Below are 144,179 nucleotides of genomic sequence, written 5' to 3'. Positions count from 1 at the left end.
GAATAATTAATGTTTTTATAGATTTATAAAAATTTAGCACATTAAAAATATCAGAATAATACACACAAGCTTCACTTTGATTTTTAAGTTTATTCAATAGAGAATGACTTTTTCTGTAATTCAAATGATGTCATTCTTTAACACATGTAACTTTTCTAATAAGAATAAGTTATTGTGAAAATATTTAGAAAAATAATTCTACTTGTAGGTCAAACTTTAACACAATTATCAATATAAAGAAAAAATAAACTAATACTTAAACTTGAACCCTGGAGCTTCACGATAAACATGTGTCACTTTAAGTGCTTAGGGAAACAGTGCGTTGGTAGTCGAGGTAGCTAAGTACCGCATCGTGTACTTTTGCTTTGAGCATCCTGGGGTTCAAATCTCGCCCACAGCAGAATTATTTTTTTTTTTTTACGATTTCTTTTTTTTTTTTTTTTTTGATGGTAGTACAAAACTTTTTTTCGATAATAGTATTTAATTTTTATGTATATGTTGCGTAACGACTACGCTTTGTAAATTCATTCCTTGTGAAGTTGGGTGATTTTGTTAGATATTTGAATTTTTTAATAAAAATATAATATCATTAGTGGGGAAAATGCTAATTACCATTTCATCCTTTTTTAGATGGCTATAAAACTATTATTGATGAAGTTAAAAATCATCCAAAAGTAATTTAATAGTACTAAGTTATTTTACATTATTCTAACAAAATGGTTATGATCTCACTTCGTTGAGGATCACACCTTTTACAACCTAATTAATAATTGTGTAAAACTTATAGTTGAACGCACTATATTTCATTGTTTAGGTGGTAGTCTTATTTAAGTATTGTTTCTAGAAAATAAACACAAAACAACATCACTGCTTTTTTTCAATCAAATGGTGTAAAACGATTTTTCAGCCATTTAAAAACGATTATTGGCGATTAAATCGTTCAGAAGATATTAAAAAAAAAAAAAAAAAATTACTTTCAAAAGTTTCTTTTTTATAAGCTCTACAAAATTTTTATTCAATACTTTGTTGTAGAATTTAAATTTATTTCTGTAACAGATACAAAATCTTTTTTGACTGTTTTCATGTTTATTTTGCATTATAAAGCGTCTGCATTAATTGCTATCTGCAGCAAAACTGTTGGGTGATGACTTGCGTAAATTAATAAATTTTTACTTTTATTCTATTTTATACTGTTATATTTCATTCCCAATGATAAAATTTTAAGACTCTTTACAGAGTCATACTCAACGAGAGTCGTCGCCTAACAAAGCTGACTGTGAACTTTGTGGCTCTTGGAAGTGTCAAGTGACAACCAAAGCGAGCCATGAAGCCTAAACACATGGAGTCAGCAAGTACCGGCCCCATAGCAGGTAAGACAAAGAAGTTTAACTAAAACTTCGTGCAAGGTGCATTTCTTTGCGCGGCGTTTTAGTTAGTAGCCCGCTGCCGCTCATCAAGTGCATACGTTATAATTAATTTTATAAGATTAACCAGACGTTCCGTCTATTTTTTCCTTTTCTGTTTTATTTTATATGTATACTAGTAATATAAAATAAAGTGATATAAAACTAATTGGAAAAGGAATTTAAATTATCACAAAATAATAAATAACAAATAAATAAATAAAAAAATAAATAATTATAAATCGACGGAAAGAGGAAGTGCAGGCCATCAGAATCAATAATTAGCGGAAAAAAAGGTAAGTTAATCTGGATATTATATTCAACACTCTACTTCTTCCTTCCTTTTAATTTTTCTTAAACAAACAAATAGTTGGACTATCTGCTGTCCCGCAGCCTGTGAAGGAGCGTGAGACTGTAGTCCACAGTTTTTAGTTTTTGATTTGAAGCTGAAAACAAACTTAAATGACATTAAACGTTATTTAAGAAAATTGGTAGCAGAGCGTGGTTTGTGATCTCTAGCTATTTGTTTGTTTATTATATATTCTTTTATTACTATTTTTCTCTTAAGAAACACCAAATACCATTCAATGAAGCATGTTAATGAATGACGAGTAATACCCCATATAGTACACTGTGCGCGGACGCGTATATGCGGTGCTTTTGCGGATAGCATGGTATATGCGATATTTCGTTATAACTAAAAAAAAAAAATAAATAAATAAATAAAGTAAAAAAAGAAAATAATAAATATAATACTACATTAATAAATAAACGGAAAAATAAATAAGAGTTAACTGTCGTTAAAATAACAAAAAAATAAATAAGTTATAATATAATAATGTGTTTTAATTGATAATAGAAAAACAAGAAAATAGTGACCTCTTATACTACACGCTTACAAGACAGAACAAATACACTGTTCCTACCCTGAATCTGCTAACCAGAGCGGTTCATCCCTCTTGTCCTGCTGAAATAGCAGACATTCTATACCCAAGATCTGCTAACCAGAGCGGTCTTTCTCTTCCTACCCTGAATCTGCTAACCAGAGCGGTTCATCCCCATTAGTCCTGCTGAAATAGCGGACACTCTTTACCCTAGATCTGCTACTTAAAGCGGTCTATCAAAATAACAAATACATACACACAGACATGTTTGCACGTAATAGTGTTAGTAGAAGAAGAATTTAAAAAAAAAAACGGAGTAAAGATTTAATATAATTAATGATATTACTTATATACCCACGATTGTTTATAAAATAATATTTCATGAAATCTTCAACGAATAATTTTGCGAGTAATAAAAATGGTAAGAGAAGTGGTAGAAAATTGTTTATGCAGGAGCTTGTAAGAGAGAAAAACGTTCTAGAAAGAAAATTAGATTTTATTAATAATCAGTTACAAAATTACTATAACTGTGATACATTAAACAGTAATTTATCAAAAAACAAAAAAATCGAAAAACAAGTAGTAAGTACGTTTCAGAAAAATAATTTTTATAATTCAGAAATTAATGTTCAGCGGAAATGCGATAATTTTAAAATTCGATTAAATACACAATTTAATGAATTAATTGCTTTCGCGAAAAAAGAGTTTCTTAAAGGCACTCAAGAACATATAAACGCATAGGCAGGAGATTATTCATATACATACGAATATATAAAAAAATTATTAATACGGTATTTAAACCGTGACCGTCGAGCCTATTCTTGCTTAAAAAGGAAAAAGTGTTAAGTTAAGTAGGATACTCTCGTACAGAATGAGCCCTTCAATATTACACCGCGCACTAGCTGATGCTCGCGTAGCAATTTGTATGTATAGCTACACATGCCACATTAGAAATCCCTGCGCCGTATACTTCCTTGCTTAAAGCAGATGATATGATATAAGCGTGCTCGATTACACTCTCTCACTTTAGTTTTTGGGCATACACATAGTACACTTATCGTATACCTATAAAAATTAAAGCAAACTTATTGCACTTGCATGTGTTAAGCAAACGCTTACATTAAACACATACACATCCACACACGAATAAATACAGATATATATATATATATATATATATATATATATATATATATACATAGATACACATACAATTATTTCTTTATTTCTTATGTCTTCTGCGATAAATGTCAAGGATTTGATAGAATATTTTTCCAAAAAAAAGAAACAAAACAAAATAGTAGTATAATTTTTTTTTGTTAGTATTGCACACATAAAGAATAAAAAATTAAAAATTAAAATAAAAAAGGTTTGAAAAAAAAAAAAATAAAAAAAAAGGAGAAGAAAAAAACCGCACGTAAGGTATTATACAACTAAAAAAATGGTCAATGGAAACGATGATGCCGATATCACAGTAGCCGAAGCGCTGATGGAGTCTCTCAATACCAACTTCTCATTTTAGCATGCGATTAAATCCATCCCTATATTCGATGGGGAAAATATTCCACTGAAGGATTATATACAAGATGTTAGAAATGGAGAAAGCTGGGTCAGAGATGATTAAAAAGATTTATGTAAAAGAGCAGTATTGCAAAATCTATGAGGTGCCGCACGCATAAGCGTAAGTGGCCAAGATTTCGAAAACCTTGAAGCATTTATAACCCATTTAAAAAAAAGATATGCAACAGGGAAAATCGTTGCTTTCCATCAAACTCAGCTACAGAAAGGGCGCCAACGACAAGGCCAATCGGTTGATGAATATTATGATTATGTAAACCTACTGCTAAGCGGTGCTGAAAAACCCTTGATGGAAGATGAAGGCAATACATACAACGCACATATGATGACCCCTATAAAAGACATGGCGCTAGATATGTTCATAAAAGGACTAGCACCTATGATAAGCCAGCAGGTAGATGCGAAAGAACCTGCTTCTCTAGCCGACGCCTTCGATTACGCGTTGAGATTGGAGAGCCGAATGAGAGCGGGTATAATTCCGGATACACGATATCAAGGACTACCTCGTAGTGACTTTAGAAATAATTTAAACAACTCATATCAACAGCAGAATAGGTATCCCGATCAGCCATTCTTATCACATCAAGTGGCACAAGTTAATGAACAACAGATCGACAATGAGAATAATCACGCTGATAGGCAGTATAATGATTATCAAAATTTTAATAGACAATATCAACAACAAAATAATGGACAGAATTACTGTAAAAATTATCAGAATCAGAGAAGAAATTGGAATTTTCAAAATCAATCGAGAAACTCTAATTATTATCAGAATAATTTCGGACGATATAATAACGAAAATTCTAATGATTATTACACTCAAAGGAATGCTAATTTTAATCCTGGTAATAATCAAGAATACCGAGGCAGAGGTCAGAATTACAATTTGTATTTCCGAAATAATAATTATAATAGTTATAATCAACAAAGTTTTAATCCTAACTATCAGAATCAGAACTTTCAAAATCAATACCAACCAGGAGGCGACCGGTTGCCGCATCATTTAAACTCTCAGGCGGCTCACCCCAATCGTCGTTCGGAGGTGAGCCCCCAAAGACAGAATTCAACCCCTACACCGAATGTTTCAGCGCAGGCAATGAAAATAGCAACAGAATTAAATCCGTCCACATTGGTACCTGCCAGGGACTTGGCGTAGACGACGAGCCTACAAGCATAAGGTTATCAATCCCAGAAGGGAAAAATTACTTTATAACACTCTTGCTCGATAATAGCGCCGCCACAAATCTGATTAAATTAGATCAGTTGCACCCATATTCACGAGTAGAGACTAGTGAAATTATTAACCTTACTGGAATCACACCTCACCCAGTTTTAACTAAAGGAACAACGTATATGACCATACAAGAAAAACCTACAATTTTTCATGAGATCCCTAACGATTTTCTGATCAAAGATGGCGGTTTATTGGGTCGAAACTTTTGTAAGGAACGACGAGCCACATTATCATATTATCATGATGCTATAGTACTAGATGATGACGTAATGAACCCCATCCCTTTTTTAAAAACTCTTGAGGAAATAGAGCAATTAGAAAGAGATGAAAAAGAGTAAAAAACCATAAAACTCAAAAAACAAGCACAGGAAAATCAAATTTTAGCTACAACCCTTGATACTTACAAAGAGACGGAATGCCTCAAGGATAAAATTAACCAACAGAAATTTTATGACGAATACATCGTAGGCCCACCCGAAAGGTCAAACATACCTAAGTACGAAAAATTTGGAGACATAAAAGCTGATTTTCATTTTTGAGATGAGTTTGATAATTTAATCTGATCAGAAAGAGGTGAAAATCTTATGAAGGCCACTGATAATATAACTGATTAAAGTGAGATATACAGTGAACATAATGAATTAGTCGACCAACCCCATGCCATTGAACAGAATAAAAATACTCCTAGTGTAGAACATTGCCCTAATGAGGAACAAAAAAACACCAGTAAAGCAACTAAATAAACGATTAAGGCTCAAACACGTGAAATAGTAAGAATTAATTTAAATAATACTAATTTAACTGAAGGATACTTACCGCGAATAGATCTAGGGTGTGATAACATATATTTAGGAGAAGAAATAGTAAAAAATGAGAACGGTCAATGTAATATTATGGCAATAAATACTAATAAGGATGATATTACGATTGAAATAGACCCAAGAGAAATCCTACCTTTCGAATACATTGCACCTGAATTTGATCCCAATACTAGCAGCGAACATGAAAGACCAATTGTTAAAAATAAACGAGATAGAATAAACGACCTAAAAGGACCCTTGCGCACCGGTCATTTAAACTTCGAAGAACGAGACCAAATATATCAATTGATTTCTGAATTTTCAGAAATCTTCTTGTTACCAGGAGACATTTTACCGTGTACTAACCTCGTCGCACACGAAATCCCGACGGAAAATAACATCCCTATCAACACTAAACAATACCGTCACCCACCAGTACATAGAAAAGTTTTAGAGGAACACGTAGCAAAGAAACTTAACGATGGAATAATTGAACCTTCGTCATCACCGTATAATTCACCTCTTTGGATTGTCCCTAAAAAACCTGATAGCCAGGGAAACCCAAGATGGAGGGTAGTAATTGATTTCCGAGAACTTAATAAAAAAACAATTGGTGATGCATATCCATAGCCTAATATCGCAGATATTATGGACCAGTTGGGAGGAGCCGTACATTTTTCAGTTTTTGATTTGGCAAGTGGATTCCAACAAATTCCCATGGATGAACATGATAAGTATAAAACAGCATTTACGACACCCCATAGACATTACCAATATAGACGAATGCCCGAAGGCCTGAAAAACGCACCTGACACGTTCCAACGACTAATGGATCTCATATTGAGAGGCTTATTGAATGTTGAAATGCTAGTGTATTCAGATGATAATATTTATTACGCAAAAGATCAAGTAGATCAAGAGCGTAAAGTTAGTTTACTTTTCGATCGGTTAAGATCAGCGAACATGGTACTCCAACCAGATACAGTTGAATTTTTGCGAAAAGAAGTAATATTTCTTGGGCATTTAGTGAGTCAACGAGGGATTGAACCAGACCCTAAAAAGATACAAGCCGTTAGAGAATTTCCCCAACCAAAAACTATGAAAAATATTAGACAATTTTTAGGACTAGCAGGATACTATAGACGCTTTATTAAAGATTTTTCAAAAATAGCTAAACCATTATCAGATTTATTAAAAAAGGAAGAAAAATTTGAATGGACTGACGTGCAGCAAAAGAGTTTTTAAATACTAAAGGATCACCTATGCCAAGAGCCTATTTTACAATTCCCCGACTTTAGTAAATCATTCAAGTTAACAACAGATGCATCTGACTATGCAATTAGAGCGGTATTGAGTTAAGAAAAAGATGGGTTTGACTATCCTGTCGCTTATCTTTCAAGAACTTTAAATAAAGCCGAAATAAATTATTTCACGACTGAAAAGGAATGTCTAGCCGCACTATATGCAATGCATCACTTTTATTCGTATTTATTAGGAAATAAATTCGTTCTCGTAGCCGATCGTAAGCCATTGAATTGGATGCATACAAGAAAAGACCCAGGTTAGCGTTTGATGCGCTGGATGTTTATATTCACCGATTATGAATACACTTTTAAATACAAACCAGGAAGACTCAATACCAACGCTGATGCATTATCTAGAAACCCAGTAGGACCATTTCTTTATGCAGAAAATAATATAAACAATGGATTACCATTACTAAGAGTTATGATGATGGGTCGAAAGAAAATAGAGGAAAAGAAGAAAACAGAATTACAAAGTCAGAGGAAAGGAATAGTAAGAGCATCCAAATTAACGACGATTAAACCTAAAGCATTGCCAACAACCTCGAAGGAAATAATAGGAGTAACAAAACCAAGAAGCATGACCAAATTAGAACCAGATGTACCTAAGTTGATCAACTGCCCTGGACGACCCCTTGGTTCAACAACAAACAAAGAACGGCCGAAATCAGATCATAATGTGATTGCTCAAAGAACCCGAACAAAAACATTTCCACAGCCACAGAAATCATCTACATCTCAACCGAATATATTAAGAAATGTCACTAAAAATACATCAAAAGATTCTAGCTCATTAAAAGTGAATTTTTTAGAATCGGTAGCCTCAACATCACACGCTAGCGATACAAATTTAGAAACCACAGAAATAAAACATAATAGTTCCAAAAATGAGAAAATGACACAATTACCAGTTAGAGATATAATTAACCTTGGTGCATCGTCAAGAACAAGTATGTTCTCCGAAAATGACCCAAGCGATACTGAAGAATCGTCAAGAGAAGATACTGAAATACCAGTATATGACCCTAGACGAAGTGGATTACGGCAAGAACTGACTGAAACAGAAATAGACTCAAATACGGATACTGATTCAGACTCAGACATGACGAATACTGAAATTTCCGTTACACCAATTTCACTTAGCGAAAGTTCAAATGATGACGTTTTTGAAGACCAACCTAAAACTACGACAAATAATACTGATAAAGTTACTTATCAAGAAATAAAAGAGTTAACAAAGAGATTTAATCAAAGCCTTCAAGAATATTTGGACAAGTCTCACAACGATGACGAGCCTGAACAGGCCGATTTTTTATCAGTAACTAGATTTTCTGATGGAGATAAACCGGACCCCGAAATTCAAGACATATTAAGCGTAATGGAGACCTACGATCCTGATAATTTTGATGATTCTGTATTAGATGAAAGAATCGCGGATATATCAAGACGCACAACAGGTCTTAAACCCCTATTCGATGAAAAAGAAATTTTAAGAAAATATAGGACAAGTGGAAAATTATCAATTACCCTACGTATTCAGGAAAATATACCCTTAAGTTCTAGCACACCGACGCAAACGAGTACTTTTGCTATTGCAAAAAACAGACGATCTAAAGCGCCGGACTTGCAACAAATAACAGAAGAAACCCCGGATAATTTAAATGAAAACAACAAACAAATAAACTGCAATGAAAATAAATCAATGAATCGATCTATTGCACCTGATTTCATGTTACTATCGGACTTATACTCTTTTCAACCCATCAATCGATACAAACAACAGCACGGAAAAGTGTATGTAAGTCTTAGTGATAGTAGCAGTAGTACTGATAATTATGAGAACGAAAATGGAGCTAAGCTAGTAAACAATGTTATTACCACCAGATATTGCCTTACATACAAAAGAGACAATATAGTTTATTTTATTAGCAAGGATTGTCAACCAGTCACATCTGTCTCAAGGCTGTTGAGATCGATAGGTGCACTGGACTTTAGCTATTTGAAATCGAAGAAACCAAGAGTTGGCCAAATTTTAATAACACCTTATGGAGGACATAATATACTATCAATCGTTATTAATAAAACGTCGACTAATTTAGTATCTTCAGAAAGTATTACAAAAGCTTTTAAATCGCTTAAAAAAATATTATTGAGACGAAATCTTAAAACCTTCCGAATTTCAAGAAGGAGAGATCTTACAGACAAATTAGAACCTGGATTGATAACAGAAACTTTATTAACAATTTTTGATAAAACACCCATACAAATTACTGTCTGTTACGGTAAGGTTGATTATCTGAAAATCCAAGAACGTAATGAAATAATACAAACATTACATGACAGCCCTGTTGGAGGACATAAGGAAACAAACCAAAATTACTGGAAAATAAGAGAACGGTTTTATTGGTCCGGAATAAGAAATGATATTCTCAATTATGTACGTAAATGCAGCAAGTGTCAAGAGAAAAAAATTGAACGACTAAAAACAAGAGAACCCTAGGGACTTACAGATACACCTATTGAAGCTTTCGATAAGGTTTCTATCGATACCGTTGGTAAATTAAGAATAACACCAAATGGTAATTGCCATTTGCTGACCATACAGTCAAATTTGACTAAATATATCATATTAGTCCCTGTACCAGACCTAAGATCAAGCACTCTTGCCGATGCACTCGTACAAAATCTAATATTAGTTTATGGTGCGCCTAGAGAAATTCTATCAGATAGACATGCTACATTTATGTCTAATTTATTGGAACAACTCATGAGAACCCTCAAAACCAATCATCTTACTACATCAGCATACCACCCTCAAACAAACGAATCACTAGAGCGAAATCATGCTGCCCTAGCTGACTTTATACGAACTTACTCTGAAACATATGATGACTGGGACAACTTAGCAAAAGTTGCAGCTTTCACGTATAACACGAGTGCACATGCAGCTACAAATTTTACGCCTTATGAACTTGTATTTGAGAGAGTAGCGAGGTTGCCCTTGAAGATACCTAAAGATGAAAGATTACGAACATACCCACTATATTTACAAGATCTTATAAGGCGACTTCAAGAAATGTAAATTGCGGCAGGAAATCAACAAATAAAGATGAAAGTACAATCAAAAACAAGATATGATAAAAAATTAAAGCTTCTAAATATTAAACCAGTAGATTACGTTTGGGTAAAGAAAGAAGTGCGTTCCCATAAATTTGATCGCTTTTATAATGAACCCCTAAAGGTTAGAACAGTTTTAGAGGGAAATAATGTGTTACTTAAAAAAACCAATGGTGAAACCATACGCAAACATACAGATAAGTTAAAGCTAGTTCCCCGATAGTAATATCTTGTAAGAAACATATTCTACATGTCTTCCAGAGAAAAAACACAACGATGCAGATTATATTGGCCATCTTAATGACAATAGCGTTTAAAGGCCGCGCAGATTTAAACTATGCTAATCATGGCAACTATAGCATAGAACCACTTGAAACAAACCCTGGAATATACTACGAACGAATCGGTATAACAAAAATGAGGAGAGCTGATTGGAAGATTGTGATATGGCTGGATGTTGATAAATTCATATTGGAACAAACATCTACTCAAGGATTAAACGAAACTTTTCGATATTGTATTGTACAGTTTGGTTATTCTAATTGCACTCGCTATATAGAAATGGACCTCTTGAATTTAAAAATAAAGCGATTGACAAACCTCAAAGCAACACTATTGAACATAATAAATACTGTGGGAATCTATGCAGGAGATAACATTATTCCACCCCCCAGCATACGAGCAAAAAGACTGATACCTTTTGGAATTATTGGGAGTATTGCTGAAGGACTTTACGGCTTAGTCACATAAGATGATATTAACGTTATAAACACTAACATCAACAATTTGGGTACCAATTAAAAAGAATATATTAAATTGTACGAACAAAATAGCCAAATTTTTGCAGCCGCATTAAAAGAACTATACAATACCACGAAACGCCATGAGCATATTTTAAAACAAGTTGCTGATATATTGACTTCAGGACAGGATTTTACTCTTGACAGATATCTGATTTATTTGTCAGCATACCTTAGAAGAACTGAGGCCACCCTAGATCACATTATTCGTTCCCGTAAAGATCTGATTGACATCTTGCATGATTTACAAAGAGGTCAAGCACATCCAAAGCTATTTTCTCCAAAGATATTTAGAACAGTAGCCCAGGATGTAAAGAACCTTGCGGGAAATCTAGAATTTGTAGCACCAATAGAAAACCTTTATGCTGGCGAAATAAGTACCCTAAGCAAATTAAATGTTGTACATCAAGAAAATAGAACCATGGTAATATTACATTTGCCACTCGTAGATCGAGCCCCTTACAATCTTTATAGACTACATCCAGTCATGATACCCCAATCTGGACAAAATGGATCTGCCTACATAAAACCGTCGTACCCTTACCTAGCAGTAGCAGCAGATCATAATTCTTATTTACGACTAAACGAAGTTACATTTAACCAATGCGATAAGACGTTATATGGTTATATATGCTCGGCTATGGAACTGCTGAAGGAACCCTATTCTATGAACAAATGTGAAATTCTTATGTTATTACGACCTGGACCAGAAGTATTTAAATACTGTGAAATTATGTTTACGCTGAAAACCGAAAGCCAATGGATTCATTTACCAGCTGATAGTTCATGGTTATTCTCAACACCCAATGAAGAACAATTGAACATTATCTGTCCTAACAAAATGGATCAACAAGAAAGAGTAAAAGGTATAGGTCTTCTACGAATAAATGATGGATGTACGGGAAAAACTCACAGATTAACCTTAACCAGTGAACATAAGATTATCACTTAAGTACAATATATCTATCAGGTAGAAGTGAACTTAAACTCAACAGTACTACATAAAATCTTAAAAGACACTGATAACTTTTATGACGCTATAAAATCGATTCGAGAATTAAACTTTAATAAACAAGCATGGACAGATGAAGAATTAAATGTACAAAATATAATAAATCAAATGGAGAAAATACGGACCCAAAAGTTGGAGGAAAAACAAACTTCTCTTTTTTCTTTAATACGAAATGTTATTGAAGCTATTATTATTATAATTATAATAGCAATACTCATCAGCAAAGCAAGAGGCTGTTTCAAGAAGATTATGAAACGTAGTGTCTCGAAAAAATTTATAAAACGTACCATTAACTCACTAAACGCAGAACCCCGAGTAACCATAAAACAAGAACCAAATGAACACGAACCAACTGAACTGTATGTTGAAATTGAAAAAAAACAAAAAATACCTAAATCATCTAAAGCTAGACCTATAATAAAGACACGGAGTTTGATACTCCCACGCCATACACCCCAAAAACTGGAAATGGACTCATAAATCAATAGTAATTTGATACTATCTTCCTTCCAGGTAGAACAATGAACCCCGAAGATGAAATAACAATAAAAGACTAGAGTCAACATAAACCAACCTTTACATGAAGTTATCGAACAATCAGAAAATAAAGGAAATATTAAGGAAATGCACATACTTACGGATTTACATAGTTATGAACATCGAACTATAACCGCCAAATACAATAGTGATTCATTTACTAAAGTAACTGATTAAACACTAAATACAGGAGAAGAAGTTTAACCACTTTCTCCTTTTAAGATGAAATCCACTATTTGTCAAGCAGAAAAGATCTCTTCACCAACACTATCAAGAAACGACAATGATACACCAAACATTGATTCAAAAAGACTTATGTGTCTTCTGCCATGGGATACAGAAGAAAAGAAAAGGGAAAGAGATTTCTTTAATCATTTCTCTCAATTTGGCATCCTAGAATATTGTTATGCCGTTAGAGATCAGCGGGAAAGATTATCCCAAGGATATGTAAAATACATGGATCCTCAAAGCGCTATTTTAGCATTGCAGAACGATGAACCCGAATATCGCACGAAATATGCTGAACCAATTAAAAGGAGTACAAAATACAAAATGAACCGAAAATTGACTCACCAATTATGTCAACAACAAGTTGAGTTAATGACCTACCGCAGACATGTGATTACATGCAAAAGACAACGCTGTACACAAACTACAGAAACGAAGTCAATCCTTACCAAAATCGTTGATCTACGAGAAAAGATCACAAGTAGCAGAAAATGAACCCAATACTTGAACCCTACCATTCAACTAGCCACCTTCTATGTCGAACACACATCACTTAGTTCTAAGATTTTAACTTTAAGCTTTGTAAAATCAACTTTTTTCTTTCACGTATTCCTTCTTCTTAACTTCACTTTGTTTTTTAATTTTATCTGTAGGATTTATATGAAGTACGTTTATTATGAGTAAAACAAAAAAAAAAAAAATATATATATATATATATAAACATAAATAAATAAATATAATGATACTAAAAATAATCATAATTAGGCTTTAAATTTAAAAGCGCATGTTGTATTCTAATTTAGCTGCATGTTACTCTATGGTCAAAATTTTTTTTTCTTTCCTCTTTTGTAATATTAAGCTTTAGCATGTATTAAAACTACTTATTCAATTGTATTACAAATACGCAAATATTTTGGCATAGCATGATAAGTAATAATTGTATCTATCCATGTATTCCCTACCCATTATCCAATAGTTTCATAAACCTAATTTTATTCTCATATCTGCATTCCATACATCACTTACGAACGATAACAACACGAAATACACTACAAGAACACTCATACATGTACAGTATCAAGTGATGATCCTCACAACATTCATTACATTTACGCTTGCAAAATTACACACACAATGGACAAACAAAACGCCAATATCATAGAAGCAATGGCTGATAGATCCCAGCTTAGCATACTGCTGCAGGGGGATTATAGTAGGCTAATGCTAAAAAAAATTCTGGAAAACTTCGGGATAGTGAGGTCCATCGAACGGGAACCCTGTGCTATGGGGTACTCAAGTTACGAAGTGGCATTCCTTTCACCACGGGAGGCAGCGTTAGCGGCTGATAACCTAAATGCAGCGCCAACGCTACAGGAGCTATTCGACTCATTGTCGAATGTATCGGACGAGAGGAATTGGGCAAAGTCAACGGCACCTGTCCCCTTGCCAAATAAAGGACAAGTCAAGGTCCACAATACATCGGAAAATGGACGTTGGTTAAACATAATGACCGAAAAACCAATTGACAAGCGCCAATTGGAAACATCGCTTAACAAATTCGGTCCGATGTTATCATTAGAAGAACAGCCATGTTCGGCCCCATACACCAGCTACGAGGTCGAATATTACCAACTATGTGATGCAGCAGTTGCTGCAGCAACCTTATATAATACAACAACCATAGAAATAGAAGACAAATCATCTTCACGAAACATTGAAGCACCAGCTAAGAATGTAGAATCAACGACGGAAGTCAAAACCTTTAAAAAAATTAATGAAAAAGAGCTTAGTCCAATATTACGATTTGTAAGAGTAAATTGTATCGGGACTAAAATAAGCGTCATTTAAAAAAAAAACCTATTAACACAAATTATATTATTGAATTTTTCGAAAACAAATATCCAATAGAAGATATTCATTTTTCAACCAAAAAACAAACACGGGAAGATATTGTTCCCGTTCATATAACGTATGGATCCGCTGAGTGGGCAGAAAACATGCGCCAGATAGTAGTGTATTGCATAACTCAGCAGCCAAAAAATGTAATCACAAAAAACCCAAAAACAGAAAACACGATCAAAATAAACAACGATCCAAAAGACAATGACTCACTTCCGCGAAAAGTAGTATCTAAAGTACCGGCCCCATAGCACTTTTTTAACTTTTTTAACTAAAACTTCGTGCAAGGTGCATTTCTTTGCGCGGCGTTTTAGTTAGTAGCCCGCTGCCGCTCATCAAGTGCAGACGTTATAATTAATTTTATAAGATTAACCAGACGTTCCGTCTATTTTTTCCTTTTCTGTTTTATTTTATATGTATACTAGTAATATAAAATAAAGTGATATAAAACTAATTGGAAAAGGAATTTAAATTATTATAAAATAATAAATAACAAATAAATAAATAATTATAAATCGACGGAAAGAGGAAGTGCAGGCCATCAGAATCAATAATTAGCGGAAAGAAAGGTAAGTTAATCTGGATATTATATTCAACACTCTACTTCTTCCTTCCTTTTAATTTTTCTTAAACAAACAAATAGTTGGACTATCTGCTGTCCCGCAGCGTGTGAAGGAGCGTGAGACTGTAGTCCACAGTTTTTAGTTTTTGATTTGAAGCTGAAAACAAACTTAAATGACATTAAACGTTATTTAACAAAACATACAGTACAAAAAAGTTGAATTTTGACGACAAATAGAACTCTGTCTATGAACGCGGACGCATATACATGTTATCAAGTTTTAAGATTAACTTAAGTAGTTATGATCTAAATAGGCCGCAATTTTGTTGTTAGATTCGGGCTGAATGTCTCAGCTGAGGGTGTACAATCAGACAAGTTTGATCAAAGCGTAATATTTTGAGAGCATTTTTAGTGCAGTGCTCATGGACAAAAAAAACCCAGTTTTTCCGCAATACGTTTTTTTACGTACATTTTATGGCATGTATACACCATGAGACATACTCAGACTACCCTTTTATTAGATTAAAAATTTTTTTAACAAAATATAGACGATTAATAAGTGGTCACAATTATCGCTCTGAAAAAATTATAAGGTACTATAAATTTAATTTTTTTGGTAAATGCCGTATGGATTTAAAAACAATTTTTTTATCTGAATCATCAAAATTAGTCTAAGAACTTGTACAACATAAGTTATATCTATATAATAGGCAAAATTTAGTTCTAAATTAGGAAAAAAATTTTTAAGTCTTCAATATTTAATACCTTGCCTTTTATTTTACTAATGTTTTCATGGTTTCCTTTATGTTAAGCGATGCCATACTTTGCTCTTCAGTTAACTGAGCGTTTTATCAATAAACTTGTGTTTAACTTGGAATAGCAATGAAAAATCATTTGATAAAAAGTGTTTTCAAAAATTTTCCTGGTTTCTAATAGTTTAATTAATTGTTTGAATAAGTTTTACACAATTATTAATTAGGTTGTAAAAGGTGTGATCCTCATCAAAGTGAGATCATAACCATTTTGTTAAAATAGTGTAAAACAACTTAGTAGTATTAAATTACTTTTGGATGATTTTTAACTTCATCAATAATAGTTTTATAGCCATCTAAAAAAGGATGAAATAGTAATTAGCATTTTTCCCACTAATGATATTATATTTTTATTAAAAAATTCAAATATCTAACAAAATCACCCAACTTCACAAGGAATGAATTTACAAAGCGTAGTCGTTACGCAACATATACATAAAAATTAAATACTATTATCGAAAAAAAGTTTTGTACTACCATCAAAAAAAAAAAAAAAAAAAGAAATCGTAAAAAAAAAAATAATTCTGCTGTGGGCGAGATTCGAACCCCAGGATGCTCAAAGCAAAAGTACACGATGCGGTACTTAGCTACCTCGACTACCAACGCACTGTTTCCCTAAGCACTTAAAGTGACACATGTTTATAGTGAAGCTCCAGGGTTCAAGTTCAAGTATTAGTTTATTTTTTCTTTATATTGATAATTGTGTTAAAGTTTGACCTACAAGTAGAATTATTTTTCTAAATATTTTCACAATTACTTATTCTTATTAGAAAAGTTACATGTGTTAAAGAATGACATCATTTGAATTACAGAAAAAGTCATTCTCTATTGAATAAACTTAAAAATCAAAGTGAAGCTTGTGTGTATTATTCTGATATTTTTAATGTGCTAAATTTTTATAAATCTATAAAAACATTAATTATTCAAGTTGTAAAAATGATTATTTTATAGAGATCAAGTTTCAAGAAGTTACATTAAATATCGGGGCTTACGTTTTTATTACTCAATTTTTTATTTTATACGAGAAAAAACTCAGTATTTAGCTGTACAAGTATTTAATACACATTTAATGAGTAATATATGACCGGACATATAATAACTGTCCAACATTCAAAACCGCTTTTGAGAGAACATCACATCAGGAATAGATATAGGTATACGCATGCATGCGAGAGCTGCGAGCTGCGAGAGCCGAGAGCCGAGAGCCAAGAGCCGAGGCAGCTAGAATACAAAACATATATAGCTATACCCGTGTATACGCACATATTCCTTCCCCCTCTACTAGGTACCTATCGTACGCACAATTTGGTCTTCTCCTCCGCTGCTGGAACGTGCGTATAGTTCGGCTGATTTGCCGCGACGGGATGCTCAAAACAGTGGAAAAAAAGCGACACACTCTCTATAATAGGCGCTGGCAATCTCCCTTCTAATCTCTGCTCCTATGTTATTAAGGAGGCTTGGGCGTTTGGTGTCGTATCTATTAAAGGGCCCCTGTGGGGTACTTGTCATACAAATGATTCTTTGTGATTTTTTTTTTTATAATCATTTTGATTATACACATGTGTGAACAAAATAGCAATAATACGCGGAAAAGTCATTGGGAAAATCGATATTAAAAAATTTATTAGTTTTCCCGAGGTACCTTGTGTAAAGATGACGACCCTGCCATGATAAAGCTGACAACACTGTACTCTTTTGATCTCATCTGCTATTATATACCTATACTTGTGTTAGACTTAAATTTTCATGCTTGTATGTTTATGAATTTATGAAGTTACATTAAAGCGCATGCGCCCTTACAGTACCTGAACAAAACAATTCTCATGTTCGATGTTTTCCTCGCTATTTTCTCAAAATTTAACGTGTTGATCCTATTTTTTTTCTTAAATAATAGATTCTTTATACTTTCAAGAATATGTACCAATTTAATATGTGGGCCCACAGCTTTTTATTGCGGTACGGTAGTCTATTGAATTTCGGGTTCCGTAAGGTTGCGTGTTAAAATGACGAATTTTCACAAGCGATTTTCTCGAAAATAAATGTGTTGACCTACCTATTTTGTTTTCCTAAAAAAATCTAGCAAACTTTATTTATATAATCTCTGAATTTCAGAGCTAGCCAGCATTTGATTCAAAATCGCCCAAGCCTTCTTAAAGGAATCTATTTTTGGACAGCAATCTTACATGCTTCGCATTGAAAACATATTTTTTTACGTAAAAACGAAAGAGAGTTTTAAAGAGAAATTTGTTCATCAGGCATTGTTATGCACTGATGGATTATAAATAAATTTATTTTGCCTATTTGAAAACCTCGTCTATTCGAAAATGTTAATTATATTAGACTGCCTAACTATACTGGTTTGCCATTTTTATTTCTGTCCAACTACTGGGTATTTTATCTTAAGCAGAGTTATAACTTTGTTTATCGATACAAGTGTCATATACTGTCAATGCCACGTCGATGTGTTATGTTAAGTGTTTTGATAATCACTAAAAACAATTTTTACTAGACTATGCATGCATGTTAAGGGAAAAAAAGGATAACGTTTTTATTGTAACGATTACACGAAGTGCATTAGGACGTTATTGTAATTAGTCATATATATAAATGTTAGCAATTTTATGAATAACTATATGTATTTGCGCGTGTGTGTGGATGTCTGGAGGGCGAAATGCCTGGCGCCTGTGTAATGGAGAGAGAGAGAGAGAAATACTGTAGCGCGCACCCGCGCAGGCTTTTGACTCTCACTCTGTTGGCGAGAGTCGCGACGTGCGGACGTGAACTGTGTGTTCTAGCGCACTGGTCTCTATGAGTATGAAGCGTCGTGGACTGCTGTGTGCGTTCGCTCCCGGGCTGCACACCATATTTTAACTATTATACTAATGTTCAAAACTGTGTCAAAGTGACTTTTGTACTTCTCATTATTATTCTTTTTTTAAATAAATACTATTTGTGTGTATTCACGTAGTTAGAGAGTGTTTTGATTATTTCACAAGACTTTTGTTTTATTGGACTGGCCAAGTAAGTGCTGCCTAGTGTAAGACGGTAACAAATTTTCAGAAGTGGGATACTAACGAGAAATTCGCTTTTGGTGTGTGTGTATCTCCCCTCGCAGGAAAAGTGTATGGGTGATTTATACGACGAATTTGAACAGTTTGTTAAAGACAAGCATTTGCAAGGTGTATTAGAAGCGCGATCCGGAATGTCAACTCAAGAGGATCTTGAGAAAGCGTTGGCCGAAGTTGAGCGGCTCAGTTTACGCCGGCGGCAAGAAAAAGCACGATTTGAAGAAGCATTGGCAGCGTCTAACGCAGAAGTGGAGAGACTTCGCGAAGCTCAGGGAGATAGCCAAGGAAGCGATGTTGCGGCTATTTCCCAGGCGTTACGGGCTTTGGGGGATCGCTTACAGACCCAGTCAGCAGTACCTGTATCTGGTATTCACGAAACTATTCGGGAGTTCTGTGGCAATGAGGGTCCGGAACGTGCGAGTGCGTGGCTCAATGAATTGTGCGATGCAAAATCGCTTTTTAACTGGAGTGATGCTATAGCGTTTAGCATTGCTAAATCTCGCTTGAAAGGAGGCGCATTAAAGTGGCTGTTAACCAAATCCGGGACTGTGACTGATTTTAATGGTTTTCGTGAGGCCTTTCAAAATGCCTTTTCCCACAAGAGTTCACGAGCCGATAAGTTAAAGGCTATGTTAACGCGGTGTCAAGGAGTTCGTGAATCACTCCAGGATTATGTCTTGGACAAAGTTTGGTTGTGCAGTGGTTTGGACATGACTATCGAGGAAATCCGAGACGAAGTGGCGTCGGGTTTGTTTTCAAAAGATCTCGCGCAGTATTCGTTAGGAAAAACGTATACAACGACAGATGAAATGCTGCAAGATCTAGTGAGAGTTTCAAATGTTTACGGGCGTAGGATTGAACGTGCAGAATTTCAGAGAAATGCTTCGAAGCATAACAGCAGAGACAGCGCGACCGGTCAGCAGCGACAGCCCAACCATAACAACAACACTGCAGGCAGCAACAAGTCGGGGATTTCTGCAGCGCCAGAAATACAGCAAGATGGTAAGGATTCGGCGGATCTTCCAGGAACTTCAGGCAGGGCTCGAAAAAAAGGTGCGTTACGGTGTTATAATTGTAGGGGTGAGGGGCATTTAGCGAAGAACTGCGATTCTCCTAAACGCGAAATTTCATGCTATGTTTGTAAACAACCCGGACACATTGCGACTAGATGTCCGAGTATTGCGCCGCGAGGCGAGAAAGGCTCAACTACGCCTGCTGAGGTGAATGTTATTCAAGCCTCTGTTACCGGTGGCACGCAAACTAAATTCGTGCGAGATGTTTTTATCGGTTCAGCCAAAGCGGTGGCTCAAGTCGACATGGGTGCTAGCGTGTGCACCGTGACAGCTAGTTTTGTGATTCGTGGCGGTTTTAAGGTTATTAACGCGAGCTCAACTCTCGGAGCATTTGGTAACACAACTGTTGAATCTTTCGGGATAATAAATGAGACACTGAAGTTCGAAACTTTAAAACCACGCAATTTTGACTTTCGCATTGTTTCTGATTCAGCGCAACGATATGATATAATTTTAGGTCAGCCTTTCACCGAGTCTGACAGCATCAGTTATTTGCGTGTTGGCACGGAGTTAAAATTCTTTGATGTAGATTCAGAGGAATTTAAAAGAAATCTTATTCAACCGCGGGCTAGTGAACGTGTTATTTTAGAACCCGGTGTAGTAAATTTAATAAACGTTAAATTGGACAATATTGTGGTTCCTATGCCATGTGAGAATTTTGGAAAAACTCGCAAAATAATTGATGTTGGAGACGAGGTGGGAGAGGCTGTATTCTCGATTAAGCCAATCGACTCCACGGATGAGCGATCTTCTCCAATTGTGGAAAGTGAACTTACGGTAGGTGAGGAGATCGACGCGAGCATGAAAAAGGAGTTGATTGATTTATTTAATAAATACCGCAGATGTTTTGCAAAGAGTATCAACGATATTGGTCTTACTAACAAAATTTTCATGGATATTGAAACGGTAAATGATAAAGAAGTATCACAAAAGCCTTACCGGTTAAATGCGCGTGATCGCGAAGACTTGGATGTTATTGTTAATGAATACAAACGAGTTGGAATTGTAACTGAGACGGATTCCTCTTATGCTAGTCCTGCGTTTTTAGTAAGGAAGAAAGATGGAACACCCCGTATGGTAATTGACTTTAGAAGGCTCAATGCCGTAACGAAATCCGTTTCCTTTCCAATTCCAAATCTCGATGATTTGCTGGATAAACTGCATGACGCGAAATTATTTGCTGTATTAGACTTAGCCTGGGGCTATTTACAAATGCCTCTGACTGAGAAGGCTAAAGAAAAAACCGCTTTTATAACAGAGACTCAAACGGGGCAATTTGAACGTGCGATGTTAGGACTTGTAAACGCTCCTAGATATTTTGCTAAATTGATGGAAAAGGTGCTCGGGATGGCCCGTAGGAAGGGAATTGCTTTTAATTTTTTCGATGACATTTGCGTTTTTGGGAAAAATTGGCCGGAGTTATTAACTAATTTGGAATTTGTCTTGCAATTACTACTTGATGCTAATTTAACTATTAAATTAAGGAAGTGTAAATTCGGAATGAGAAACATCGAGTACTTAGGTTTTGTTTTGGGGGACAGCGAACTTCAGCCAGGACCTAGAAAAATCGTGGCCATTGAAAATTTTCCTCCACCCAGCGATAAGCATTCGGTTCGACGTTTCTTAGGTTTGGCTAGTTTTTGTCGGAGGTTTGTGCCGGGCTTCGCTCTAATTGCAAAACCTATGAGCCGATTGTTAAAAGACAATGAAAAATTCACCTGGGGCACTGAGCAAGACAAATCTTTTGCAACAATTAAGGAAAAACTACTGAGTAAGCCAGTGTTAAAGCTTTACAACCCGAAAGCATATAAAACCGAATTACATACAGACGCGTCTAGTTTAGGGTTAGGTGCGATGCTTTTGCAAGCAGATGCGGAAGGAGAAGCGATTCGATTGGTTTATGCTGTTAGTCGTTGTACCACTGAATGTGAGGCAAAATACCACTCGAGCCGACTTGAATTGCTTGCCATTGCATGGGCTTTAGGTCGTTTACGATCGTTTTTAATTGGCATACGTTTTACTGTTGTCACCGACTGTCAGAGCTTAGTGCACATGAATGTCTGGAAAACTAGCAATGCTCAAATCGCTCGTTGGATGAGCCAAATTTCTGAGTTTGACTTAGAAATCCGTCATAGGCGTGGCGCTTTGATGCAACACGTAGATGCCTTATCGAGAGCACCGGTTAATGAAAATCTTTGTTGTGATTCTGCTGTTTTGTCAATCACTTCGTCAGAAGATGAAGTTTTAGTATTTCAACGTTCCGATTCCGATCTCGCGGAAATTATTAAAATTTTGCGAAAAATTGAAAGTGATAGAAGTGTGGATGAGGCAAACAGGATAAAAGATTTTACCTTGAGAGATGGTTTACTGTTTAAGAAGTTAATGCGAGATGGTCGTATGCGCGAGTTGTATGTGGTTCCTAAAGCCATGAGGAAATTAATAGTATTGAGAGCTCATGATGTAGTGAGTCATTTTGGACTGGATAAGACGGTCATGAAAATCAGTGAATATTATTATTTTCCTCGCCTACGTCAATACGTGCGGACACATATAAAGAATTGTTTACCTTGTATTTTAATGAAAAGGAAGGCAGGCCGGAAAGAAGGGGAACTTCATCCCATTCCTCCCGGACGTCGTCCTTTCGAAATTGTTCACGTGGATCACGTAGGTCCGTTTCCTACGTCGACGAGTGGTAAAACGCATATTTTTGGAATAATTGATAATTTAACACGTTTTTCTGTTCTGGAGCCAGTCTCTAGTGTATCCGCAAAAATTATGGTTAAGAGATTTAAAGATTTTGTTGCGCGATTTGGTGCTCCCGGTCGAGTTATTTCCGACCGAGGAACGTGTTTTACGTCTCACTTATTTCAGGAATTCTGTTTGCGTCATGGAATCAAACACACTTTGAATTCCACACGTCACCCTCAAGCTAACGGGTTGATAGAGCGCCTAAATCAAACTCTCGTTCCTGCTCTCAAAATTGTTGCTAATGAAAACGAGCAAAGATGGGACAAAGCGGTTAAGGGAGTAGAACGTGATTTAAATTCAACAGTTAGTGCAGCAACGGGAAAAACCCCTTTTGAATGCTTGCTTGGATATCTGCCGAGATTTGAGGAAGGCGCATTGCGTGAGATAACTGAGCATTGTGAGATATATGAACATCCGGCTGATATCCAAAGCAAAATCAGGGCTAACATTAAATCTGAACAAGAGCGTTACAAAGAAAAATTTGATAAGAATCGTCGCAAAGCGCCAATTTTTAAGATAGGTGATATCGTATTCATGAAACGGGCTCCTGTTAGTTCTGGTCAATCCACTAAGTTACAACCGTCATATTTTGGACCGTTGGTTGTAGTTGAAATTGGAATAAGCGACACTTATCGCGTTAAATATCTTAATGAATCGCGACGTCGGAGTTTTGAAACCACGGCTCACGCTTCCCAATTAAAAATTTGGTCCCACGAATTATCTTGTGAGTGCGAGGATTCAGTAGAATGTGATTATAGCGATTTAAGTGATGTTGAGTCTAATACTATAATTAATGAACTTAAGGTGCCACAGGTCGAGTGTCCTTCTGGTTTAGCGTGTAACCGTGGCGATCGGCCTAAAAGAACAACAAAGAAGCCCAAGAGATTCGCTGATTTCATTTCATAAAGTAAAATAAGTGCGACTTTCGCTATAAATTTCGAAGATTCGTTTCTTTTGTTTTTTTTTCCTTTATATCAAAAATAAGAAAATGTGTGTGTTAAAAAGATGTTCAATGCTAAATGCATCTTTATTTTTGTTATTATAATTTTAATTTTTGTATGCTTTATTGCTTGCGTTTGCGGGTCCAAACTTATTATCGGATGGCCGAATGTTAGCAATTTTATGAATAACTATATGTATTTGCGCGTGTGTGTGGATGTCTGGAGGGCGAAATGCCTGGCGCCTGTGTAATGGAGAGAGAGAGAGAGAAATACTGTAGCGCGCACCCGCGCAGGCTTTTGACTCTCACTCTGTTGGCGAGAGTCGCGACGTGCGGACGTGAACTGTGTGTTCTAGCGCACTGGTCTCTATGAGTATGAAGCGTCGTGGACTGCTGTGTGCGTTCGCTCCCGGGCTGCACACCATATTTTAACTATTATACTAATGTTCAAAACTGTGTCAAAGTGACTTTTGTACTTCTCATTATTATTCTTTTTTTAAATAAATACTATTTGTGTGTATTCACGTAGTTAGAGAGTGTTTTGATTATTTCACAAGACTTTTGTTTTATTGGACTGGCCAAGTAAGTGCTGCCTAGTGTAAGACGGTAACAAATTTTCAGAAGTGGGATACTAACGAGAAATTCGCTTTTGGTGTGTGTGTATCTCCCCTCGCAGGAAAAGTGTATGGGTGATTTATACGACGAATTTGAACAGTTTGTTAAAGACAAGCATTTGCAAGGTGTATTAGAAGCGCGATCCGGAATGTCAACTCAAGAGGATCTTGAGAAAGCGTTGGCCGAAGTTGAGCGGCTCAGTTTACGCCGGCGGCAAGAAAAAGCACGATTTGAAGAAGCATTGGCAGCGTCTAACGCAGAAGTGGAGAGACTTCGCGAAGCTCAGGGAGATAGCCAAGGAAGCGATGTTGCGGCTATTTCCCAGGCGTTACGGGCTTTGGGGGATCGCTTACAGACCCAGTCAGCAGTACCTGTATCTGGTATTCACGAAACTATTCGGGAGTTCTGTGGCAATGAGGGTCCGGAACGTGCGAGTGCGTGGCTCAATGAATTGTGCGATGCAAAATCGCTTTTTAACTGGAGTGATGCTATAGCGTTTAGCATTGCTAAATCTCGCTTGAAAGGAGGCGCATTAAAGTGGCTGTTAACCAAATCCGGGACTGTGACTGATTTTAATGGTTTTCGTGAGGCCTTTCAAAATGCCTTTTCCCACAAGAGTTCACGAGCCGATAAGTTAAAGGCTATGTTAACGCGGTGTCAAGGAGTTCGTGAATCACTCCAGGATTATGTCTTGGACAAAGTTTGGTTGTGCAGTGGTTTGGACATGACTATCGAGGAAATCCGAGACGAAGTGGCGTCGGGTTTGTTTTCAAAAGATCTCGCGCAGTATTCGTTAGGAAAAACGTATACAACGACAGATGAAATGCTGCAAGATCTAGTGAGAGTTTCAAATGTTTACGGGCGTAGGATTGAACGTGCAGAATTTCAGAGAAATGCTTCGAAGCATAACAGCAGAGACAGCGCGACCGGTCAGCAGCGACAGCCCAACCATAACAACAACACTGCAGGCAGCAACAAGTCGGGGATTTCTGCAGCGCCAGAAATACAGCAAGATGGTAAGGATTCGGCGGATCTTCCAGGAACTTCAGGCAGGGCTCGAAAAAAAGGTGCGTTACGGTGTTATAATTGTAGGGGTGAGGGGCATTTAGCGAAGAACTGCGATTCTCCTAAACGCGAAATTTCATGCTATGTTTGTAAACAACCCGGACACATTGCGACTAGATGTCCGAGTATTGCGCCGCGAGGCGAGAAAGGCTCAACTACGCCTGCTGAGGTGAATGTTATTCAAGCCTCTGTTACCGGTGGCACGCAAACTAAATTCGTGCGAGATGTTTTTATCGGTTCAGCCAAAGCGGTGGCTCAAGTCGACATGGGTGCTAGCGTGTGCACCGTGACAGCTAGTTTTGTGATTCGTGGCGGTTTTAAGGTTATTAACGCGAGCTCAACTCTCGGAGCATTTGGTAACACAACTGTTGAATCTTTCGGGATAATAAATGAGACACTGAAGTTCGAAACTTTAAAACCACGCAATTTTGACTTTCGCATTGTTTCTGATTCAGCGCAACGATATGATATAATTTTAGGTCAGCCTTTCACCGAGTCTGACAGCATCAGTTATTTGCGTGTTGGCACGGAGTTAAAATTCTTTGATGTAGATTCAGAGGAATTTAAAAGAAATCTTATTCAACCGCGGGCTAGTGAACGTGTTATTTTAGAACCCGGTGTAGTAAATTTAATAAACGTTAAATTGGACAATATTGTGGTTCCTATGCCATGTGAGAATTTTGGAAAAACTCGCAAAATAATTGATGTTGGAGACGAGGTGGGAGAGGCTGTATTCTCGATTAAGCCAATCGACTCCACGGATGAGCGATCTTCTCCAATTGTGGAAAGTGAACTTACGGTAGGTGAGGAGATCGACGCGAGCATGAAAAAGGAGTTGATTGATTTATTTAATAAATACCGCAGATGTTTTGCAAAGAGTATCAACGATATTGGTCTTACTAACAAAATTTTCATGGATATTGAAACGGTAAATGATAAAGAAGTATCACAAAAGCCTTACCGGTTAAATGCGCGTGATCGCGAAGACTTGGATGTTATTGTTAATGAATACAAACGAGTTGGAATTGTAACTGAGACGGATTCCTCTTATGCTAGTCCTGCGTTTTTAGTAAGGAAGAAAGATGGAACACCCCGTATGGTAATTGACTTTAGAAGGCTCAATGCCGTAACGAAATCCGTTTCCTTTCCAATTCCAAATCTCGATGATTTGCTGGATAAACTGCATGACGCGAAATTATTTGCTGTATTAGACTTAGCCTGGGGCTATTTACAAATGCCTCTGACTGAGAAGGCTAAAGAAAAAACCGCTTTTATAACAGAGACTCAAACGGGGCAATTTGAACGTGCGATGTTAGGACTTGTAAACGCTCCTAGATATTTTGCTAAATTGATGGAAAAGGTGCTCGGGATGGCCCGTAGGAAGGGAATTGCTTTTAATTTTTTCGATGACATTTGCGTTTTTGGGAAAAATTGGCCGGAGTTATTAACTAATTTGGAATTTGTCTTGCAATTACTACTTGATGCTAATTTAACTATTAAATTAAGGAAGTGTAAATTCGGAATGAGAAACATCGAGTACTTAGGTTTTGTTTTGGGGGACAGCGAACTTCAGCCAGGACCTAGAAAAATCGTGGCCATTGAAAATTTTCCTCCACCCAGCGATAAGCATTCGGTTCGACGTTTCTTAGGTTTGGCTAGTTTTTGTCGGAGGTTTGTGCCGGGCTTCGCTCTAATTGCAAAACCTATGAGCCGATTGTTAAAAGACAATGAAAAATTCACCTGGGGCACTGAGCAAGACAAATCTTTTGCAACAATTAAGGAAAAACTACTGAGTAAGCCAGTGTTAAAGCTTTACAACCCGAAAGCATATAAAACCGAATTACATACAGACGCGTCTAGTTTAGGGTTAGGTGCGATGCTTTTGCAAGCAGATGCGGAAGGAGAAGCGATTCGATTGGTTTATGCTGTTAGTCGTTGTACCACTGAATGTGAGGCAAAATACCACTCGAGCCGACTTGAATTGCTTGCCATTGCATGGGCTTTAGGTCGTTTACGATCGTTTTTAATTGGCATACGTTTTACTGTTGTCACCGACTGTCAGAGCTTAGTGCACATGAATGTCTGGAAAACTAGCAATGCTCAAATCGCTCGTTGGATGAGCCAAATTTCTGAGTTTGACTTAGAAATCCGTCATAGGCGTGGCGCTTTGATGCAACACGTAGATGCCTTATCGAGAGCACCGGTTAATGAAAATCTTTGTTGTGATTCTGCTGTTTTGTCAATCACTTCGTCAGAAGATGAAGTTTTAGTATTTCAACGTTCCGATTCCGATCTCGCGGAAATTATTAAAATTTTGCGAAAAATTGAAAGTGATAGAAGTGTGGATGAGGCAAACAGGATAAAAGATTTTACCTTGAGAGATGGTTTACTGTTTAAGAAGTTAATGCGAGATGGTCGTATGCGCGAGTTGTATGTGGTTCCTAAAGCCATGAGGAAATTAATAGTATTGAGAGCTCATGATGTAGTGAGTCATTTTGGACTGGATAAGACGGTCATGAAAATCAGTGAATATTATTATTTTCCTCGCCTACGTCAATACGTGCGGACACATATAAAGAATTGTTTACCTTGTATTTTAATGAAAAGGAAGGCAGGCCGGAAAGAAGGGGAACTTCATCCCATTCCTCCCGGACGTCGTCCTTTCGAAATTGTTCACGTGGATCACGTAGGTCCGTTTCCTACGTCGACGAGTGGTAAAACGCATATTTTTGGAATAATTGATAATTTAACACGTTTTTCTGTTCTGGAGCCAGTCTCTAGTGTATCCGCAAAAATTATGGTTAAGAGATTTAAAGATTTTGTTGCGCGATTTGGTGCTCCCGGTCGAGTTATTTCCGACCGAGGAACGTGTTTTACGTCTCACTTATTTCAGGAATTCTGTTTGCGTCATGGAATCAAACACACTTTGAATTCCACACGTCACCCTCAAGCTAACGGGTTGATAGAGCGCCTAAATCAAACTCTCGTTCCTGCTCTCAAAATTGTTGCTAATGAAAACGAGCAAAGATGGGACAAAGCGGTTAAGGGAGTAGAACGTGATTTAAATTCAACAGTTAGTGCAGCAACGGGAAAAACCCCTTTTGAATGCTTGCTTGGATATCTGCCGAGATTTGAGGAAGGCGCATTGCGTGAGATAACTGAGCATTGTGAGATATATGAACATCCGGCTGATATCCAAAGCAAAATCAGGGCTAACATTAAATCTGAACAAGAGCGTTACAAAGAAAAATTTGATAAGAATCGTCGCAAAGCGCCAATTTTTAAGATAGGTGATATCGTATTCATGAAACGGGCTCCTGTTAGTTCTGGTCAATCCACTAAGTTACAACCGTCATATTTTGGACCGTTGGTTGTAGTTGAAATTGGAATAAGCGACACTTATCGCGTTAAATATCTTAATGAATCGCGACGTCGGAGTTTTGAAACCACGGCTCACGCTTCCCAATTAAAAATTTGGTCCCACGAATTATCTTGTGAGTGCGAGGATTCAGTAGAATGTGATTATAGCGATTTAAGTGATGTTGAGTCTAATACTATAATTAATGAACTTAAGGTGCCACAGGTCGAGTGTCCTTCTGGTTTAGCGTGTAACCGTGGCGATCGGCCTAAAAGAACAACAAAGAAGCCCAAGAGATTCGCTGATTTCATTTCATAAAGTAAAATAAGTGCGACTTTCGCTATAAATTTCGAAGATTCGTTTCTTTTGTTTTTTTTTCCTTTATATCAAAAATAAGAAAATGTGTGTGTTAAAAAGATGTTCAATGCTAAATGCATCTTTATTTTTGTTATTATAATTTTAATTTTTGTATGCTTTATTGCTTGCGTTTGCGGGTCCAAACTTATTATCGGATGGCCGAATGTTAGCAATTTTATGAATAACTATATGTATTTGCGCGTGTGTGTGGATGTCTGGAGGGCGAAATGCCTGGCGCCTGTGTAATGGAGAGAGAGAGAGAGAAATACTGTAGCGCGCACCCGCGCAGGCTTTTGACTCTCACTCTGTTGGCGAGAGTCGCGACGTGCGGACGTGAACTGTGTGTTCTAGCGCACTGGTCTCTATGAGTATGAAGCGTCGTGGACTGCTGTGTGCGTTCGCTCCCGGGCTGCACACCATATTTTAACTATTATACTAATGTTCAAAACTGTGTCAAAGTGACTTTTGTACTTCTCATTATTATTCTTTTTTTAAATAAATACTATTTGTGTGTATTCACGTAGTTAGAGAGTGTTTTGATTATTTCACAAGACTTTTGTTTTATTGGACTGGCCAAGTAAGTGCTGCCTAGTGTAAGACGGTAACATAAACTTTAATATGTTAGTACAATAAATAAATATATGATACTTTTATAAAGTATTACTGCTTATATTTCTTGAACACTGAAGTACAACAATATGATGAAAACACTCTAGAAATACGTTTTTATCATGTACTATATAATCAAAGTTAGCCATACAGAGATAAACTGAGCACAAATGTGCCAAGATAAGCAACAATGAGCCAAATTAAACTGAACTGATTCTAACTAATCGTAATTGGTTTTTAACGATACTTGTTGAAGCTATTTGTTCGAAAAGACTCTAGTGTAGCGTAGTCCGACTCTATTTGACACAATAAGGATAGAAGTCCTACGCAGTGAAAAACACAAGCATATGCACAAGCACAGTGCACAAGAATAACATTAGTTAGTAAACTTTTTTTTTTTAATATTATAGTGCTCTACCTCAGGGCTCAGGCTCCTTTGATAGAGAACTATACTATGGGCACTTAGCACTTGGAAAAGGGACAAGGAAAAGGACAGGAGGTCTCCGATTACAGAAGAGGAGTAAGAGCAAATTAGGCAATTTCCTGCGAGAAGATTGCCTAAACCCTCCTCGAGGAGCATTGCATGTTGAAAAAGCACATGTGAAAAATCACAGACGTACTTGCCCGAAAAGTCGCACTGGCCGGGAATCGAACCACGGTCTCCCACGTGCCCATCCACGACCTAGCCGACTGAGCCACCGCGCGCTCAGTTGGTATACCTATATACGTGATGGACAGCGCGGTGCAGCGAGGCCAATTGTGACATCCAAAGTGGCGTGACATTTAAATTGGCTATATGGAACATGACGCAAAAACCCAGATAACTTGACAAAATTTCTCATAAAATAAATAAATAAACCCCAAGCCATTTTAACCCAACAATCCAATGCTATTTAACCCAGTAACTGAAAGCGCCTACTGGCCACTTTAAAATTTAATGTATTAAATAATAACAAAAGCCCCAATCACCACACAACCCGGGGCGCTTATTGATCGCTTTGTTGTAATAAAATAAATACAATAACACAACCGCCAATCACCACACAAGCTGGGGCGCTCACTGATTGCTTTGTTGTAATAAAATAAATACAGTATCACAAGCGCCAATCACCACACAACCCTGGGCGCTTACTGGTCACTTTGCTGTAATAAAATAAATACAATAGTACAAGCGCCAATCACCACACAACCTAGGACGCTTACTGGTTGCTTTGTTGTAATAAAATAAATACAATAACACAAGCGCCAATCACCACACAACCTGGGGCGCTTACTGGTTGCTTTGTTAATTAGTAAAGCATTCGAAAATAATCCAAGGACTAATCAGTAGGCTACTCAAGATACCAACTTGTTTTTTTATTAATTAAGAAAGCATTATTTGATAACGCATGCTATATTTACCATAAAACTACGGGTGCTTTAACTGTTGTGTATAGCTCTACTGATTTAGAAAGCGAACTGAATGCGCTTCAGGTTGCTTAGTGATTAGTGCTTGTATTATTCCATTAATCAACAAAGGGACCAGAGAGCGCCCCGAGTTGTGTGGTGATTGGTGCTTTTGTTATTGTATTTATTTTATTACAACAAAGCGACCAGTAGGCGCCCCGGGTTGTGTGCTGATTGGCGCTTGTGTTATATTGTATTTATTTTATTACAACAAAGCGACTGGTAAGCACCCCAGGTTGTGTGGTGATTGGTGCTTGTGTTATGGTATTTAATTTATTACAACAAAGCGACCAGTAAGCGCCCCGAGTTGTGTGGTGATTAGGGCTCTTGTTATTATTTAATACATTAAATTTTGAAGTGGCCAGTAGGCGCTCTGGGTTACTGGGTTAAATAGCATTGGGTTGTTGGGTTTAATTGCTTGGGGTTTATTTATTTAATGTATGAGAAATTTTGTCTAGTTATCTGGGTTTTTTCGTCATGCTCCACATAGCCAATTTGAATATCGTACCACTTTGGATGCCACAATTGCATGGTGTAAAAAATACACAAGGTGGACTCTTCAGCCACCGAACTGATTAGCCAATCAGGAGGCTTAGATGGAGGCTCTCTATTACGCCGCGCAATTGGGCTATCCTGCAGCGCAATAGACTTAACACAGCAGCTTAAGGGGGCTCCTACGACTACTGCTGAGGTCAAAGGCAAACAAAAAATAAAGTTTTGTTTTTCAATAAACAAATGTGTCTGAAAATCATTATGATATTTTTAATAACGTATGAAGTGGGAAAAATGATATTTATGTGTGTAGTTTAACTTTGTACGAAAAATTAATTATTGTTTTGACCAGTCTAGTGCATACGAGGGTACAGTGGTACACCAGCTGTGTTGGTGTAGTATAGCGATGTAATATATAGGTATATGGTATATATATGTCGTGTTTACATGCCTTTCTGCTATTACTCTACCTCTATAGTGTTTAGTATCTGTATGTCATTAACATCATTCAATTGATAAAAAATGGATGACGGTCCTTCTAATCCACCTAAAAAAAAAAGAATACCACGCACATAGAGTCTCAAGAGGATGGAGGAATGGCAAGTTCATGAAAAAAAAAAAGTATGTAACAAAATATGAGAAAAAAAGGCACTCAAGAGGTTATACCAGGTAGTCATTGCAAATATATATTTTCCAGGATTGTTAAAATAATACATAAAAATATTTAGAAGCGTTAAAATATACAAAAAGTTTATATTTATTTAATCCCATACTCCTTATTCGATAAAATAATGCTAGGTACATACAAACTTCAAGCTATACGAATCTCAACTTTTGGAAAACTCGCGCGATTAGGTGAACAAGTACGTCTGCTACCCACATGACCTCCTGACCTCCCAGACACTATTTATTTATTTCCATCACAAATATCTCGCTAAAATGGTCCTTTATCCACAATTTTTAATACAGCAAATTACAGAGGAAGACTTCATCTACAAAACGTATATATTCAGTCTGCTGGGACATTTACTTTAGGTTTATTATAAACGAAAACAAATTGTTTTTTACGCTGCCCCATAGAAACACGTGCTAATAGTTACAACTTTGAGCTCAGATTTCTCAAAATTTTGACTCATTCGAAACATAATTTAGACCACCATTAAATTCAGTAGACTTTTATTTACAAGAAATAATATATCTCTGTTTGGGGACTTTCGTAAAGGAGCCCCCTTAAGGAGACAATTCTATCCTGCATGCTCTATTTCGCTCCATGTGACTGCAGCCTAAGAGCTGTTGCGGACGTTTCTATTTCGGAGAGGCAGAGTTCGCTATGGTCCCTTAATTGAGCAAAGTATATCTATGCGTAACTCATTTAGGCCCGTGAGTGCGAGTGAGAGATTCGATGTATCTCTTTCTCAGGTACTCACGCCACTTACAGGCCTAAATGAGTTACGCATCGGGCTTTCCTGCTCATGGGACCGAACTTAGTCTCTACAAAATAGAATGACGTACCATCTGATTGAAGGTGTGATTGTTTGTTTTCGTTGGTATGTTTTTGGAGCTTAGTGTGAAAACTGTGAAATGTCTGACATGATAATCATAATTCTACAGATGACTATGCTAACTTTAGCAACCGTTTATGTTAAAAAAACCCATCTCTATTAAAAAAAAAAAAAGAAATCTGTAGAAACATGTTGAAGCTGGTTTTAATATATAAAAAATTGATGCGAAGAAAAGCAAAAAGGATGTGGGTCAATCCTACTTATACGGTGCAACAACGACTTTTGAAAGAGAATAGTTATAATTTGATGCCCCTGCTCTAAAGTACTGATCGTAGTTTACTTTTTAATTACTTCAGACTGGACGCAAGGATTTCAAAATTGACTGCATTGTTGATAGGTGATTTATTCATTTTATTTTGGATTCGTTCAAACCACTTTTGGTTCGATCTGGTTTTCTTAGCAAAGTAATACTTTATATAACCTTAAATCTTTCTGACAGTTGCATACTTCAGCAGAGATTAGTAAGGAGATTGCTAACTGCCATTCTACGGAGTGTGCCCACTTTTTTCCAGTGGTTCGAGCGCCCCGCCGCGGCCGAACCAGGCGCACATTTTTTTTTTATTTGAGAAGCACGGTGAGGGTATGAGAAAAGTGGATTCGCGTGGAAATGTCCATATAGGCGCACATTTTGGAGACGCGTGAAAGAGGTATACCGAATGTGCGCCTACGAGGAGGGGAGTGGAAATGTCGGCTATATTGCTGTATATAGCTGAGCGCACAGCCAAAGCAAGCAACGACACGAGTTTTTCTCTTTTGAGAGTCTTTTGACTTTGCAACCGAGTACAAGCTATGTATATATTTAACTGACTTGCTCTCGCTCTGGCATCAATGTTATCTATAAATCTTATTTAATTAAATCGTAGAACTAAATGCTCATTAATTATATAGACCGACTTTTGATTTTAATACATTATTTTTTAACTCTCCCGTACTCTTAACATTCCCAAATCCATTTATGTTTTTAAAAGATATTTAACTTCAACTGTTTTTTAAGGTTTTCAGTACAGCTTTAACCACTAATTTATTAATTTTACCCATACTAACTGCTGTAAATTGTAGGACAATTTCCGGAGGATATCCATGAACATATGTGACTTTAAAAGGGATATATTATGTTCTTCGGATAGCTAAGATGGATAAGGCTTATGCCCCTTCGTAGCTTAAGGGTTCAAATCCACTTCATGGTAGATTTTTTTAATTTAATTTATCATTTTGTCTCCATTGCTTTTATTAATGTTTCGTTAAAAAAAAAAAATTATATATATATGTCAACAAATTTTTTTTTTCGAATACATCAAAATAAACTAATATTGTTATTTTGATACTTCTTGTTAGCAAGGCAATTCCATAATTTTATAATACTAAAATAACTTTTAAGGATTTTAACATAATTTGTGTATTTTAAAACTCCTAAGAAATTATAAACATCCTTTTTACGACAAAAAAAAGCCGAAGGCAGAAGAAAACTCATACTTTTACTAAGATTATATCAAATATGATCATTACCAGTAAAGTACAACTTACATCCAATTATACGTGAATATTTATCTACGTACATATATTATATTTTTGAGCTTATTTTTACATTCCTTATCAATACCTTGTGGTTATTGCATTGAAAAAATTCGTACTACATATATAAACAAACATGAAAGTAGATTCTTTAGTCTTTATAAATAGTGCGTATTTTAGATTAAAGAGTCTTACAGAAACTGAACAAAGCTTTTTTCATTCAAGACATATTAGTTTCAAGCACTTGTAACTCAAAGTGTGGATTAAAAAAAAAAGTTGTATTTTGTATAAACAATTAATCTTTTTACCTACAATAAATTGTTATTGTAATTTTTCAGAAATAGTTACCAAAATTTTTTGACAGTGCGTAAATCATATACAGTGAACAAAAATTTTTTTCCTCTGTTTTAAAGGTGGCACTATACATATTTTTTTAGATAAATAACTATACAAAATATTAAAATTTCACAATTTAAATTGCTCTTTTAATTATCGCAATCGATCAATTAATTTTACATTGTATGTAAAACACACAATGATTCGCATAAATTTATTCGATTGTTTGTAGTTGATAAGATAGACCATCAAAAAACACCTCTAGACATACAACGCAAGGCAGCTAATTTCTTTTTTTTTTTGTAGTTATAGTAACAGTCGTATTATCGGTATCTTCAACCACGTGATACAGGTTGCTTTTATTAAAAAGCTCGCAGAACTCTCACGACGAGTAGCTTAACTTTAAAATCTTTAAAATGCATTTTTCGTAGCTCTACATATTAATTCTTAAGAATCATAGCTGAATTAATTTATCATAAAAAAGTATGCACTTAAATACAGTAAACAATAATAGTTTGAATACTTCACGATTTTAAGAATAAAATAGAAAACTAGAACAAATAGTTGGTCAATTTTTTCATATTTTGCACTGTAGATTTTTTAAAGATTTTGCACTACAAATGTACATGTTGATACTATTTTGAGGGGGGTTGTCGTGGTACATGTCAATTTCAAAATTGAATTTTCGTGTTAGAAATGTCTTTGATGTGATTATTCTTAACAAAACAGGTAAATAATTCAAAAATTAGGTGTATGGAACAGAAAAATGTCCAGGAAAGCAAACACAAACGTTAAAACAACAAATTAACCTAAATTTCGCCTCGTACTGTACCACTAAATAGGTATTCTAGTAACGTTATAACTCGACTTTAAACTGTTATATTTTAAAAACAGTGAAGCTAGGCTTCCCCAATTTTAGTATACTTATTTCAACTATAACAAACCCTAACGTATTAATTTTTTAAAAGATTCTTAAGAAAATTTCAAGAGTTATGAGTAAAAACGTGCATTTTCCGACAAGTCCTTCTTAAAAGCATGTGTATAAGTGGCCAACTTTGCGATTTTATTTCTCAAAAACGGTGAATCTGGGCTCTTTGAAATTTTAATATGTTATTTATAATACTGAAACATACCTATACAAATTTTTTCAGAAATTTCTTAAAAAATGAAATATCACTACATCCCCCTTAACTTTTAATCGAAGTTTTTGCTAGCAGAAATAGACCCAGACTCAGTTTTTATTAATACGTAAATTTGTAGTTGAAAAATTTTTTTTAGTTCTCACAATTCTTGATTCTAAATAATTCATCACGTTAGCATAATAAAGAGTCTTTCCAGAGTAATAGGTGTAAGAAAGCCTTTTCAAACTGAATATAAGAAAGAGCCTATAATTTTTATTTCTCCGATTTTGAGTTGGTATTACATTTATGTGTATATATATATATATATGTGGCGCCTTCGACCATCGTCAAGGCACACACAGGCGGTCGACGCAAGCAGCAGCTGAAGCCACGCGAGGTCTTCGCGCTGTCCACGCCGAGCGGCGCTGCCGCCGCCTTCTCTAGCCACCAAGCAGCTACCTAGTGTGGCGCGAGTCCAGTCCGAGCTCGACCCTCGCATGAGCCGCATTCGCGCACGCTCACGCTCGCAGCCTCCGCTGCCGTCACAGCTCTCGACACTTCGCCGTACCATTTCACCTGTTTTCTTTGTATGCTAATAAAGCGCCATTTATACCTTACACGTGAGTGAGAATCATTAAGCGCCTTCCCTCGCCTTCAACTTCCTCGAGCGCCGGGACACGCTCAGCTGATCCCAACAGTGGTGACCCCGCCTGAAAAAGTTTCGAGGTGAGCTAAACAATCGCGTTTTTTTTCTTCGCCATCTTTTCTTTTTTCGGCGAGCAAGGCGACCCATCTCGCTCACGCCTTGCAGTGCGCGTGCTTTGTCCGGCCCGCCGCCATTTTTTTTTAGCAAAAGCCCGCGCGCTCGCTTGCGTTCGTGGAACACGGCCATCGTCAACTCGGGCGACGCTACGAGCCACGCGCTAACGTGCCCGCACTCTCTCTCTCTCGCTCTCGTGGACCGTTTTAAAAAAAAAAAAAGAGACAAGGACAAAGTCAGAGTGAGAGGTTGTGTGACAGTGCTGTGCAGTGCAGTTTCTTTTTCCACTCGTCTCGCCGTCGGCACTTGCCATGGTCAACAACGACAATGGTGTAAGTCCCCCCGGCGACAATCCTACTGGAGGCGCGAGCCCCACGGGTGATGACACTAACCCCGTGATGTCGGTCGCACCTCTTCGCCTCCCGCCTTTCTGGAAGGCCAACCCGACCGTGTGGTTTATCCGGATCGAGGCGGCCTTCAACAACCACAGGATCCGCGCGGACTCAAGCAAATTCGACTACGTCGTCGCTGCCTTGGATGACGCCACGGTGCAGGAAATCGCCGACGTCCTCATGGCACCCCCAACTGAGGGCAAGTACGATTTCCTTAAGGCCGAAATTCTGAAGCGCATGACAGACACGGCCGATCAGCGTCTCCGCAAGCTGCTCACGCAGCTCGAGCTAGGCGACCAGAAGCCGTCACAGCTCCTGCGTCGCATGAAAGCTCTTGCGGGCACCGCGGTCACCGACGATGCCATCAGGATCCGGTGGTTCGACCTCCTGCCGCCGTCCGTGGCACGCTCCCTCCGGGTCGTCAAATCAACCCCGCTGGAGGAGCTGGCGTCTCTGGCCGACGAGCTGATCCAGGACTACCCGCACGTCGCCGCGGTTCACCCTCAAGCGACCAAGCTTCAGACGGCTGGTCAGTCTTCTGCGCCGACCGTGGAGTCCCTGGCCAAGGAGATGGCGTCGCTGCGTCAGTCCATCGCGCAGCTCCTCAACATCGCTAAGCGACAACCGGAAGGCCAACAACGTGGCCGTTCAACCACGCAGTCGCAAGGCGGCCCCCGGAGCAGGTCAAACACGCCAAACCGAGACCCCAACGACCCGTGGTGCTGGTACCATCGCACCCTGGGGAAAAACGCTCGCAACTGCAGGCCACCCTGCAACTTCACCCCGTCGAACCAGGGAAACGAGTAGTGCCGCCTTCGTATCAGGCGGCGGAAGTCTGCGCTACTCCCCCTGCAGAAAATCGCCTCCATGTGTCCGACAAAACTTCCACAATAAGGTTTCTCGTCGACTCCGGATCAGTCGTTTCTCTGCTCCCAGCTTCCCTATTCAAGAAGCCACCAGCTCGCGACTCTCTTACGCTCACCGCTGCTAACGCCTCGGCGATCTCCACGTATGGCACACACCGTGCCGAGGTCAACCTAGGCCTGCGCCGAGCCTTCGTCTGGTCCTTCATCGTCGCCGACGTCCAGACGGCCATTCTGGGAGCGGACTTCCTCACGCACTTCAGCCTGCTGATCGACCTCAAAGGAAAGCAGCTCCTCGACACCACGACCGGGCTTTCCAACAAGGGTTTTGCGGCCCTCACAACCGGCCACAGCGTCTCCGTCGTCCAGCAGGTCGAGATTCCGACAGGACTCCTCTGTCAACGCTACCAAGACCTCGTGCGGGAGTTCAACGACCTAACGCTGGTTGACGGATCGGCAGCAGACCTGCCCGATCTCCCAGTGCTTCACCGCATTCACACGAACGGCCCCCCGGTCTTCGAGCGCCCTCGGAGACTCATCGGCCCTCGTCTCGACGCCGCCAAGGACGAGTTCAGCCGTCTCATGGCCCAGGGCATCATCCGGCCCTCTTCCAGCCAGTGGGCAAGCCCGATCCACCTGGTTCCGAAGCCCGACGGTTCCTGGCGCGTCACCGGCGATTACAGGCGACTGAACAGCTGCACGACGCCCGACCGCTACCCACTCCCGATCGTCGAGGACCTTCTCCAGGAGCTGCAGGGATCGGTATTCTCGGTAATTGACTTAAAAAAAGCCTTTTACCAGATCCCCATCGCCGAAGAAGACATCCCGAAGACCGCAGTGACGACTCCCTTTGGACTCTTCGAGTTCACTCGTTCTTCTCTTGGTCAACGCAACGCCGCCCAGTCTCTCCAGAGGACGATGGACCATCTTCTCCGGGACCTGCCCTTTGCTAGGGCCTACCTAGACGATATCATCGTCGCCTCCGAGGACAACGAGTCACACCTGGTGCACCTCCGTCGCCTCTTCGAGTCCCTGCGCTCCGCTGGGCTCCGCATCAACCCAGACAAGTGTGTCTTGGGGCAGACCGAGGTCACCTATCTCGGCTGGACGGTATCCAGCCATGGCTTCAAACCTCCGCCGCTCAAGGTCGAGGCCATCAAAGAGTTTCCGCGCCCGCAGACCTCCACCGAGCTGCGTCGGTACATGGGACTCTTCAACTATTACCGCCGCTGTGTCCCTGGGGCAGCCAACATCTTAGCGCCACTCAACGACCTTCTCCAGGGCCTGCCGCCCAGGAAAAAGAAGGTTGAGTTGACCTGGACGCTGGATGCAGAAGCTGCGTTTGCTCGCAGTAAGCAAGCCATCGCTGATGCCACGACAACGACGTTCCTGCGACCCGACGCTCCGCTGGCCCTTCGCACGGACGCTTCCGACACGGCAATCGGAGCAGTCCTCGAGCAGCAGGACTCCAAGGGCACATGGGCTCCCCTTGCTTTCTTTTCTAGAAAGCTCGACAACACCGAGAAACGCTACAGCACCTACGATCGAGAGCTTCTGGCCATCTACGCAGCCCTGAAAAACCTGCAGCGAATCCTCGAAGGCAGGTCCTTCACGATCTTCACCGACCATAAGCCCTTGGTCTTCGCAGCGGCGCAGCGCTCGGACAAGGCCTCGCCCAGGCAAGCCCGTCAGCTAGATTTCATACTCCAGTTCAACACGAGTCTAGTCCACGTGAAGGGCGACGATAACGTGGTGGCCGACGCTCTCTCACGCGTCGCCACCATCTCCATGCCTGCCCAACTCAGCGCGAAGATCATCGCCGAAGCTCAGGCCGAGGACCAGGAAGCCGAACATGTCTCTACTCCCTCGAGTCTCAACCTGCAGACCCTCTCGATCGACGACTGCTCCGTCCTCTGCGACACGTCCATGGGAGTCGTCCGGCCTTATCTCCCACGGGCTCTTCGACGCACAGCATTCGAGCTTCTCCATGGTCTCGCTCACCCGAGCGTAAAGGCCACGACCCGTCTTGTCGCTTCCAAGTATGTCTGGCCAGGCATGCGTAAGGAAGTTAGCCGTTGGGCGCGCACATGCGAGCCCTGCCAGCGGTCCAAGATCCACCGGCACAACAGGTCCGCCCTAGGCTCCTTTGAGGTTCCCGAGGAGCGCTTCCAGCATCTCCACATCGACATCATCAAGCTGCCTCCGTGTCAGGGTTATACCTACTGCCTGACCATCATCGACCGGTTCACCCGATGGCCAGAAGCCATCCCCCTGCCCGACCAACAGGCATCAACCATCGCCAAGGCTCTCGTCGACAGGTGGGTTAGCCTCTACGGCACACCACTCACGATAACAACGGACCAGGGCGCCCAGTTCGAGTCCGCCCTGTTCTCGGAGCTCACAAAGCTCCTCGGCGCCAAAAGGGTGCACACCACGCCATACCACCCACAGTCCAACGGCATGGTGGAACGGACCCACCGCACCATCAAGGCCGCCCTCATGTGCGACCCCGGGACCCCATGGCCTGACCGACTACCGTTGGTCCTTCTGGGGCTCCGAACCGCCTACAAGGAGGACCTGCAAGCCTCTCCGGCCGAGATGCTCTACGGCACTACGCTCAGAGTGCCCGGGGACTTCTTCGCTACGGAGAGCCAGCCCGTCGCAAGCCCTGCCACCTTCGTAGAAGGTCTCCGCCGACTCGCCCAGTCCATCAAGGCTGCGCCGGCTTCGAGACACGCAGCTGAGAACACCCCGTTCTTCTTCAAGGACTTGCGGACGTGCTCCCACGTTTTCAAGAGGGTTGACGCCATCCGCAAGCCCCTCCAGCCTCCGTACACGGGCCCTCACCGGGTCATTCGCCGGGTCGATGACAAGACCTACGTCATTAACGTCAACGGCTCTCATCGCTCGGTCTCCACGGACGCCCTAAAGCCGGCCTACGTCGAGGCCACTGACTCTTCCTCCTTAGGGAGCCAGCCGACCAACCCTCCCAACGCGCCTCCTGCGGACTCTTCGCCGGCACCAAAGCCCCCCGCGGCGACTCCTGGGACAGCCCCCAAAGACGCCCCCCCTAAGAAGAAGGTATCATTCGGCCCGTTACCCACGGACCTCTCTGGGGAGGGAGTGGTTGTGGCGCCTTCGACCATCGTCAAGGCACACACAGGCGGTCGACGCAAGCAGCAGCTGAAGCCACGCGAGGTCTTCGCGCTGTCCACGCCGAGCGGCGCTGCCGCCGCCTTCTCTAGCCACCAAGCAGCTACCTAGTGTGGCGCGAGTCCAGTCCGAGCTCGACCCTCGCATGAGCCGCATTCGCGCACGCTCACGCTCGCAGCCTCCGCTGCCGTCACAGCTCTCGACACTTCGCCGTACCATTTCACCTGTTTTCTTTGTATGCTAATAAAGCGCCATTTATACCTTACACGTGAGTGAGAATCATTAAGCGCCTTCCCTCGCCTTCAACTTCCTCGAGCGCCGGGACACGCTCAGCTGATCCCAACATATATATATATATATATATATATATATATATATATATATATAATTGATCTATAAAAATATATACATTACTACCTTAAAATAGAAGTAAACAAATTGGTTAAAAAGGCAATGATATCTTTTTGTTGAACTCCTCGTTTTGCTCTCCAGTATAGAATAAATGTGTAGATTCGTACAGAGGTACGAGACCAACCGAGAGCTGGGTGAGGAGCAAATAAGAACTCAAAAATGTCGAAGAATAATCTTGAGCGACGTTCCGTTGAGCTCAATTATACCAAACTGTTGTATCCGAGTAAAGAGAAGAGAGAATAGGGATGGGGTAGAACACAAAGAGGCAACACACACAAATAAGCGGGAACACTCTTTAATGCAGTTACAGTTAAGCACGTCTGTACAGTACGAAAGCTCTAGACTAAGTCCCCTTGCCAGGACTGCTCGTCGTACCTTCTCACTCTCGCACTACTGATGGCGCTTGCTATGCTACTGCTACATATACATTACACAATCGACGCCAGCTTAATACACCTTAGTGCGAGTGTACCTCTGTATAAAAAGGCTTTTTCTTTCAGTTTAAGAAGACTTTCTTCAGCCCGAAAAATTAAAAAGGCTCTTTCTTGACTTTTACTCTAAAAAGACACTTTCTTGCACTCACCCGATGGTATCATTGTTAAAAGTATTACGATGCTTTTTCTGCACTCGATATAAATGATTAAACTTACTTAATAATCTACAGCCTAAAAATATGTTTATTACAATCATCACCCTGAAAGGTAATTCATTTTTTTTTTTTTTTTTTTTTTTTTTAACAAAATACTGCGGTATTATAAAAAATGTTTTGTCTCAGAATCTTACCAAATAAATTTTATTACTTATTCATCGAACTGTTACATTCATTATTATTCTTCTGGCTTTCTAAAAATAAATAAAAGTAGCACACCTTATTAAAGATTTGCAAACAATTTTAAAATATTTACAAAACTATTTTCTATTGTGTTCATCAAATTCATTTACTAATGGAATTTCAACATTAAGTAAATAGCAGTAGATGGGCGGCTTTTTTTGCCGTAAATGGGATGTTAACAATTTCTTAGGAGTTTTAAAATACACAAATAATGTTAAAATCCCTAAAAGTTATTTTAGTACAATAAAATTATGGAATTGCTTTGCTAACAAGAAGTATCAAAATAACAATATTAATGCATTTTGATGTATCCTAGAAAAATGATTAACGACATATATATATATATAACGAAACATAAATAAAAGAAATAAAGACAAAATGATAAATTTAATAAAAAAAAAAATAATAATAATAATAAAAATCTACCAAAAAGTGGATTTGAGCCCTTAAGCTACGAAGGGGCATAAGCCTTATCCATCTTAGCTATCCAAAGAACATGTTTTATCCCTTTTGAAGTCACATATGTTCATGGATATTCTCCGGAGCTTGCCCTACAATTTATAGCAGTTAGGATGTGTAAAATTAATAAATTAGTGGTTAAAGCTGTACTGAAAACCTTAAAAAATAGTTAAAGTTAAATATCTTTTAAAAACATAAATGAATTTGGGAATGTTAAGAGTACGGGAGAGTTAAAAAATAATGTATTAAAATCAAAAGTCGGTCTATATAATTAATGAGCATTTAGTTCTACGATTTAATTAAATACGATTTATAGATAACATTGAAGCCAGAGCGAGAGCAAGTCAGTTAAATATATACATAGCTTGTACTCGGTTGCAAAGTCAAAAGACTCTCAAAAGAGAAAAACTCGTGTCGTTGCTTGCTTTGGCTGTGCGCTCAGCTATATACAGCTATATAAAAGACATTTCCACTCCTCTCCTCGTAGGCACACATTCGGTACACCCCTTCCACGCGTCTCCAAAATGTGCGTAGGCCAATTAATCTACGAAGGCTCAATGTTAAATTTGACATAATTGTTAACAGTAAACAAAAAATACGTTGATATAAAAGAAAATGATTCAGGAAGCATAGCGTTTTTTTTTTTTTGGTTATTCAGTGGCTGAGTTAACCTAAAAAATTCGTGAAAGTCCGAAAATTACTTTTTTCGCGTTTGAAAAAAAAGTTGACCTCCAATGCCGAAAAGTTAAATGACAAAGTTGTAGATCTTAAAAAAACCTATCGAGTGACGCGCGTTGGATATAATTTAAATGCGTAGTTGCTGAGGAAACTTGAAAAAACCATCGAAAATTGTCTTTTTTTAATTTGTTAATAACCTTTTTTTTGTTGAGATTTTAAAGTTGGTATTTGGTCAAATTATGAGTTTTAAGTTCACAAACCTTTAGTTGTTTTTTTAGCCAAAAATATTAAAAATTTTTCGAAATATCGCATTTTTTCGAAAAAAAACACCTTTCGTAAAAACTTCAATAGACGTCAGGAAATAATGCTAGAGCGATTTTTCAGGGCTTAATCTCTTCGTCTAGACTTATTCTATCATGCAATGTTTTTAGTAAGTAAAATTTTTTAATTTTTCATGCCGAAATCGGACTCCGAAAAAAGTACTTTTTTTTTCTATCGGTTTTTTGCATTTTTTTTACGTATTTTGATAATTGCACGTATACAACTAACTGCAATGCATTGTACTTATTTTTTTACGAATTTAAAAAAAAAAATTTTTATGATACGACCATGTGGAGCCAAGTTAGGTTTTTTTTTTTTTAAAAATCCCTATGTGACGGTGAAAAGCGTAGAACTCGGAAACTTGCACACTTTACTAACAAATACCCATTTTGCATTATAAAAATTATTCGCAATCGTTAACTTTAGCGGAACGATGGGTATGATAACGTTACAGTTGAGTCTTTTTTCGCGTCGCGCATCAACTGCCTGCTGGTATGAGGTGTGTCTGGCTGGTTGCTCTTACTCGGGCGCTCCGATACGGCTCCGAAATGGAGTCGGAGTGGTGAGAGAAAGATGTTCTCCCCTCACGCAGCTGCTCCGGACTGTGAGTCTTTGGAGTACATTAGTGCAGAAATGAAATGTATCATTGAATGTCCTTCGCTACCAACAATTCAGCAAGTGCACCGCTCGTTATACGTTTCAGTTGCCGAGTATACCGCCCACCGAAGGTGCAGCAAAACAGCATGTATTTCGAGCTTACCTGCAACTACAAAAGTGGTTGGGAAATGACATAGAACCAACCCTTTGGGGATGGAAGTTATCGAACAACGTAATTCTACCCAACTATACCGACGAAGCCCTAGTACCGGATGAAATATTAAAAATAATTGCATGTGGGTGCGAAGGTTCTTGCAAAAGAAAAAATTGTAGTTGCTTCAAGCACGGTCTGAAGTGTTCCAATGTATGTGCTCATTGCCAGGACTCGCAGTGCACAAATTTTGAAGAACTAGATCATGCTATCTCACATGAGCAGTCTTTCGTGGAGAATACGGATATTGGTGATGTAAGTATTGGACAATTTCCAATTAATGAAGACATGTTTTGCAATTTGCAAATACCGGCTTTTAATGATCCAGTACTGGAATGTACCATGGATCATGAAGAAAACGAGGATGTGCTTGATGACATTACTGAGCAACCCTATAAAAAGGTGCGAACATATAATATAAATTAGTTTTACTTTGTTTAAAAGAATGTGTATTATTGAATAAAAAAAAAGAACTAAAATATATTGCTTTTTTTCGTTAACCCATTACTTATTTTTAATGAACCTGTGATAACATCTACAAATAAAGTCAGGTAACCATAATAAAGGTGATATTTACAAGACTTGACGTCCCCAAGCAGCGTTGTCCGAGCGCCCGAGTAAGAGCAACCAGCCAGACACACCTCATACCAGCGGGCAGTCGATGCGCGACGCGAAAAAAGACTCAACTGTAACGTTATCATACCCATCGTTCCGCTAAAGTTAACGATTGCGAATAATTTTTTTAATGCAAAATGGGTATTTGTTAGTAAAGTGTGCAAGTTTCAGAGTTCAACGCTTTTCACCGTCGCATAGGGATTTTTAAAAAAAAAAAAACCTAACTTGGCTCCACATGGTCGTATCATTAAAATTTTTTTTTTAAATTCGTAAAAAAATAAGTACAATGCATTGCAGTTAGTTATATACGTGCAATTATCAAAATACGTAAAAAAAAATGCAAAAAACCGATAGAAAAAAAAAGTACTTTTTTCGGAGTCCGATTTTGGCATGAAAAATTAAAAAATTTTACTTACTACAAACATATTGCATGATAGAATAAGTCTAGACGAAGAGATTAAGCCCTGAAAAATCGCTCCAGCATTATTTTTTTTCGAAAAAATGCGATATTTCGAAAATTTTTTAATATTTTTGGCTAAAAAAACAACTAAAGGTTTGTGAACTTAAAACTCATAATTTGACTAAATACCAACTTAAAAATCTCAAAAAAAAAAAAAGTTATTAACAAATTAAAAAAAGACGATTTTCGATGGTTTTTTCAAGTTTCCTCAGCAACTACGCATTCAAATTATATCCAACGCACGTCAATCGATAGGTTTTTTTAAGATCTACAACTTTGTCATTTAACTTTTCGGCAATGGAGGTCAACTTTTTTTTCAAACGCGAAAAAAGTTATTTTCGGACTTTCACGAATTTTTTAGGTTAACTCAGCCACTGAATAACCGAAAAAATAAAACGCTATGTTTCTTGAATCATTTTCTTCTATATCAACGTATTTTTTGTTTACTGTTAACAATTATGTCATCTTTTTCGTAGATTAATTGGCCTAGCGCCTACATGGACATTTCCACGCGAATCCACTTTTCTCATACCGATTACAGATCAAACTAGGCCTTACTCTACTGAAAAAACTAGGCACGCATGATGAGTCTGATTGATTACTTCTAGTTGGCCCCGGGGGTGGCGCTGGCAAGCGCTCGGGGCCAAAATCTAAGGACTGAAGACCAACACTGATTACAGTAGTACTTAACTTGTGAAGTTTTTACGCTAAAACTATAACGCGCCGTTGTGCGGCGCTTTAATTCTTCAGTCATACTGTCATAGACTATGTGCGTGACACACTTGGTAAAACCATAGATATATAAGAAATACAGACTGCTCAGTGCTCGTTCTTAGTTCTTACGTCGTCTCTGTCTCTGAAGCACAAGAAGAAAGAGACACAATATCAAACGTGGGTATCTGTTTCTCTAGCACATTGCCAAGACTGGGCAAGGGCAGTGGGGAAGTTGCATCAACCGAACTTTTAGTTTACTGACTCTCTACCGTTGGCAATGTGCGAGAGGGACAGATACCCACGTTCGATGTTATGTTCACCTTACAATCCAGGGACGGTCGGGGACAGTCTGGGCGAGTCGGAGACGAAAGTGAACAAGTGCTCTTCTCCGATCGTCCCCGATCGTCCCTGACCGTACACGATGCGCAGTTGTACACGTTAGGTTAGGTTAATGCTGTATGTAAACAATAGTTTGTAAATAAAGAAGTGCAAATACAAAAAATTTTGTTTACTTTTTGCATTAACCTAACCTAACGTGTAAAACTGCGCATCGTGTACGGTCAGGGACGATCGGGGACGATCAGAGATGAGCTCTTGTTCACTTTCATCTCCGACTCGCCCAGACTGTCCCCGACCGTCCCTGAATTGTAAGGTTAACAAATCTTATATGTCTATGATCAACCATACATATACATACAACCTCTACCTTCTAGACAACCTCGTGTTGTCGAAGTGATGCTGTATTGTGGTAACGAATAATGTTTACAAGCAATTTTCTAATTGCGTCCTGCTGTACACGATATAGAAATTTTATCAGGTTGCTTGAATCTTCGAACAGAATTTACCATGTAAGTTTTTTTTTTATTTTCATTTTTTGTTAGTTACTCATTTTATGTGTGCTTCTTAAGCTAAAATTATGGAGCGCAATTAGCCTGTTTTAATGCTGTTGTTGAATTAATGTTTTCATTAACTAGTAAAAATCTAGCTCTTAAGTAATTTGTATGTAGTTTTACATTGTATGCAATTTTTCTGTGAGCGAATTGTATGGTATGTTATGGTAGTACTTATCAATCATTTAATAAATTAACTTACACTTCCGGTTTATGAATTTTTACAATTGATTTTGGTTTTCAGCATTTGCAATACCCTGCTATTCGAGGATGCAGCCAGCTTACTTCATCTCAAGCGATTTCCAGCTTTCAGGCATCTAATGAATCGCAATTTTATAAGGCAGTTAACAAATTTGTCTGCCGCTCCCATACTTGCGGAGAATTAGGAATCTTAAATGTCGGTCAGAAGGTGAAGGTTTGTGGATGGTTAGAATTTCAAAGAATGGGAAAATTCTTCGTTTTGCGAGATGCCTATGGCTCTTTACAGTGCCTTATACCTGAGCAGGTAGTTACATAACTACAATCATTTTCTTGTCACATATTTTATAATTGTAAGCTAAATTGGTAAATAATAAGCTATGCAGTGAACAATTTTTGTAATTTGGCTGCATTGCATGTTAAAAATATGCGACATTCTTATATAATACGTGAATGTACTAGCCAGTACTAAATTTCACATTATATTTAACATGAATCGTAAGAATTTTTTACTATGTATGGGTTCGGATCAGTGTTACTGTAGGTTTTGTAATAGGATTATCGTAATACTTTATTTTTTAAGAAAATAATTTTTTTACGTTTGCCCCTTTTTATAATAGCAATTTATATATAAAAAGGTGATCAGCCCTAACTAATTGGTTTTTTTAGAAATTGTTTTCGAAAGAATTTTAGTTTTATGTGAGTTATTATCAAAAGTGTTGTTGCTAATTAGTGAATTTCTTACCAAAATTGCACAATAAAACGAATTTTTCTACCTTTACTGTGATCAAAACTATGAGGTATGATTTTGATGTTTTTAAGATTTATTGACGCAAGTATAAAATATACCCTGAATCTTATACCTGAATAGAAGTATAAAGCAAGATGAAAGTTAGCATTTAATAGTAATTTTCTTATTGGGGATTTTTTTTTCATTGTTTTCAGGAGTCTGTGTTAAGTTTATGATTTTTTAAATACTTTCTTTTTTTTCCGGGGCCGGCCGGGACCATCCACTCACCACCTATGTGTAGGGGTCCCTGTTGTTGCGGTCCAATAAAAACCAATAAAAAATTCATTGATTTTACAATGGGATTTTTCTATTAGTTTCTTATCGGTATTTGCACCCGTAAATCCAAATAAAATCTGAAATGGTCAAAAATAGATTTTCTATATCATTTATTATAACTAGGACATGATTGAACAAAAATAAATTGACAAATTTATGTCCTACAACCCGGATGGCAACACCAAAACGGGGGGACTAAAGTATTTTTTACAAAATTCTAATAAAAATTAATAACTAACTTTTCTTTCAATTTAAGTACATATAAAATACTCTAATCCCCCCGTTTTGATGTTACCATCCGGATGGTATGACATAAATTTGTCAATTTATTTTTGTTCAATCATGTCCTAGTTATAATAAATGATATAGAAAATCTATTTTTGACCATTTCGGATTTTATTTGGATTCACGGGTGCAAATACCTATAAGAAACTAATAGAAAAATCCCATTGTAAAATTTTATTGGTTTTTATTGGACCGCAACAACAGGGGTGTATTGCCGCACCCATTTCCAACCCTTTTACTGATGTTACACCTTATCCATGGGCGCACTGCGAGTATCTCCAGTGAAACACCTTACCAGTGAAGCTGACACTCTCTGCATCAATGGCGCATCGGGTCCACTCGCCACTGTGTAGCCTTTCCCCGGAGAAGACTCTATATTTCAGGACATCCACTCCTCGACAGTTAAGGTACATGGGTCATAACAAAAAAATTGGTAGATCTTAATAAAAATTTAATGTGTTTTAATTTGAGTAAAGATACACGTCCTGTCAAAATATGAGATGATTCCTGTGTCTCACATGAGAGATATTTAAATCTACAGTCCGTGTTTTTTTCTGTATTATGCATGGCATCTCATGGAAAGGTAGGTTGTGTTCGTCACTGTTGTAAATTGATCTTGGAAAAAAATTTAGACCTATTGTCCAAAACTAACATGTTGTTTCTCAACATTTCAAGATTATTACATTCAAATTAAGAAAAGATCTTGTGTCTGGTTGTCGAGTTATTTGTATCTAAAGCGAAAATAAATGCAGAATATGTATTCATTTTAAATAACAACAGTTTGGTTTTTTGTATGTTTATTCGTTTTCAACATAATTCATAGCTACAGTATAAGAAGTGAATAATAGTAAATGCTCAAAATTTCACAATGAAGAAAAATGTTTGATTAATTTTTCTTTATGCTTTTTTTCTGTGTACAAATTTTCGGTTACTTCTGCAGATCGCCTATTGTTTCCTGATAAAAATTTGCGAAACATATCAACTTCTTCGAATCATAAATATCTTTTAACTTCACAGTATCCTCATTGTTTTGTACTTTTACCGACGTGGAACATCATGCCATACAATTGTCATGGTTACCAAAAAGATGATTAGGAATTAATTTAATTGTTTTGGCTAAATTTATAGAATTTCGAGTGTTAACAACTCTAGCACGATATTTTTTATGCAGTGCACTCATAAGTAATAGATGTACGTGCATACGTATGTGTGTAAAGCAGTTTATCCAACTTCATTCAATAAACTACTTTACCGTCGGTAGAATTTTTTTTTAATATAATCAATTTTTAAACAGATGGGGTTACCTATCGTGACGCACGTACCTTAAGCCGGTGCTCTCTGCTGAAACATCGGATCCTGGCTAATTATTATCCCCGGAGAAGCCCCATGTTTCAGGGATCACTCCTCGCCGGTAAGGCCGGCGACCCTTATCTGGCGCATTGGATCCGCTAACCCATACCTGTAGCCCTAACACTATTTCGCATTCACCCAGGCCTGAAGACCTGTGGGACAAGAAAAAAACCCTGGAATTACTCTGAAGGAAAATTCCACGGAAAAACCCGCCCCGAAACAGCCGGGGTTACATAAAAACTTTTCCCGATAAAAACAGTTTAAAAAAAAATCTGCATTCACCGGGAATCGAACCCACGACCCCTAAACCAGCGTTGTATCAGTAACAAGCATGCTTAGCACTGAGTCAATGCCGCTCTTTGAATACTTTTTGTGTAAAAATACTCGTTCTCAAAAAATTCTAACTTAAAACTAATTAGTAATGTTAACTGCAATCCCATAAACCTCTGTATAACTTACTGAAATATTTAACTATTGGTGTCCATGTCAGTTTGCTAAAAAAAAGTTGCCCAGCAGAAGGGCGAAAAAGTTGCCAAAGTCGTAGCTGTCAGATCATGTAATCGTCCACGTAGTCACCCAATCGGCGAAAAGTTAATGAATCTTCCCAATGACGTTAGTACTTAAATCCCCTTACCAATTAACCCAAGCTATTTAACCTAATCAGTATTATTGTTTATTTCTGATCCGTTTATACTATTTTTAAAACTTTTTTAAAGGAAACTTTAAATATTTTAAAATCGGATTCAGCTGAATGTGACTCAGATAATAGTACAATCTAAGTATTAAAAACTACCATGATCTCAAGAAATTTTTAAGTATTGCATGTTATAATTAAAAAGTCATTTTTAGTAAATAATAATTTCTTTTAATACATTGTTCTTTATTATATAAAAATAAATCTTTTCTCTCTTTTAGCCGAGAAACAGGAGGTTGCGTTATTCTTTTTCAGTCCACGAATAAAAAGTTTAGGATACTACGATAAGCAAAGTCGAGTTTGAGTTTAATGATTTTACCTACTGAACATCAAAAAGTTCCTTTTATGTACCAGTTTTGTACGTAATGCATGTGATGTAACTGTCAATTTCGAACGCAATCACGCTTATCGAAGGTTTAAATTAGACCCTAGGTTGTAGTTATTCACATTTCAATTTACATGGAAATATACCCGAGTACGAATCTATGTTTTTTGTACTTTTTCTTCTGCAAGCAGGACCTAAGCGTAAAAGGCATAATAATTTCTCACCATCTACTACTTGCGACTGTTAGGTTTATTGATATATAGGTATACTTAAAAATATCTTCCGATTCCCACACATGGAGCAGAACACTTCAACGCTGCAGCGTTTCTCACGTTCCAGCTTCCAGCTCCATGTGTCCGCAGTCTAAGACTGCAGTCACATGGAGCGCAATAGAGCGTGCAGGATAGAATTGTCCCCATAAGCGCCTGTGTTAAGTCTATTGCGCTGTAGGGTAGCCCTACTGCACGGTGCAATAGTCTTATGGGGACAATTCTATCTTGCACGCTCTATTGCGTTCCATGTAACTGCAGCCTAACAGTCGCCCCAAGCATAGAATTAAGGTAAAGTAGCCTATTATGGTACATTAAAAAAAATTAATCCTATTGTGAAACAGCAGTCATAGTTTCATTGTAAAAGTCTAAACAACAGAAATAAAATCTATTCATCATTCTCACAAAATTATCTTTCTAAATCAGTAAAAATCATAGGTGATTTTGAACATTATTATTTTAAAAAATGAATAACAAAGCTGTGCTATGATAGGGGAAACCGACAACATAACCTGTAAAACGCAAGGCTCCTATTATGATACGTACAAGATGCATTTAAATAACATCTAAGAGTTTTCATGGGAACTTTTTGTTTCATGAATAGGAGCCCAATTGTCCAATGTGTTTTATGATAAGATCCAATCGATTGCGCAAGTATTTGTTTATAATATAATTAAGTAACACTTACATTTATTTAAAAAATTATAAAATTGCTCGGAAACATTTAGCACTTCTATTGATACCTAAACTTCAGATATTGAGGCTGATTACGATTTTATAATTTTTCTTCAAAATTCTGCCTAAAATTGTGCCATAATGGGCCACTTTACCTTATGTCGCCAGTGGCTTTTCAAAATCGCCCAATTGACGACAAGTCGCCCAAACTGACACTATCTAAAAACGTCAGATAACCTTACGCAGTGTATTAGGCATAGACACAAAATCAAATGGTGGAAAGATTCAAAACTTAAAGAGATATCTAAATTAAACAAAATTTTGTTGAAATCTGACTGTAATTATTGTCTTTTGTAATAATGTCAGCGGTTTATCAAAATTAATTACTTAATTCAATCAATGACTTCTTTGAGATTCTTTAATGACCATTAAAACTTAGTCTACACTTATGTCACAAATAAGTAGATTTATTATACCCCTTCGGCAATGTTTTTTCCTTACTCGCTTTTTTATTACAGTTATAAGAATCTACAAGTATAGATTCATTTTATTTACATCGTTAATTCGCTCTTCGTTTGCTGATGATTTACTTATCATTTACTTTCTCGCCAGCATGTATATGTTTTTTTTTGAATATTTTACAGCCATTTTTTGAGAACTATGCCCTATAAGCTCTGCAATGCTGTAAGACTAAGCATTTACATGCTATCGTCATTGGCATAGTAAAAAACCGCCTCAGATTTAATTGTGACATCAATTACTTACACAGCAAAGGGGACCTTATTTTACATGGCTTCCGAACCATTTGGCCACAGTTGGTAATACGCACTTAAGAAATAAGATTCTCAGAGGTTCGAGCCAAATGAGTGAAGGCCGAGTCTCGAACTCGTGAGCATGTGTTACCAAGCCCCCGAGCTACAAGAACTACAGCCTTTACCACTGTGCTACCGTGGCCGCAGTATGTATATGTACTGCAAGTACACTTAAGGGGGCTCCTACGACTACTGTTGAGGTCAAAGACAAACAAAAAATGAAGTTTTGTTTTTCAATAAACAAATGTGTCTGAAAATCATTATGATATTTATGTGTGTAGTTTAACTTTGTACGAAAAATTAATTATTGTTTTGACCAGTCTAGTGCATACGAGGGTACACCACCTGTGTTGGTGTACTATAGCGATGTAATATATAGGTACATGGTATATATATGTCGTGTTTGCATGCCTTTCTGCTATTACTCTACCTATATAGTGTTTAGTATGTGCATGTCATTAACATCATTTAATTGATAAACAATGGATGACGGTCCTTCTAATCAACCTAAAAAAAAAGAATACCACGCACATAGAGTCTCAAGAGGATGGAGGAAAGGCAAGTTCATGAAAAAAAAGTATGTAACAAAATATGAGAAAAAAAGGCACTCAAGAGGTTATACCAGGTAGTCATTGCAAATATATGTTCTCCAGGATTGTTAAAATAATATATAAAAATATTTAGAAGCGTTAAAATATACAAAAAGTTTATATTTATTTAATCCCATACTCCTTATTCGATAAAAATAATGCTAGGTACATACAAACTTAAAGCTATACGAATCTCAACTTTTGGAAAACTCGCGTGATTAGGTGAACAAGTAGGTCTGCTACCCACGTGACCTCCTGACCTCCCGGAGACTATTTATTTATTTCCATCACAAATATCTCGCTAAAATGGTCCTTTATCCACAATTTTTAATACAGCACATTACAGAGGAAGACTTCATCTACAAATCGTATATATTCAGTCTGCTGGGACATTTAATTTAGGTTTATTTTAAACGAAAACAAATTGTTTTTCACGCTGCTCCATAGAAACACGTGCTAATAGTTACAACTTTGAGCTCGGATTTTTCAAAATTTTGACCCATTCGAAATATAATTTAGACCACCATTAAATTCAGTAGACTTTTATTTACAAGAAATAATATATCTCTGTTTGGGGATTTTCGTGAAAGAGCCCCCTTAAGTGTAACCTGATCAGAAATCTTTAGAGGGCAGTCCTGCTTGTACCGAACATGAAGTTCGAACAGCCCCAGGAACTCCAGCCCCTACCTAGCTTTTCCCAAACAGTGAAAAACGCTTTTGACGGTCATCCCGAGGACCAAGTTCAACACGACATGGAGGAAGCTAACAGCACACCCTGAAAGAAGGCATCTCTCTTGATCACAATCTTGGAACAGAAATTATGGCCCAAGATTAAAAAAGCCCTCTTTGTGGAGAACATCCCCATCCGCTGCGTTATTACGACCTCTCAAGGTAGACGCGTCAACGTCCCCCGACAACGTCGATAGCTTTCGACGAATCGTCCACGACCTTGACGAGAAATAGGTCGAGTTCACCACCCATCAGCTTTTCGAGGACCATAAAATGGTAGTCGTCATCCATGGAGTCAATATTGGCTACACGGAAGCTGAAATCCTGGAAATGATCCAGGAAATAGTACCTTCTGCCCGTTGTATCTATCGCATGACCAAGAGTGATTGGACCTCGTCCTTGGTCAACGAGTATTTTGACGCGTCGGATGTGAACTCCCACGCCCATTTACAATTTCAGGTCTCTTGGGGGCACTTCTGTGAGAGAGGAAAAAAAGCGCAAGTCAAATGACATCCCCTACTGCTGTCGCTGTCAAAAAATTAATAACACGACTGCCTACTGCCACGCCGCCTTCGTTTGTGGCTTCTGTAGTCTTAACCACGCCAATGCAACCTGTCCAAATACAGGCAAAGATTAAGTCATACGTCGGTACGGGAACTGCAACAGCGAGCACCACGCTTTTTACCGTGGATGCCCAAAAATCTGCCAAAAAGGAGATCATGCTCCTAAGTAAGGAACTGCCCCTCCTCCTTTTGAGAACTCCACCCGCCATACAACAGCCAAAGGCTCGAACACCATTTGTCTGGGGATGTTATACGCGAACGTGGTTTCCTCTCAACAGCACCAGACAAAAGCTCAATCCTAAATTCCTCTGCTCAACACACCCCTCACAACTGAAACCATCCTCGACTCCATAATGGCTTTGCTGACCCGCCTCAACCAAAAAGTGTCCAGTTTCAAGAGCAACCAAACAGCAGCACGCTAGACAAAGACTTAACACTACTTAAGAACGCAAACAGTATCGAACACAAAACAACTGAACTCACACACATACATCAGACCAAAAACATTAACGTAGCATGAATGAAAGAAACGCATCTAGACAACACAAAGACACTCTACATACTAAACTTAACGGTACACAGACGAGACAGACGTAAACAATTCCATGGCGGACTGACTATACTTGTTCGCAAGGGCATCTGCCATAAAGTTATAAGTACGGACGCTGCCAACTGCGAAGCACACACCACTTCATCCGCTTCCATTAGAATCATATCCCTCTATTCTCTTCCCAAGGACGATCCTTACCTCCAATGCATAACCTTGCTGTTTGACGCCAACATCCCTGCGATCGTTGCTGGTGACTCAAACGTCAAGCACCAGTTGTGGGAATGCAAACACGAAAATCGTAAAGGTCGCTTACTCCTAAGACGCTTGCTTAACCTCAACATCAACATTTAGATTCCGAGTAAACCGACTTACTATATCTTAGCTCTGCAGACCAAAACTCGGGCATCTTAAACATATTCCTGATGAATAACTTGAATAATAACTAATAATAACTTCAATAACTTGACCATCCCTACGGAACCACGAACCTCCCCAGACCTTCCTTGCAAACATAACCCAGTCTACCTAGAAATCTGTAGGTGCCTCCTCACCATACCAGTTACCACTAGCCATTGACTGGGTCCACCTCGCGTATAATCTCAAATCCTCTCCTTTTAAATAACGTCCAATAACATTGTTCACGAGGAAAGGGGTTTTATGTTGCTCCCAATCCAGTTCAGTCGTGTGGAGGTGGAAGTGGTTTACGGCAAAATAAATGTAACGCAAATGTGCAATAAAAATTTATACAATATATTTACAGTGCTTAAATTAGGAAAATTTGCTCAAGTGAAGGCAAGCAGGGAGAAGCTTTCTCTGCCGCCGCGGCGCGCTAACTAACTTACTATGCTCGCAGAGCAATATTTATAGAGACAAAGTTAAAGTAGAAATTCTAGTACATTGATAAATGAAGGTACAAGAGTAAAAGTAAAACGGTCTCTTGGGCATTGCAAATGTACGCGATGATAAAGGCGTATGATCGGAAAATTACTTCAACTTTAATATAAGAATAACGAACGTGACGCAATTTGAATTTAGAAAAGGTTTGTCGGCAAATATTCAGGTACAAAACTGAACATACCGCCCGCCATACTATGGTTCGGGGTAAACGGAGTATTAACAATTAGCACTGCACTTATGTAAAACAAACTTAGAGTCTGTATTTTGAAATGTCAATAATGTAATGGACCGGAAAGCGTCCAGCCGAATATGGTGCGCTGGGCCACGGGTGTCCCAGGTAGTCCGATGCGTAAGCCCTCTTGAAGAACTCGTGGAAGCACATCAGCTCCTAGCAGCAACTCGATTTCCGTCAGATCGGCTCGAAAGTCGTCTGCAAGCTCCAAACCCTGTAGATACTTCCAGTCGCCTGGAAGCTTGAAGTTTCCTGACCTGTAGCTGGATATGAGCGAGAGCACTAGAGCTTCGCACGTGAGCTTCTCCTCGCTAACCATGGAGGCGAGAGTAAGGTAAGTTTTTCCATGAACTCGCGGAGTCTTGATGCCACCGATGTCAATGACCTCCATGCTGGCCTCTTCATATTCCTGGCGAAGTTTACTTAGCAGGCTCTTTGCAACAAAGGATCGCTGAGAGCAGTTGTCGAGCATGGCACGAGCGATGAGTGTGCGTCCGTCCGGGCCTTGAATTCGGACGAGTGCAGTAGGCAACAGCGTAGTGTTTGGAGAGTCTGGCGATGCCATCCAATGACAGGATACGCGACTCCCTTTCGTGAGTGTAGCAGGCCATGCAGAAGATGCAAGATGCACTGTAGTGGCAGGATTCTCGTGCAGCAGCGTATGGTGATGCCCGTTGCAAGTTAGGCATCGTTTACTTGATTTGCAGCTTGCGAGTTTGTGAGCACCAAGGCAATTATAGCACATGTTCTTGGCCTCAACAAACTGTTTGCGTTCGTGTGGCGATTTTGCTTTGAAATCGGCACAGCGGAGTATGAAATGCTCACCTTGGCTTAAGCGGCATTTCTCCGTAAAGGCGGCATATGCGTGCGAAGTAGAAGACGCCGTCTTGTCCTTCTTCCGTGTTGCCTTCTCTGTAGAAGACGCGACGATCTCGATCATCGAGATGCGTTGTTCAATGAAACGCACGAGCGTTTCAAGTGCAGGAGGCTCGTGGGTACTGCTGAGCGATGACTCCCATTCTCGGAAAGTTCGAGCGTCGAGTTTCCGAGCTGTAACAGCGACCACCAAGTCATTCCACTGGTCCGTCGGACGCTTAAGCTGTTTAAGTGCAGCCAAGGCATTTACAGTGCCACTGAGCAATGCCTTGAGTTCGAGCGGCGATTCGTTGCTTACAGCCGGCGCGGCTAGCAAATCGCGAGTTAGCGCGGCAACCAAGCGCCGCTTGTTTGCATAATGATCCTCCAACCTTTTCCATGCAGCCTCGAAGTTGGCGTCGATTACCTGGATCGTCCTCAACAATTCAGCCGCCTCGCCTTGCACATGCGTCTTGAGGTGCTGAAGCTTCTTGACGTTGGAAAGTCGAGAATCGTTGACTATGATCGCAGAGAACAGATCCTTAAACTCGAGCCAGTCGTTGAAATGTCCGGAAAATGTGGGCACAGCAATGGACGGCAGGTTGCGAGAGTTAGCTGGTGGAACAGGAGCTGGGTCTGATGCGGGCGATGCAGAAAGTTTTCCGAGCTGTTCAGCCAAATTAGCTGCCGAATCGAGGTAAGCTTCTTCGGCGATTTCGTAGCTGTTTTCATTAAAATAGCCGATGTCCTTAGTATCGTCTGGAGCAATGTTGAGAATCCTGAGATGAGTGTCCTTGAAGTCATCCCAGTTTATTCGTAGTTGCTGTATACGGCTCTCGATGATTGCACGAGTGAACTTATCCTTGCCGCGCTTCTTGAGGTTTTCGTAAGCATTGCTGAAGCTTTTGTACAACTCCTGTTGACGCTTAAGTAAAATTTTGAGTTCCTTGACGTCTGCCATGAAGCAGTCGATGTCGCGATGAAGCGCTTGATAATAGGGCTGAGTGTTGGCAGCTAACGACCGCCCGCCTTGGCAAATTCAAGCACGGAGAGCATGCACACACTCTGATTCCTTGAATGACTCACTACTGCAGCTTCGCGAGAGTGCGTTCACCTACACGGAATCAAATGGTCAAGGCAAAATTCAAGGCTTCACTGAGCACTAGCACATATCCACTCTTGCACTGACCGTCGGTCCCTGGAACCACGCTGTGCTACCAAAAATGTTCACGAGGGAAGGGGTTTTATGCTGCTCCCAATCCAGTTCAGTCGTGTAGAGGTGGAAGTGGTTTACGGCGGAAAATGAATGTAACGCAAATGTGCAATAAAAATTTATACAATATATTTACAGTGCTTAAATTATGAAAATGTGCTCAAGTGAAGGCAAGCGGAGAGAAGCTTTCTCTGCCACCGTGGCGCGCTAACTTACATACTATGCTCGCAGAGCAATATTTATAGAGATAAAAGTTAAAGTAGAAATTCTAGTACATTGATAAATAAAGGTACAAGAGTAAAGGTAAAACGGTCTCTTGGGCATTGCAAATGTACGCGATGATAAAGGCGTATGATCGGAAAATTACTTCAACTTTAATATAAGAATAACGAACGTGACGCAATTTGAATTTAGAAAAGGTTTGTCGGCAAATATTCAGGCACAAAACTGAACAAACATCAAAGATGAATTTAATAGGAGGTGCCTACAAGACGCCACCACAACAACTATAGCTCCCCCACATGTACTTAAACTCCCCCGGGACCTTATTTGTCTCATTAAGGAGAAGAAAATAGTCCAAAAACTCTGGCAAAAACAGAGAACCCCTGAACTAAAAGTTCACCTTAACTCCGGAAAGGAAGTCAATCCTAACTTTTTACATTCCGAAACAAGGAATTTAACAAATTCATAGCCAAGGCAGAGTCCTACTCAAGAAATGCTTGGAAGGTCGTTAAAAAACTTCGCAACAAACGGCTTTCCCTCCCCTTCCTTCAACAAGAGAACAAACTCTACTCGCTCGATTCGGGCAAAGCAGAGATCTTTGCAGATTCACCGTAAAAGGAATGCTCCCCTAACCTTCACATGAAAGAACTAGTGCAGGGACACGCGAGAATTAACCATACGGTGCAGCAACAGGTCCTCGACAATTCGGATTTCGAACACTGCACACCCTTTGAAATCAGAGGTGCCATCCGCTCCTTAAAAACCAGAAAAGCCTCTGTCAGTGACGGTATTTCCAACAGCGTCCTGAAACTCCTTCCTCAAAAATTCATCACGGCGATTTGCAACATCATCAACGCCGTGATGCTTCTTCGTTATTTCCCAAGTGCGTGGAAGGAGGCTACGTTCATCTGTTTCTCAAATCTGGGAAAATCCCTTAGCAACCCCTCAAGCCACAGACCCATTAATTTACTCTCCTCACCCAGTAAAATCACTGAAAGCGCTATCCTCACTCGCCTAAACAAGCATGCCACGGAAAATAATATTCTTCCAGACGTACCGTACGGTTTTAGATCCAGACATTTGGCTGTACACCAGCTTCTGAGAGTCACTAAAGACTTTTCTGATAGCCTCATCTACAAAAACTTCACCGCGATAGCTTTCCTAAATGTACAGCAGGCCTTCGACAGAGTTTGGCACGATGGTCTTCTGCACAAACTTATTCAGTTAGGTTTTCCGCATCATCTTATCGGCACTGTCAAATCTTACTTTTCGGACAGATTTATCCGCGTTAAAGTAGGCGACTCCCGCTCCGATCCCCGCCCAATAACCTCTGGAGTCCCCCAATTCTCCAAACTCTCATTCACCCTTTTCAACTTATAATGCCATGATCTGCCCCAGCGCGAAGACATCAACACGTACGTCTATGCAGACGACGTCGTGGTCAGCTACACGTTAAAACAACACTCTCTGTGCACGACCCTTCTAAACGAGCGTACTGTCACTCTCCATAACTGGTATAGTCTTTGTAAACTGGTCGTAAATGAGGCAAAGACTATAGCCATGTTTGTCTCCTGGAAAAATCCAAGGAAGAAACTGCAAAAAATAAAGGTCAACCAAGTAGAAATGTACTGGAGCTACTCCGCCAAGCATCTGGGCATCACGCTAGACCGTTTACTCACGTACGTTCGTTACATCAACAGTACTCGTGGCAAGTTATATAGAGCCTTTGTGCAAGTAAAGCCCTTGTTTAACAATGAAGTAGTCTCCCAGAAGACCAAGCTGCGCACCTTAAACGCCATCATTAAGAGTATCAGTATCTACGCGATACCAATGTGGGGAGCTGCAAAGGGAATCTGACTAAAGGGTATCCAAGGCCCTTTCATAAAGATATTGAGGTCAGTCCTGTGTATTCCGTGGTACATGTGGAATACTTAGATCATCAAGGAGTTCAACATCGTTCTCCAAGTCAAGCAGCCCCTGTCCTTGCATCTAAAGTCCGCGCCTCTATTACGGAGCACCCCAACCCTACCATCGCCGCACTCCCGAACCTTCAACCCGGGCGCTTGGACCTTATACGATGTCCATGCGCTCTCGCACAGAACCCTGAGGACCCCCAAAATACTTCAGGTCTTCAATCCTTCATGCTTCCATCTGATAAATCTTCATAATCTCGCCGACTAACCACGACTTCAACTCGTACAATCCCTCGAGGAGCACCCATCTGTTCGCCGTATCCTTGACGGCCTCAACCCTGTAGGTAAAACACTTACACAAATTACAAGTACGCCTCCAAACACACAATACTCAGCGGATTCACACATCTCACACACACATACAATAACACCAAAATTTAAGCTCCTCCAACGCTATTCCGGCGCAAGCCAAGATTCGAGCTTCGCCTAGATGCGTAAGTGCCCCTCCTCTTATCCCCTTAAGAGCGAGCTGGCCTCCGAAATTCTCCGTTATTTTCCTTCTTCCCTCTTCTCTTATGCCCTTTTTGTCTTTTATAGAAGACCGATCGGGGAGTGGTCCTGACGGACCTGTCCCAGCTTAGTTTTTAGTTGGTAGGCACACCGGGTGAATCAGACACTATCACCAGATTAGCTGGGGTGTCTACGAAAACTCTTCCTTCCTCGCTCTTCAAAAAAAAAAAAAAAAAAGGACTCTACATTAAGCCTACATTGATCACTTAGTTAACCAAGTAGGTCCAACCAGGGCAAATACATGGAGGAAGATGGCGTAGTGTAATGGTGGATTATGTGTGGCCAACGTTAGCATCCCAATTAACAGTAAATTTGTAAAGGACAGGGTTAAAAAAATAAAGAGAGATTTGGAAATACACGAAAAATAATTTTGAGCATAAGGAGATCAAGTACGTGTGCTTATAGCGTTCAAATCATTTTGAATTCCTTCTATACAAGTATTTAGACTATTTAAGATCAAAGATTGTGTCATACTAGTTCAAATGTGCATTGAACTCGTAAAGCACAAGCATGAGAGCCATGCTGCCTGTAGTTTGTGCGCACACAGTACGGCGCAGTATTGAACTGTAGACGCTAGTGGAGGAAAGCCCCTAGAGCTCAGTGATCACGCTCTCACAGTATAAAGTCTGGGCTCATCTTGTATGGATAGTATAGGTATATACTGACGTGTGGGGTGTTTTACGCGAAACGTCCCATCGCGCGAGCGCTAAAAATCACTGTTATTAGCTCATTTTCTTGGTTTTATTCCTATCCTAAAAAAAATGTTGCAAATAGCATTTTCAATGTATTTTTCAGTCAGCTTTCCGATGATGTGGTTAGTTTTACACTACTACTTTACTACAGTCGTGGTAGTTTTTAAAAGGCAGTTTAGTATTCTGCGTTAAATATTCCAGATCTACAGCTTCAAGAATTAGTTTAAAATTGTCATGATGCACACATACGCATACATTATTTGTACCGCTAGTTTCAGCTAAAACGCAGTGTGATGGCCTTAAGTGTAAAAATTTAGTATACCCTGTTTTATAATGACTATACTTTTTTTGAAATAAGCAATAAATTTTATTAATGTTTCCAAGCAGTAATCTTTTCTGAACATGTTTTCGTTTACCGTTTTCCTGCTAATACGCTTTATGTGCAGACGGTTCTTTTAATTCTACCTGAAAATCATATAAACAATCAAAGATTCTATTTTAATTATAAAATACCATATTAAGTCATAACGTATAAGCATACTTCATTGTAAAATGAATAATAAAATGTTACAAAACTTGTAATATTAGTTAACTCAAACGGAGCGCGGCGCGGCGCCGGCCTTTGGCTCGCGTCCAGATGGACGAACGTCTACTCTTTGGTATTGTTTTACTCGAATTTTTCAGTGAGAGCACACTGTGCAAAAAGACGTTTTAAATGTGAAAAAAACCTCAGCTTTCCATCTAGCCTATCAAAAAAAAATATTAAAAATGCCTTTTTCAAGGTACGGCATATTTTGTTTTTTTTCAGTGAAAATAAAATTTTTTCGTAAAACTAACTACACCATCGAAAAGTTGACTGAAAAATACATCGAAAATGCTATTTCACAGAGGTACTTTCTCGAAAAAGTGGTACTGGCCGGAAATTGAACCGCGGTCTCCCGCGTGCTGACCCACAACCTAGCCGACTGAGCCACCGCACGCTCGCAATAAACAGATTCACAGCTGCTCCCAAATACATATTCAGTTACACAGCTCTTCCCATACATATCTTTCTATATTATATAGTTGTAAGAGTTTAGAGCAAGGTTTGTCTCCCCCCGCTCCCCCAACTTCACCCCCCTCTACCCCTCCTTCCCCCGCAGCTCCCCCTAAATAAGGTAGTTTTTCTTTCATTCTCTTGCATATTTCGAGTAAACTTAAATATTTTCTAGCTCCCCCCCGCTGCCCCGCACCTCCACCCCGCTCCTCCGCAGCTCCTTTTCATACACCCCCCATACTCCCCAATTTTATCACATTATGTAATATAATTAGTATGTAAATAATGCAGTGAATAAATTTGTAAAGGTTTATATATGAACTGTTACAAATGGTTTTATTTTATTTGACTATAACAATAAATTTTGTTACAATTTCACTTACTAACGATGTTTATTTTGATAACATACTTTCAAATGCTTTTTAAGGTGCTCAGCTCTTACATAACCGTTTCCACAATTTTGACAAATATTTTTTTGAACATTTTTTTCATAAGTTTATAAATTTTTCTGTAAGCCATAATTTCTTTTGAAACATTTCCCACATTTCATACACTTAAAATTTTTTTTAACGTTTTGGCATTCTTTCTTGTGACGCAAATAGTTTTTTTTCTCTAATATGATAACGTTACATAAATCACATAAAAAAAATTTTTTTTTTGGTGAATATTTTAGTGTGATAATAGACCATCTTAATTTAAAAATTTTAATTTACATTCATCACACATCAAAACTTTGACCTTGAGATTTATTGATAGTCATAGAAAAAGCTAAGGTAAATGGAAATTGTTTTCTGTACAATATAAATGATAGTGAAGAAGAATTGTTTGTTTGTAGTGTTATTCTTGGAATAAAGACTTTATTACCTTTTTTTTAATCTGTGATTATTTCAGCTTCGATGTTGTATTTAAATAATTTTGTAACTCGTAATCTTGTACCGTTGCATAGTCCTTCAGATATGTTTAAGTTTCGTATTAACATAACAATAGCGTTAATTTTCAAATTCAATTCATGTGGAGGAAGACCTTCTTTAATACTATTTAAATATTCTGTAGGTAAATTAATATAAATATTATCGTCTGATTTATGAACTCCTTTGTGAGTTGCTGTATCAATACTATAGTACGTTACTAATGTTCCTACCATATTATTTAAAATTTTTTTGTTCAAAAAATGTGTGTATTCATTGTGAGATGTTAATATAGTTTTAGTTATAAAAGAATCATTATCATTATTAAAAATTAAAAACATATATCATTTTTTTTCCATGTCTGAGGAATTCTAAAAGTTTTAATTTTGCCTTCTCCTATATCCAGTAGCAATAAAAAAACATTTCTATCAATCGAACGTATATTATTTTTTAGTTAAAAAATATTAAACAAATGTCAAAAATTGAAAAATAGTATGGTTTCTTGAACAATAGCAATTTTGCTTCTGTTTTTTACTACTGGGAAAATTTGACAAAAGTCTCCACGTAAAATTATTATTATATTTCCAAAAGGTTTATTATTTCTAGATAAATCTTTTGAAGGCCCATCAACGATTTCTAATGCTTTTTTTGGTATCATGGAAGCTTCATCCCAAATAATTACTTCTACACTACGTAATTTTAGTTTATCTGGCTCAAACTGAAAGAACGCACTTTCTATAGTGCTTAAGTCTAAAAAAAGTCTAAAAGTTCTATGAGTGGTCATTCCTCTTGGAAGTAGAATAGAAGCAATACCTGTCCAAGCTATTGTAATAATTTTTTTTCCAATGGATATGAAGTAATAAATTAATGTTTTTTATAGAAATGTTTTTCTAGATCCACCAGGACCATCGATGAAAAAAATTTTTTTTTCAAATTGTATTATTTCTTGAAAAATTAAATGTTGATCATGACTAAATTGTAAAAAAAATTCATGGAGCTTATGTTTACAAAGTATTTTTTCATTGTTGTTAGTATCGACATTTTTTTTTTATCTTTTCTGTTTGTTCTGGTGAACTTAAATCTTTACAAGACATATTTTCAGAATTAAAAATTTTGTTTCAATGTAAAAGAGCTTTACTTTTATCATCTTTACAATCTTCAATAAAAAATTTTTTGTATTTGTTCCAAATAATATTGCCAAAAAAATTTTCAGACGTAATAAACCATGCCAAAAAATTTCGTAGTTAAAAAGGCAGCATAACATTACATGCTTCTTCAAAAATTATATTAGTTTGAAAATTGTGCTCTACTAATCCCATAAAAACAGCTGTTTCTTTATAAGTATTTAATTGATATCATTAACAGTTCTTAGAAAAATTGAAACTACAAGTAGGACTTGAAAAAAAGAAAAAATAAATAAAAAAAGTACAATTAAATCTTTATAAATACATTCTAACCCTAAAACATTAAAGATACTTAATATTTTGTAAAATTCTTTGACCCACAGACAGCATCTAAGCAACAGTTGAAAAAAAACAAGGAGTGCTTGATTAATAAATTTTAGAAGTATCTGTTGACACATATAGGATAGACAGCTCATTTAAAAAAGGAGGCCACTATAAGAAATACTAAAGCTCACCAAAAAAAAGGGCACATCTCTCTTTCTACATAAACTTTACCACTTTCATTTGGAATTAGCAGCCTGTTCTTCATATTTACTTAAAAGCAGCCCAGTATTCATTTCCCAGAACATCTATTCTCGAGTATTTTTAAAAATGCCGTAGTACTCCGAATTCCGTCAAATCTTCTTTAACATATATTTTTTCATACTAACAATTAATTTTGTCACTTTTGAAGGCTTTATAAAATATCAATGCAAAGCTTATTTCGAAAAAATTAGAGTTATAACGCAACTAGGGGTATATAAGTATATATATACTAGTGAGACTTCGCCCCCTCCCTGCACGCTTCGCGCGCCAACCCCCAGCGTAAATAGTTAAAAGTTTTTTTTCGTAAATCTTGAATTACTTGAAATTCATTTGTATTACTTTTATTGTAGTATTCCACACTATAAATTAAAAAAATTGATCGTTTGTACTTTATAATATTGAAATTTGAATCAAAATCAAACTGAAGGCTTTAGAAATTTAAAAAAATAATCAATATAAAAGAAAGAATAGAATCTACAATGCAGTTTTTGTTGAGTCTAAGAAAATGCAGGATTTTCTATGAGCTCTTACGCTTAGTTCAGGTTAAAATAAATCTTACTAATATATAAAGCTAGAACGCTAAAACCGTTGTAATCGCTAACCGCGAAAACTACTGAACCGATTTTGTTGAAATTTTGCACACAGATTCATGATACTTCCTAGATGGTTTTAATATAGTTTTTGTCGTAAAAAATTAAATAACAAAAGCAATAAATGAGCTCAAAGTTTTGCAAAAATACGCCAGCTTTTCACTTTAGTTCAGTAAAATCCGCTAGGTGGCGTCGACATAAAATCGAGGCTACCTGCAACAGAATTAAATAAGTGTGGTTATAATAGGCTGGATCGTATCGATAGTGATGTAGTCGAGCTTCGGCAGTTCAACGAGCTGTATAAAGTATGCTGATGACAGTCTTGCAGCTGGGTATCCCGGTTACGGACGACACTCTTATCCAAGGGGGAAGGGACCTAGATGTCCATTCACCCTGAATCTCGACGAGTGGAACCAAAAAAAAAAAATTATTCCAACCGATGTCGTCTCTGCCACAATATCAGGAGACATATCTAGCCAGAGCTCAATCTGCTCCAACTCACCACAGTTGTGTGGCAGTCCCACCATCTCACCTGGTGCAGTTAGAGAATTTGTGGCTACAAATGTAAGCCAGGGAAAACAGCTCTGAGGGGCACGGGTAGCCACAATGGCTACCTTCTTGGTCATCGCGTTCCCAACGCGCTTACCCACATGTTCCCGTCTAACGATGAGCGGTTGGTCATCCCGGGAACGACCCGAGACGAGATATTGTTTGGTCAGCGGCGTACCTCCTTTCATCACAGTCTCCGTACATGAGACTCCCAGGGTAAGAATCAAGCAACCCGTAGCCAGCTCTTCATCAGGAATAATAAAAAAGAATAGCCTGGAAGTTTCACCACTGGCGCTTTTTAGGGCCATTATAAGTATTGGCGTTCCCTACTTAACCATCAATTTCATCGGTTCTTTTTAGGATCTACCTAAGTGTAAACTACCTTGCCAACAAATACATTTTTATTACCATTTCCGGAAGCGATTCGTCGACTTAAAGACTGTATCAACTAAAGACGGGCACTATTAAACCAAGTCAGCTATTCACTGGCAGACGTCACCTGCGGAGTTGTTCGTCGCAAGGCTGGAAAACCCGGTGACCGACGACCCTATATTACCCTCTCGACTCTAAGCATTAAACCAGGAATCACTGATCCTCTCCAAGGTCTGCACTGGGCAAACCTATAACAGCTATGAAGGAAAAAAAACTTGAGCCAACGGGACAGCCTCTACTGGACAAGTATCACTAACCAATCTCTCCATCTAAGATTATCAAAAAACTGAATCTGCAAAATAAAAAGGGTGCTTTAGACACCAACGTCTTCGACGTTACACCGGGAGACGTTGGGAAAGAGCACTACAACTAGCCCCAAAGCTTCGGACTTTGTAATTTTTCTTCCGAGTAGTCTGGGTTTTCAACATTAGGCCAGAGAAGATCACCTTGAGGTATCCAGGCAGTCACAATTGCTGTTAACTGAAGACTGAAAGAGTTTACTTAAGAAGCTCACCGGTCTTTTTTAGGGCCATCGGACGTTGAACTACTTTGCCAAAAAATTTATTAGACCTTAACAAAGTTGACAGAAAACAGCTTTTAGGGGTCACAAAAATTTTAAGCATGCTAAAAGTCGCAAGAGGGTGAATTGGAAGAAAAACTTCAAATGTATCCAATAAGTACAATTTTGCTTAGGCGTCAAGAAACTGACGCAGAAAATTTATCGAGAGTAAAACAGCAGCGTCAAAATCGACAAATAAAGAGTCCATTACGTGAGAGATAAGCTTTTCATTGTACCCTCACAGCAATCTCTGAAATCTTCAAAGATCCTACTTCAGATTTTTAAATAAGTAAAAAATGTTTTTGTGTTTTTGTGGCAATAAAAATGTAGGGTTTAAGGTCCAGGACTTTGTTGTTCTGGTAATAAAGTTGTGAGATATGAGAAAAAAAAATTTTTTTAATATAAATTTTTTGGGGGTTTAAAATCTTAACAGCTTAAAAAAATAGCCCTTTTCGTGAATTATACGGGAGAAACTGTAAATCAACGGCTTCTTATGGCCACCGATTATTTTATGGCATAAAGAATGCACGGTACTTTCTAGCATAATTATTTTTTTTTGAATTTTCACACCCTACTATTTGACCAAATAAACTATATGGATTCCGAAAAAATATGTTTTTAATAAGAAGATTTTTGTTCTGAGATGTGTCAGGAATATGTGTAAAATTTTTAACTGAAAACGTTTCACATTACATGTCAACACACTACGGTTTTTATTTAGTAATTCTCGGGCGAAGCCAAAACGGGGGGGCTGCTAGTTATAATTAAAGTTACGAGAACTAAATCGTTTTTAATCACATCTCCTAGCTCTTAATATAAGATTCATTTACTTAATAATAGAATATTTATTAAAATTAAGATTAAAATTAAAGCTATGACTAGATGCTGTGTGAAAAAAATTTTACTAATAACGTGAAAACTGAAAGACTGCATCAGTAATTATATTTGAACCATGTTTTTTTATGAGATTTTTGTCTTTAACTATGTTTACAAGATATTTTGCCAAACTCTGGCTGAGACTTCTTTTCTTCTCTGATTTCAGGGATGAAAGCCCCACACGTCTTTCGGATAAAAACTCGTATTTTCTGCTAGCCTACAGCTCGGGAGGAAATTTTCAAACAGTTCACGATAGAATACTTTTCTAGTAAACAGAGAATACTAGTTTTACCTAGAAGGTTATGTTGCTCTTTCGACCCCAAAATCGTCGAAAAAACTTCATATTTTGACAGAAAAGGGTGAAAAATCGTACACGATACACACAAGAAAAGTATGGCATTGACTTCTGGATGTTCACCTCCTTTGCCTTTGGTTTAGGAGGCATTCATACAACTAAGGAAAAATGTTGTACTCTCGTCCCTTTTTGCATAACTTTCCCTTGTATAATATTTTAGATTTATTAGTGAAAAATGTTTCAAAAAATTTTTGTAAGTGCATGTATTAACAAGCTTTTATGAAATAACAATTTTAGTATTGATCATGTGACCTGTTCGCAATATTGTGATAGTATTGGCCAGGTGCAAGGGATGGGAGGGGATAGATGAGTCAACGCCAGCGTGCGTAGTGGTGAAAACAGGAAACCTGGGGTACGAAAGTACTGTCATTTTTGCTTAATAAAGGGAAAAATAACAGTATTTCATCAAATTTACAGATGTTATCATCACGTATGCATAAATAGTATCAGTATTATGAAATTGCCGTTACAGAAATGTAAAAAAATGAACTATGTGGTGCCAAGAACGGCTGTAAAATGTAAAAACATATTAACGAAGCCTCGTTAGTATACGATCCAGAGCACACTCTCAGAAGCAGACGGCAAAAAGAAATATAAATACGCGAAATAAGACATGATCATTGTAATTTCTATTATTTAAACATTTATGAAATATGGGTGTAAGAAAGTGCTGTGTTGTTCAGTGTAACAGTAGCGCAAAGACAGATAGAGTAAAATTATATAAATTTTGATGATTATCCAACTCTAAATGAAGGTAATTTTCATGTGCATTGCAACTTAAACAATTTTTTAAATAATCTGAATAAAACGTACATACAGGTTAACTTTTTAGGGAGCTGAAGTGACCGAGATCTGCCTTATTACGACGGCACTTGTCAAATTGCTAACTCCATCACTTTGAAATTATGTAACATCGCACACATGACTACCTTCAACCAACTGTTTACCTTTTTTTAAGGCTTCAGAGTTAAAACAAATCGAGTGTGTGATGTTCCTAAAGCCTGTTTTTATGATAACATCCATTATCAGATGAATAAATGTACTAATTTTTTGCTAATTAATTGATTATTACAAAAGTGTGCCTCGGTGAATGCTGTTGACGTATAATGTGGGTACCCGTGGTTGCATGATTTTGACACCAAGAGTGGCGCTGCATGACATGCACCTGGCCAATAATGACAAGCATCTCTTTTATAAGTCAAATAAGAATTTATAATAATACCAACATCGTCAAGGTTATGTGTATACTAGTTACTGTATGTGTGATACATTAGTATCGAAAAGTGAAGTATTACATAATATTTAATAATTATAATACAGGTTTATAAAATCTTGTAAAAAAAAAGCTTTAGAGGCTCTTTTAAATAGATAATTTCAAAACTTTTGATACGTATTTTTCTTTTTTTTTCATCTAGCAAAAACTAATAAACATAAATATCGTCAAAGATCGTGAATAGGGCTTATGAAATCATTAAGACATGCAATTTTTGTATCTTTATAACGTATTTTATTCCTACTCCTAAAAATTTAATGAATTGTATCCTTACAATTTTTTGTTTATGTGAGAAGGAAAGTCTGAATAATTTTTTACAATCTACTAGATGGAAAAAATGAAGTTTTTTATTCAAGATCCCAGACATGAAAACGTAATTTCATTTAAGGCAGATAAGTCGCTCCCGTGGGAAGGGAGAGGAGCTCTTGTATGTACACAAGGTGCTATGATAAAATCTATTGTGATAACCTTGCTCAAAAACGTCTGCTCTCTCGATTATGGGAAATGCAATTGTGTTCAACTCACAAGTACTTATTAGTGCATTAACGATATGTTTTAAAAAATTTACAGAATATTCTTCAAGATATCAAGTTTTTTATAGTATAAATCAAATAGCTTAAATACTTTTTTTGTGGGAGATAAAAATAAGAAGTAAACGGTGTAGTCAATCTGATCTTGTAAAGATAAAAGTGTTCAATGAATTTTTGAAATTAGCGATTTTAATGATATGGTATTAAAGTACAAAGTGTTATGAAGAGCTATACCAAATTTTAGATAAAAAATTTCGAGTAGAACGGCTTTTAGAAGTGATTTTGTGAAAAGCCATCATGCCACGTCAAAAGTTGAGCTGACGGCAGACAGTGTACTTTTGTGCGTCCTTGTTTCCCGCAGAAGTGTAGCATACGAGCTGGAAACAAATTTTTTTACTGATGTGCAAACACTTTCATAACTGCAGACGCAATTTTGTTGAAACTTTGCACGTTATCAATGAAGCTGTCATAAATAACATTTCAGTTTTTTAAAACATTTTCATTGCTATGTCAAGCGTAATAGGTATTTTTCCAAAACTTTTTTGGCAACTTAAATTTGATTCTATGTTAAACACGATGAAAAAGGGAAAATTTATGGATTTTTTTCTCAAAATTTTTTAAAGCGATTTCGTTCATATTTAGTGACCACATCTATTCAGTGTTTCTTTACAAGATATTTTTTTTTTTGGAAACATTTTTATCGTTAATTTAATTGCGCCCCAACTCCTTAAATAATTGCAAGCGTTAGATTACCAAAACTTACATTTTTTAACAATAAATATAGATATTATTTTAGAGTTACACCATGACAATATTATCCACATTAATATCCTTAGTTACTTCTTAATCATATTGAAAAGTTATAGCTAACCATTTATTCTACTACTATAATTCTATCGTATTTATTATAAAATATTCACAACAAAAAAACTATGTTTTCTTTTAACAATATTTAATATCACGTTTAACTTTCCTTTTATGTTGTTGTAGAGAGAAGATTTGTCTAATATTTTGAAAAACTTGTCGTATGAAAGCGTCCTTGGAATAATAGGCGTTGTCGTATCAAGACCTAAGGATAAATGTAATTTGAAAATGAAAACGGGAAGTATTGAGGTTCTTACAGAGGCTGTAGACATTTTAAATTTAGCGACACAACAGTTACCATTTTCCATTAGAAATTATAGCAAAGCTAAGGAATCGCTTCAACTACAATACAGGTATCTAGCACTTAGATTTCAAAAGCTGCAAAAAAATTTAAGGATTAGGTCATGGATGATTATGAAAATGAGGGACTATCTTAGTAATCGATGTGGCTTCATTGATGTTGTAACTCCAACCTTGTTTCGCAAAACGCCTGGAGTATGTCAATTTTTTAACCATTGGAATTGTGTGCTATACAGATAAATTCATCACGTATTTATTTTATTTTTAACATTTTTTTTTACAGGGTGCCCAAGAATTCGTGGTTCCAACCAAACACCCAGGCAAGTTTTATTCCCTTGTTCAAAGTCCACAGCAGTTCAAACAGTTACTAATGGTCGGTGGGATTGACAGATATTTTCAAGTTGCTCAATGTTTCAGGGATGAGGGCTCTAGAAGTGATAGGCAACCTGAATTCACTCAAGTAAATATTTCCTCAGATAAAGTCAATCTTAATGGAATGAGCACTAAATGTGTTAAATCATTAAGTGTTTCAAAAGAAATATTTGCACCAGATATACATTGATTCTCATTCTCGAATACTATAATCCTTAAGCAAATTCAGTGACTTGATGAACCATCCAATAGGTAACCTTCATCTTCACATTCGAAAACAAGAATGGATGTAGATTAGGTGTAAAATTCTACTTTGTATCAATTAAATTTTCTGTTTTATCAGAAAGTTTTTTTTACAATAATTTTTGAATACTTTCACTGTCAAAGATGATTGTAATGGATGTAAATTTAATGCTTGATCCATTAAATTACGTTAATTTTTTCGATGCCGATGTTTATTTTAATCTTGTTTTTAATTTTATTTGAATTACTTTAGCTTGATATTGAAATGTCTTTTGTAAGCCGTAAAGATGTTATGGAAATGATCGAAGAATTAATATTGTATAGTTGGCCAGAATTTTTAGAGTTACCGATAACTCCATTTCAACACTTAACTTATGAAGAAGCGATGGAGACATATGGTACTGACTGTCCAGACTTAAGAATACCAGGGAAGGTAAGCAAGAATATTTTTGATTTAAATTTAATATTTCAAGATAAATGGTAATTTCAGATACACAAAGTTTCACCAACCAGACGTTATAGTGATGATAATTTTGATGAATCATTTGATATCTATGCTACAACACTCATTGCTAAACAAGTAATTTTCCTTTTTTTCCTTTATTATTATTTTAGCCTAGTTCATTTAAAAAAAACATTGATCCAACAACTGTAACATTTATTTTTGAAATTTTAAGTGAAAATATTTTTTAGCCTTTTTTAACTAAATCTATTAAAGAAACATTGAGTGCTTTTTCCAAAAAAACTTATCCAAAGGCTTCATTAATTCAATTAACAGTATCGGATACTAGATTATGTGAGCTAAGAACGTTGTTTTCTGAATGTACCAGAATTGGTATTGTTAAATCTCTAAATTTAAAGCAAGATGATATTTTATTATTAAGCTATGGTCCAAAATCAGATGCTGTGAGTATTAAAATCTTTCTTGATCCCATAAAATTATAAAATTAAATTATTTTGTATAATGAAATACCAAAAGGCAGTCTAGATATTTATAGCTTCATACTTGATCAGTCAAGTCATCTTATGGTGCTTTGCCCTTAATAGGTGTCCCATGTAGCGGTAGTTTTACAAAAGCTACTCTATTGATAAAGCAGTTTGTATCTTTTGTATACAAAAAAGTTGGTAACATCATAAGAATAAGAACCGTAACGTAAGCTTGTTTATGTTTTTGCAAGTTAAATTGCTCATAGAAACAAACCTTCAAATTTCTTGATAACTAACAAAACGATTCCTGTCACTTTCAAAACGAAGAAATAAATTTTTTTGTTAGCAATCTTTAAAAAAGGGCAGCAAAATAAAAATAGTTTGTACAAGACACTAGGCGTTAGACAAGAATGCACATCTGATTTTATCAAATTTCAATTATTTTTTTCTCAAAAAGTAGACGTACGATTGACATACTTACAGAAAGTGAGTATTAGTACGTATTCTATCTATGGAAAAATAAAAAAAATATATGTATTTGTTAATTTTCAGGGCAAAGCATTTTAACTAGACAAGGTTGTTTTCTTATTTTCTTCTACATAATTATTTTGCTTTGTAAAATAAAGTTGACGTGCGTACTAATTATTCCAAATATGGATCCCACGTGGATCTTACAAAATTATTTTAAATTCAAATAAAATTAAGTTTACATTCTGTACATTATTTTTTTAATATTAAAAGTCTCACTTTTCACCTTGATCAGTTTTGGTATATCTAGCTTTATTTGATACTGACTTTTTTTTTGCAATGTCGAAATACGCGTTCACTTTTAATAAAAATTGAAGTTTGTGAAATCGCACATTAAATTTTAGTACTTTATGTGTGTTTTCTATACACACAAATATGTTCTATTAATATTTATTATTGCCTAAAGCTCAAACACGATTATTTTCATACTATATTGTGTATTTAGCCGTATGGTGGGTGCTAGCATAATGGTAACAGTAGGACAAAGCACTGAGTCAGAGGTTTGATTTTTGTAGAAGCTCAACTCCTACTCACCATCTGCAGGCAGACACACAATCCACAGAGCCATTATGTAGTTCTGCACACGCACACACACACACACACATCTTGTATTGCGATCACTAACCTATACTGCTTTAACTTATTAAACAAATGTCTTTCGATTTAATATATGAAATATTTATGTATTCAACTTTTAAATTTTTCGTTTTAAATTGTCATATATGTTGTAAGCTTGTATAGTTTGCTAAAGTTCTTTACGCACCTTGATTGTTTATTTTTCAGTATATTGACTCGGTTCAACAGCTTTTCTTGCACAAGATTTTCCTGTAGTTCAGTGGCCGCGGCCTTGCTAGCTATGATACCGAAATATGGTTTAATATAAGTGTATTTAATGAGAGATATTCGAGATAAATGTGGTAGTGTCGTGACAATTCTGGATTCGTACTCTTTAATTATATTAATAGAACTAAAAAATATGGTGTTCTACAAAATCCTCCATACACGAAGCATGGGCTGTATGTATATATTTTTTGTGTGTTTGAAGACCCTCCAGGAGATAATTGGGAGGAAGCCAGGATGAGGTAAAAACGTTCTTGGTGTCAGTAATACGAGTGCTTTCACGCTAAATATTTCGGAAAGGTTTTCGGATAACCACGACAAGTGCAGTTATGTAGTGTTGGTAACGGTGACTCCGTTTTACGAGTAGTCTTTGCTCCAATTGTCGTCTTCTTGATGATTCATCAATAATTTTATTGATCATGAAGTACTATCCTATTTTGTTTTTAAAGGCGTTGTTTTTAATCGTTTTGTTGTTGTTTTTCATATAAATACCAAAAGCAAACAATAAATACAAGTGCTCTATCGACCCTCCTGGGACTGTTGCTTATCGTTATTTCTTGCTCGCTTATCACCTCGGTTCTTCCCCACTTGGTACAGTGTTTCTCCATCTTCTAGAAAGTGAGAAATATTTGATTTTAATGTTACGTGAACGGTTTTTTTCATTATATTATTGTAATTTTTGTTATAAATGTAGTTTTATGAATAAAAAAGTACGAGTCTAGAAACAGGAAAATAAATCACAAACATTGTGCTTAATCGTTAGAATGCTTATCATATATTTGGAGCAAAATAGAATTTTCCGTTACAATTTAACACTTAAAATTTTCATTTAGTTCGTTAACCTACAAAAATCAATATAACTATATCAAATTTTAATTAGTTTTTTTTACTCTAAAGATAATATTCTGGTATCTGTAATCCATTTTAGTGGTAACTATGGTTTTTAAGCACGAAGTGACTTTCTAATTATAAAAAATAAAAGTAATATGAATAATGAATATGTAATACATATTTTTTTTTAATTTGAAGAATCGTCAGAAAAAATTTGATTTTCATACTTTATTACTATACATGAATCATTTTCTGACTCTTACTGTATGAAAACGTTATTTGCATTCTAGCGTCCATGCCACGTAGGAATCTAGGTTTTTTTAAAGAAAATCAATAATAAAGGTGTTGAAATTACTTGAAATAAATTTTGCGTGGAATAAATAATTCATAAACAATTTTTCACGATCATTGTTTTTGTTTAAATATTATATTGATTTAATTGTGTCACTTCTAATTTCGTTATAGTAGAAATTTTTACATAACAATTTTATAGCTTAGGAAATATGTATATTTATTACTGGTTGTTAAAATTAAACTGCTTAAATCTTACTCTACTTAATATTTTGAAATACATTATCTGTTAAACATTTTCTGGGAATGCCGAATAATTTAACATTTCTATATCCAATTTTTTTCGATTATCAAAAATTGTTCCTTACATTGAATATTTTAAACCAAAATTTTAAAAATTCTTGAAATTTTGGTAAATCATTTCTATATATTTTTTTCTGGGATTATTGAAGCCTTATTCTACATAATTAAATAAACTTCCTGCAATTTTTTAAAATCAGATTATAGTTCCTAAAAATGACTTACAGCATTAAATAATTTTATCGGTAATTTAAGAGTTTTTTTAATCATCATTTCCTGAAAGAGTAATATTAAGGCAATACCAGTTTATGCCATTGACGATTACTTTATTTGCTTGAAATGAAATAGTAAATTGAAGTATTATACAATAATTTATAACCTGTACGACCTGAACCATCAATAAAAATAATTTTTTGTTTGTTCTCACATATTCAATCAAAAAAGTATTTTTTTTTTTTATCATTTAATGAAATACACAACTTATTTAGTACATCAGTACCCAAAAAATCTCGCGATTATTTAATAACTAAATAATTTAATCCTTTTGAGGGTGCTGTATTTAAGGGCTGTAATCAGATTTGGAAGACTTACGATTTTTTGGGAGTACTCGAGAAAATTCGTAAAAAATTGAGCGAATAACCTATATAACCCAATAATTGATTAATTACCAATCAACCAAACTATCTAGTTAGTTGTGGAAAGCTGTAGGTATCTAAAAAAAAGCTTATGCAAAATAACGAAAAATTCCAATGAATTCTATTTTATTTGGAAGAAAGGTTGTGGGGAGGGAGAGTCGTAGGTGGTAACAAAATATTTGCGTCAGGCCTGCAGGTAATACAAAGCCTGTAGCAGGGTCAACCCATATTTAATTGGATTAAAATCACAGAAAAATAACACGAATTTTTCCTCATTTTGTGTGATAAGTGTGTAAAAGCTATAGAGGTATTGGGGGGAGGTGTGGACAGCCCTTAAATGGACTATGTAGCGAAGAAAGATATACATCCCTGTACTACAAATTTTTAAGAGCTAAATTAAATTAGCAACCTCTTCGCCTTCCCTTAATTTCTCGACGTTTGAAATAGCTTAGGAGCTCCCCTAAAAACTACGTAAAAATTTTCATATTTCTCCTTTATCGAATCTTTCTCTATAAATATGTTTTTGGGATATCTATATCTTTTTAGTAAAATTCATTCGACTGTGAAAAAATTAGGGTCATTCAAAATTAAAGACATGTATACATTAGACGTCTAAAAAATACAATTATATTTCGGTCGCCTCGTTCTCGAGATTATGGGAAAATAATGTAGTACCTCCCCTTCCGAGCAATTCGACCACAAGTTTAGAGACAAAACAAAGGAAGTGCCGTACGCCACCCACCTCGCTCACCCCGCCTCTTGATCGCCGAGCCAGCCTCATTCCCTTTTTTGTGGGCAAGAGACAACAAGTTATCAAAAATCAAAATAAGTAAGTGACGCTTCTCTAACCAAGAAGTGGAAGAGTTTAGAAAGAAGATGAGAAGTGCGCAGGCAGAATTGGCAGAGGCGCTGGGCATCCAGCTAGCAGAGGAAAACGATGCTGAGGATGACGGGTTGAGCGCACATTCCGGGGAAAGTGATCCCCAGGACGAAGAAGGCAATGTTTTGTGGAAAAATACTCTTTATTTATAGTGGAACGTACACAGGCTGCGAGGCAGCAAATAAACACATTAACGTCGCGTCGTAGTCTCCTTTGTTCTCCTCTTCTCTCTTCTTCTTCTTGTTGAGCGAGTGGCAGCTCACACGTCTTGCTTGGCGTGCAGAGCAAGGTAAGATAAGTTAAGAATGTTTACTTTTGCCCCGAGAGTATACGAGTATACCATCTTGGCGGGCTGGCGCTTGTATCACGCCTTGACACGTATCGGTGACGGTTTTAAGTATATTTTCTCTCGGCAGGCTGCATGTTTACACATGCAAATTTATTATTTTCCGTGTTCGTCACCTATAGAAAACAACTTCATCGACGTTAGTGCGATGCTTATTATTTTATATGTAGTCGTCTTGAGCTCTGGCTAACAAGTACTCTCTGTTATCTTTGGCAGAGAAAGAAGACGATGAAGAGTCTCCAGAGAACGAAAATATGGACCCGGGGATAGAAGCCGCCTTAGGGCCAGACCCTTCACGCTCTCAAGCCTGGGAAAAAATATCCCTGTCGGCAGCGCTGAAATCTTGCTGGAATTGGTGGTGCAAGAACGGCCTCTCTAAGGAAGAGAAAGACTCTCTTCTGGAAATATACAAGTGTGCGGACGGTTTCGTCCCCCTGGAACTTAACCCAGAAGTGGCACACATCTTGTCGAATCATGCCAAAGCTTGCGATTTGCACATTCCAAAAAGGTAAGTGCAGATTAGAGTGGCGCTTACAGCGTTAGGCTGGGCGCTTGCCAGCGTTATGGAGTACAAAGCTTTCGATTTTACTTTAGACCTGGTCAAGTCCCTTGGCGACGCGGCCAAGCTGATAGTAGAGAGCTTCGCCTCAGAAACCAAGTCCAAAAGAGCATGCATCTCGGCCTCTACGAGCAAAGAGGTTAAGGCGATTTTGGAAGGAACTGAGCCGGAGAAGTTGTTGTTCGGTGATGACCTCTCCCGCAAGCTGAAAAAAGCCAAGGCTATAGAGAAAGTAGCAGGAGAAATAAAGGGTAAAGGAGCTGCCCCCCAGAGGCAGTCTTTAAACTCCTTGGGCCCGCGGGAAAAGCGGCCGTTCCACCAATAGGCGGGCCAGAGCCAACAGCAAGGCAGACCGAGGCTACAGTTCAGGGGCAACGCAAGGTACCAAAGGGACCGCGGGACCAGCACGGCTCTCTCACAGGAAGCGAGCAACTGGAAGTAAGTCATATCACAGGCCGGTTAAGATACTTTTATGGCAATTGGCGAAAAATATCCCAAGACAAATTTGTACTAAGTTGCGTCAAGGGTTATAAGATTGAGTTTGAAGCGCTCCCCGTCCAAGCTACTGTAACGGGTAGTCACTCTCGTTCGGCGGGGGAGACGGAAAAAATACGCATCGAGCTGATTAGACTGATCGAGAAAGGTGTAGTCGAAGAGGTAGCAGACGAGCCGGATCGTTTTTACTCGTCGTATTTTTTGGAGCCAAAGAAGGATGATTCATTTAGATTTATTCTAAACCTCAAGGAACTGAATAAATGGCTCTCCCTGCTTCACTTCAAGTTGGAGGAAATCAGAGGAGCCCAGTCTCGCCTTCACGCTGGCTGCTATATGGGTACAGTGAACTTGGAGGAGGCGTACTACACGGTCCCAGTGCACAGTAGTTCGAGTATATATTTATGCTTTAGATTTCGGGGAAAAGTTTTCCAATACGCATGCCTTCCTTTCGGGCTTGACATGTGCCCATACTTTTTTATAAAAATATGAAAACCGGTAGCGTTTCATCTAAGAAAGCGCAGATTTAGCTTGGTCATTTTCCTAGATGATTTCCTTTGCTTGGGTGACGATTTCTAGGCTTGCAAGTTTAATTCAAAAGAAACGGTTAGGTTGTTACGGTGGCTAGATTTTTTGGTGAACGAAAGGAAGTGCAGCTTGGTCCCAGCGACACTGTGCAAGTTCTTGGGTTTCTTGCTAGACTTGGTTCAACTATGCACGTTATTACCACGGGATAAGATAGACAGACACCTGAGGAATATAGACTACATAAGTAACAAATCAGAATGTAGCATTAGGGAGTTGTCACGGTTATTGGGCAGCTTGGTCGTGACATTGCCAGCAATAAAGTACGGGTTGCTTTACACAAAAATTCTTGAAAAGCACAAGTTAGTGGTGTTGTTAGGCTGTGGCATGAACTACAAAGGCAGGCTGCACATCACGGCAGCCGTGAGAGCGGAGCTCGACTGGTGGAGGACTACCAGTGGCTAAAAAAGCGCGCACCCAAATAGGTTCGATCTTATGATCTTCACGGATGCTTCGGATTCAGGTTGGGGGGCCATGGATGGCAAATTCGATGCGCATGGATTCTGGAACGAGTCGCATAAAGCTCATTTGATTAATTTCAGAGAACTTTTAGCAGTGAAGTTAGGTATTGCGGCCCTAGCCAAAGGAGTCGAGGACTCTTCGATTTTATTACGAGTCGACAATACAATAGTCCTGGCATATATAAATAGTATGGGCAGTGTGTCATTCCAGAAATACACTAGTCTGGCGCGGGAAATCTGGCAGTGGGCCGAAGCTAGGAACAGTTTTATTTTCGCCTCTTACATTTTGTCGACAGATAACTCCAGGGCAGATTGCCTATCCTGCGTCCCAAATTTAGATACGGAATGGTCTTTAAACGATTGGGCCTTCCAGAGAATAGTGAAGGAATTTGGCCAGCCGGGGGTGGACCTATTTGCCAGTGCCGTAATGCCAAATGTTATAGGTTTTACGCGTGGAAGCCTTATCAGAACGCGGAAAGAGGAGATGCTTTCACGGTAGATTGGGATACGAGTTATTTTTACACGTTTCCTCCTTTTGCGCTGATCTCAAAGGTGCTCCTCAAAATAGAAACGGATGATGCCGTAGGGGCGTTAGTGGTCCCGGACTGGTCAAGCCAAGTCTGGTACCCGTCTTTTAAGCGCATGATAAAAGGCAAACCGATAATGTTCAAACCTGGTAATGATCTCTTGGGTATCACACAGGTCTTTACGTCACCCCAGAGCACACTGTCTGCGCCTGATAGCAGCCCGTGTATCAAGAAGGCCTTCCGGAGGAGGGGAGTTCCTGTGGAGGCATTAGAGGTGATGATAGCTTCGTTAGCGCCAGCGACGTTTAAGCAGGCTGTTCACTCAAAGCGTGGAGGAGATTCTGTGAGGCCAGAGGGCTGGACCCTCTGTCCCCCGAAAAGTCAGTCATGCTGTCGTTTCTATCAGAAGAATTTGCCAACGGGGCGTCCTTTAGTACATTGAATGCGCGCAAAAGCGCGATTTCACTTATCTCCCAAAATAAATTGGGTGAGGAAGCGCTAGTCTCAAGGTTCATGAAGGGGGTGGCCAGATTAAAGCCTCCAAAGCCAAAATATGACACTATTTAGAATGTGTCAATCGTCCTACGATATTTGAGAGGGCTGTTCCCGGCCGAGAATTTAAACCTGCCAGACCTAACCGAAAAGACTGTAGTTCTTCTAGCCTTAATTTCGGGCTGAATACCATAAACTTTGGCAAGCATTGATCTGGATAATATTCAGAATACAAGAGAAGGCATGCTTATAAAGATTTCGGATTTGATGAAAACCTCAAGACCAGGAAGGAGCCAGCCATTGCTGAATCTGTCCTGGTTCACCAAGAACCCGAAGGTCTGCGTTGCAAGCACGGTGGCTCGATATATGGAGGTCTCTGGCACGATGAGACCGCCAGGAGCAAAACGGCTATTTGTGGTGACTAGGAAGCCTTTTGAACCAGTGGAAGCGCAATCCATTAGAAGGTGGATTAAATCCGTGTTAAACAAGAGTGGCATTGATACCGAGGTCTTCTCAGCACATTCAAGGAGGCACGCCAGCACTTCAGCAGCCCTGGTCGAGGGAGTTAATCTCGACGTGATAAGACGTACAGCGGGCTGGACTAAGAACTATCAATCCTTTGCCAATCACTACAATAAGCCAATCAGGTCAAGCGAGGACGCTTTCGCATCAGTGGTTTTAGATTCATAGCTTGTACTTAACGTTGATCTCAAGTATGTTTGAATCAGTTGTATCACAAAAAAAAGTTTGAATAAATAAAGTGATAATTTTAAGGTTTGTTGCTGAAGATCTACATTGTTTTCCCATAATCTCGAGAACGAGGCGGCTGAAATATAATTGACCGATCAAATGAACTTACCTGTTGTGAAGTTCGATCGCAATTATATGAAGGAAGCCTCGTTCGAAGAGATTATAGTCCCACTAAGGAAGCATTAATCTTCTTGATTTCTTTACTTCCTTCGCGCCTCTTTCCTTTACGAAACCATAAAATTTTTATTTAGATGTCGAATTGCCCAGAAGGGGGGTACTACATTGTTTTCCCATAATCTCTACAAACGGGACTTCCTTTATATAATTTTAAAAATTTAAAAATATATGAACAATGTTTTTAAATATAAACAACAAAAAATAATTTTTAATATAAGTTTTCCATAAAAAGTAACCTTAAGGGTAAAAAAGTCCAGAAAAAAGTTATTCCTTCGTAAATATTATAATCTGTCAACTTTACTTTTTTATTTTCTTTATGGTAGTTGTAAATAGATGATTTTATCATATTCATATTTAAAAAAAATAACAGAAAATTAAGCATTTACCCAAAAAAAAATAGGAGTTGACGCCTTTTGAGATAATAGTTTTGTGTATCGTACCGTTTTTTACTAATAAAGATGTAGCTTGGTTTTATTTAAAAAACTCCAAATAGTTTTTTAAATATTAAAAAAAAAGTTTTTGGGGGTAAACTTCAGGGGTGATTTTAACTCCTTAAATTAACAAGTTAGCACGTAAAAAAAAACACAAGTTACACATTTTTCCAAGTACTACAACTGGGGGCCCTTTCTTGTCAGTGAAAAAATACGCTTGGGTCTTTTTGTTATTGATAAAAAACAATGTTAATTGATAAACAAGCGTATTAACCAATTAATATAGTGAGTTCAAGTATTCTGAATATTAAGAAATCGGGTCATGTCAAAGCCAGCGCCTCTAACCAAATAATTAAATGCGCTTGAGTCGTGCCATTGTAAATAAATAATAATTTCAATTAATAAACCACTGTTATAAGCCAAATGACACAATGAGCTCGTTTTTGAAGTTATACTTCTATAGGCGCGTTATACGCGGGGGTAAATCAACGATTTCAGATTTTGACCCTGAGAAAAAGTGTCACGGAAGTGGATTTTGCTTGATTCTCCCCCTTCACCCCGCCACACATTTTAAATTTTATGAAATTTATTTCTTTTTCTTTTAACTCATTCTAAAAAAAAAAAAAAAAAAACATTTCCCAAAATTATTTGAACCCCCAACTTCTTACTTTCAAGCCACGACCCTTACTTACTCTACTATGAGCAGGCCTTTTTTAAAAATACAAGCAGTTACAGCCGTACAGTTTCAAGTTTGTAGAGTGCAAGAGGAGGTGCGCGGTAAAGGGGTCTCGGATGCGCGGGCAGGGGGACTCCCCGTTCCTCGCCTCTCTGAATGATACTCCCAAACCTCCTTAAAAAACTAAGCAATTGGTATATTTTAACAGAGCACCCTTCCAATTCATTAATAAACATTTATTTCTACGTATTCAATTTGTTACTTTTACAATAAATAAATAATTTTTTATACTATTCTTTCATATTTTTTCAAAATCTTCAAAAATTATAAAAAAATTTTTTGTACTGTACGAGTACAACAATTAATTTTTATTGTATTTTAATTTTTTTTCAATTTTTCATTCGTGATTCAAGTGGTTCTTTGATTTAAGGACGTTTTTCACATAGTTCGTGGGGGAAAGTTCAGAGAAATGACAGGAACGGTAATGTGTAGAGTAAAGCTAGGAATTCTAGTTCTTATGCGAATGTACTCATATACATGCTTTCACGCACACCTTATTCCCTCTTTCTAAATTTATTTAAAATTTTACTTGTAGGTCTATTTGAAAATTTGATAGGATTTTCTAAACGTAATCCTTTGTACCCAAAAAATGAGGAGATTCTTATAAATCATATAAATGACATTTGATGTAATTTTTTCTTATGGTAACATGTTAAATATCCATTTTTTTTAATGTATCATGTATACAATAATGGTACAGTCAAACGAACTGCAATTTTCGTGGGTATTTTTTATGCTATTTCAATATACGTTTGACGTTTCAATAATATCTGTCAAAAAAACCTATGTGTGATTAACGTCCTGAAGGGACATTCACTGGCATGTAATATACTACCCTATTATAGAAAACTATACTACAGGATGGTTTTTTTTAATTTTCTGTACACAATTATACTTTGGGTATTAAATATAGAGAAATAAGTGTGGTATCATACGTGATATTCCACCCAATCAACGTAGGTATAATCTTTCCCACGATAGTTGCACCACCTTTGTACACAATATTGTTTCATAGAAGGTATTGTTATACTCAAAATTATACTGTTTGCCATATAATTTCATAGAAGTTTAACTTCATACTTTTCAATAATATAATTAATTTATAATTAAGAAACATAAATCAAATGCTATACTAGATTTGAGTCTTCATTAATGTTGAATATATATCAAGCACCTTTTGCCAAACGACCCAGGGTGCTTAAATTTTTTTATTTTAAATAAATAATAACATTACTAGAAGCGCTTTAACTCAGCTACAAAGGTTGCCCGAGTCTTTTCGCTATTGATAAATAATGTCAATTAATAAATTAATATTTGTTTTAAACCAAGTGTTAAAGTTCCCGTGAGTCTTTTCGTTATTAATGAATAATACAATTAACTAAAAAATGATCACCCCTCACCCAATGGTACTGTGCATTCGGGTCTACTCATATTTAATATATTTTAATGTTAAATAAAAACAGGCGCTTTTTACGACATGATCCAGTGATAGAAAGTCTTTTCGTTATCAATAAACATTAATAATAATAATAAAACAAGCTCTCATAACCAAGTGATTCAGTGATCTAAAGTCATTTTATTTGTAGTAAGCAATAATGACAATTTTTAAACCAGCGCTATTAACCAAATGACACAGCGTGCCCAGGTCTTTTCAATTTTATTAAATAATGATATTAATTGATAACCAGGTGCCTTTCACTCATCGTGTTTGTGATCTTCTTGTTTTTAATAAATAATAATGTTAATAATGATAAAGCGCCATTCACTAAACAACCCAGTGCACTTGAGTCTTTTCATTTTCAATAAATACTAATGTTAAATTCTGTCTTCAACTAAATAAACTAGTGTGCCTTAGACCTCTCGTTTTTTTATTTGTAAAACACTTATTTATTAAACAATCACTTTTAACGAAATAACGCGGTGTGCTTGGGACTCCCAGTTTCTTATTAACAATACTCTTTCATGTTATAAAATAACTATTGACAGCTTAAAACAGTACTTTTAAGATCCCTCTCTTTTTACATATTTACATTACTTTAGATCATGTAACAGATGCCCTACCCATATTATATTGTAATCACTTAGAAATAATTTATTTATGACTTTAAAAAAATTTTAAACCCAATATTAGGTTGGTCTAAGTAGGATTTACGGTGTACGTATGGATGTATGTTAAAGATTATTATACGTACGAAAATCTAAAAGATCATGAAACATAGTACTGAAAAAATTAATTCAGTGTTAAATAAATCATATTTAAATTAGGCCTATGCGTGAATTTGTTTCTATTTGATTGGTCATGCCTCAAACTTGTTTAGTAGATAGAAATAAAATAATTCATACAACTTTTTTTTTTTTTTTTTTATAAACTAAATTTGTATTTTACAGTGTCTTCTTAACAATCAATTCGTATGACTGAATATCAAATAAAAATCTTTCATTTTTATACAACATTTGTGTAGGCATCAATAACGCATTAAAATTAAGTTATAATTGCATCTAGTGAGTGATATAAAATACAACAAAATAAGAATGCCAACTGTTACAAATACCAATACAAATATTAATTTTAAACTTGATATTTTTATGCAATTTGGGATTTAAGAATGACTGATTGTACTGAAAAGGATCCGTAAGAAGTACTCAATGTTTCCGTTCAGCATAATTTAATCTCGTAAAAATTATAAAAACAATTTATATTTTGCTAAAGTAAAATAATAAAAACTAAATATTTTAAAATAATGATATAAAAGAATTAATAAGAAACTGGAGCCCCGAAGTGCCCTGCAATATTTGTGTTGTTGATCGCAACTTTTTCATAATTATATTATCATTGATGGAAAAAATGTTAGGTTTAAAGCAATTCGCTGAATGTGAGTAAGGCATCTGTAAAATAATTAATAACAATATCACTAATATATAAAGCAAAGTCGCAAAAACCGTCGTGATCGCTAACCGTGAAAATTACTTGACCGATTTTGATGAAATTTCGTAGACTGATTTTTGACACTTCCTAGATATTAACAATAATAAGCTTCAAGTTTCGCAATAAAAACATAAAAACACTATCTTTAAGCATTAGTTTGGTGTGATACATGCAATCAAAGGCAGTGAACCTGATTATAATAATCTCAAACAGGACGTGGATGTCCATAGTTGTTCACTGGCAGCACTTAAAAGAACAAAGCTTTTAGTCGTGCTGCTGGATATCCCGGCTACCAATGACACAGTAGGCAATGGTCTGGTAACTGACGCTGATTTGCTACCTGGATCGCAAAAGTGACTGCGTGTCATGAAATCAAAGGCATTGTAAACGCTAACCTCCTTGACATCATAATACCAGGAGACGTCTGGCTCCAGCATTACTAGCGCAAATGCTGAAGGGTGTAATAGCTGTTCTTCCAACCAAACTGGTGCTGTTAAAATATCTCTTGCAACAACAGCAAGTTAAGGAGAATAATCTACAGGGATGCAGGTAGTCACGTCTAATGGAAATATTAGCCTCTGACTACAAGTATCACCACTGACCCTTTGCAGAACCATCATTAATCTTTACGTTTATAAAACCACCATTAATTTCATCAGTACTTTTTAGGTCCATTAAGCGTTAAAATATCTCCAACAAATCTTTTTTTTAACGATTATTTCCCAAAAATATTTTAAATCAAATTCCGAGAACGATTTGCCCATTAATAGACTCTATGAAGACGGACACTCTTAAACCAAATTAGTCATTCACTGGCACACGCCATGAGTAGAGTTGTTCGTCGCAAGGCTGGAAACCGCAGTACCGATAACCCTGCATTACCCTCTCGACTCTAAGCATTCAACTTAGGTTGGGATGGTCTTTAACAGGTAAAGACACGAACCAATCTTCATCTTGGACCGCTAAAATGACTAAGCTCCATGGAAAAAGTAGGTGCTTTGAACTACAAAGTCTCTGGCATAACACCAGGAGATATTGGAAAAAAGCCCTACAACTAGCATCACTGCTTCAGAGCGTTGTGGTTTTCCTCATGACTAGTATGGAGCTACAACAGCAGAGCAGACAAGATCGCTATGCAATTTACATAAAATGTTCTGCAATGATGTTCAGTACTGAAAGAGTAATGTAAGGAGTTATAAAAATTACCTTAAACTGGATACGAAAAATGATAACTACATCTTAACCCATTGCTTAAGGACCATGTGATTAGTAATATGCCAAACAACAGAAGAGTTTAAAAAATTGGTAACTATATTCTTGAGAACAGCATGTTTTACGTAGTCTTACTCAAATTTTTATTGAATATTCAAATGTTAATATTATAGCTTATTTACTTGCACGCATTTTTCTTTACATTACTATGACTCAGTAGACCACTCAACAATGTACCTCGTTGGCCTAAGCGGGAGAAAATTCGGCAATAGATCTTATAGTGTGTTAGAATAAATTTTTTGCCCCATAGACTTTTTTTTAAATTCGTAATAACAAAAAAACAATTAAATTGGGTAGATTAAGATCATTAAAATTTATTATCTTGAAACAAAATCTCTAAAAATATTTGGAATTGGCCCAAAATAATGGTAAAAGTGACAAAAACAACTTTTTTGCCTATTAAACGAAAGCATTAACAGGCAAAAAATAGTTAAATATAAAACAATGCGCAATAAAAGGCCCAACAACAAAACCAGCCGTGTTGCTCCCAAGCTGGTTCAATAGGTTTTTTTTGCAAATAGCAAAATACTGTTATTTTGGCAATTTTTAATAAAATGCATAACTCCAGTTTCTTTGCGTATTAATTTAGAGATAATGTTCCACTCGTAAAATTGAGGTATGCTGAAAATTTCGCATCGATTCTCACCTGGAAGCCAACTCGACCGTCAACAGAAAGTAAACTCTTTTCTGGGAGCCAACTCGACGTTGGTCTTCTTAATGACCAGAGAGCCAGTTCGACAATTTCCTAACTTTTAAGAGTGAACTCAACATCTCCGAATATAGTAACACAGCTATTCATTGGTATTGTTAAAAAAAAAAAAAAATTAATTAATAGGTAAGCCAGTATTAAAGGTAAGTACTCATACGTTTATCAGTGTACCCTACAAACATTGATTACCGATCGACCAATCGTCGGTGGTAAGTAAATAAACTGTATTGGCGAGGTACAATCCTTTGAGCAATATATACAGTGCGCCCTTTTCAAGAGCTGATGAGCGAACTCAGGCCCCCAATTTTTACGCATTGGGAAAAGTTTTAAAAAAATCATGAGTTACAATATGATAAGTGTTTACAAAAAAAATTTTTTAAGCTAGCAAGCATCATTGATGAACGAGTGGCGCCCCGTCTCGGTTTCGCCTGAGACTTACTAATTATAACACCGTCGTGTGTTAACATGTAATGTGAAACGTTTTCAGTTAAAAATTTTACATCTATTCCTGACACTTCTCAGAACAAAAATCTTCTTATTAAAAACATATTTGTTCAAAATCCATACAGTTTACTTGGTCAAATGATAAGCTGTAAAAATTAAAAATAATATAATCATGCTGAAACGTACCATGCGTTCCTTATGCCATAAAATAATCATTGGCCACAAAGGGCCCTTGATTTGCAGTTTCTCCCGTACAATTTATGAAAAGGCTATTTTTTAAAGCTGTTAACATTTAAAACTTCCAAAAAATATATACTAAAAAAATAATTTTTTTTCTCTTATCTTACAACTTTATTACCAAAGCAACAAAGTCCTAGAGCTTTATCTCCACATTTTTTATCGCCACAAAAATACAAATATATTTTCTACTTATTTAATAAACTGAAAGATTTAAGAGATTACTGTGAAGGTACAATGAAAAGCTGATTTCTCACGAAATGGCTTCTTTATTTGTCGATTTTGACGCTGCTGTTCCAATCTCAATAAATTTTCTACGTCAGTTTCTTGACGCCTAAAATTGTATTTATTAGGTACATTTGAAGTTTTCCTTCCAATTCACCTTCTTGCAACTTTTGGCATGCTTAAGACTTTTGTGAGCCATAAAGGCTGTTTTCTGTCAACTTTGTTAAGTTCTAACATATTTGTTGGCAAAGTAGATTTCGACGTCCGATGGCCCTAAAAAAGACCGGTGAGCTTCTTAAGTAAACTCTTTCTTGACTGAAGTTAACAGCAATCGTGACTGCCTGGATGTCTAAGGGTGATCTTCTCTGGCCTGCTGTTGAAACCCCAGACTAATCGGGAGAAAAATTACTAAGCCCAAAGCTTTGGAGCTAGTTGTAGAGATCTTTCCCAACGTCTCCCGGTATAACGTCAAAGACGTTGGTCTCTATAGCCCCTTTTTGTTTGGGGACTTAATTGTTTTGGTGATCTAAGGTAGGGAAATTGGTTTGTGATGCTTGCCTGTTGGAGACTGTCCCGTTGGCTCAAGTTTTTTTTTTCCCTTTATAGCTTTCAGGTTTGCCCAGCGCAGATCTTGGAGAGAATTAGTGAGTCCTGGTTAAATGCTTAGAGTCGAGAGGGTAATATAGGGTCGTCGGTCACTGGAGTTCCTAGCCTTGCAAAGAACAACTCCGCTCGTAACGACTGCCAGTGAATGACTGATTTGGTTTAATAGCTGCCGTCTTTAGTTAACATAGTCTTTTAGTCGACGAATCGCTTCCGGAAATGCTAGTAAAAATGTATTCATTGGCAAGGTGGTTTAAACTTACGTGGCCCTTAAAAGAACCGATGAGATTGATGGTTAAGTAGGAAATTTAAAAACTTATAATGTTTCTTAAAAGGGCCAGTAGTAAAACTCCTAGCTATTCATTATTATTATTCCTGATGATAAAAAGCTGGCTGCGGGTAGCTTGACTCTTACCCTCGAAGCCTCTGTGTACGGAGACTGTGACGGAGGGAGGTACGCCACTGACCAAAGAATATCTCGTCTTTGGGTCGTTCCCCGGATAACTAACCGCTCATCGTTAGTCAGGAAAATAGGCCTGGAGTATACATTCTCTGTGGGTATGCCGTTGGAGACACGACCACTAAGAAGGAGACCGTCGTGTCTGCTTGTGCTTCTCAGGGCTGTCTTTGCTGGCGTACATTTGTAAACAAAAATTCTCTGATAGCACTAGGCGGGATGATGGAACAGCCACGTAACTCTGAAGTGTTGGAGCAGGTTGTGATCTGGCTAGATACGTCTCCAGGTACTTCGCCGGAAACGTTATCGGTTGGAATAATTTTTTATTAGGGGCACTTGTCAATCCTCGAGATTTAGGGTAGATGTAGACCTAGGTCACTTGCTGATTGGAGAAGAGTGTCGTTGGTAACCGGAATACCCAGCTGCACGACTATTATCTCCATTCTTGATGCAGCTCGATGAACTGCTGGTAGAAAACTGCAGAAATTATCGAGATTTTCCGGCGTATTATAACTACACTTATTTAATTATGTTGCAGGTAGCTTCGATTTTATGCGACGCCACCTAGTGGATCTTACTGAACTAAATTGACAAACTGGCACATTTTTGCAAAACTTTAAGCTTATTTATTGCTATTATTATTAAATTTTTCAAGATAAAAACTATACTAAAACTATCTAGGAAGTGTCAACAATCGGTATGCAAAATTTTAGCAAAATCGGTTCAGTAGTTTTCGTGGTTAGCGATTACAACGGTTTTAGCTATTTTGCTTTGTATACATATTAATAAGATAACCCAACTGTTTTTTAAGTTCTACTCCTATAAGCGCGTTAGAAGTGCTAGAGTAAATCAACGATTCCAGAATTCTGACCTCAATAAAATATGTAGTGGAAGTGGATTTTTCATTATCCTCCCCCCTCGTCTCACCCTGTCAAGATCTACTACCCCGCGCTGGTCCCCTTTACGCTGTGCCACACCATCTCAGCACACCTTACATTTTGAATTTTATTGAATGCTATTTCTTTTTTTTTTTTAACTTATCCAAAACTAAAAAACAAACAAAGAAAATTTTTTTTCGTAATTTAAACCGGCGATTTTCTTTCCATGAATCGAATACCTTCCCACTCTGCTATAAGCAGTCTCAATTTGTAGAACTTTGTTACTTCTTGTTATGGTGTAGTTTGTAACTTATTTTTTATTTAAATATTTATTTAATGATTATTGATTGATTTTCTTTGGTTATAAATTATATCAATTAATTTATTGTTGTCGTAATTAGCTCATTAAATAAAATTTTAATTGATTCGTTTATGCTAAATGAATAATTGCTAAAGGAGCGGCTTTAGTTCAATGGTAAGCTTGCTTGATATAGATAAAACGTTCTAGGGGTCGTAAATTTGATTCCCGGTGAGTGCAGATTTAAAAGAAAAACAGTTTTCACCGAAAAAAGTTCCTACGCAACCCTATCTGTTTTGGGGCGGGTTTTTCCGTGGAATTATCCTTCAGAGGAATTCCAGAATTTCGTTTTACCCTACACATAGTCGGGCCTGGTTGAAAGCGAAACAGTGTTACGGCTATAGGTAGAAATTAGTGGATCCGATGCCAAGTGCCAGTGAGAGATTGCCGGCCTTATCGGTGAAAAGTGGACCCTGAAATATAGGGCTTTTTCGGGGATGCTAATTAGCCTGTATCCCATGCTTTGGCAGAAAGTGCTTGCTTAACCGACGAGGAGTAGACGTCCTAACATAAGTCTTCTGCGGAAAAAGGCTGCACTGGGACAAGTAGACCCGGTGACTAGGCCTATAGGCTGTTGCATTAACCCTGTGGAAAAAAAAACTAGACGTGTGGCGCTCGGGGACTGCCGCGGTAAAGCTACTGCATAGCATTTTTCATCAACTTATGCAACTATAATCATTTATTTATTTTTTATTCATGCAGTATTTTTTTTCTTAGATATTAATTCAAGTTTTTTCATTGATATTAATTCAAGTTACTTTTTTTGAGCGTGATGACCTATAAAAAAACTTTTTTTTTCTTTCATTAAATAAATGAGAAGTTGATATCGTTTAAAATATTTTTACTAACTTATAATACATGTAGGTTATTAAGGAATTTTTGTCATTGAAACTATAGGTTTATGGTAACTGAAAAAAAGAAACATTTCAAGCTTGAGACTTGACATCCTCTAAATATCTGAAAATTACCAAGTCAATGGTGGTCCCATATTTTGTTGTGGATTCTTGTGGATCATAACTTATTTTCGAATTCAATTATTTCAAAAAAAAAGTTGTCAACCGCTCCGATTTTTTTTTTTTTTTATCTATCTTTAAATCTTTCTGACGCTGATAGTACGCCCTTTGACGTTGACAATTTTCTTCTCTATAAAAAGAAAATAGCTAGGTATGAATTATAGGTATATAATAAGGTTTAAATAGTGTACTTACACACACAAAAAATTATTCATTCAAAAAATTTAAACAAAAAGAACGATAGCGACGCCTGGTGTTAGTTTCAGTGACGGTAAGCTGACACAATCACGTTTAGTTTTCTTCTGCAATCGAGAACACTGATACGCAAAACACGATGACTACTGACTAGCATTAATGTGCATTACCTATACACAAAAAACGTAGGTACCAATTAGTACACGTGCTTGGTTTAATGGTTTCTATTATATACATAATGAAGAATACATATATATGTGTGTGTGTGTGTGTGTGTGTGCGTGTGTGTGGGTTTGTGTGTATTAAAGAAAGGCTACTTTTAAGATTGCTCATTTTAATATAAAAAATTCAGGTTGTTTTTATAGCAGTACTATACATAAATTTAAAAATTAAAAAAAAATCCTGCATTTATGATAATAATAAAACTTATGTATATAAACTACTCACTCATTTTCTTTCACTATTTTTTCATCACTTTCTTCATTAATAAATGCACTTTGTTAATTCATATTTAAAACTCTTTGTAAAGCTTGTGAGGTGATTAACGTACTTGAATAAAAATTAAAGAGAAAACACCGGAATCTGCGAGTTGATTTGTAAGGCCTTGATTCGAGGCGTTTATTATAAATAAGTTTACAGTATTACATCGTATATTATATTATTCTAGGCAATTAATTGCATGCATGCTACCGAATGATTTTAATTAAATTAAGAGGCCAATATGCCATATATTTTTGGTAATCGAGCGCTGCTCTTACTCAGGCATCCGCTGATGCAGGACGAAACACAGATTGAGTATATAAAGAGAGGACAGTACCTATGAGCGAGTGTAACAAAACAGGCTCTCTTCCAGAGCCGGATGTAGAAAGCGTTGGATGTAGCTTCGCCTCGTCACCCTTTAAGTACAATTCGTAACTATCGTAAGCGCGATGTGTTCGCTATGCCGGCTCCGGATCGAGAGAGCCGTCCCACACACTCAACGGGGTACAGACCCTCGCAACCCAAACAGGCACCGTTGCCAATCGGATGATCGACGGACAACGCTGCCCTTACAATGGCGCGACTTATGATTTTGGACCTGGCATAAAGTCTAATCGTCACATACTCCCGCCTTTTCACCATCATTCTTCACGGTGAAAATAACACCGATACACACCATCTGTGATCCGCCACCAAGCACCAAGCATGACCTTTACAAGACCGACGCTTATAACTCTCATTACTTAACCGTTTTAAACGTTACAAATATTTGAGTTTCGGACAGCATGATTGCTCTAAATGCCTGATTCATACCACATTATGGTTTTCGAGTTTATCATTTACATAATTTTATTTTTTAATACATTATTTACTTATAATCATACCAAATTAACATTGTTAATGACTTAATAAACTCCTTTTAACATTGCACCAATTATTTTTCTTGGCCTAAAATCTCTCTTTATTACATTTATAATCGTGTCATAGCCACTGGCTTTGAATATTTATAATACGCACCAATACCACCTTGTCACATTATTCTAGTAACACTTACATGCTCCTTTGTTAACTTATGACTAGAAATTTAAGTCATATCTTAAGTATAATCGTCTGACCCATCCCCCGATTTACAATAATTATATTTACAGTGCCTTCGTTACGCATGAAACGTTGTGTCATTTGTCGCTTATATACAATATTAATACGCTCTCGAAACCCCCTCCTCGTAATATTTTCTTAAGTTCGCTCTATCATAAGTTCCTATTACTTTGTTGTCGTCGCTCCTTTCCACTAATATAAACGCATTTTCTCCAATTTTACGCAATATTCTATAAGGTCCTTCAAATAAGTCGAAGAACTTTTGCGTCAATTTATCGAGCGCATTTGATAAATGTCTTACTCTTAATAGTATCAAATCATCTGGTTCAAGCTTCACTGTGGATATTCTCTGATGTTTGTTTCTTCTTTCAAAGCTTTTAATTATGTTTTCGCGTGCCAAATGAATCATTACCTTATGATCCAGCTGCCTTTTATCAGGAAAGTTGATTAAATTTTTAATCGGATCTTTTATTGTTTGACCGAAATGCAGCTCATGGGGGAAAAACTCGTGCTAAAATGAACTGTCATATTTAACAATGATTGAATTTCGCTAACATGATTGGCCCAGCTTGTATGCTTCTCGCGACACAGTGTACGAAACATGCGACCGATCTCCCTCATTACGCGCTCTGCGAGGTTCGACTGTGGGTGCCTGATTGAGCTATAGACCACCTCTATGTTTTCGCTCTCTAACCTAACCTGCCATTTATGAGAGGTGAATTGCGATCCGTTATCCGATAAAATTTTTTTCATCTTCCCACATTCGGGTACATATTTCTCTATTATACACCTTAGTGAGGCTTGCGTTGTCGCCTGCTTCATAGGATACATTCGAACCAATTTTGAGAATGAATCCAATATCACCAAAATATATTGCACTCCCCCTCGTGCGCGAGGGAGGGGTCCATAAAAATCCACCGTAACTAATTCTCCCGGTAATTCCGCTGATACCAGCTTTAATCCTCCCTCCATCGCGCGCGAAAGGTACTTAACTCTCTGACATAGATCGCAAGACACAATCAATTTTTTCACATTTTTGGCCATGGATCTCCAAAAATAGTAGTTTTTTAAATAATGTGCTGTTTTGTATACACCCGGGTGTCCCAATTTTTCGTGTGTCGCTATCACGAGTTTATTTTTTATGCTTTCTGGAACTACAATACGCCAATTTTCGCTACTATTATTTCTATGGAAAAATACTTCTTTATATATTTGATAATTCTCTGTTGTTTTTTTTTTTCGTAGTTTTTAAGTGCACTCATGATGTTTCGTAAATGCGGGTCACCTTGTTGCTGCTTTTGCATATTTTTCAAAATATTTTTCAGATCTCCTTGACTATTATAAAACGCTATAGTGGCTAATGAATTAATTTTTCTGACTATTTCTGGTAGTGTATAGTTTTGAAGTGTAGCTATAACTAATTTGTTCTCTTGTTGTGAAAAAAATTTTCCTTCAGGATTACGACTAAAGCAATCCGGAACCATATTTTCGCTACCCCTACAATATGTTACCTTAAACGAGAACTGCTGTAAAAGTAGGCTCCACCGTATAAGTCTGCTGTTAAGGTAATTTGATTCCGCCAAAAATATAAGCCCATTGTGATCCGTTGTTATCTCAAAATTAATGCCAATTAAATAGTATTTTAATTTGTAGACTGTGTATATTATCGCCAGCAGTTCCCGTTCAGTGGTTGTATATCGTGATTCTGTATCTGTACGACAGCGGCTCACCACCGCAATGATTCTCTGACCGCCCGCTGTATCCACCTGATACGCGACTCCCCCTATTCCGACATTACTCGCGTCCGTCTGTATTTTAAAAGGTAGTTTCGGATCAATATGACTTAGGCAGACAGTTTTGTGAATCCTTGTTTTAATGCTTCGTAAGCGTGAGCATGCCGTCTTGTCCAATTCCACGCTGCCTCCTTTTTCAACAGATCGCGGAAAGGAGAGAGAAACGAATTAAACCATACATAAAAACGACGGTAGTAGTTACAAATTCCCAAAAATTGCTGCAATTGTTTTTGATTGCGCGGTTCTTCAAAACTTAAAATTTGAATGATTTTGTTGGGATCAGATTTTACTCCTTTGGCTGAAATTTTACAACCCAAGAAGGTTATTTCTAATCTAAAAATTTCACATTTTGACAGCTTTATCGTAAGGTTAAACTTTCTTAAAATTAAAAATTACTCATCTAATGTGTCTACATGTTCGTCAAAATTGCTAGTTCCAATAAGCATATCGTCAACATAATTTTTTAGTGCCTTTCTTAGTCTTTCTGACCCATATCCTAACGCCATTCTTAAAGCGCGCATGAATGCGCTCCCGGCTGTTTTTAGCCCAAATGGCACTCTTGTAAACTGAAATCAGGAAGAATCAAACAAGAAAGCTGTCAATGGTCGCGAATCTACATGTAAGGGAACCTGCCAGTATCCACTCGTTAGATCTAATTTTGTAAAGAGTTTTGTCCCCGAATATTCTTGTAGAAGTTCCCCAATGATAGAAGGCGCTTCCATATCGTCCTCTACCACTTGATTGAGCTGCCTTGCATCTAGTCATTATGATTCTTATTTATTTTTTAATTTTCTTTACTACTCTCCCTCTCTAATTCATTATATAATTCATTATCGCTATCATTATAACTCTCATCACTTTTTTCTTTTAAAATTCTTTTTAATATCTTTAAATTCTTTTTTTTTATATTCTTGATTTCATTAATTTTCATAACATAAATAACAATATCCTCTTTGTCCTTTGTTAGCAATAACCTATCGACTGAACCAGCCTCAAACAGCGTCAAATTATTTGGAATTATCTTACCTTTTAAATTCAAACTCAACGAATTATAGTCAATTACCAAACCGTTCCTTAAATGCCAGTCGTTTCCTAAAATAATTTCATTTGATAAAAAGGGAATAACCAAGAAGATATATGAATTTGTGTATTCTCCTGTAGTTATTTCAAGCATCACTTGTTTTTTGAACGTAGTATTTCTTTTCCCAATCGCAGTTAATACTATGACATTTTGTACCGGGAATTCAACAGGTTTATTTTTTGTTTTTATTTTATCGTACAACTCTTCTTAAATAGCAGTTATTTGGCTACCCGTATCTATCAGAGACCAATATTCCATACCATATGTTTTAAGTAAGTCGTGAGGGGATCGCGCTATTTCAGTCCCTTTTAACTTGTTGGTCTGGTCCTTCTTTGTTATTATGTTTTTCTTAAGATCTGTGATTAAACTATGTACTTGTAGATGTGCCGACGGACCAAAATTCGACGCATCTTTTAAAAAATTAAATTTCTATTTTGATTTTCAGATAGGTTTTGTGTTATCAAAGGGGCTGCCATAGATGGGGGGAAACGCGTATCAGGTATCCTCACATCACCGCTCTGAACATTATATTTATGATTATCACGAAAATTTTGAGGATTCGGAAATTGGCGAAAGTTACGTGGGTTTGGCTCGTAATAGAATCTATTTTGCTGGAAATTTGGGTGACTGATATTATATCGATAGTTCTGATTACAGTTGTTTCTATCCGAGTAAACGTTATCTCTATTATTTTGTTGATTATACTGAAAACCTCGAGGATCGCAAGTATCGATTTTGACTTGATTAACCTCTAGGGCTCTATTGTTTTGATTATTGTAGTTATATTTACGTTCACCGATACGCCCTCGCTCCGATTGCACAGCGTCAAGCTGAGCCAAAGTTTGTACTATAGCGTTCGTATTTTGTAAGTCAACCGAGGCCAACATTTCTTTCACCGCCCATGGCAAGTACTGCGTTATAATATAATTTCTTTCGTATTCAATAAGTTTAGGTAAAATGTAATTTGAGGCTTTTAACTGTTTATGAAAATATGTCTGCAAGTTTCCCTCTTGTTCTCGATATCGGCAGCTGGACCAATTATTTTTAACCCTGATCTGGATTGGCACCGAATAAAATTCCCCTACGAAAGCCATTCTAAATGCATCATACGTTTCTAAATTTCTCAAATGATACCACAGTAAAGCTTTCCCCTACAACACAATTTCTAACATCGTCAATCTCTTATCGTCGCGAACATTTTTGATTTCAAAAAATTTTTCTACTTCTTCCAGAAATTCCAACGGATTTAACGCGTTTTCGTCGCTAAATTTTGGTACTTAAAGATCAATCTGCGCAAAAGTCAAGTTACTAGCAGTATTATATATTAATTTAAAAATTAAAAAAAATACTGCATTTATGATAATAATAAAACTTATGTATATAAACTACTCACTCATTTTCTTTCACTATTTTTTCATCACTTTCTTCATTAATAAATGCACTTTGTTAATTCATATTTAAAACTCTTTGTAAAGCTTGTGAGGTGATTAACGTACTTGAATAAAAATTAAAGAGAAAACACCGGAATCTGCGAGTTGATTTGTAAGGCCTTGATTCGAGGCGTTTATTATAAATAAGTTTACAGTATTACATCGTATATTATATTATTCTAGGCAATTAATTGCATGCATGCTACCGAATGATTTTAATTAAATTAAGAGGCCAATATGCCATATATTTTTGGTAATCGAGCGCTGCTCTTACTCAGGCATCCGCTGATGCAGGACGAAACACAGATTGAGTATATAAAGAGAGGACAGTACCTATGAGCGAGTGTAACAAAACAGGCTCTCTTCCAGAGCCGGATGCAGAAAGCGTTGGATGTAGCTTCGCCTCGTCACCCTTTAAGTACAATTCGTAACTATCGTAAGCGCGATGTGTTCGCTATGCCGGCTCCGGATCGAGAGAGCCGTCCCACACACTCAACGGGGTACAGACCCTCGCAACCCAAACAGGCACCGTTGCCAATCGGATGATCGACGGACAACGCTGCCCTTACAATGGCGCGACTTATGATTTTGGACCTGGCATAAAGTCTAATCGTCATAACTTAATACACAAATTTTACGCATACAGCTACTCACCTGCAACTGCTATTCACTGTTGTACATAGGTACACCTATGTATACACATATACCTTCATTAATACGTACGGCGCGCACATGCGGTGAGTGTGGCATTATAAAGATATGATAGATACCTGTACACCTATATACTTTCTCACAAACAGCTGCTTTCGTATTCGTCCTATTTTGGAGCAGCTCATCTCGATCCGTGCGAGCTTCTTACAGTCGTACCATATACATACACGTTAAGCAAACTTTGGCCAAGCTACATGGTGGGTGGAGTGGAGGGGTGTTAGGTTTTATTTTCGTTACGGAATTTGTTGATTCGGTCGCCGTGCTCAAAGCCCACGATAAAAGCTATGTAATAGCTTAATATATATTAATAAATGAATAATTTTTAATACAATTTTTTCATTTTGTTTTAAAATTTTTAAAAAATTATCAAACAGTTTAACTTTTTTTAAACCTTTTTTTTATTAATAATTTATTCATACAAGGTTGTGTGGACGCACTTATTGATTATTATTGCATTTTACTTGAAAAAATTATTTTTATACGTGAGTAAGGCGATTTTTTGATTTACAAACCTTCATCACACTTAGCTGAGTGAAAGTTCTGAGAGGTGAGTTAAGCGCAAATATGCAGCAACGTTGCCAATTATTTTTCTTATATAGATACACTTGCATACACGCTTTAACGCATACTCGAGCCCTTCATTTTTGTTTTCTTAAAAGAGAACTTATGGATCCATTTGAAAATTTTAAAAGTTCATCTAAAAGTAATCTTTCATACCAAACAAATTGGGAGATTTCCAGAGATTATATAATGTTACATGTAAAATAGAGATTTTTAGAAGTAAAAATATAACAAAAGGGTATATTTGACCATATAGTTGACCAATCTACAATTTTTAGTGGGTACCTTTAATGCTTTCTTAAATATATGTTCGATCTTTGAATAATATGTATCGAAAAAATCTGTGTATAATGATCGTTCCAAAGCAAAATTCACTGCCGTATAATACTACCTTATTGAAGACAAATCGGTACTACAAGATGGTTTGTCTTAGCCTTTTCGATACAAATATATTGTGGGTATTAAATGTGGACTAGGAATGAGTGTGTCAGCGTATGTGACAGATGTGAGCGTGACGTTAAAGATGTAACCAGTGTAGGTGGTAGCAAGTCGCTTTGAAATCGTCGGAAGATTCGATGAAAATGTACTGTTTTTCTCTTGCCGGCCTGGTAGCATGACATTCCATAGCTTTAATTTAAACTTTTCTTACTTGAGTTGTATACAGTTATAATTGTTTGTTTATAAAATATTAAAATATTAATTAAAACCACACCCAATTAACGTATATATACTGATTCAACCGAGAATTGAAGCACCATCGTACACAGGATCATTTCGTGGAAGGTATGTTTATATAGCAACGCACCACCTACTGATTTAGTCCCGGGTAGGGTTTTCGCTAGTTTCTCCATACCGGGCGCTTCCCCGGGTGGCGGATAGGGCATCCTCTTAAAATATGAGGTGACGATGGGCAGCTGGGGTGGCTCTCTATGGTGGTGGTCGGGGGCGTGGATCGGAAGGCGTGTGTGGCGTTGGCGTATGTATCTGCGGTGGTGTGGACGGGGAACTAGTGCCCCATGTCTCCATCGGTGTGGATGCATGGGCCGGCTCTGCTTGTGCTCCTTGTTCTTCGCTTTTTGCTGCTGCCGTGGGTGGCACTCCGTTGCTTGATGCGGGCCAACAAAAACTAGCACCCGTCGTGTATAGAAGTAAGTGGCGGTTAAAACATTCTTCTCAGATACATGCATTACACACTCTCACTAAACAAACACAGGGACACTTACGGATTGTTCTGGGTTGCGTGTGGCGGGTCCTTTTCCGGTCTTGCGTTGGAGGCCTGGCGGCGGGTAAAGCCGGACGATGAGGCCCAGGTAAGTCTGGGTAACCACATCTGATATGGCTGTACGCCTCATAAACAAAAAAGACGTAGTTGGCCGACTAATCTAGGCTTACTACCACTGAGGAGGCTATATGGCGGCACCTTAGTGCCTTACGCCAGCCCGTTTTGTTGGGTTGTCTGCGTGGTCGTGGGACTGTACACCTGCCGCTCGTCTCGCTGGGATGACCGTTGTGTACCAACATATACATACATTACACACGAACACCATTCTTACACTTGTTACTCAACGCAAGGGCAGTCTCCGCGGGTGGGACTGAGGGAGAGTGGCGACTCACGGCCGGCCGGAGCAAGTAGCGGTTCTCTCTGGTAACAGAGAGGACTGCTGCCCTGGTTTTAACCCTTTCCAAATACTTATTTCTAGGGAAAAAGGGTAGTGCTGGCCTTCGCGGGTCAGTACGACACTCAAAATGATGCCAAAATAAAAAACGTCGATGCAAAACTGGTACCCCTGGTGGTAACCTCTCTGAGAAAATTCGCCGGCAGTTCCGATCTGGTGAAAGCCCGGGTGACTGTCGCAGGCCGCACAGATTCTGGGGAGGGGGGGGGGCACAAAGACGTGTCTCATGGCCAACAGGGACTGCTAAATGTTCCATGGCCTTTTCCTACAGACAATGGACGAAGAGGAAGCCTGTCGAGTATAGGCACTAACGACACCGAGGACAGCAACGTTTCAGTATTTAGCAACCAGACCCGGGAGAAGCTTGCCTCTTTAGAAGAAAGTGTCACTAGGCTCGGAGTAAAGCGACAGCAAGTTGCTGATAAAGTCCAATCAGCAACGAATGACATTGCAGAGACGATACAACTGATTAATGATAAGTACGGCAACACAGCGAACGCTGTTAAAAATGGGCTCGAAGCGGCGCTTAAGCATCTTCAAGAGGCAGAGCTGCTAAGAGAACGCTGTCTTACTGAAGAAGATTTGTATACCAACGCTTGGAAGTCTTCATTTGAATCCCTGCAGTGGAGGGAAAAAAGGCGAGATAATTTCCGATGACCTGGATGCCATTGTAGAGGAAGATGAGGTCAAAGAGGCTTTCGCTAGGACTTTTAGACATCAGAGCCAGGAGCCAGAAGTTGCTCTCTTAAAGCCAAATGCCAGAGGACAGAGGCTGGCTTTAATTAAGGTGGACGAAGCATCTGCCAGACAAGTAGAAAATGAAGGCAGGTTACGAGTTGGCTTTGTAAGCTGCCGAATACGAAGAAGAATTGAAGTAACAAGATGTCACAAATGCCTGGGATATGGGCACGTCTCAGGCAACTGTAAGAACAAAAACAGATCTAAGCTTTGCTTCCGGTGTGGAAGCTCAAACCACCGGAAGAAAGAGTGTCCAGGCCCAGCACGGTGCTTCCTTTGCCCAACAACGCACAACAAGCATGAAGCAGGCAGCGGGAGCTGCCCTTTATTTAGAAGAGCCCTAAAAGAGGCCAGGGATAAGGCCCAAGCAGTATCAAAATAAGGCAAAAAAGCCTTGAGTTAAAAGACAGTCTAATGTGGACCCACGCTGCGCTGGGTACTTTTTACCTATAAGCAAGGGAAAGCATTAAGCTTATAGTGGTGCTGGCTAAGTAGGCGGCCTACTATGAAGCGCTAGACAAGGTGCTGGTCCTTAGGGATCCCGAGTCCTTTTGAGGACTCGAGAGCATCAGTACCTCTAGCAAATGGTGGCGAGTTAGCTCGTTAATGCTGTGAGACGCGATGGTCTCCCTGGTGGCTCCACCCTGAAGTAATGCTAACGTGGTTCCGGGGTGGATCAAAAGTTACGCGGCATGGGGAGAGGGGTTTTTTAGTGGGTATGGGTGGTCTTATAAGACCTACTGATTTAGTAGTATTAAATAAAAAAATTAATAATCTTTCAGGTAAGTAAATATCATTAATAAGTATGTTAAATTTTCTTGTATTACTCGATTGTATAAAAATTAATTATTGAGTGAGCTAGCATCGGTGATTGAAAACATTGATTTTCAATGAAATTTTATAAAAAATAGAAAAATTAAAAAACCAGTGAACAAAGTATCGACAATTGTTAACCCAAGTTTCTTACATCATTGTTATATAAAATAATTGATTGTGTAAGTAAACATTGGTTATGAGTACCTCTTTTTTTTAGTGTCTATAATATTTTTTATTAGTGTCTATAATATTAATTAAAAAAAATTATTACACTAAATTTTATAGGAATTAAGTATCATCGATTAGCATGTTTTTTTTGTTATAAATTAAGGTAAGACTTTTTATTAGGCAATCAAAAATTGGTGATATGAAACAAACTTTTTTCAGTTCTTAAAAAAAATTTATCATCAGGCTAGTAAACATCAGCGATGAGTAATTTAACTGTTTTCAGTAGCGATTAATAGAAATACTAATTACTTGGAGTGCGAACATTGGTCAGTGTACCAATATGTTTATCAGTAGTGTTTAGTAAAAATATTATTTGAGAGGCAAGCAAGTATTGGTGATAAATAATTTAACTATTTGGCAGAATCAACTAATGAAAAAGTAATTATTAAGGGAACAATCATCGGTGATGCGTGACCAAACTGTTTAACAGTATTGTTTAATAAAAAAACTCTTGTTACTGTATGTGATCTCCACTTATCATACCTAAATTTAGCATTACCCAGAAACAACGACATGGACGTAGTAGATTTTTATTTCCTTTGGAGTGCTTTATTAACGTGAGTCCCCTTGCATCTCACGATTTGAGATGCTTGATGAACGTAAGTCCTCTTGCCTCTTACGATTTGGGGTGCTTGATTTACGTGAGTCCCCTTACCTCTCACGATTTGGGGTGCTTGATTAACTTGAGTCCCCTAGCCTCTCACAATTACTTTAACAAAGAGAATTATTTCTTTTGTATTTAAGAGTGATAACAAGTTCGATTATCTCCAAATTATATTCGAAGAGCTTTTCTTTTATGAGTGTTAAATGTCTCTCGTTTTAACAACCAAAAGTACTCGGATAATATACTTACATCCCATGATATCGTTTTTAAACTTTTTAAAATCTTAAGAAAATCTCTCACCCTTTTCTTTACTGAAATGTCTAAGGTTTTCAGGAAAGTAATCAATGTGTGAGGCCAGAAAATGTAATTTCAAATTTATGAGACATCCAAAGTTTTAAAAATAAAAATTAAGTGTAGTACAGCTTTGGTTTTATTAATCAGTTGAGTAGACTACAAAGTTATGCAATACAGGTCGAACACGGAACTGACACACCCTATCTTCCCATATATCCTCGCCCACACACACACCCTCACAAAAGCATCTACGCCTCCCGCTTCTGCCGGTAGTGCCCCTCGTCCATGGCAAGAGGCGCGAATTACAAACAATCCGCCCGCCTCATTTCTAAAATGATCTAAATCTCCGCCCGCCGTGTCTGGCTCGGTTGAGCCTGAATCAGCTTGGTCGTCAGCGATGGGGAGGTTTGTGGGCAGGAGGCAGAGTTGGCGTATGGGGCGAACGTATTTACCGGTACTGGTTCAAACGGTGGCGGCTCTGACGAGTCCATCAGACCCGGGGTGGACCTGGGTGATTCGGCCGAGCGGCCACAACCCGCTAGACTGGAGGAGGGTGGGATCCAACACGGCGACGACGTCGTTGATCTGGAAATTTTGCCGATGGACCTTCCATTTAGGCCGCTGTTGGAGTGTGTTCAGGTACTCGTGGCTCCAGTGAGTTCAAAATTGGGCTCTGATGCTGCGTACAAGATCCCAATGCGTGAGACGATCGAGATTCTGAGTGGAAAAGCTGGAGTCAATGACAGAGTCTAGAGATCCGTTGACTAGAAAATGTCCTGGGGGTGAGAACATCCCAATGGTCTGGGCCTCCTGTCAACGGCGTGAGCAGACGGCTGTTGAGCACGGCTTCAATGCTGGTTAGGACAGTGGAAAACTCCTCCTAGGTGAGATTACGGGGTCTGATGGTGCGGCAGAGATGGCTTTTCATAGCCTTGACGCCAGCCTCCCAAAGTCCTCCGAAGTGTGGGGCTCTAGGGGGGATAAATCTCCAAGATATTCCTTGATTGGCCAACGATCCAGCGATACGATCCCAGCGCAATTCAGCATCTTGGATGGCGTCACGAAGATTGCGATCGGCAGCACGGAAGCAGGTAGCGTTGTTGCTCTAGATCTCGGTTGTTCGGCCTCAACGTGCATAAAATCTGGTAAGCGCTCCAAAAAACGTGTCGGTTGATAGATCGCTCACGAGCTCCAGATTAATTGCCTTCGAGGCCATGCAGACGAACACGGCTACGTAGCCCTAACTAGCGCGGAAGCCTCGTCCCTTGGCCGACAATATGTTGAAAGGTCTGGCATAGTCCACGCCAGTGCGTTGGAATGCATGAGCGGGAGTAATTCGAGCAGCTGGCAGTGGTTCCATATGTTGAGTGGCTGGCCGCGCCTGCAAGCGGGTGCAGATGAGGCACCTATTCAAGAAGCTCTTGATTCGGCGCCGCCCGCCGATGATCCAGGCTTTACGGGCGACAAATGCGCTGGTCAACCGGGCTCCTCCGTGCAATGCTCAAACACGGGCCCAGCGTATCACCAGCTCCGCTAAAGGGCATCGGCCGTCCAGAATCGGTGGATGTCGTTTGTCAAAGAAAAGCGTAGAGTGCTGAAGTCGGCCGCCCACCTGGAGCACATCGTCGGCGATGATCGGATCGAGGGTTAGCAGTGGTCACTTGGCTGCAACGTGGTCTCCTGTTTGTAGACTCTCGATTTCCATAGAGAAAAACTCTTGCTGACTGAGACGGACGCAGGTGAAATAGGCGTCACATAATTCGGTGCTTGTCATTCCTTCGAGGACCGGTAAGGTGGCATCACGCTTAAGCTTAAATCGAACCCATCGACGCAATCGCACAAGAAAGCGCAGCAAGCGATCAAGGTCCGAAAATCGCTCCAAGATGTGTGTCTCGTTAAGCTGAGTGGCCCCGCACAGGTGATCATATGCATCAATAGGGTGGTGACCCAAGTCAGTGGTATTTGGGGTTCCGATCGGCCACAACGCTGGTGGAGACATCAACCATGTGGGGCCCTCCCACCACAGACGCTTGCGTTGGAGCGAGGGAAGATTAATTCCCCGAGACGCCACATCCGCGGGATTGGAGTCCGTGGGAACGTGTCTCCAGATATGTGAGAGTAACAACTCCTGAATGTGCGCTACATAGTTGTCCATCAGCGAGTTGTTGGTGGGCTCGGACGAGCGGATCCAATGAAGCACTATCTGTGAGTCACTCCAAGCGTGACAGTGCTCTTCGCTGACACTATACTTCTTAGCAGCTGCGAGGAAGAGTCTGGCAGCCAACAGGGCAGTGCGTAGTTCCAACCGAGATATCGTCATCCACGTGGGTCGTGAGTTACTCGACTGCAAGCTCTTGATCGAAGCTAGCTTTGTTCTGGATAACAGAATGCGCGCGCAAATCCCGTGGGCTGGGTCTTTGACTCGTGAGTACACAACGGCTGCTATTGCTTGGCGACTGGCATCTGCGAACGCGTGCAGCTGTAGCATGGTTGCGGGGTGGCTGCTGATCCAGCGGGGAATGGTCAAGCCAGAGACGTCCTGCAGTTGAGTGGAGAAGTTCTGCCATCGTTGAGCTAGGGAGGTTGGCCCACTTTCATCCCAGTCTAGTTTCGCTCGCCAGAGATCTTGGATAATCATCTTTGCAACGAGAACTATGAATGCGATCGATTCACAAAGATCAAAAAGGCTGGCGAGGGCGGCGAGCATAGAGCGCTTGGTGTGCTGAGATCGCATGGGAGGTGGGGTCAGGTGGAAACAGTCGATGAGTGGGTCCCAGCTGACTCCAAGCTTGCTGACAAACCTGTCTACACTGAGCTGTCGCCAGGTTGGCCTGAGTTTAAAGTCCTCTGGAATATCGCACGGTAAGTCGGGTTTGTTGAACACCCATTTTTTCAGTGGAAAAAGTCCAGCATTCATAAATCCGATTAACTGATCTCGGCAAAGCCGGGCTGTCTCGACGTCATCGACGCCAGAGAGAATGTCATCGACATACCGATCGTTCTTGATGATAGGCACAGCCTCGGGCCAGGCATTTCCTTTGTCCTAGCACAGCTGCAGAATCGTTCGTAATGCCAGGTATGGAGCGCTCGCTTCGCCATAGGTCACGGTGAGCAACTGGAAATGCTTTGGTGGGCTAGAGTCGTTGGCGCTCCAAAGGATTCGCTGGAGGCTTACGTCTCGTTCGTCGACTCGTATCTGGCGAAATATCACCTGTACGTCCGCGCAGAAAGCGACTCGGTGCCTTCTCTAACGCAGGAGGACGCTGGGCAGACAAGTGTGAAGTTTCGGTTCGCTGTGCAGCGCGATGTTGAGACTGTAGCCCATCAAGGTTGGCAACGAGGAGTTGAAGACGCCGCGCAGTCTTTTCCGCAAATCGCTAGTTTGCCAGATCCCATGGTGCAGAATGTAGTGCATGGAGTCCGTCTCTACTAGCAACTCCTAAACTCTCAACTGCCGCATGTTTCCATGACTGATGTACTCTGTCATGAAGTGGGCATACTCGACAGCCATGTCCGAGACGCGCTGCAGCCGTCGACGTAACAAGCGGAAGGATGCTGTCGCGCTGGTCAGGCTCTCTCCTAACAGTAGGCTTCCGTTGCGTTTTAGAGAGAGTCGAACGATATAGCGCCCGTTATCAGCTCGCTGATGTTCTGCGAAAATCTTCTCGCAGTCCACGTCATTTGGTAACTGGCGGACCGATCGTGGCACGTCCTCTAGTTCCCAAAAGCGTTGCATCAGGGCGATCAGCCGATCGTGCCAAGGTGGATCGTTTTCCCGCGTTGAGAGGCTCACAGCAGTTGTCGATGAGCTGGTGTGGCACTGGACTCGGTCGGCTACGGTCCATCTAGCATTCTCACGCTGACCGATGAGTTCCCCTCTCGTGACGAGCCCTGACTGGATCAGATGAGGATAAGCATTGGCACCGAGGAGGATGTCAACCTCACCTGGGACTGCGAAGTTCGGGTCTTTCAAGTTAGGAAGATCCTGCCACAGTTCCACGACAGTTTGAGGAAGTCTGGCTGCGTGAGCGCGGATCCCCAATTTGGATAAACAATGGGCGGTCAACTGCAGCGACCAATCTGACGGCTGAACGTGCAACTCCAGTTGCGCTGTGGCTTGCGATCGAGCAGGGCCAGCTCCGCCGACGCCTAAGATGGATGTAGCCTCTGACTCAAGTCGTACACCAAGTCTCCGAGCAAGCCCAGTGGTTGTGATTGTTATCTCCGAGCACGTGTCGACGAGTGCTCGTGCTGCAATCGATCGTCCACTGATTACTTTCAACTGGACAATGATAGTGGGCAGCACAGCTAGTCAGAACTGCGGATCAGTAGCTGCATCGACGTTTTCCACGGCTTCTGTGACTGTCGACTCAAAGAACGCTTGCTTGGCCTGAGTGCTGTGTGTGTCCGCCTCGGCTTAGCGTTTGCGGCTGCCGTCGTGGATCAGGCTGTGATGCAACGCTTTGCACTATTGACACATGCCTTGAGACGGGCAGGAGTGAGTGACATGCCTGGGCCTCAGACAGTTAAAGCACAACTTTAACTGAACGACAAGTGCCCTGTGCGCAGGTTCATCGAGTTGTAGGAATTGTCCACAGTGACCCAGGTAGTGAGGTGACTGGCAGACAGGGCAGTCAGCCTTTGTTGCAGTAGTGGCCAGCGATCGGTGATTGCGACTGGCTAGCGCTGCCACCGGGGGTCGAGCACCGGTCAAACGCGAGGCGGAAGGATATCCAATCGAGCGTACGCCTCGTGATATTTCGACTGAAGCCAGCGAGCGGCCGTGTCTTTGCAGAAAGCTGGTCAGGTTGGTGAACGAAGCGACTTCTCCTGGTGTCGAGACGCTAGCTTCCAACTTCTCGAGCTCGTCCTCCCAGGCTCTGCGAGTTAAAGATTCCATGGCAGTCACGGCGAAGGATACCATCCACGCATCCCACTGATCTACGGGCTGCTTCAGCGCTCGTAGCTGATCGCGATTCTTCTCCAGGGTGTCGAGCAGGCCCTGAAGACCGGCGGCCGTCTCTTCTCGCAGTGGCTTGAGCCCTCTCAGCGCCATGATGTGGTTGTGCACGAGAAGTCGATGATGCTCGAACCTTGAAGTCAACAAACTCCATGCCGTTGTGTAGTTGGAGCCAACGAGTTGTAACGTGTCCAAAACTGCCTTCGCTTCACCCTGTACGTTCGATTTCAGGTAATAAAGTCGCTCGACGTCAGTCAGTCGTGCGTCCTGGTGGATGAGAGCATGAAAGAGGTCTCTGAAGGACTGCCAATCTTCGTGCCGGCCAGAGAAAGGTTGGATGGTGATGCTCGGTAAGCGAGGGCCCATGTGTGTCGATTGCGAGCTACCTCCTAGAGCTGGTGGAGGAGGGGGGACGAGTCCAAGTTTAGCATCGAGTAGGCGTGACTTAGCCTCCAGGTAACTACCCTCGCCAGAGGTATACAGGTGTTTTATTGTTGCTCTTTTGTCCTTGGGGGGGGGGTTTTGATTCAACACTTGATGATTTGCCACAAAGTCGCTTTAATAGCTGCTGAGTAGCTCAATCCTGGCTTCCACGTGCCCTAGGCTCCAGACCTCGACACCGTTGACTGCTTGGTCGAACTGACCCAAAACCTCCAACAAGCTCTGCTGAGTCGCCAGCAAATCAGCCCAGTTACTGTCCTCCCTGAAAGAACATATTGTTGTGAGCTCAACGCTCGTCAGCCAAGCGGAGTCTTGTCGCACACGAAGCCCCTGACCGTGCTGTGTCGTGGCTATGGCAGTCGCGCGACGTACGTCGGCACGAGCAACCTGGTTGTCGCTGATTTAGTGAGAGATCATGGTCTCGTTACCAAGCCACTTGTGATGTGCAATGCGATGCAGATCCCCTTGGATGCAAGATAGCGGCCGCGCTCACGGCGCTGAACAGACTGCGCAGTAGGATCTGTCGAGGTCGTCGCGACCCTTGACGTTCTCATAACTTCGCTGCTCAATGTCGCAAATTGACCGTGGTATGCATCGCGTGCGTTCAAGGCTCCAACGTCTTGATGCGTTCTCGGACGCAGAAATGTTTCGCTCTCAGCATGTTTACTTACATGGCCCGAGAGTGCGAGCGATCCTGGATGTTCTGGGTTGACCGAGACTGCTGTATGCTGTTGGCGTCGTGGTTGTCTCTTATCCGGCTCGAAGGACAAAATTGTTCGCTTTATTATAGTATTAAGTAGTGTAGTACAGTTTTGGTTTTATTAATCAGTTGAGTAGTTACAACAAAGTTAACTACAAAGTTAACTGCAGTTAACTACAAAGTTATGTGATACAGGTCGAACACGGAACCGACACACCCTATCTTCCCATATATCCTCGCTCACACACACACCCTCACAAAAGTATCCACGCCTCCCGCTTCTGCCGGTAGTGCCCCTTGTCCATGGCAGGAGGCGTGAATTACAAACAATGTTTATCTAGAGCTCAACTATCCCACTTACAGATAAAGCAGGGAAACTTCGTAAATCCACTTCGCTGTCCTAACGAACGTCAATTATTCGCATCATATGTAACCTCATCATCATTGATAAGATCTTCAATATTGCTACATTACAATAAATCATTTTCTTTTGAAAAAAACTTCTAGAATATAAAATATCTTTTACGATAAAATGTTTACTCGTGTTCCTCGAGCTAAGCAATTTTTCTTTTTTGGCTGTGGTGCTGCAAACTCAGAGATTTTTTTGGAAAGTTCCACGTTCTCAACCAAGTTCTTGAGTTCTTTTTGAGAAAAACCATTCGGGTTTCCAGAGCTTTCATCTTCTGATTCTTCTGATAATGTGACATCTTTATATGTATTGCTTGTACTCTCATCAGCAGAATTTTTATCCGTAAATGTTTCTAAAACACCTTTACCTTTATCAGTGTCACTCATAAGCACAGGAAAAGAAACGGATTTCACAGATGCATACGTAATTTTAGATGAATTATGAAGATTGATCCCATTGACGTTACATAAACAAAAGTAACAATCCCTTTTATGATTTTTCTGAGGACGCCAAAACATAGGAGAAGCTAAAGTTTGAGGTTTTTTCACAGTAATTTGTAAGTAACACGAAGTACATAGTATTTTCAGAGTCCAAGAATTTTCCATCTCTCTCGCGTTGATTACGTATTTACGATTAAACTTAATATATATACTGCATACAACGGTTGAGTCGTAAATACATACCTAATGATGCTATGAAAGAAAAATACACATCATGCTTTAGAATCGATGCAAAAGAAACGGAAAATTTTTGGACTCCAAAAATGCTAAAATGCTATGTACTTCGTGTTGCTTGAATTCAAAATATATAACAGATTGAAGAATATTGTCAGCTGAGCAAATGTGATGTTTTGTGACTCTGTCACATTTCATATAAAATTTATATCTCATAGTCTTATGTGTCTTACTTTGAATGTACTATAAAACAAAATTAAACTCGTAAATAAATAAGAAAAAATAAAAAATACATGACGAATGAGTGAGATGATATCAAAATTGACTCAAAGTGACGTTTTATGACTCCGTATCTTTTCATGGCAGAGGTATGCCAGAAAATTTGATGGTCCTCACTAAGTATAAACTTGAAAATGAAGTTAATACATAAATGAATAACAAAAAATTGTTTATGCAGGAAAAATTAGTAACAGAATATGTATTCTGACTGAATGTGACTCTTGGTGACTCTGCCACGTTTCATAGCATATATTTTTCTCAAAATTTTATGTACCTTGCTTAGCACAAAATTGAAAATCTAATTTTAAAAAAAATCCGGTACATTAGTGAAAAAATTGCAATTTAACTGAATGTGATGTTCTACGTTGAATTTTGAGGTTAAAAAAATCGACGTGTTATGGCAAGACAGATACTAGATTAAGATTCAGCCACCCCAAATATACGTGATAATGGTAATTAAACTCCTGCTACCCTCCACTTTTTTAGTGGTTTTATGTTATTTCCTGTAAATGCTTGCTCGCTTGCTCGCTTGGATATTAAATGTTGAAAAAACTTTCATTCAACATGTAACCTCATGGAAATGGCACATGAAAATGGAATTTATACGAAAATGGTTTTTTTTGCATGACGCGATACCACAAAACTAATATTTTATTTAATTTTTAGAGAGATTGACGAGTTATTTTTGCAATAAAATGAAAAAAATATGGATAAGGTGCATGTATATAGGTATACTCATTGAAGCTAAATAGTTGCCGGTGCTGTCACCTGTTCGCTTTCCCCTCACCGCTTTCGAGTTTCCTCCCTGCTAACTGTGATGAACGTCCTTGAACAGTACTGTAAACCTGTTGCATTAATTATTGACAATATTCCATTGCCAAATAATAAAAACCATACTGAACAACAGTTTGTTACATATCATCGATACTTGCTTGCCTTATAATTGTTTCTCTTATTGAACAAAGCTAATAAACTGTTTCTTACTTATCGCTGGTGCTTGCCTGCCTAATAATCAATTTTTTTTATTAAGCAAAATAATGGAATGTTACGTTTGTTATCGCCAATTCTTGCTGGACCTATAATAAGTTTTCTTGTATGGCAAAAGTTAAGAAAAATATAATGTATCGATTAACTTAGTATTGTATACATTTTTTACCAACATTTAGTATTGATTTGCTAGTATATATCAGTGCCCTCCGGTGAATTTGGAAATTCAAAGTGATCAGTGATCAACGGATCACTGATCACTTTGAATTTCCAAACATTTAGTATTATTTGTGTAAATAATACACCAAATTAAATTAAACTGGTTGTTAACTTTTTGAATTTCTCGCATCTCAACAATAAAAAATATTCGATGTGCACATACATAAGATGGTAGAATAAAATTAGAAACAACTCTATTTTCGGTAATTTTTTCGAACTGAGATGTTAATTTGACAATGTTTCGAACGTCTCGAATAAGAGAAAATTTAAGACCATATTCCTAATATACTTACAAACAAGTTTTACTTGTGAAAACTGCTCTGAATTAAGGGAAAAATCATCTTTTTTTTAATTCTAAATTCATTAGTCAATAAATGTTTCAAACATCAACACGTTCAAACCAAATAAGTTATCCATTGTGGTTCCATACTTGGTTTGAGCGTGTTGATTACAACAATTAAAAGCATGTTTTGAATATAATAAAACAAGTGTTTAAAATCTGAGTCTTAATCATTTAATTAAAACTTTTGAAAAGGAAGCATTTTATTGTTTATCGTCTTTTATTTATGGCCATTGGGTTTTTTAAATAAAACAACAACTATTTTCCAAAGGCTCTTCTTTAATAATTAACAAAATTGTTTTTAGCAAATGGAGTATTTCTAACAAACTTCATTATTCTCTTTAAAGCTCGTGTTTAATCTTTAATAACCTTATTTATTCGAAATTAAGGCCTTTAGCACTCAAGTTAATCTGGCTGTAGAAGCTTGTTTATTGATTATTAATACTATTTGTTAAAGAAGACAAGAGCTCATAAATTCCAAGTTATTGTGTTAAAGGTGTACATACTATACAGGCTTTAGTTGTATAAATCTGGATTATATAATTTTAAATTTTCATTTTGCTAGGGTATCGTCTCTGAGAGCCCTCCCTTATATTATTTATCAGCAAAACTTTTGAGGTATGATTATTTTTGTGAGGACTCCTATACCGTGCGTTTTTTGCACAAGCCGTCATTTTATATGAAACATTTTTTTTTCAAATTTTACGAAAAAATTGAAAAAAATTAATTTTTCACGACAGCCTTACTTAAATTAGGTAGGCTCGCATTAGGTGGGTTGCCCTTTGTCAGTTTGCTGCTTTCCACCGGTGGTTGGAGAGTGCCGATCAATTCTTCTTCGGACCCTGAGTCGTTAAAAGGGGGGTCTTCCTGCCGTCGCTGAGGCTGTACTCACATAGGGTTTCAACTGCCTCACGTGTATAGGGCCTGAGCGTGCGCCTTCTTTAGATTCCAACACGTACGTGTTGGAATCTAATGCCCTCGTGATGGTGACGTATTTTAGGGCCAATTTCGCCGCCACGCCGTGCGTTGCCAAGGACAAGACATGGTTCTTCCACGATACTTGGTCACCGGGAGCGTTAACCACGTCATGGTGCTTGACATTGTAATGCCGGGTGACATTGGCCTGTGTCTTATCGTTTTGCTAGGCTGCTTCTGCGTGCAGCATCGGCAAACGCTCAATGAGTTGCCTCCGACTTTCTAGTGCCTCTTTCTCTAGGTGTTGCTGGGCTGTCGAATCAACCTGTCAGTACTTCGTACCTGGGGCATCAGGTTCCCTATCGCTGTTAAGCATCGTGGGGAAAAAATCTGTGGGAGCATTACTTTCCATGTTATAGGCAAACAAGCTCGTGCAGCTTCTCGTCCCATGACCTATGATTGGTTTCGACGAAAGCTTGAATCATGGTCTTGATTGTGCGGTTGAAGTGTTCGACCAGATTTGCCTGCGGATAATACGGCGGCTTCAGCGTGTGACACATACCCAGGCTCTCTAAGAGCTCATCAACGTCTTTGATTCGGAATTCGGTACCGTTATCTGTCAGCAGCACTTCCGGGGTTCCATGGTGGCAAATGGCATGTTCCCTCAGCGCACTTACTATAGCTTTTCCATTAACTCGCTGTAACGGCATGACTTCAACCCACCTAGTTAACAGGTCACGGTCTCATCACGAGGATGTATTCGTGGCTGTGCGTCGTCTTCTGTAGGGAACCCATCATGTCCGTTGCCACTATTTACCATGGAGTGGTAATGATCCTACGCCCCATGACTCTTGGGGGTAACCTCTGGTCTACCTTGATTTGTTGGCAAACCAAGCAGCTCCATACGTATCGGATAACGTCCTGGTATCATCCCGGCTAGTAGTATAGCCGAAACACGCGCGCGAATGTCTTCTCGTGGCCAAGATGGCTGGTAGATAGTGTGTCATGACACTCCTGAACTACTTGATCGGATTGGTTTTAAGGTACCAACAGCTTACAGGCTCTGGTGTCACCAAAAGTCTCGTCGACCGTAGAATCGGGGCGATACGTGTATAGGTATCTCCCGACGATTTTCTATCGCGGGTGTCCCCGTGGGTCGTCCCGTACCTTCTGTACCATCTCTTTGTACCAGGGATCTGCAGCAGGAGGTTCCCACACTAGCGCTGCCATGGTGCGACTCTCGGTACTTATCGGCTCTATTACTGTCGAGTAGTTTGGCAAGAACTTCCTGTACCAAACAATCTATGTCTAGGAACCGCCTAAGCTGCTTCAAGTTTGTTGGGGCCGAAAATATCGGAATTGGCTCTAGCTTGGCTGCATCTGGTCGTAAACTATCTCACCTCTGATTAATAGAACTCGCTGTTTCCGCGATTAAGGATGAGTCCTGTATCAGGAACAAGTTTTAGTATGTGCTCCAGCTATTTGAGATGCTCCTCGAATGTCTCCTTTACAATTGTTGTGTCATCGAGGTAAGCGTAGTCATAGTGCTCGAGTTCTGGTTTAATAACGCGGTCAATCAGTCGCTGGAACGTTGCTGCCACTTTACTCAGGCAGAAAGATAACCGTTAAAACTGAAAGAGTCCCTTATCTGGAACTGTCAATGTCGATACTGGCTTAGCCTTCTCAGCTAATGGTATCTTGTAATACGTGCTGCTGAGATCGAGAATTAAATTAAAACGCACCCTCCTGAGCTTGCGCAGGATGGTATCCATATGTGGCAATGGATACGCACGGGGCACTGTTATAGCGTTTATCTTCCAGTAGTTAATGCAAAATCGGAACTTGCCATCCTGCTTGCATATCATGACTACGGGGCTTGCCCAGCCACAATTGGATGCCTGGATCACGCCGCTCTCAAGCATCTCACTTACATGGGTGTGTATAACCTTCGGGATCTTGCCACATATGGGGTAGTTCTTCTGCTTGATAGGTCGCAAGGTCGTAACCTCGATCTCGTGCTCGACACACATAGTGCACCCTAGGGAAGCCTCACGCTTCACGTAGCGGTCCAGAAGTATCTGCAACTCTTCTTGTTGCTTGCACAAGATTTTGTCAACCCTATGGCAGCGAGTCGAATCTCGCCCGTCGCTGACAAGCCTGCTATCGCCAGAGGAACCTTGGTCTCTTGTCCTTTTAGCACCATAACTCTATCGACACGATCATGCACGGTCTTAAAAGCGTTGATAATGTTAGCACCAACGTTATAATAAGTGTCTAACTTGGACAGTACGATGACGTCTACGTCCCGCTTTATTCTTTCTAGCTCGAAAGGTAGGGTGGCAAAGCCTAGAGTGCATGACGGTCGTCCATCGGCCACTGCTGCCACGTTTCTCGGGACATAATTAACACCCGCTGGCGTTGGCTATCTGGAGCCTCACTGCTCGCATGACAGTGCAAGTAGCGGCAGGGTCGTAAAGTGCTCGCAGTTTGTACCCGGTTATTTCAAGCTGCAGCCATAATTGACGCATCTCCTCCGATGCAACCGTGGCCTGTAAGGGTTTGGGAGAAAGAGGTGGCGTAATACCCTCGCTTACGCCTGCCCCCTCTCATTTCCTTGACTTTTATAAGGACAATCCCGAGTATAGTGGCCTAAGTGCACTTACACTTATAGCAGCGCGGTTGTGATTTCTGCAAGGGGGATATGGCTTTCCGGTGCCGGGGTCTTTTGTATCTGATCCGTTGTTCATATTCCGCCTTGGTGGTCGAGAATCCGAACCTTGGCGTCCCTTCAATACTTTGATACGTTTGAAGTTGCCGTCAAGCAGAAATCTTTTTCAGCTACGCTGCATGATGTCAACTCAGAAAATATCTGTAATCAACATCTCACACTGTTGACAGAACTGATAATTTAAAAAATACTCGTATTTCAAACATTTACAAGTGAAATTTTACCCGTAGATAACTTCATAGTAAGATCACTCCGAGAATCATAGGAAACGATTGAAAAATCTCCATTCAAGCATTTAAGGGTGCACATATCATTTTTGTTATGCTAACAATTTCCTTGCACATATGAGCTGTTGTATTGACATAAATATTAGTTTCATGTTTTCCAATAGAGACCAAACTCGTCGTTCTCTTACAAATTTTCCCCAGAAATACAGGAATAATAGTTTTGTCTAAGTCAAAAGTCGGTTTCACTTATTTATTTAAGAATTTAGGAAAAAATGCCAATTATTTATTTAGTTTTTTGCTTATACATCCACTTCTATTGCTCTTAGAAAAATTTTTCGACCGCCAATCTCTTTGTTATAAGATTTTCTATGAATTACATACTTTTGCAAATCCATTATTTATTGTTGATAATAAGTTGATTTCAAGAGAGTACAGGCATGAGTTTTTTATACCAAAAAGTTTTCAGTCGACTGAAAAAAAACTATCATGTTAATTTGAACATAACCATAAGAAAATAAAGATATTTTAATGCACAAAAAATAGCTATTCGTAAAATCGAAAGATAATTGTTAGTTTTTGGAAAGTTAAATTTTCAAAGTAAAACTTTGAAGTATTATTACAAACTTCACGGTCGGTTTATCGACATTTCGCTTTGGTAAGAACATTGTATTTGATGTTAGTAATAATAATAAATGAAAAAAAACTATTTTTGTGTATTCTGACGTTTTACTGCCAAAAATTGTATTTTGTAACTCAAACAATTGTAAATATCTCATTTAATTTTGCGTACTTCTTTTTTCAATAAACGTCATTGCATTTCTCATGAAAAAAAAAAAAAAAAAAAAAAAAAAAAAATTAAAAAAAGAAATAAATGCTCTAGCTTACTTTGAAGCCAAGGTACGAGAAATTGGCATTTTTTTCAATAACAGACGGATGCTTAATTTTTTCATTACGATAAAATTTCTGTTTCATATTCATGTATTACTGCATAACACTGCCGGAGCACTTTATTAATTTCATTGAAAGAAAAGTTAAAAAAAATCAAAAATGTCACATTGTAACAGCCGAGATAGCTCAGCTCTCCCGTCTGTATCCCTCTCTTGTGACTAGTTGACTAAATCGTTGCACTGCGCATGGGTCAAAACACGGGCTACGGCTGGCGTTTCGATTTCAATAAGTCTGACATAATTATACTGTTACGAACATCGTATAAAAAATTGAACATGTTTAATTGCCAAATTAAATACAAACAGTATTTGAAATAAGAAAAATGTATTTGTTCAAATTTTTAGATACATTTAATTTTAGAATTTCTTGATACATTAATATTTTGCTTTTTTAATGATTTACTTTTGAAATAACTGTCGTCTGTCTACAAAATTTTGCGTTACATTGGTATCAGATTCGTCATCCATTATTTCTGGTATTTTGTCCGGGGTTAAAGATGTTTCCGATAAATCGTCTTATACGCTGTCTTTTTTATCAATCGTAACGTCAACGTGCTCGATATTGAAGCAATTTTTCTTAACAGTATTCACACATTTCTGTGCAAGTTCAGCGATTTAGTACTCTTTTTAAATGCAATAAAAAAAAGTTTTTGAAGAAAATGTATGAGAAAAATAAAATGCCAACTCTACTTTTAAATGCCAACTACATTAGAAGAATGAAAATCTCTCTTGTAAGTGTATCAATTTTTTTCCTGCAATCAAATGAAGATATACTAAATAAAAAATTGTTAATCAAGCATGTTTAATGTTAAATACTATGTTTGTAACTATAATTTTGTACAACAGCTTATTTAAATTCAAACGCCAGTCGCAGTCCGTGTTTTTTCTTATGCGCACCGTAATCGGTCGGCCACCTAGTCGCAAAAGTGAGGTACAAATGGAAGCGTTTTATTGTTGATGTAAACCTTAAATAATGTTGAAGTTATCAAAAAACGAACAAGTAAAAGTTGCGAGGGAGTTACCCTTTTCAATAAATGTTGTACTTGCAAAAATGTCTATTTTGTAGGAAATTTTATAGCGAAAAGATTGGTCGTTGAAAAATTTCTCTGAGGGCACCGAAAGCGGAGATGTAAGCAAAAAGTTAATTAAAAAATTGGCATTTTTTTAATACGTTGTTAAACAAATAAATAAAGCCGACTTTTGATTTTGACAAAACTATTTTTCCCATAATCTTGAGAAAATTCTGTAGGGGGATGACTAATTTTTTTCTCTACTGAAAAAAATAAGATTAAATCGTTTTTTTTTTCGCCGTGCAATTGACTACAGCGCGCATGCTGAGACTTCGTCTGCTTCTTAAAGTTTCTCGTAGCGTTCTGGTACTACAGGATTAGCGCTTTAGCTGAATTTAAGTTATAATACCTCATAACTGACACTGGTACAAAGATAACAATTACAAAAATATGGTAAAACCACAATGTAACTCACAATTAATTGTCGGGATATTTTCCGTGAGCATACTGTGAATTTACCATGTCACTGTTTTATGCAAGACATTTTACGAAATAACTGTCCAAATTTGCATAAGTCGACTATTGGTATATTGCGCCAATTTGAAAGCTGATTAAAATCTACATATCATTTTTTCGGAGCAAAGTTTAAATTTCTGACTCTACATTTATCCCTTATATACACATATATATATTATTGCAATTACAGACCGAACTCATAATAAAATTCCATATTACTTTTTTCAGAGACAGCTCTTAGGAAAAATACGAGTCAAATTAATAAATATTTTAGAATCAAAAGGAATGCATATTAGATCTTCCAGCTACGAATTCGTGTGGATTTATGATTTTCCATTGTTTACTGAAAGTGATTGTAAGGTTTTAGAGACAACTCATCATCCTTTTACTCAACCTCATCCTGAAGATATCAACAAGTTGTGTACAGATCCTCAAAAGGTATTTTGCTGTTTAATCTGTATATATTTTGCATATTGATTTTTCATTAATTACTCTATAAAGGTTAGAGGATTACAATACGATTTAGTTTTGAATGGATCTGAAATCGGTGGTGGATCCGTACGTATTCATCAAAAAGAACTCCAAGAAACAATTTTAAAACTGTTGAAAATTGATTCTTCGAAATTATCATATTTCTTGGAAGCTCTAGGTAGTGGTGCTCCTCCTCACGGTGGTATTGCTTTAGGTAAAACGGGTACTGTACTCTTAAAATAATATCTTGCACGTTAATAGTAATATTATAAATAAAATCTTATTTTAAGGTTTGGATAGGTATATTTCTATACTTTGTAATGCATCCAATATCAAAGAAGTTATGGCTTTTCCAAAAACAATGGAAGGACGAGACTTGATGTCTGGAGCCCCTTCATGCATTTCTGAAAATGATAAAGAACAATATCACATAAAAATTTGCAAAACTAATAAATGCTGAAAGTTGTAGTCTGCAAAAGAGTTCCTCATTCTATGACCGTCTATATTTAAATAAGCAACACGATATTTGAATTTGTAATATAGTCTAATTCTACACGTGAAAGTGATGTCTTAAATGGAATGCAGTGATATCCTATTCCCCCAACCAAAATTCGTCGTATCAATAAAATATAGTGTTTAGGTCATACCGCAATAATTGAAGTAAATATTGTGAAATACAAATATAGATGCACTAGATTACCTTCAACAGAGGCTTTAACCTCATAAACTCAATTATAAAATGCATGCCGTTATAATATTTATTTGAAATTTTTAAATATCAGAGGAAATATATTGTAAAACAAGACTCAGAATAAAAAAATTATCTAAGTACAATATGGACCCTAAAATTATAACTATATATATATACATATATATATATATGTAAAAAATTAAATGTGTATAAATTATAACTGTTATATGTAAAAAAAGTGGAAACAAAGTATTCAGTCTAAAAATAATTTTGAATGCAGAAACTTATTCTATAACACCTTTTAATTTATACAGAATAGTAATGTTTGTACTTGATGGCGCATATCACTAGTGCAATCACTCGGCCCAAGAGACCTGCAAAGCAGAGCCCGGAAGACTCCTTGTACTTGCCTCGGTTGAATGCGCACTAGGTGCGAACTATATGATTTCTACTGAGGGCGCACTAAACGTTCAAATGTTTAAAAACACGACCAAAATAGGAAAAATAATTTCCCTAACCGTTAAATTTTACTATCACTATAAAAAGTCGCAAAGACAAAATTGAGATAAATTATGTTTGTATCATTTTTATGGTTATAAATTCTGTATGTTTTATTTTCCTACAGTAAATTTTATGCTGCATGATCTAAATAAAAAATTCTAAAAAAAAGTTTATCTTAAATGAATTCGACAATTTTAAGGAAATAGAAAACATTGTTTGGAGCGACGTCCTTAATGATGTAAAAAAATAAAATGAATATTTTTTTAAATCAATTGTAATAGCAATAACAATACTCTCACAACATACTTTCTAAACACATACACAAGAAATGTATTCGCTTTGTGCAGTAATCCAAAACAGCGCCAACTGCACCGCAATAAGAGGCGATGCTGGATAATACTATATATAGCCTGTTATAGGTTGTAAACTTTGCTAATTGTTATTTATATTTTTTATGCATTTTCGATACATAAAGTATCGATTTTCAGTGTCAAGAATTAGTTTTAAACAGATAACTATAATATTATAGTTAAAAATGTAAATAAACAAATGATGTAACAAAAAATCGTTTTTTGTTTAACACAAACAATAAAAAATTTTAACACTAAAAATCCATACTCTAAGTATCAAATATAAGTTAAAATTACAAGAAAGAATTAACAAAGTTTGCAGCCCATAAAAGGCTTTGTATTTGTGTTACCTAGCATCGCCTTTTCTTGTCATTCAGGTGGTGCTGTTTTAAATTATTACACACAATGAATGGCAAGTCTTCCCCTACGTTGTGCATTTCAGGCGATGCTGGATGACTGTATTAATTTAAAATTTCTTTAGTTATCTGGATATCGACTTAAAAAAATTGTGTGTTATTTTTGTCAGATGCATGCGTATTTAAGATTGCGTGAATGAAATTCTAAGTTTCCTTATAATCCAACTCATAAGATTTATTTAGTAAACAGTATTTTAACTGCCTTTCAACAATTTTTCACAATATTTAGCTATTATAAGTAAACTATAAACAAACTACAACTATCTGATATAAAACAAAATCACAAGCCTTGACTTCTAGCTCATTTGTGATCTCAAACAGATTGGAAAGAACTGACGTACGGGGCAGCTATACAAAATTCACGCCGACTCACAATGTCTGTTTCAATTAGTACCGTGTGCCAAATACATATCTCATATTTCCTCTCGATCGGTGTTATATTCAAGCGGTAATAATAATAAATTACCGGTAATAATAAAAATATACTAGGGTAAGAAAAATTAATCAAACTTTGTGTGTATGTGTAGGTGTGTATAGTTTTTATGCAACTAACATTAATTAAAATTAATTATGCATTTTTTTTTGCTTTGTTACTATTTATCCACTTGTCATGTTACTTCATATTGTTCTACTTAAAACGTAGAATAAAATAGATAGATATAAATTTAACTTGAGAAAAATTACGTTAGATTGATAAAAATTAATTATCATAAGCGGTTTCAGAAATAATTGTTATAAACGTACAAATAAACAGATAACAGCAGTTTGTAATGACAGTAATAACACCCAAGATTTTAGGAAGAAATTTTTTCACGAAAGGATACGTAAAAAAAGGAAATATCCTGCATACATAGACAAAAAAATATATTAGCACATTATTATAAAAATTGTTTGTATTTTATTACATGGTGTACTAATTTTCTAAGATAAAAATCTTGTTTAGAAAGAAAATTGATTATGTTTGAAAAAAAAATATAAGAACAATCCAAAACATCTAAAAAGATACACAAATACTTTTTCATTTTTCGTTATTTTTCATCGTTTGATCTGTTAAAGAGTTCCATCACCATTTTCAAAGCTGTGCCATTGCATTCAGCTTAAAACCTATGGTAAAATAATACTACATGAATCTACAGTCAAAATTTCAGGGTATTTATATTTCTAGTTACTAGAATAAATAGAAACTTATCCACAATTGAAAATATTTGTAAAGTCTTATAGAACATTTTTAATTTGGTACTTAGAGTAGTACTTTTTTTTTTTTTTTTTGGCTAATTTTGCGCCACATGTGACAAAAACTGAAGATGCATATTTGAAATAATCTACTTTCTAACGAAATCTTGAAAAGTGTTGAAAGTCTAAGCAGTTAGGTAATCTCATACAAGAGGTAAAAAGGTAAAAACAAATATTCTAAATTAACTGATTTTTGCAAGTATTTTTACGATTATGATAACCAAGTCATAACATTATGTACGTACTGTGTAATTATTCTTATGTGTATTGTAAATTTCAAATTTATGGAAATTGCCTATTGCAACCCTGTTTAATACAGTGTTACCTCCGAACTTCTAAGTTAAGGGTGGAACTTTTAGATTCGTTCTACAAACAAATAATTTTCATTTTTGTCTGTCAGAAACCAGCCGTCGGCCCAAAGGCCTACTTTGCTCTCACTTGCAGTATACTTATCTTTTAAATTGTTGACTTGGCGTTAAAGTGTTAGGTTTTTACAGAGTGGTACTTATGGGGTGGTGTTATTGTGCTGTACACCATTCTGACGTTGTCCGACTGTTTAAATTTCTATCTTATGTATAATGCAGTAGTTGTGTATTTTATTTGTCTCTTTATCTTACGTTCTTGTAAAGGTCTTGGGACGTATTATTTAAAATGATATAGAAATTAGTTATTGCTTATTTGTAAGTTTTAAATGTGAAAGGTCAAGTGTCTTTTGTCATTTTTCAAAAAACGATCAAAATCGTATGATTTTAGTAAAATATTGTAATTTAAATACAATGTTATTTGATACATTCAATCATTATCTGGTAGTTAATTATCTTACGTAATCATCATCTGGTAGTGGGGGATTGGTACGTGGAGCACATAGGCATCAAAGCACTACTAGTATACATAAATATAACCTTCACCAGCTCACTACCAGACAATGACTGAATATTAGCACATGTATTTAAGTTACAATGTCTTCATTGTATGATATAATTTTAGAATTTTATGAGAAAAGACAAAAAAAACTCAACTTGTTCATTTAGAATTAACAAGTTAAGTACAAATTTAAATTTTTATAATTTATGATAATAGATACAATCTATTAAATTAATTTTTCTACTTATTCGTAGACATACTTTTCAAACTTTATTATACTTTTTTTTATATTAGCAATTTTGTAAAATGATGCACAGAGGTGCTCACTCGAAAGCTATGAAGAATAGCTAACGAGCCATAGAACGTTTCTCGATGCGTAAAAATTATTTGACAAAGAATGTTTTTAAAGTTTCCAGTTTGATCTAGAAGTTGAAAAATTTTGGTTGAAAAAATATAAAATACAGGTTAGCGTTAAATTACAAAACGTATGCTTTCAAAGAAAGACAGCAACTTTTTAATTTACAAGTACTAAGTGCAAGACTTTGTTGAATTACAAAGGATTCTTCTGTAGTAAACAATATTAAAAAAAAAGCTATTTGCGAGGGAGGCCGCGTCGCGTGAATAAGGAGTTAAATTTGAGCTAGTCAAACTCTCAAGATTGAGAGAATTCTAGCTTTTTGCGCTGAATTTATACTTGACAAGAAAAAAAATGTCAATCGCCTAACAAAAACGAAAATCGAGACCAAGCAAGGCTTACCAGGTCGAGGAATAAAGCCAACTATGCATGATGCCTTTTGAACAAACGGTGGCCGATGGTAATTGATTGTCTTGACGAATCGGCTAAAAATTTTCTTTCTTGCTTTGCGACGGGCGCCCCCAGATACGAGAACGCTAGAGAGAGAGAGTCGGAGCCTCGCAACCAGCTCTCTCGTGGGCTCCCCCCACTCACCTAGTTGTTCTCGTTGGTAGAAACGACATACACATTTTGCTTGTACAAGTCGTGATAATAGAACACATACAGAAAGACAAAAGTGCGTCAAATGTGTAAGTCATCCACTTATCCCCACTACGGTTTTGCGAAGGAAAATATTGTCATCTCACTTCAGTGGCTCTCTTCCTCATCATAGGTACACTTTACTCTAAAAGTGAACAAATTAAATTTTTATCTATCTTTCTTGTACATACTTGATAAATCCAGTGATTCTTTTAATGTTAATTATTTTTTTTTTTCTTTCAATAAATTTCACAAGTTTTGGTTGTTTCCACTGAGCCCCGCAGGATTTTTCTCACTTTATTTAATAGCCATACATGACATAATAGATTTTTTTTTAAATAATTTTTTGGTTTTGTTGAAAAAATAAAATTATGTCAATAACCGTAATAAGAATAATTTCATTAAAATAGAGCATACGTCACAGTCAATATTACAACATTAATAATAAAAAATTGTTTCTTTAACAAAATTGAATTTTCATATGATTTGTGATCGTCGCGATTTTCCTGCCAAGAATTTTCCCCTCCTGATACAATGCCATGGGAGGGGGGAATGAGAAGAGGGACGATCATCAGGACTGGTGGTGCATCAAAGCCGAACCCATCTGAACGAGGAGCCATTGCCCGCAAGTTTGGTGTCGTTCGAGGATCGTCCTACATTTTACTTGCTGAAACTCCATCGTACTTAGAGGTGACATAATATCTAGCGTTACATTTTACAAGACTCGAAGCAACACATCGTTTTTGGTAACATTTGTTTGGCACTATACATGCTACGTTAAATATTGTTACGAAAATTTTGTTGCATGCGCCAAAAATTTAACTATATCAAAATCGTGAGGAGCCTTCGACTAAACCCCTTTGCGTAGCTTCGGCCAAGATAAATAGTATTCGCCCTAAGACTGTTAAATATTCAATTCTAAGCTAACCTTAATCCAGGCGTCTGTTTTGAGGTGTAATCTGTACAAAGTTAAGAATTATTTGAATATATGAAAACAAAAAAAAAAGTTATCGTAGTTCTCGTTATATTTTTAGTTCATCCATTGTATCCTTAATTTACACAGATTCATTTAGAGATCCTTACACACTACCAAATATACGTGTTGTAAAAATTCATTAAATATAAATTTTTATGTTATCTTTCATGATAAATTGTATATCTTGACTTATTTATTAAAAAAACAAAATATTTGAAGAGTTATTGTATGACACGTAGATCTAAAAAGAACCAGAAATGTGCATGTTACTTAAATAGGATTTATAAGATAAGAAACCAAGTCTATGGCTATTTTACTAGTTTTTACAAAAATTTCATTAAATAAATCTTATTCAAAGAAGAGACACGGAAATTTTGTTCAGTTAAGATTCAATGAGGCTCTGTAAGATGACTAATAAAAATACGCTACTTCTACAGACCGATATTTCTCCGGTTTCTATCATTCTATAACATAGTATAATTTAAATTTATATGTATCATAGTACGATATAATAAACTTTTTGTACTAAACTTAAATTTATGATTTTGTTTCAACCTAAATAAAAGTTTTATCCAGAACAGACCTGGTATCTGTGGGCTAGAATTTCCTTAATTCAACTTCTTAAGAAAATTAAGAGTCATCAAACAATTAAATAATCAATAAAGTTTATAATAATAAAAGTTTATAATATTATCAATAGGCAACATTAAAAGTGCACCTTTTAAATAACAATTTGAAAATAAAAAGTTCCAGAAAAATTATTTGACTATTTAAAATAGAGTTATTACATTTCTAACTAAAACTTTAGAAACTGTTGGTCACGTTTAAAAAAAATTTTGCAACAATAATAAACCATTTGACATCATACAAATAGTTTTAACTGTTAATTTATTAAAATCTCTGTTTTGCCAGAAAAAACTAACAGAGTTATAGTAATATCAGAAAAATAAAATTTTTACATTTATGATCATTTGCAATATAAAAAAATAATTTTCGTTTAGAATAACGCTAAATTTCATAAATTATTACAATAATAGAGAACGAAAATGTAAAATCACTTATTGCTCGAAGAGAATAATTAACAGATGGTGTATGTTTAAAATATTATATTGCAAGTTCAATTCGTAGTGAAATTTAGCTATACTAACAAAACATAATGAACACACACGTTTGTAATTCGCGCCTTTGGCCATAGACGAGAGGTGCTACAGACCAGAACCGGGAAACGTGTGTTTATTTATACATAGGTGTGTGTGTGTTTGCGTGTGTGTGCAATTATATTGTGTGTGTTGGTTACGTTTCGCTCTATATCGCATACCCTTTTGTATTCAACTTAACTGATCAATAAATAATAGTAAAGTAAACGAATTCGGTCCTTTGAGCTGGATAAGAGGCAACCATGACGCCAACAGCAGTCTCAGTCAACCCGGAACATCCAGGATCGCTCGCAGTCTCGAGCCATGTAAGTAAACATGCGAAGAGCGAAACATCTCTGCGTCCGAGAAGGCATCGAGACGTTGGAGCCTTGAACGCACTTGATGCTCACCACGATCAATTTGCGACATTCAGCAGCGAAGTTATGAGAACGTCAAGGGTCGCGACGACCTTGACAGAACTTGCCGTGCAGTCTGTTCAGCGCCGTGAGTGTGTCTGTTACCTTACATCCAAGGGAATCTGCACCGCATTGCAGATCACAGGTGGCTTGGTGACGAGACAGTTATCTCCCACTAAGTCAGTAACAATCAGGTTGCCCGTGCCAACGTATGTCACGCGACTGTCGTAGCTATGACACAGCATGACCGGGTGCTTTGCTTGCGACAAAACTCCACTTGGTTGACGAGCGTCAAGCTCACAACAATATCTTTTTTCAGGGAGGACAGTGACTGGGCTGATTTGCTGACGACTCAACAGAGCTTGTTGGAGGTCCTAGGTAAGTTCGACCAAGCGCGTGGTCAGGGGTGTTGAGGCCTGGAGCCTAGGGTGCGTTGAAGCCAGAATCGAGCTATTCAGCAACTACTGGAGCGAATTTGTGGAAAATCATCAAGGTTTGAATCGGAACGCCCCCGAGGACAAGAGGGCAGCAATAAAACACCTGTATACCTATGGTGAGGGTAGTTACCTGGAGGCCAAGTCACACCTATTCGATGCTAAACTTAGACTTGTCCCCTCTCCTCCACCAGCTCCAGGAGGTAGTGCGCAATCGACACACATGGGCCCTCGCTTACCAAGCATCACCATCCAGCCTTTCTTAGCTTGGCGCGAAGATTGGCCTTCAGAGACCTTCAGAGACCTCTTTTATGCTCTCATCCACCAGGACGCACGGCTGACTGACGTCAAGCGACTTAGTTACCTAAAATCGAACGTACAGAGCGAAGCGAAAGCAGTGTTGGACACATTGCAACTTGTTGGCTCTAACTACACCACGACATGGAGTCTGTTTACCTCAAGGTTCGAGCATCATCGACTTCACTGGAGCTGTGGCAGGATCTTCCTGACTTGGCAGACCCGAACTTCGGAATCCCGGATGAGGTTGACATCCTCTTCGGTGCCAATACTTATCCTCATCTGATCCGGTCAGGGCTCATCACGAGAGGGAAACTCATTAATCAGCGTACGGTTGCTAAATAGACCGTGACGGGTCAAGTCCAGTGCCACACCAACTCATCGACAACTGGTGTGAGCCTCTCGACGCAGGAAAACGATCATCTACCATGGCATGATCAGCTGATAGCTCCGATGCAACACTTCTGGGAACTAGAGGACGTGCCACGATCAGTCTGCCAGTCACCAAATGACGTGGACTGTGAGAAGATCTTTGCAGAACATCAGCGAGCTGATGACGGGCGCTATATCGTTCAACCCCCTCTGAAACGCAACGGAAGTTAATTATTGGGAGACAGCTTGACCAGCGCGACAGCGTCCCTCTGTTCGTTGCATCGACGGCTGCAGCGCGTTCCAGACATGGCTGTCGAGTATGCCCGCTTCATGACAGAGTACATCAGTCATGGAAACATGCGGCAGTTAAAAGATTAGGAGTTGCTAGTAGAGACGGACACCGTGCACTACATTCTGCACCATGGGATCTGGCAAACTAGCGATTTGCGGAAAAGACTGCGCGGCGTCTTCAACTCCTCGTGGCCAACCTCGATGGGCTACAGTCTCAACGGCGCGCTGCACAGCGAACCGAAACTTCACACTTGTCTGCCCAGCGTCCTCCTGCGTTGGAGAAGGCACCGAGTCGCTTTCTGCGCGGACGTACAGGTGATATTTCGCCAGATTTGCGTCGACGAACGAGACGTAAACCATCGAATCCTTTGGAGCGCTGACGACTCTAGCCCACCAAAGTATTTCCAGTTGCTCACCGTGACCTATGGCGAAACGAGCGCTCCGTACCTAGCATTGTGGAAGATTCTGTAGCTGTGCGAAGAGGAAGGAAACTCTTTGCCCTAAGTTGTGCCCATCATCAATAACGATCGGCATGTCGATGACATCCTCTCTGGCGTCGATGACGTTGAGACAGTCTGGCTTTGCCGAGATCAGTTAATCGGATTTATGAATGCTGGACTTTTTCCACTAAAAAAATGGGTGTTCAACAAACCCGACTTATCGTGCGATATTCCAGAGGACTTTTAACTCAGGCCTACCTGGCGACAGCTCAGTGTGGACGGGTTTGTCAGCGAGCTTGGGGTCAGCTGGGATCCACTCAGCGACTGTTTCCACCTGACCCCACCTCCTATGCGATCTCAGAATACCAAGCGCTCCACGCTAGCCGCCCTTGCCAGCCTTTTTGATCCTTGTGAATCGATCGCATTCATAGTTCTCGTTGCAAAGATGATCATCCAATATCTCTGGCGAGCGAAACTAAACTGGGATGAAAGTGGGCCAACCTCCCTAGCTCAACGATGGTAGAACTTCTCCACTTAACTGCAGGACGTCTCTGGCTTGACCATACCCTACTGAATCAGCAGCCACTCCACAACCATGCTGCAGCTACACGCGTTTGCAGATGTCAGTCGCCGAACAATAGCAGCGGTTGTGTACTCACAAGTCGAGGACCCAGTTTGCGGGGTTTCAGTGCACATTTTATTATCCAGAACAAAGCTAGCTTCGATCAAGAGCTTGCAGCTGAGTACCTAACGACCCACACAGATGACGATACCTCGGCTGGAACTACGCGCTGCCTTGTTGGCCGCCAGACTCTTCCTCGCAGCTGCTAAGAAGTAAAGTGTTAGCGAGAAGCACTGCCATGCTTAGAGTGACTCACAGATAGTGCTTTATTGGATCCGCTCCTTCGAGCCCACCAATAACCCGCTGGTGGACAACTAAATGGTGCACATTCAGGAGTTGTTGCCCTCGCATATCTAGAGACACATCCCCATAGACTTCCATCCTGCGGATGTGGCGTTTCAAGAAACTGATCTTCCGTCATTTCAACGCAAGTGTCTATGGTAGAAGGGTCTCACATGGTTAATGTCTACGCCAGCGTTGTGGCCGATCGGAACCCTAAATACCACTGACTTGGATCACCACATTATCGATGTATCTGATCACCTATGTGGTGCCACTCAGCTCGACGAGGCCCACATCTTTAAGCGATTCCCAGACCTTGATCGCTTGCTGCGCTTTCTCGTGCGATTGCGTCGATGTGTTCGACTTAAGCTTCAGCGCGATGCCACTCAACCAGTCCTCGCAGGACTGACGGCCACCGAATTATGTGACACCTATCTCGCCTGCGTCCGAGTTTTTCTCCATGGAAATCGAAAGTCTACAAACAGAAGACCGTGTTGCAGCCAAGAAACCACTGCTAACCCTCGATCCGATTATCACTGACGATGTGCTCCGAGTGGGTGGCTGACTTTAGCACTGTACGCTTTGCTTCGACGAACGTCATCCGCCGATTCTGGACAGCCGATGCCCTTTCGCTAAGCTGGTGATACTCTGGGCCCATGTTTGAGCTTTGCATGGAGGAGCTCGACTGACCAGCGCATTTGTTGCCCATAAAGCCTGGATCGTATGCGGGTGGCGCCGAATCAAGAGCTTTTTGAAAAAGTGCCTCATCTGCACTCGCTTCCAGGTGCGGCCAGCTACTCAACATATGGCACCACTGCCCGCTGCTCGAATTACTCCCACTAGTGCATTCCTACGCACTGGTGTGGAGTATGCCAGACCCTTCAGCATATTGTTGGCCATAGGGCAAGGTATCCGCGCTAGCAATGGCTACGCAGCCGTGTTTGTCTGCATGACCTCGAAGGCAATTAATCTGGAGCTCGTGAGCGATCTATCAACCGACACGTTTTTTGGAGCGCTTACCAGATTTTGTGCACGTTGAGGCCGAACAACCGAGATCTAGAGCGATAACGCCACCTGCTCCTGTGCTGCCGATCGCAAGCTTCGTGAAGCCATCCAAGATGCTGAATTGCGCTGGGATCGTATCGTTGGGTCGTTGGCCAATCAAGGGATATCTTGGAGATTCATTCCCCCTAGAGCTCCACACTTCGGAGGACTTTGGGAGGCTGGCGTCAAGGCTATGAAAAGCCATCTCCGCCGCACCATTAGACCCTGTAATCTCACCTAGGAGGAGTTTTCCACTGTCCTAACCAGCATTGAAGCCGTGCTCAACAGCCATCCGCTGACGCCGTTAACAGGAGGTCCGAACGTTTTGGACGTTCTCACCCCTTGACATTTCCTAGTCAATGGATCTCTGGACTCTGTCATCGGCGTCAACTCTTCGACTCAAAATCTCGGATCGCTTAACGCATTTGGAACTTGTACAATTTTAAAACCGCTCGAGCTGCGAGTACCTAAACACACTCCAACAGCGGCCCAAATGGAAGGTCCAACGTCGAAATTTCCAGATTAACGACGTCATCGCCGTATTGGATCCCACCCTTCTCCAATCCAGCGGGTTGTGGCTGCTCGGCCGAATTGTCTAGGTCCACCTTGAGTCCAACGAACTCGTCAGATCCACCCTCGTTTGAACCAGCACCGGTAAATACGTTCGCCCCATACGCCAACTCTGCCTCTTACCCACAAACCCCCCCCCCCAACGCTTATGACCAAGCTGCTTCAGGCTTAACCGAGCCAGACACAGCTGGTGGAGATTAAGATTATTTCAGAAATGAGGCGGTTAGATTGTTTGTAATAAACTGAGAAGTATCAGGAATATATGTAAAGTTTCTAACCGAAAACGTTTTCCATTACATGTAAGCACACGACGGTGTTCCATTTAGTAAGTCTCGGGCGACGCCGAGACAGGGGGCCGCTAGTTTTTTATGTATATACATAGAGACACAATGCAATTATTTTCGAAAACAACTTATTTTTATTTGGTTTCCTCTTTTTCTTTCAGTACTACCACCAATGCCGCTATATTATTGTGATTATTGATTTTATTACTTTGTCAAGGATTTCTTAATTTCTTTTTTTTTCTGCGCTGCACAGTAAGCTATTTTACATTCGTGACCTTTAGAAAAAAGGTAACGGAAGTTAATTTTGCATCTTACTTTTCCTTTGCCCCGCCATGCCTTGCTCTACCTTATCTGTCCCACCCCACTTTTAGGCCCACTATGCCAGCTCTCGTAGCGCCACTGTTAGAATATAAGCAAATTTATGTTATTTATGTAACTAGTGACATACACTATGCGGCATAAGTACTATAAGTGCAGAAAGGTATGTATATGTACTTTGTATTAGTGAATCAGTAAAAGAAATGAAGTATGGCCGTTGTACGCACGCTCTTGTGGAGTTTCTCTCGGCATCATTAGAGGAGATTTTGTTATCTCAAATTATCCTTATTTTTGTTATAAAGTATAATTATTAAAGTGTTACTTAACGTAACATTATGGATCTACTACCTCGTAGTCAATATATTTAACATGGTAGCATAGTAAGCTTCTTATTTTCCAATTTTTACGTATTCTTTCGGGGAACGTGAACTTTGTTTATTGGTACGCTCATGAAAAAGACTAAAAAATTTAAATGTGGAAATCCACCATTAAAAGGAGCAAGCAAAGTTTTAAAAGAGTTCTTGTTGATATTCTCATATTGCAAAAATTTATTTTTAAGACGAAGAAAAGTTCATAAAAGAAGCCAAAATGGTAGATAAAGTAAAATTTCCGGTGTTTGATGGAAAAGATCATGAGTATTGAAAAAGGAGAAGCATGATGATTTCAAAACTGAAGAAAGGTTACGTAGTAGCAACGAAACCCATGACAAGGATGGATAAAGAAGAAGACTGGATTGAAAAGAACTTAAAGGCGATGAATGTAATATATAGTGGGATTTCAAATGATCAGTTATAGTTTGTGAAAGACAAAGAAACGGCGTACCAAGTAATGAAGAAATTCGATGAAATTTATATTGTCATTTATATAGTCATTTATAAAAATTTAAGTAGTCTACTGTACTGCAAATTCGTGTAAGAAATGAGTTGGAAAAATTAAAGTTACAAGACTGAAAATTCAACTAAATTTTTTACTGCATTTGATATATTAATTAATGAATTAAAAAGTGCTTGTACAAATGTAACTAAAAAAAAAAAAATTAAGCTTCATGATAAAAATGCTACCAAGTTTATTAAATTGTATTGGTGATTTAATCGATATGTCAAAAGAATTTGATCAAACAGTTGAATACGTGAAAAGTAAAATGAAAATGATTAAATTAAAAGAAAAGGAAGATAGAAGCAAAAATAGTTCAAGTGCGTTCAAATCTAAAATAAAAAAACGTGGAGCATGTTTCAAGTGCGGAAAGTATGGACACTTCAAGGCAAAATGTACGAAAATGAAACAAAGTGATAATTTATGGGAGTGAGGTGATACGCAGCAGCAACGAAACGGGCGCCAACAATAGCAACAACACGAGTGGCAGTATCGAGGCGGCACGTGTGGCAGCCAAGGCTAATGTCGTGGAGCTGGTAGAGGCTCTAGACGACATTGTCGAGGAGGCGGTTGGCATCAGAATATTTAAGGACATTAAAATAAAGACGGTAATGTGAGATTCTGCATGCGGCGCTCGAGGAAAGACCTAATCAGTCGTATGTGAAAGTAAACAGCTGTGCTAGTAGGGTGGAATGGTTACTCGATAGTAGTTGCTTATATCATGTTGTAAATGATAATCAATATTTTTATAAATCTATTGAATTAAAAGAGATTTTTTTTCTTTTTTTTTTAGGTAAGGTAAAGTACCCTCTATTCGGACACATAATTTTAGGTAAACCACTATTTCTAAATTCACAAAGAAATAAGCTGTTTTTGCGAAAAAGACGGTTGACATATAATAAAGTAATTTTTCTTTCACTTAAAAAAAAGTTCTTTGTGACCGTGTGATCATTGTTTAAAATAATTATAAAGATTCAGTCTCAAAACCCCTATATTCGGACAATGCATTTCTAAATAGTCCGAATATAGGTCCCGTTATGACGTAGGGACCATAATCCGGACAGTCGTGAACATTGAGAAAATGAGGTTATGGCAGATCTTTATATACAGTTATATTTTACTTTAATGGCTTTAATTTGTTAAACAAATGCAAAAAACAAATTATTATTGTATTTTACTAGATAGTATAACCATTTCTTTGCACTTGTAAGCAAGTGAATTGCTGGATTATGTGTGTCCGAATATGGGGTACAGTTTGAACCGTAGTATGTAATTTCCGGACAGCAGCCAAACACAAAAAACCTCGATTTGCAAGAAAAAACATTTCTTTTAATGAATTATCAAATTAATTCGACGTATGTTGTAACTATCCTAAATCAATTCGATACTGTAGATTACAAATAAATTTTTTCATTCAGAAATTGTAAAAAAATTATGTAATTATCGCTGTTGTCCGGATATAGGTCCAAACAACACTTTTGTCCGAATACAGGGTACTTTACCTTAGGTGATGGTCGTTTTTTAAAAGCAAATAAAGTTGGTAATATGAAACAAAAATTTAATGCTTATTAATAAAGTAAAGTTAATACTACAAAAAATGTTTCTTACGTGAAAGAGATAGATAGAAATCTAACAAGTTATGGAAGAGTAACTAAAGGTAATGGAATTGCTTTGTTAGGCAACGTGTCAAAAATTCCTAATCTAAATAAAAATTTAGTTGCATTAGCCATTACAAATAATGATATTTATCATATGACAAGTGAAATTATAAAAAATGAGTCAAATTTGATGATAAAATGTAAGTTTTTTATGATAATACTAAAGGAAAAAAGAAATTCAAAAAGGAAAAATAGTAGACTTAGGTATTTTATTGAGTTATGAAGTCAACAGAAAAAGAAAAATTGCATAGAGTGCTAGGCCATGTCAATTATAATTATTTTAAAATAATGTGCAATAGTCAAATGCTAGATGGTTTGCTTACCGAATTAGAGTCAGATTTTTTGAAATGTAGGCTTTGTTCAATAAATAAAATGCATAATTTACCATTTAAAAATGACAGATCAAGGGCAAAAGATTATTAAAAAGTTGTACACACTGATTTAAATAGACCTCGTAGTACTATTGGTTGAAATGGTGAGGAGTATTATTCAAGTTTTATTAATGATCTTAGTAAGGTAGCCCAAGTTTATTGTATTAAATCAAAAGATCAGGTATATAATTGTTTTGTTTACTATGTAAATGTAATTTAAAGTAAGTCAGAAAAAAAATGAATAGATAAAGTTGTTATGATGGAATTGAATATATAAATAAAGATATAAGTAATTTTACAAGCAAGAGAGTTATCTCTATTAAACCGTGTTCACTTGAACTGCATGAATTAAATGGAATAGTAAAAAAGTACAATAGGGATATCATGGAAATGTCTAGATGGTTACTCAAATAAGCAAGGGTGCATAATCAATTTTCGCTAGAAATAGTTAAAAACAGCAGCTTGTTTAATGAATAGGATTATTACTAATACTGCTGACAGAAATAGATACCCTTAAAAATTGTGTATGGAAAAAAGCCTATTTTTAAAAATATGAAAATTAATAGAAGTAGAGTTTTCATGAAAATACCAGAGGATAAAAGAAATTAAAAATGGGACAAAAAAGCAGACTTAGATATTTTATTGGGTGATGAAAATGTTGATGACATAGTTTTGGTTGATAATGAAACTATCGTAGCTAAACACGTTAATATCATTGAAAGTGGCACAGATTTGTTTAGTTTAAAATTAGAAAACGATATAGTAAAAATATGTTTGAATGAAAACATATGTTTGATGACCTGCTGATGGATATAGTCACGGTAGATTTTTGTTTCTATGATATTGAGTCTCTTAATGGGATTATAAATAACAAAAAAAAAAAAAAACTATACCTTAACATAAAAAGTATTAATGCTAATTGTTAAAAAGTTTGCCTTCTTCATTCAGAGACTTAAAATCAAACCGAGTAAGACTGAGTGTCCTGAGTCGCGAGTTCTTGAACATTACCAACACTATGCTACACAAGGGTACAGGGTATATTATAATTTTGGAAAAATTAATGAAATGATGGATTGGAGTAGTAGTATATATTAAAAACGAGTTTAATAAGAATACTGAAATAATTGAAATATGCAGATAATAAATATTACACACTCGAATTATGCTAAATAATGTAATAAATATGGATGTAACCTTAATATATAAATGTCACGATTTTGCTTGCAATTAATTCAATTTGTGTATTAAGAAAATTTCACAAAAAATGAAAAGTATTAAAAATTATTTGATAATTAGCGATTTCAACATAAATATAGCAGAGTGCAATATGATTAACGAGGATTTTTAAATAATCTCACTAAAAACAAATATCCAGGTTTTATTGATAAAACTAGACCAAAAGATTTGAGTGGAGATAGCTCATGTATTGATAATATTTTAATTAAAAATAATAACTTTGAAGCACACACTTTTGAATTAGAAAAATTAATGCCTCATCATTATTCTTTGTTTATTAAAATAAATAAATATTTAAAAGTTATAGAAGATGGACAGAAATCTCATTTTAACTACAAAAACCTTAAAGTAATAGTTAATAATCTGGACTGGATAGATTTAAAATCAATACATGAACCGAATACAGTTGTAAATAAACTCATTAACATGATACAATATCGTATAGAAAAAATTAAAAAAAAAATTAAATACAAATAGAAAAAAAAGTAACGTCTCTAGAAAAAGCTGGATAACTTATTTGATTATTAAATTCTGTAAAAATAGAGGAACTTGATGTAAAAAAACGAAACATGACACCAAAAATAATCATTCAAATATTGAATATAAGAATTATGTTAAGGTGTACTAGGCAAAGTCATAAAAGAGGCCAAAATAAAGTATGATAAAAAAACTGTCGCAACAAAGCGTAAATGCTCTAGGAAACTTTGGAACTTTATAATTTGCAAAGTTAGTAAAAAAGATAAAAATAAAAATAATAATACGAAAGATATTTATAATGAAGAAAAATATCTTGTGAGGGAACAAATTAAAAAAGCTAATTGTTTTAAGAAATATTTCTGTAATATTAGCGTCAGTTTAAGTAAAAATATAGTAAAACAAATAACACATAGTTTAAGTATACCGAACAGCAACATGCTCTCGATTTATTTAACTTCTTCAAATACTTCTGAATTCCAATAAATCATAAACGAATTAAAAAACGTAAATGGTAGAATTGACAAAATAAATGCAAAAGTTCTTAAGTTACTATTTGAGAATATTAGTGATGTCCTATATCGCTCATATCTAACATAGCAAAAATATTTGAAAAAATAATCCACAACAGGTTCAGAAACTTTATATTTCACAATAACATCATTGCCGAAAATCAATATGGTTTTATTAAAGGAAGAGGATCCAAGGGTTCGCTAAATTATATAACTAAAATATTATATGATAACTTAAATAAAAGTAGGCCAATTGCGATACTTTTATTGATTTGGCAAAAGCTTTTGATCCTGTGAGTCATATTATATTGCTCGACAATCTATATAACTATGGAATAAGAGGTGATGCGTTTGACTTAACTATAAGTTATCTTGACAATAGTTTTATTATGTAAGAATAGGACAAGATTGAAGTGATATGAAGAAAATTAATATTGGAGTACCACAAGGGACAATTTTAGGTCCTTTATTGTTTACTGTATATGTTAATGATCTTTTGACGGCTTTGCCTACTGGTTGTATTATGTCTTATGCCAACGATTCTGAAATTATATCTGCTGGAGGTTCTTGGAGTAAAGTCAAAAGTAATATAAACGAATATTTGGCACAGACAGCTCATTGGCTGGTTCTAAATAAACTTTCATTTATAGATAAAACAGTATTTATGACATTTGGAAACTATTGTGATAGCGTACCATAGGTATTAAATATTACAATAAGGGGAAAAAAATAAAAAGTATTTAGTATTGCAAGTTTTTGGGATTAATCTTTGACTTTAATTTAAAATGGCACAAGCATGTTAAAAATATTATTTAAAAAACTAAGTATTTAGTATTTATACTCCATAAAATCTCTAAATGCATGAATTGGGATACACTGAACATAAAATATTATGCTTTCTTCCATTGCACAATAAGTTATAGTACAAGTGCTTGGGGTGTTGCATATATTACGCATAATAATGTGCTGCAGGAAATACAAAACAGACTTGTCAAAATTGTAAATAAAAATATATATACATAACAAATAAACCTTTACCTGTTAAAGAACTCTTTGACATTTAATTTATTCGATTTTGTTACAGTGAATAACAATAACAATATAAGATTTTAAATAGCATAACCAGAAATAAACTAATACAATTACCAAATAGTACATTACGTAATGAGGGAGGTAGGTGCGCTGTTACTGCCCGCGTGTCATTGTCATTCGAGCGAAGTGAAGGCGATAACACGCGGGCAGTGGCAGCACCCTTACCAACCGAGTTGCGTATACTGTTTTTTCTCAAACTCACGCGGTTAGTTCGTCTCTTGCTCTTCCTCGCTCTCTCTCTTTTATTATCAAAGTGTCACGCTGTGCAGGTCGTGTGAAAAACATTTGACCGTATACGAGCAAAAGAGAGAAAAAGACCAGTTGAATGCTTGTTGTGGTCAAGGCTATTCATGTAAGTACTTGACCTATCACGCAATTTCCTCACTTTTGCATAATATATTTATTATGATAAAATTATTTAATTTACGTAAATTATTTCAAGCATTAGAATGAGCGACTCAAGCAGTTCATGTGATAGCGATGACGGGAGTGAACCGCCTCGCGACTTCGAGACCGAAGCTAAGCACCTCATGGATGGACTTTTACCTCAAAAATCGTTTTAACGCTACAACAGAGCATTTGAAGATTTCATGGCTTGGAAAGCAGCTAACAAGGCCAACTCGTACAGCGAGAGCACGCTGATGGTGTACTTTGACGAGTTGTCGAAAAGAATGAGTCTAACCAGCGTGTGTACCAATTATTTAATAAATTACTTATTTAGGTATTAGCATTAACCACGATTACGAAAATAGATAAAAATGATACTTGATCAAAAAAACTATAGTGAAACAGTAGCAAGGAAGTATAATACCGGAAATTGAAAGTTGTATGCAGATCCTTTGGACCAAAGTTTGAAATTATAACCAGCACAATCAGTGTGTGATGAGATTAAGCTTAAAATCTTAATTGGAGCTCTTCTGTGTATAAGTTTAAGAACTAGACCTGACATTAGCTTCAGTATAAATTATTTAAGTAGTTTTTAAAATAGTTATGACAAAATCACATTTTAAATATGCTCTGAGAATTTTGAAGTATTTATTTTTAACAAAAGATTTATAATTAGTTAGCAAAAAAAATAGTAGTAATACTTTCATTGATTTTTTTGTTGATGCTGATTGGGCTGGTGACATAGATTGATAGAAAATCAACGACAGGCTATGTCGTAAGAATGTATGGAAATGTAGTTAATTAAAAATCCAGAACACAAAATAGTGCTACAATATCATTAACAGAAACTGAGTTAGTAACGTTAGCTAAGTGTGTGTGAGTGAATTAAAAGTTATAAAAGATTTATTGCTTGATTTCAATATCGAAGTTTACAATCTAATTAAAATACATAAAGATAATTCTGATGCAATAAGTATAGCTAGGTTTGAAAATTCTACTACAAAGTTAAAATACATTCCTACTCATTACCACTTTGTAAATGACAGCTATGCGAAACACAAAATTGATATTGTAAAAGTTAATTCAGAAAAAAATATAGCAGATATTTCTACTAAGTCTTCAAGACGACTTTAATTTAAAAATTTTTGAAGTTTATTAAATGTATGATTTAGTGAAAGAGATGGAGTATGGCCGTTGTTTTATACGCACACTCTCGTAGAGTCATGTTCGGCATCAGTAGAGAAGATTTTGTAATCTCAAGTTATCCTTATTTCTGTTATAAAATATATTCATTAAAGTGTTCATAAATGTAATACGATTGATCTACTGCCTTGTAGTCAATATATTTAACAGACACCAAAGCGCATATCTTAAGGAAGCAAATCCTGTTTTTAATACAATTGCATTCCTTTATTATGTACCCACCTGTACCCAATTCTTCTACAAAAAAAAAAAAAAAATCGAGCTTCCTACCAACTCTGCCATGGGTGATTCCAATGATAAAAAATCTTTTACTTCTTTCATACTGCGGTTCGTACATTGCTTTTAATGTAAATATTAACTTTTAATAAACTGCTGTTCAATAATTAAATTAGTTAAATTAAAAATTATATTCGTTACTAAATTATTTATTAAATTCAATTTTTTTTTTCTATTTTTTCAAACATCTTATGCTACTACAGAATGCTAACTATTCTAAATTAGGCTTAAATAAGGCTTATATTTTTTACCTTAGTCATCACAAACCAGTTGTGCCATTATTTAAAATATAATCCAAATGGATCTTACAACGAGGTTGAAAGCCGTGCGGAGTTAACGTAAACCGTTTTCGTATTTCTTCATTTTCTTAATTTACAATTATTAATGACGTATATATTATTATTACGTTTGTCACATATTTCATTAAAAAAATATTAATTATCCATTTTCTAGAATATTAAATTAAGCAAACATCTATTAATTCAACTGATTTTCCAAGATATTCTAAGCCTTCTTTTGGATAACTATTGTATGTATCGTATATGTGACTAATTGTCTATTGCGTGTGTAAGCGTATGTGACAGATGAAGGTGCGACGTTAGAGATGTTGTCAGCGTAGGTAGTTATTTTGAAATGGAAGTGAGTACTCTCTTACTGGCCAACCTGGCAGTGCGTCGTGCCATGGCTATACTCTGTATTTTTCTTATCTATGTATAACATATTTGTTAGAATGTAATAATGATTAAATAAAAAACATTCATTGAAGTCATACCCAACTAAGGTACATATACTTATTCCAATGATAATTGCACAACCTTTGTATATAAAATCGTTTCATAGAAGGTACAATCATATTCATATATTGTCTGTCATAGAATGTCATAGAAGTATAACTTCATACTCAGGTACCCCAGCATCCACTGTCGACTGGTGTTTGACTAACTATTAACTTTATTTATCTATTTATGTACGAATGTCTATTTTCGTCGAAGGCACATTTTTGTTATTTGTATACATGATTTTTATTTATAGATAATTTTTAAGGTTCTAGCTCTTTATTTAATTAAAATATTTTCATTTACCATGGTGGTCTCTAATGTTAGTTGCCACATCTTAACTGATATTCTCGTGGTTGATAATTCCGAATTCGGGTGATTATTGGTTGCGGCACTGTGGCATCCATTTCGTTCCTGTTTTTTGTAACGATGTTGCTGCTTCATCTCCCTGCTAACATTCTTGATAGGTTTAGAATCATTAGGGCTTCCCCACTTTAAAGAAGCATTTTAATAAGAAACGTTGTTAAATAGAAAGTGAAATTGCGTAAAGTAACTACTAAATTTGTGTAACATATCGGGGTAAACATGATCTGCCTATTACTTATCATATTAATTGATTTCCTTTATTACGTTATTATATTTTACACTCCTTTTACACATGTTTTCGCTTGTACGTATGTATTTGACACCTATTCTGTTTTTTTTTTCTCTTGTTCAACAATATTATGGTTCTTGATCTTCTTTTACCTCCTCATTCATGAAGCTTTTTTTTTGCCATGGCAGAGCTGACATTCGTCGACGATGGAGATTGTTTTTTAATAGTAGGTTTAAATGATATTCTAGAAATTTATAGTTTATGATTGCTGTAGAGTTCTTAAAACTTCATTGAATGTGCGTCTACTCTTAGAATTTTTTTACTTTTATGAAATGAATATATTATTTTTTGAGTACTTTCTTTCTTTATGCAGACATGTATATTTGTGTACATTTATATATTTTTGTTGGGATTTATATTAGTCTTATTGTATAAAACGAATTTTTATCCCAGAAATCTCAGTAGTTGTTATACGTCGATTACTATTCAAATTAATATTATTATCGACGATCCAATCATAACTTTTTCTCTGTGATGGCAAGGCAGACAATTTCTCAAGTTGAACCATAATCTATTTCTTTGTGCTACTGATTTTGTTGGTAGGTAAGGAGTGTAAGAATTTTCATAGGTGAAGTAATTGAGGGATTGTAGCTGTGTGCCTGACGAATAAAATATTTCCAAATACAACTGTTTTGTTTGATAATTTAAGTAAAAGTATCTTGAAAATAATTTTTTCCATCCCAAAAAATTGTAAATCTTACATCTTTTAAAATCTATCAATTACATTAATCTATAACGAGTCACCACATACACGTAAATAAATTTTTATATATTTTGTTGTTGCTTAATCCTTTATTTATATATATATATGAGTCATTCTACGAAAACCGGTATAATTTAAAGGCTGGAATGGACAAGCACTTTGAATAGATTTTTAATTGTTAATATAATTTGTTTGAATTGACCATGACCAAAGTAAGCTTAAAATTTTCGGGCCTTGCTGTATCTGCACGAGAAAAATTTTTGCGACGACTCTCTTTTTTTATTTAAAAAAAATAGACGCATCACCGCAAAAAATACCTCTGTGAATTATCACATGTGCTTTTTCACCACGCAATGCTCCTCGATGGGTGACCTTCTCGCAGAAAAATTGGGCCTATCACAAAAATCCTTCGCTGTCGAGGTGGTCTATGTGAAATCATTACTGTACCAACGATCTACAACTGTATCCAATAATGTGAAAAACATAACCAATAATGTAACAATATGTAACTATTACTTGTAATATGTATCCTATATAATGTAAAACGTGCTTTATTTTAACAAGGCTATATATATATATTCGTTTACAATAAAACCTGAAAATAAATACACTACGTTAGTAGGTATTAAAAAAAAATAAAAACATCACAGGCTTTTATAGAATCTCATTATAACCGAGGTAAAGGTGCTCACCATTTTTTGGTCTCATTGGTGTAAGCTATAAAGTATTCTGTCAGTATATAGTGCATACGTTTGATTGTGCCGTTGCGTTGAGGGTGCATGGCCGTGCTCCCAGGTTTTTAAATTTGTAATGATCGTGTAAACTCGTCTATTGTTTTACTCATAAAATATGTTCCTAGTCTGACAG

General features: G+C 37.7%; 1 protein-coding gene across 4 annotated transcripts; it reads left to right on the top strand.

The window, feature by feature from the left end:
- The first annotated feature begins 47,435 nt into the window (after nucleotides 1-47,435).
- AspRS-m (aspartyl-tRNA synthetase, mitochondrial) lies at nucleotides 47,436-121,399 on the top strand. Of its 4 annotated transcripts, XM_089591613.1 has the most exons (11): nucleotides 47,436-47,588; nucleotides 47,655-47,789; nucleotides 48,076-48,336; nucleotides 72,339-72,707; nucleotides 72,796-72,972; nucleotides 73,381-73,560; nucleotides 73,618-73,707; nucleotides 73,821-74,033; nucleotides 120,323-120,532; nucleotides 120,596-120,788; nucleotides 120,856-121,399. In XM_089591613.1, the coding sequence occupies exons 2-11, from the start codon at nucleotides 47,700-47,702 to the stop codon at nucleotides 121,023-121,025; spliced, it is 1,953 nt and encodes a 650-aa protein (XP_089447739.1). In that variant the 5' UTR covers nucleotides 47,436-47,588; nucleotides 47,655-47,699; the 3' UTR covers nucleotides 121,026-121,399. The 4 variants fall into 4 exon arrangements, with proteins under 4 accessions (XP_089447739.1, XP_089447750.1, XP_014205431.2 ...); XM_014349945.2 differs by having other exon boundaries at nucleotides 47,437-47,789; nucleotides 120,596-120,779; XM_089591618.1 differs by lacking the exon at nucleotides 73,821-74,033 and having other exon boundaries at nucleotides 47,437-47,789.
- The last annotated feature ends 22,780 nt before the right edge of the window (nucleotides 121,400-144,179 follow it).

Source organism: Copidosoma floridanum, unplaced genomic scaffold (genome assembly GCF_036245765.1).
Source record: "Copidosoma floridanum isolate Cflo_tuat_1 unplaced genomic scaffold, Cflo_Japanese_pri ptg000001l, whole genome shotgun sequence".
Taxonomy (NCBI): domain Eukaryota; kingdom Metazoa; phylum Arthropoda; class Insecta; order Hymenoptera; family Encyrtidae; genus Copidosoma; species Copidosoma floridanum.
This window is presented reverse-complemented; position numbering and strand designations above follow the sequence as displayed.

Excerpts from the sequence above, each read along its gene's own strand:
- AspRS-m (XM_089591613.1), top strand. The coding sequence starts at position 47,700 with ATGTTTACAAGCAATTTTCTAATTGCGTCCTGCTGTACACGATATAGA. Across the intron at positions 73,561-73,617 it reads ACTTAAGAATACCAGGGAAG|ATACACAAAGTTTCACCAAC; the intron begins GTAAGCAAGAAT and ends TGGTAATTTCAG. Across the intron at positions 74,034-120,322 it reads ATGGTCCAAAATCAGATGCT|AGACAGCTCTTAGGAAAAAT; the intron begins GTGAGTATTAAA and ends TACTTTTTTCAG.